Source organism: Amphiprion ocellaris, chromosome 9 (assembly GCF_022539595.1).
Source record: "Amphiprion ocellaris isolate individual 3 ecotype Okinawa chromosome 9, ASM2253959v1, whole genome shotgun sequence".
NCBI lineage: Eukaryota > Metazoa > Chordata > Actinopteri > Pomacentridae > Amphiprion > Amphiprion ocellaris.
Window position 1 is genome coordinate 29,116,006 of NC_072774.1, and position 128,326 is coordinate 29,244,331.

Sequence of the window (128,326 nt, forward strand, 5' to 3'; positions counted from 1 at the left end):
TGTCCACACAGCTTTGTTTGGTGTCCGAAATTCGGTATAATCTACGGATGATAACCTTTGTAAAGTAGTCTGACCAAAAGGTCACAGAAGATCGTAGGCAGAAAGATTTTATTTTACATTTCTTCTCTATTCACATGAGGCTTAAAGTGACAAAACAATACAAGAAAATAATTTAAAGGGGATAATTATTTCAAAATGAAGTCATAGCTAAGCAAAAGCAAACAAAAAATAAAGGCACATTGTTGGCAGCACAGCCTTACCTCTCTGGAGGGAGCAGAATCTCCTCTCCTTATATGCAGAGCTCAGTTCACACCTTCATCACTTCAGCCCTACCATCAAACAGCATGGTGACCTACTCTATAACATGGATGCAAATGAAGCTGCAAACAACATCACTGTACATTCTACAAACTTATTGGCATTTCTAAATGTCTCTCTCCGAGCTAAACATTTACAGTCACTACTGAATGATGCCGTTTAATACAAAAGAAACATTCAACAAAAAAAGAGAACCCTTCAGTTGGTCTGCCCAAGTGATGTCACTCTGACATCAGCTATACCATAAATCCATTAAGTGCTGGACGACCTCCTCCCTAACACTAGTCCTGCATGTTGTCAGAACACAGGAACAAAGAAAGGTAAGTATGAACAAAGGAACAAACAATGAAACCATATTTGACCTGTAGCTTAATACAGGAGAACTGAAGCTAATTAATGGCTCATTTGAATGATGTAAACTGTAACATAATAAAAACACGAACAAGCTCTTAATAGTAAATGCTGCAATGTTACATTAGCATGGTTAAATAAAGCAAAATACCCATCAGGAAAACAGTAGGGCTGGCCCGAATAGCAGTCTCTGGGCTCCGGATATTCGGCCCCAATTAATGACGAATATCTGAATATTCGGATCCTACCGTAACGACCAAATATTTGGGTATTCGGATATTCGGATCCAGCCCTAGAAAACAGTGTTGCATAATGTGTAGGATGAATGTGTCAAGGGACAAGTGGTGAGGAAAAAGGAGAGTTTTCACCCACTTTATCACATCCCCTGGTGTCAACACATGAAAATGCATTCACCACAGACATGGGAGAGGCTAATTTCATCTGTTTTAATGTCGAGTTGTATAGAATGTCCACATGGTACGTTACTGGAGGAACAATAATGTATGTTGAGAAATGAGTTAAGAGGTTGGGTTGCCAGGTCTGTAGCCAGTTTTGGGATGAGGCATACAAATTGGTAAGTATGTACTCATTACTCATTACAACATGTTACACAGTTAGCAGGTGTTAAACTAGCTAAATGGATGACCTTTTAATCATAAATTTATACAATTTGACTGTCATCATAGCCAAGCAGTAGAATTGTTTTCTCGCTACTTTGTTTCCCCAACTTCTTGACACACAGTGCAGTCTCTTGAAATTCCAATACAAAAGTTTAGTGGTTTTTTTTTTTGTTGTTGTTTTTTTTAATTTTTGAAGCAAATTCCAGACTGGAACAAAATAGAAGGACACTTTTTACATTTAAACAGGAGTGAATGGATTTCTAACTGACTGGCATCAGTAGCTACATAGAAACAGTGTAAGAAGCTCTCTTTTGCAAGGTTTTGTCTTATTCCTGCCATTACTGACCACTAGATTGTCAGACTAATGCAATGCTTTGGCAACACTCTGTCTTTTCTCCTACTTTCAAATGACTATAGTGTATCAACTTGCAACACGTGGAAATTATGCCAACTGAGCCTAACTTCAGGAAGAAAAAGAAAAAAAAAAAACATCCTTCACCTGACCTGTGGCTGGACCGGTCAGGTTCAGGTGAATTTTAACACCAGCATTTTTACACTCATCTCTTTCTCTTGCCTTTAGTTAAATAAGTAAAATATAGAGTGCGTCGGCCACTGAATCATTTCAGGACTTGCCATTGAACTGCAATGTCCCTGATTTGATTGCAGCCAGCGATGTGTCTTCTCGCATGTCATAACCTCCAATTTCATCCAGTGTTTCCTCTCTGCTCCTTCACTGTCAGCTATCCAACAATGGCAAAATGTCACAAGAAAAAAGAAAAATGGATCTTAATTGAACATTGAAAGGTCCAATAACTATCCTTCTTAAACTTAAAGTTATATAGAGACCATTTTGGAAGTGCCTGCATTCTTACTAAAGGCCAGCAGGAGGCAACCCCTCTGACTCCAAACTGAAGTGTGATTGTATAAAAGTCCATTCAAAATGATTTGATTTATTACCACAGTAAACATTATCCTAGTAAGTTGATGGTCTCAATTACCAGTTCAAAGTCTTCCTCAGCACAGCAAATTGTTGATTTTGTAAATTATGGTTGTATTGAAAATGAAGTAGACAATTAAATAGAGCATGCTTACCTATGGCTAACCTATGATCATGTTTCTTGGGTTCTCAGCCAGATCCAGCCATTTGTCCAAATGTCTGCTTTAAAAAGCAAAATGGTGCTAATCAAAATGCAAAACGATAGCCTTCAAACTGGTGGTCCACAAACCAGTGGATGACATCACTGTGGCTACATCCACATTTGAGATATTGTTTGTTTGAAACCACCTTGAAATAAAACAGACACTTGGTCATTTCTTGAAGTCACATGCTCTCATTTACATATTTGCGCTGATGAAGTTGCTAATTAGATATCAGAGGATAGATCTTTTACTATAATAGTTATAATATATATGATATTCTATTATAATAACTAGTGGTTTCAGGATTTTATTGCACTTTATATGCAATATACTGTATAATGTATGATTAAACATTTGGTAATACAAAGGTATTTTTAAGAAGGACTGGACAGCGTGATTGACAAATATAATGTGACCTAAGAATATGTTTGCATATCCCAGAGGAGCCATGTTTGATAAGTGTTTATGAAAGTAATCCTTTTCATTTCTATTCTACTAGGTTATCACTGGATTTTATTAATAAAATTTAGTGCAAATATTAGACAGTCTTGTCATTTGAAGCTAGTTTTCCAGGGGTTAAACAGAGTGTGTGATGTTCAGGGTTAAGACCTTATGAGCCACTATTGATAGAGCTTTACAACTGAGGTGACATATTTTATTCCCTGCATGCCTGGAGGACAGTACGATCCCCCAGAGATGACTTCCTTTTGATAGCGAGCTCTGAGAGCTTCCTGTCACTTAGTGCTGTTTGACAGCATCATCGCAGCGACCATTGATCTGTTTGCTTGACTCTGCATTATTAAGATGACAATTGTGTGTGTGGGTGTGTGCTGCATGCGTTGTGTGTCCCAACTGTAATGCATGTCTCAGATCCATTATAACCCGATTAGATTCCCCTCTCCTGGAAGCGCCGCTCTGTGACAGAGAGCATAATCTTTAATGGAATTTGTGTGAAATTAAATTATACGAGCATCAATAAACATAACATAATTCAGAAGAGTAAATGGGTTTAATTTATTGGATGGGCAGGAGTAATGGCACCGGTGTGTATAGAAAGAAGATGTCAGGGAGGCAGGTTTGAAACAGCGGGGTGAGAGGGGTTGACAAATGCATCATCGGCGCGGGTGCGTGCGCGTTTGTGCGTTTTGTGTTTGCATGCGCGACACTTTAAGTGAGAAAGATTAATGTTAACGATGAGGCGTAGCAGAGTCGTCACTGTTCTTACTGTTCTATCTGTGTCTGTGTGTGTGTGTGTGTGTTCAATATTCCGAGGCAGGAATTTGGAACAGCAGGAAACTGGCAGACTCTTCATCCACATGAGTGGGTAAAGAAAGTTCAACCTTTTATTAGAGAGGACTGTAATTTAATGGGCAGGGTGCACACATGGACCCAGAGAGCCGAGCAAGAGATGAAGACAGAGGGTGGCGAGGGAGGGAGGGAGAGGAAGACAAAGATTAGATTGAAAGACAGATGAAAAGATAGCAAGAAAGCAATGGAGATGGAGAGGGAGTCAGATGGAAAAAAAGGGTGGGTTGAAAAGGCTCGGGTGAAAACGTATTGAGGGATGGAGTGAGAAAGAAAGACTTGGAGAATGTGTGCTTGTGTGTGCTTTGAAATAAAGATTTGATGGAGTGGCTCTTGCAGCTGTAACAGTCAAGTGTTTGATTGCCCGGGTGGTGTGAGGTTGTCATTTTGTGTCTTAACCTTTTCGGGGGAGCCTCTCTTTTTACTTTTTTTTTTTTTTTTTTTTTTAGAGGGGTGGGAGGTTAATAATCAAAAATGATCTGCTTCACTGGAGCAGATAAATAGTGTCAAACACAGCTGGGACAGAGAGGGGCTTGACTGGCCACCACAGAGCTAAATTGATGGTTGTAGCTGCAGAGGAGATGGGGGGAAAAAGCCCCCTCGCTCTACTGTATGACATGAATAGACTTCTAGGTGTCGCATTTTTTTTTCTGCTCTGTCGTTTTTGTGATGAGCCGCAGTCAGAAGCCGGGCGGCGCAGATGTAAAATGTGTGTCGCCTGAGATGTGAGAGCAGCCGGACCGACGGAGCAACTCTGCAGCGGCCTTTCAATTTACAATCTGAGAGGTTGACATTTTTATTCATTATTTCTTTTCCTTTCAGTCCGCCTGTGTGTATTTAAGAAATGCCCGCCACAGTGTTGACTCTGCGTGAGGGATTATGTCATAGTCAGACACACTCGTGCGCACACACACAGACACACAATAAGACAGGAAAAGAAGGCGCAAGCTGTTGAAGACATATGTCATTGTCACATTTTTTTCTTCTCCCGGAAGGCCTGACTGTTTTTGAAAGATACACTGTCCACAAAAGCCTCTTCTTCTTTATCCCATAAATCTGTTTGTGTGGCGGATAAAAGGAGATGGACTGAGAGGAAAAAGAAAAGCAACTCACTTTACTTTATCATCTTTCACTCTCCCACCACTCCCCCTCCCCCATCGCCCAGCCGCCCCCTCGCTCCAGCACCAGATTTGTGGCCATAATCGAGGATAACTTACAGTATAATCTTGTTTGTTCCTTTCTTAAATGGAGCGATAACATCTCTCCGGATCATGAGTGGAGCGGCAGCAGGAGGGGGGGAGTACTGAAGAAGGGAGGAGGGGTGTGGGACTGGGGGAGGCAATGGGGGAGGTGGGAACGGCTAGAGAGGCTGTTGCACTTCTTTTCTTTATGTGGAAATCCTATAGCGCTGGCGTTTATGACCAGCTGCCTCGCTGCTTCCACTCCAGAATTTACTAACCCCTTCTCACTCACACACACACACACACACACACACACACACACACACGCACACACAGAGTATAGGCCCAGTGTTATCTGCAGAAAGGACAGTAATAAATATCAGCAATAGAAGAGGTCAGCGAAGGTCGATCGGCGAGGAAGATCCCCTGTCATAATTTGTTTAAGGACCTGCATCCCATAGCTGTTTGGAGGATTGTTGACGTGGCATTGGAAAGAGGGGGGGTTTAAATGCAAACAGTTCATTATTCAGTGAGGCGAAATGGGCTTTTGTTTAGATCAGTCACAGCCGTAAGAGCTTCCAGTGACACCGCCATATAAACCGGGTTTAAAAATCCTTACAGGGAGCAGCCAGTTTGTGATGATTGGTGATGTTTATCTTATTAAATACACTGACAATCAATAGTGGAGGGTAAAGCCTGTAATCTTGGTTTAGGCCAACTTTTGACAGGGTGTAAAAAATCGGGAGTGGTATATTGAAAAGGAAATGCACTTAAAGGGGTAAAAAAAAAAAGACTGGAATCATTATCAGTTTTTCAGATCAGAGTTAATCTTCAACATGACTTGGATTTTTTTGTCTTAGATTTTTTTAGCTCATGAAAATAATGCTAATTGAAAACTCAAGTGGGAAGAGAAGATGTGCCCATTGTTTGTTTGCACCTAACACAGAATTAACAAAGCAGGCTATAAATGTGTTTATATACTGCTAATAAATGCTACATAAGGAAGTAAAATGTCACTCTAAGCACAATATAGTGTTTTAGTTTTTCTTTCTGCTGTTTCACAGTGGTACAATACTTCAAACCTCAAATTCAACTGTTTTTTTTTTTATTTGGAGGAGGAGGTGTGACTGAAACTGTGTACCTACATTAGCTACTTCCACCTAAGATGTAATGTAAGGCCTGGCTGAACACTGCACTTATTCAAGCCTGTTGTTTAAGCCCCTGCTCCTGAGAGAAAAAGGACAGCTCTGCATGCAGATCCCTCATCAGGAGACCTATAGAAATGTACTCCTTGTTAATTATTTAAAAGGCCGCGCAGCCTCAGAAGCTTTAACCAATAAAGCCCATCAGAGATGAGGGGTTGTTTTGCTCACTGTCAGGGAGGATGCACGATAAAGAAGAACCCCAGCGTGGTGTCCGTAGACCTTCCCAGCCAAACCTTCCTCACGTTCAGGGTGTGGCTGATGGATGGACCTGCATTCCCCAGTCTGGGAAATCACAAAACACACACCCATCCCCCCCTTCCTGCAACTCCTCAACCTCCCCAGCTTCGCCACAGCTTGGACAGGTGATACAAGTGTGTATTTATTTATTTCCTTTAATGCTCTTCTTTATCTCCTTCATTGTTAGTGGGCCTGTGAGATTGATCAATATTTAATTTTCTGGGAGAAGCAGTGGGGAGGAATCGAGACTGCAGTGACACTCAGGAAATCTTCCTCCGCATATTGGCTTCATTCTCTCATCTTCTCCCTTTTCCTCATCCTTCCCTCATCTCTTGTCTCATCCCATCCCTCTATCTCCCCGACATCTCCTTGCTTCACACCTTCTTCCTGTTGCTCTGTTAAACACTGTTTCTTCATGCTGAACAAAAGGTGCCTGTTAGTTCTCCTCACCCCAGCGATAGAAAAAAAAGGCAGAGGTTAACCTTTAATGTAATGAAGGATCATAAAGGGAGTTTGTGTGCCCTCTTGGAGGAAGGCCTTGCTATGAACAGGGCCCTTCGGTGACCTTTCACCCCACATGGTCATTGCCCGGTGGTCGGATATGGCCTTTAATGACTGAGCAGTCTAATCAATGCATCATTTTTCACTTTGGAGACTGTCTAGTCTAGCTTTATGCCATTATGCGAAGAGCTGAATGGAAAAAAGACAGAAATAAAGGCAAAATTGCTCGATATTATCTGAAACCATGTCTCCCTCTCTGTCTGATGGCAGTCTAAGAAGATGCAAACATTGCAATGTTAAGCCCTAAAGTTGAAAATGCATCCATCAAAATAAAGGATGAGCTGTGACAGAGCAAAAACTGCATTGCTGCGCTTCCAAAATGAGAAATCGGAGACTGGGCCCTGCCAATAAAGCCTTGAGACAACTGCTTAGTCAGGTTCAACTAATCATGTCTTTTTGTCGATGTATTTGAAACGAGCGAATTGTCATCAACGACATAAGCTATTATTGTCTTGACCCTAGAGCCCTCTTTAACTAAGCCATACTTTTGAGTTGGTGCTTACAAACTGAGCCTTTTCCCTATTTTTGACATACAGAAGTTACACGCTGGAAAGATTAGAAACCAAAATCTATGTTTTATGTGAAGCGTCTTTAAATGTTTTGATACAAATCAAAGTCTAAGCCCACTTTAGGCATCAAAGGAGTCAACACATGTTGTGGAAAAGAAGGGCATTTTTTCCTTTCAGATGCCAATTTACAGAGGAATGTTAAATGGTTCTCTGTGGATAGAGCACATTCTCGCAGTTACTTCAAAAAAGAGAAGAGAAAAGATGAAGCATCCCTGTTTTGCCCATTTTAATATCAGTGCCGCCGTACAGTAGATGATCATGAAAGGGTGCTGATAGTTTTGACTGCAGGCCATTGAGGCTCTTTCTAGATAGAGAGCAGTGCCACTCCGGCGCTCATTATACCCCCCTTCCCTTTGCCCCAACTTGGTAATCGCCACCAGAAGGGAGTCAGGAATTTTTCTGCACATGCTGGTGGTTTCTGGCTCGTTACAACCTCTGCTTCCCATTGAGCGGGGAGGAATTTAAGTTTTCATACACAGAGAGGAGAAATTACTCTCGCAAAGTTGTTCCTGCCTCAAAATGCCCGGCTCGCTTTGAAATATTAAAATGACAAATAATAAAAATAAAATGTTATCAGAAGAGCATGAAGCCGAGGGGGGGGGAGCTATTCGTTTACGGGTATGTCACTCTCTGTGAGGTGGCAGCAGCCAGTTTTAGCTCTCTCTATCTGGGATCCACATAGCTGACTAACAGTGTTGTGCAGCATGTGGTCTCGGGGGCTTCAGGCCAGGTGTTGGTGTTAATGCTGGAGCCCTCACAGCACCTGTTAGGGCAGCTTCAGCTTCTACACAGACGCTTGCTCCGGTTGCCCTGCTTAACCAACCTGACGTACTGTCTCTGAGAAATTTAGTCATTTAGAAACCTTTCCAAATGAAGCCATATTGCCAGTTGCCATTTGTATTGACTCTACAGGGAAGGTATTGAGAATCAGTCATTTTAATCTGGCAACATCAGTTCAACAATGAGTCATCATACCGACCAAAAAAAGTAGATAATGTGTCATTGCTTTTCAAAATTACTCTTTAAAGCGTTGTCTGACCTAAAGATGTCTTCCAACACAACCTACATGATTATAGATTGATTAAAAACACATCTTTAAGCATACAGTCATCATTTAGTCAACAGTTGTTAGAGTTTACATATTTAGTCCTCAGGATGGGTAAGTATAAAGTATCTCCATGGCAACTGGACAGTCTCTATCTGCAGCTTAAGTCTGACAGATGTAGTTGAAAACTTATGTTCATTCTTGAATAAAACTAGTTGACTGAAGTCAGGGGAAAAATCATGACTGTGGTTGAAAGAAACAAATAGAGGAGGAGTGATGCAGGCAGCGGTCTGCAGTGTCAAAGTTAGACGCTACATCCAACCGACTTATTAACAACTTCCCTGCTAAAAGTGTGTTCAGACAGTGCACATAGCTTTTTGTAGATGTTTAAAATCAAGACATGGACAAGCAGGAGCAGGTGGCAAAAGGGTTCTTTTAGCAAGGTGGCATGAACTAGGCCGAAGACGTTTAGCTTTGAAATATGGAAAATGTGCACTTTGCATTCAGTCTGAATACTCTTCAATCGATGTTGCAGTGCTGTTAAAACACCACTTCTGTTTCCAATGAAAGGCAGCCATTGTGTGTGGCCATAAGAGGTCAGGAAAACACATTCATACTGCATATATGTTTATGGGCAGTAGAAATAATGATTAATTATCTATTTTTTGCATAATCACATAAGATCTGACTTGAAATGGCATTATGTTACATTAAACATTTAAACAAGCAACCAATGCCACGGTCATGCCATGTTTTCTCATGTAGTCTTCAGTAAGTTGTCATTCATCCCATCCAATAGTAGACAAGTTTCAGCTAATAGAGGTACTAGAAACCACTTTGCAGAAACAAACACAAATAATGTATAATGACTCCCATTACAAAATATTTCTGTTTGTTTGAGTTTATATGTAAAGTTCTATGAAGTTGTGCAGAGTTATGAATTATTGCTGTTCAGTTTTGTCCAACCACAGAGCTCAGACAATCTGTGTTGTGACCAGTGTTGGGTAGTAACACAATATTTATTAATGCATTGTAGTAATGTCAATACTTTCTTCACTAATGACTAGTGTGATGGATTTCAGTTTGAAATCAGACAATTATGCCCACAATATGTTGTTTTCTGTTGTCACACAGGTCTTAGATTCCTTCCTATTGTATTCTGTTGTTGCTGTGAAAACACAGCATCAGTTAAATATATGTTCCTACACTACCATTAAAAGGTTTAGGGTCACTTAGAAATGTCCTTATTTTTGAAAGAAAAGCATTTTTTTCAATGAAGATTATCATTAAATTAATCAGAAAGACAGTGTAGACATTGTTAATGTGGTAAATGACTATACTAGCTGGAAACAGCTGATCTTTAATGGAATATCTCCATAGGGGTACAGAGGAACATTTCCAGCAACCATCACTCCTGTGTTCTAATGCTACATTGTGTTAGCTAATGGTGCTGAAAGGCTAATTGATGATTAGAAAACCATTGCGCAGTTATGTTAGCATATGGATAAAAGTGTGAGTTTTCATGGAATTCAAGGAATTGCCTGGGTGACCCCAAACCTTTGATCGGTAGTGTAGCTTTCTATTTAAAGATGCAAATGAGTATTTAGGATTTGCTGTTGTTTAAAAGTACCTGACAGAGTTGGTGTGAATCACTAAAGTAATATATCAATTTATTTTTGCTGCTGAATAATTACATTTTCCATAAAATACAATGAGTAATTGATTACCAAGATATGTTGTCTAAGTTGTGATACATCCTCTTATTTTGAAGTTGCTCTCAGAGAGCTTGTGGGAAAATGAGTCCACTGTAGATGCCATCAGAAGATAACAGAGCAAAGAGCCCATGAGAATGTGAAGATGCAAAAGCAGAGATAAATGAAAGAACTGTGGCCCACTTTAAATTGCAGCTGACTTATAACCAACCTTAAGCTAGAGAGCAGAATCTCCCCATGTGGAAAAAACCACATTAAATCATATCTGGGCCTTGACAGCTTGCCCTTTGCCTCTTCTCTCGGAGACCCTCAGCAGCCACCACACACAGCTTTTACAAGACGTTATGACCTCTTAAACAGTGGCACTTTAAAGTATTCCTCTCCTGTTCAGTGGTCCACAGAGGCCAAGTTCTTGCCAGAGATTATCAAAGTTAACAGGATTTTAATGGGTCCGGAGAGACCGGTAAAGACCCTACCAGGGCCAGGTAGTGCCGTTCTCCTGCTACCCCTCTCACTCCCTAATGCAGTCAGCCTGCACATCCAAGCTGCAGCTAAATAATAAACAGATGGCCACCACCAAATATAGCCAGCCCCAGTTCAAACTACAAAGGGACCCCGAAATGAAATGATAGGGTATTAAAGGGGAGATACAATTTGCAGGTCAGAAAGTAATGGTAACCTTTCGCTGTGCAAATTGAAAATTAACCTTTGGTGTTACTGAATCATTCACAGCTGATGTTGTATGCTCACGGCAGGCACTTTGGCAGTGGCAGAAAAAAGCTGTAGGGGGAATAAAAGAGGGAGAAATAGGTGGTGATGAAGTCGGATCATATTTATGACTCTGGGTTTTGTTCCTTTCATTTGTTTCCCCTCTTTAAGACCCACTGCAGCCAAGAAACCCCAGAATGAGATGGAACACTAAGAGAGCAGAGCATGTTGTGACCTTGAGCTGGGAGGCTGTCCTGTTGTCACATTTAATCTCCATCGCATTTCATATTTTGAAAAAGTCTGTTTTGTGGCCTGCTGATCTTAAATCAAGCTTTCCAGTGTGACTTTATGAGGCACGAGTGCTTTCCAGATGATTCTGTTTGCAAAACAAAATGCCACCCATTTTTCATAGAATTATGAAATCCAAAAACAAATGAGTCAAGGTCCAGCGTGATTTTCCCCCTCCTGGATTATTGCATTTATACAAATAGGCTGGCCTCTTTTCACTGTTCCTGGGGCATTAATCCGTGCCCTAAACCCACTCTGCAAGAAAAGGCTTATGATGCTAACCTTGTCATATTTAGCAGCTGTCAGCGAAATGACCACTGTACCGGGCCAAGCTGGTAAAGTGGCCTATTCATTATCCTAATCTCATTAGTTAAGATCTGTTAAGTAGAGACTGGTTTTAATGCATGCTTTTCCCTTTTAATTATTGACCATAAATACATTGGAGTGCATTAGGGTCCTAGGGCGAAGAGCAGAGCGGCTCCTAATAGATTAGGGGACAAGCACATTATCTAAATGTACATATCTAGCTAATCATGCATCAGCCATAGCCATGTGAGCATTGTGACATCAATTGCAGTTTGACATTTGACCCCAGATGCGGCCTCTCGAAAGGCCCAGCCTCATAAAGGTCTAATGCTATCCAAAAAACAAAAAAAAAGAAGTAAAAGTGATGTCATGATTGCAGCAATACCCAAGAACGCATGCCCCCCTATCCACTACACCTTTCTTCCCATGATGATTAAGACTGTAGTGTTACTTCTGAATGCTAACAGATTATTTCTAAATTGCCTCACGGTTAATCATGCTACAGATTAAATCATTGTGGGGGATTAGCTTTGAATACATGAATAAGTGCTGTACTGTGCTGTATGTCGGCCTGCATTGTGACGATCTCATGTTGAAACAGGGCAGAAGGAGGAGGTCTACCTCCGCTTGCTCTCCCTCTCGCCGAGTCTCTTCTTTTTGTCACTTTGGTTTTCCGTCTGTCAGACACGAGCATTTTTCTCCCTCTCCTCACTCAGACATGCTCATTCTCCCGGTGATGAGGGAGAAGAGTGAGCCGTTCGCCACACAGAGGGGCTCTTGTACAGTTGTGAGAGGCTATTGTGTAAAACAACAGCGAAGCCACGCTCCTCAGAAGTATCATCCCAGCTGAGGATCATTGCCATGTCTCTGTGTGTGTGTGTGTGTGTGTGTGTGTGTGTGTGTGTGTGTGTGTGTGTGTGTGTGTGTGTGTGTGTGTGTGTGTGTGTGTGTGTGTGTGTGTGTGTGTGTGTGTGTGTGTGTGTGTGTGTGTCTGTGTTCTTAAAGCACAAGGAGGTAGATTTGCTGTCCTTTGGCCTGAATTTCAAAGGTCCTATAACTCCTACAATAAATCATTCCTTTGGTATGATGGACATGGTACACCCTGATTTTATTTTATATACACCTCTATTTTATCCCTTAAGAAACTGATTCAGTAATTTAATGATCAAGTCACTGCAATTCTGAATCCTGATTGGCCAAAGTGGCTGTTTTTGTAAATGTGCGTTTAAAAAAAATTTGAGGAAAGAAGGATTTTTATATAATAGCTTCAAAATTAGCTACGCAAAATTAAACCAAATCCTTATTCAATCAGCTTTTCCTGCAAGTAGAGTAAATACAGTGACTGTGCAAAATTCCAAACAAAAAAACCCAACAACAACACAACAACATTGGATTCATTGCGCCTGTGCTTGAAATCCGCACTGACATCTGCAACCTTTACGCGTTTATTTCAAGTTAACATAAATCTTTGTGATAAAGCTATGATTATCTGATGTTCCAGCTGATGAGCTTCTTTTGTAAAATATAACCATTTCTGTTCATTCTGGTATCTGTTATTGCTGCATGAGGCGACAGAGCAGCTGTTGAACTCCACTGCACAATCATCCCCTCACTCCACATCCAGTCAGAGACATATAGAATGAGGACTATTGTCTTGTCCTGCAAATATCCCTAACAGCATACAGTGTGTTTGTGTCTGAAATAAGAGCCTCAGTGTTGCTTAGCCTTAATGACCGGCTACAGCAAAAGTCACCAGTCGCAGCCAAGCAAAGCACATGTGTAATTTAATGTCCCTCTTGGGTCTTTTACTATAACATTCAGCTATCTGTGCAACTGTTTGCAACAACGCTGCAATCTACACATATTTAAGTGAGATAGAAACACTTTAAGAACATAGAAAAAATAATAATTTTCAATATTTTCCCATGAGGTGAACAACACTGTCACCCCTCTGCAGTCTTTTCCCAGCACACTTCCAGAAAGTGTGCATTTAAAAGGCCGCTAAAAGGCTTATGAGTGTTTCAGCATCACTGTACATTGAGGTCTGTGGTTGAAATTACACAGCGTGCCTGCAGAAATGCAGTAATTACTGTCTTCTTTTCTGATGTTAAATACAGGTGATGCATTTTCAGTGTTTCCCCCCTGATCCATTTAATTACTGAATGTCTGACAACACGTGTATCTGTGTGCATATAAAAAACTCCAGCTTCATCATTATCAGGCCGCTCCATACATTACAGTCTAATTCAGCCCAGGCAATTATTGCTTGGCTAACATGTATGGATGGATGTCTGAGAGCAGCAGGTCATAACAGTCATATTGTATCGGCCATATTAGCGAGTCAATACAAGCCCTGGGCAGGTTGATTTAATTACTCTATTATACATTAGGTTGATTAGACTCCCTTCCCCGGAGTAAGTGCAGACTATATGTCATAATTATAACAACAGTGCAAATGATGAACAGTTCAAAGTAATATCCCTTTGTGGTTTGTCATTGTTAATCATGGTGCTAAATTAATGTGTGTTGATGTGTATTCGTGCTGTGCCTGCGGTGCTGATTTTATTGGGTTTTGACGAACAAGAAATGAAAAATGACATTGTTATTAGCAGAGTACTGTAAAAGTGGAAAAAACACATTTAACCACTTTTATCTTAGTGTTTGTTATTTCCTACTTACTGAAAAATGAATAGTAAATTTGTGCCAGTTTAGTGACAGCATATACAGACGTGCATAAACGACACCCTGGAGCTCACACATTCATATCTCCTGAAAGCATGCTGGGGAAAACATGAAATGATTTGCTCTCTGTTATGTTCAGAAAAATAATGAACTCCTCATATCAAGGCGAGCTCGACATTTCGTCATTTCCCCCCTAAATAAGTAAATAAATAAAGGAATTAAATAAAGGAATGAGGTAATGTTTTTGCTGTCCTCGTTTTAATTTAAGGATTACATCCCAAACCGAGCACCTATCACAGCAACATAATTAATTTGGAAATGTTATTTAGGCATAATTTACATATAAATGTGTTTTGTATTAAAATAAAGAATTAATACAAATACATAGTAATAAATGACACCCTCAAGACTACAATTTACAATTAAAATGTTAAACGTGTTGAATATATTCAAGAACAATTTCTTCTTGACCTTTCTTCACTCAGAGAGTGTTTGAGTGACATTTTCTGTTTACTTTTCATCACATGTATCCATTTTACCAGACTTTTGGCTGCTTGGTAGAAAAAAACGGACATTTCAACTGATTAATATAGTAATTAAAGGTGGGAAATAAATTTACACAAGCAATGCGCCCACTACTTTTCTTGGCTATTTCTTTCTACATATTTTTATTCCATTGCATTTTAGAGGGCAATATTACACATGAAAAATATAATCACCTACTATTACTCTTTCCACACACAATAATTATTGCAAGTACTAGTGGGAACTTTATATTTGATACCTATGTTGTTAATAATACTTCTACTCTACTATCAAGTATAATTTCAAAAGCAGGACTTTTTACTTACACATTATAATGATTATTTTACCACTGATTGTAATTAGAACAAAACATTCCAAAAAGATTGTGGGAGAATGTAGGGTAGGGATAACAGTAAATACATAATTTTTGTGGCATTTGTTTAGAAATATGTTTTTTAATACGTGCTCAAGTGAGATTTGTAATGACAGAAGGTGTGACCAACTTAAATAATACGCTTGATCAGAAATTCAAACTGTTAATAAATGTTGCACATAGCACAATATTAACTAGTGTATAAATGCGTCTCCACTTTAAATTCCCTCCGTTACATATGTTCCTGCCACCAGCTTGCCATTGTTGCTTACAGAAGCACGTCTCATGTCTTTTCCACATGGTGGCAGCAAAGTAATGAGTGATTTTTGCATGCGTTCACTAATAATCTGTGTGTCTGTGTGTCCGGATGTGCTCGCACATGTGTACACCGTCACATGTTTGACAGCGTCGATCTGACCCATGCTAATGAACATACTGACACGGACTGACACCGAGACAAGAAAAAGACCCTCTTCTCTCCAACGTCTCCATTTCTGGGCCTGTAAATAGCCCCACGCAGCCTGATGCACGTTTATTAGTCATGTATCAGGCTGATGGACACGGATGCTCATTACCAGTTAGTGTTGCTTCAGAAGAGGCCAATCTGGCACCCTGTGAGGCTCGTCACTCAGAAGCAAACAGGCCTGACAGCGGCATAGGTCGCAACTTGAATAGGAAATGTTGCGCATTATATTTAACTGAATGAAAAAGACAGAAAGGGGCTTGTGATTAGATCATGCAGCATGATGGGGACATTACTTTAACACTGCAGAATGTTTCCATGAGAGTTGTGATGAACAGTAATAATAACGTGTCTGTCCTTTCTTTCACCTCTCCAGGTATTTTGTCAGTGGGTTAGGTTACCTTACATCTGCATAAGTACTACACGTCTTTACTTTTTGGTTTCAGTAGTGGGTTATGTGATATTTTGGCAGTTGTGCGATGTGACATACACAGGCCTGAGAGGCAGACCTGCTCCTCCTCTCCCTTTCCATGCATGACATCACCACGTCTGCCTTTAATTAAAAGACACAAAATGGCAGTTGGGGGGGAAATATGAGCAAAATATTTGAATTTCAATCACTATCACGTTTCCCTTATTTCACACATGCTGCGTCTGCGGAATGCGGCATACGGCTGCATATCCAACGATGGGATCAGTCGCTGAGCATTAGGGCTGGGAGTGGAGCAGACAGGAGAGGGCTCCACAGGTTTGGCAGGGAACTGAAGAAAACAGTTCAGTCTGTCTGAGGTAGCAGGTGCTTTTTATATAAGAGGACTCAGTGAGTCTGAGACATTTTCACTTAATTCACCCGTTGCAGTGTTTTGCAGCAGCCACAGTAAAACCATCAGATTCCAAAGTGGTCAAGTTGGGAACAATGTGTTCTTTTGTCAATAAATGCTTGTTAAGTTCTAACTAAATTCACTTGGAATGTTAAAGTGACAGGTAATAGTTTCCGTGTTCTCCACCAGATGGTGCAAGACTTCATAACTGATAGTCAAGTGTTATTTTTATGCAACATACATATCTAAAGCTAATAATTATCTTCTTTTATGTTTACCCACTTAAAAAAAAAAATAATAATAATAATAATAATAATAATAATAATAATAATAATAATAATAATAATAATAATAATAATAATAATAATAAATCAGGATAATGCTCGTAATACTCATGGTAAAATCTGCATATTTGCTTTTGCATTTGTGATATTTTATAAAATCCCTGGGGTCACTCCAAGGCATAAAGAATGCATTTGTGATCTTTTTGTTTTTTTATTTTTCTAAAAGTTTTTCTATTTATGGGCTGCACAGTGGGTCAGTGGTTAGCAACATTGCAGCTAGAAGATCCCCGGTTCGAGTCTCGGCCTGGGATCTTTCTGCATGGAGTTTACATGTTCTCCCTGTGCATGTGTGGGTTTTCTCCGGGTTCTCCGACTTCCTCCCACAATCCAAACATATGCTGAGGTTAACTGGTAATTCGAAATTGTCCGTAGGTGTGAATGTAAGTACGACTGCTTGTCTCTATATGTAGTCCTGTGATAGACTGTTACCTGTCCAGGTGTCCCCTGTCTTCCCCCTCAGTCAGCTGGGATAGACTCCAGCCCCCTGTAACCCTTATGAGGATTAAGTGGTGTATAGATAATGGATGGATGGATGTTTTCTCTTTATTATGCACAAAGGGCCTTGCAATGTGGGGTAAAATTAAAGTGCATATAATCAGCAACCCAGCAGATGGCAGCAGCGACACACAAATCAGTTTCACCAATGACAGTCCAACTTTAGAGGAAAAAAAATACTCCCAGATAACTACAGCCAGTCAACCCCTCTATAAAGTAAAAAACCTGGATGCATTATCTCAACGTTTAATTAGTCACGTTCCTTTTTAGTCAAGGTTTTTGCACACACAGAAATGTGTAAGCTATTAATATACCATAATGTTAATGGTCCAGATTGGCAGGTGAAATTATATGTATGAAAGCAAAGTAAGCTTTTAAACTTTTTATGCTTTTGCTGGACAGTGGCAGATTCCACCGTCCACAGTTCAACCATGGAACTGAAGCAGAGACTTGCTTCTCTGTGCATATGTGATACGCTCCGAACCACTCAGCTTTTTGGTTGCATTTAAAGTATTAACATCTTATTTGAACTACAGATTGAAAAATATTCAATATCCTTAAACAGTCATGGGATTTACAAACAGCGATGAAATGCATAACCCTTCCAGTGTCACATTATGCCAGAGTCGTACTGGATAAAATTTCATGAGGGGAAGAGTTCACCATCACATGTGCAGTATTTATAAATCGACTAACAGTTGCCAAAGAGAACTGCTGATGCACCGTATAAATGTCTTTGTTATGTAATTGTGAGTGAGCATATGTGTAAAAGACTGAAACAATATTATAACGTACATTATCTGCGTATATAATTAACTGCCACTCTTCAAAAGGATAGTATATTCTGTGTTCATAGCGATTGACTAATCCAATCACTTTATTACAGACAGGTAGTCTTCTCTGATTCATGCTCTCCATCCACTCTATCATTAATGGCCGACTGACACCCAAACAAAATATACATTCTGGGTGATGGATGGGATTTTTCGGGAGAAACTGCAAGTTAATGGTAACCATAGCTTGAGTAATCACAACCAGCCTGCAGCTGGTTTGGCTTTCTGTGCAACTTCTGTGTTATTTAGAGCCACAAAAGCTGAGACATTCACGTGTGCAAAATAATGCGGTTTGGTTTGTAGAGATTTTCCCTGCTGATTGGAAATGCCAGAGACCCATGGAGATTCTGAAAGTCTTCAAAGCTTCGGTAGACATCAGCGTCATTAAATCAAACAGGTAGATTAGAGGTAGTTGTTCCAGAACTGAGGATGTGCTTTCCACAGGATAATGAAGTAAAAGAAACGTCTGTAGATACGATGTGCCCTGAAGTGACATCTGTCACTGTAAAGATTCAAAAGTTCTCCTGAACCCTGCAAATGTCCCTCCAGTTGTTGCACCAAAATCTGTTCAACCATATACAAGAGCACAGACCACAGTTGGAAGAAGTTTATGGAAATCCCATATAGTGAGTAAGACTGTAGAGTAAAACTGCCCTATCTTTGTCACATGACCCATATCTGTGAACATATACAGACGATACTGGACCAATGTACACTGTGCTATAGTTCGGGAAGACTTCAGTAGCTAGTTTATAGACATCTTTAAAGTAAAGTGATCACGTTTTGTTTGCATACACTGGTCGTCCTACATGCGACTTCAGGAGCTGCATCCCTCCGTAACCACATCATGGAACCATAACTGAGGTATAATAACCTACTTACTCCGCGAGTTTCATAACAGCCTGGATGCTTTCAAAAAGCCACCGTGGCAGCCAGTCTGCACTCTGTACCTAATGTGAGGCGAAGACACAGATCTGGTTCATGTGACGATATGTAAATACTTTCAGGGCTAATTTTCCACCTTAAGGATCTTGGAGCTCCACAAAACCCACAAGTGAATGCACACGCAGACACAATACTAATGTGTTCCGACGGGGGACCGATCTCGAACCCAACCGACGAAAAAGTGGGAAACCTCATTTGTCTGGAGGTCTCCTTATTCATGGCCCAGTATGGGTTTCTGAGAAGCACGGGAAGCTGAGGCACTGAGTCACCCTAGACGATGGGTCAGGCTGGTTTCAGACTGTTGCAAGAGAATTATGTCAGAGGGGCCAGTATGGAGTGTGTAGTCTCAGGCGGGCTAGCAGGGATTCCCTCTGACAAGCCCTGAGCTTTATTTTCTTACGAAGCAAAGCTAGAGGGAGATGGGGGTGGGTTTGAGGTGATGATGTGTGAAATTATATTGTCCAGATGTATTTACACATGCGGCCACAATTGCAACAGTAGAGAGAGCCATTATATTCGGCAACAAACCTTTCTTGACATGTGTGCACAGGTGTGTGTAGCTGACATCACTTTCTACGTATGTACATTTGCTCATGCACATGTGTGTGTTTCTCGGCATGCTTGTGTATTTTTCCTTGGCAGCGTGGCAGCTTCTGATCTCCTTTTACTGGAGGTAAAAGGATGATTACAGGTCCAGACGGTTTCCCAGAAGCCATGGTGGTGTATGTAGATAGCAGGAAGCCTGTGACACATGGGAGCGGCTGAGTAACACTGCCTCCTGCTGCCAGTGCTGACAAGCTAACAAACCATGAAGGAATGCAGGATTTCACAATCCCATATCGGTCACTGGTGCTTATGTGTCATCATTCCAAAACCTATCGAGCATCTAAATGGCGAGGCATTGTTTCACCATATGTTCTGGTAAATGCGATGTAAATATGCAAAGCCTGGTGTACCGCATGTGTAGAAGAAAAACAGACATGCATCCTTTTCATATGCTGTATATCCCTGCTAATGCTTTGGATAAATTAAACAAAGCTAAAGCAGCCTTTATGTACACTCTAATGCTGTAGCCTTGCCCTGTTGGAAAACATCACAGTATGCATAGAGTTACCTGCCTCTCACAACTTTTGAATGTCATGTCAATAGGAAAACGCCCAACACCAGGCAGATGGGCATGCGATCCTTCTGCATGCTAGTCCTGGATATACTTGTACAGCGCAGATGGAGAATATCCTGTTTATAGTCCACCAGTTAAGCTAATGCAAAGGTGCCAAAAACTTCAGTTCCTTAATTGGCCACTTGAGGCTGGCTTGAAAAGCAAGTCAGTCCCCATAGACCCCCATGTTAAAATGCTCAACTTTAAAGCAGAAATATAATACAATATAAAATAAACACATTTACTGCCTAGTAAAACAAAAAGCTATTTTTTTGGTTTCTATAACTAATCTGATTATTCATGGCAACTGTAAGCTAAATGGTATTAAGTTATGCATAATTAGAAGCATTTCTGAGTGACAGGCGATGACCCTGTAGTTTAACTCATCAGACAGATATAGAGGCTATAACCTTGTCATTGACCTTGTGACACCATTTTTACTCCACCAAGAAACGGCAGAGTTATGTGATGATCGGCGTACATTTGTTTGTCTGTCTGCCTGTTTTTCTGTCCGTTTGTGCGCAACATTAATCAAAAATGGACTAAGGGATTTGGATGAAATTATCAGGGAAAGTCAGAAATGACAGTGACAAACTGATTAGATTTTGGCAGTGATGTTGCTTATAGTCTGGAACCAGTTATCTGTTAAAGATTTCTGTATCATTGTGAGGTAGTGGTACAACGTCACTGTAATTATGATGTCAGCTGCCTGCTGACGACCACATGATTGCAGTCCTATTACAATTGGGCCGTTGTGGACTTATCAGGACTTATCCGTCGGAAATGATACAAGGAACAACTGATTAAATTGTGAGGGTGTTTCTGAGTCCCATCAATTCCGGCCGCCCACTACATATTTAGGCCACGTGGTTCGGTATCCGTACATAACACACACATGCATAACACACGCCTGTGTTACCGCAAGGTAATTTTGTTTGTGGGTTCATCTATATTAAATGGCCACATTCTATAGTGCCATGATTTCTGCCACCATTTTTTTAAGATTTCGGCTGTCAGAAATGATATGACTGAGCGGCCTTGGTGGAGTACTGCGCTCTCTGAGTGATTTTCTTGTTTAAATTGCCCTCCATACAGGAAACAACAAGAACTGCTGGGCAGAAATCTAAATGCTGAAAATTTGTAATTTTGCTGGAGATTTAAATTGTGCAAAAAAGCACGTCTGCTACATTTTATTTTCAGAGAATTATTCAATTTAATGGTAGTGTTTGCCTCAGTGCATGCACATTTGAGTTTCCACTGTAGATGTATCCCATTCTTCTCGAGGCAATTGTGTTTGGCTGAAAGAAACACAAACACACTGGAGCTTTTATTTCCCCCATAGCAGAGTGATGATATGGTGCAACCAGACCATTCTACGCAGCAATGTGCCTGTGCTAAAGAATGTTCTGGTTATGCGAAATCAATGGCGCAGAGATGTTTGTATGATCCACCTCAGCTCCACTCATGCTCCATCTCTTTCCTCATTTTCAGATTGGCCAGGAGTGCGGTGGAGTCAGGTGCTGCCAAGATCCACAGAGTTTCAAACCTGCTTTACAGGAAACCTATGGGTGACGTCCATCTTTATAAACAGTCCATGATCTGAACACATAGAAATGTGCAACTTCCACGCACTGTAGCTCTTCCTTCAATGTTTTATTAATTGCACAAGATCCACACAACCGCAGGATGATCCACACCAGGCTTTGGATTTTCAGACTCTGGTTAGTGTTTACTTGTTGGAAAAGAACTGGACTTCATGAGTCATTACGTTTTGAGTCACTCTGCAAGAAAAGATGACAATGTTTTAACTGAAAGCGCCGATTTTTACTGTGGGTAGCAAATATGACTGTAACATTGGCAGCCACAACTAAACTAAAAAATGAATTCCAGATCCTAACAGTCATCAAATACCAAATGGTGATTTGTAAATTGAGACTATTACTTACTGAAATTATGCTGTTATAATAAACCATGCAAGTTATCAGCAGGAACAGCATCCAGTTTTCCTACTTGAGTATGTTTCCTGGAGAAGGATCCCTCATTACACAATTATACTATTTGGTTTCAGCACAGAGGGTCCAAACTGCAGAATCAGGGTATTCCTCCTGATTGGGATCACCGTCTGAGGTCAGGAACACCACTGTAGGATTCAAGCTGAAAAACATACCACCATATCAGGTTTCCCGAAACTGGGGAGACTCTTAGCGGCTGCAGGGTGGAAGGGAATAACTTCAGACGGATCCACATTAGGGCGGCACGTTCTCTCCCAGAGGATCAGCACTTTATTAGGTCTGGTTTAATCTCGACAGCAATTCAGCGGTGTAAAAACTGACTGAGAGGGAAGAAAAACGGTTTCTCCTCTTGAGTGTATGAATATGTTAGTTTGTGGAATTTAGCCACCCGTGAGTCATTCTGACCTGATGAGTTTTTCATCCGGACACACACATTCTAAACGTGTGTGTCTGTGTCATGCACGTTTAACACATGCTTTTAAAAAGTGCGTGTGGTTGTAAAGACCTTTTAAAAGCAGAACACGGCCCGATGTAAAGCTGACATCTCCCAGCGCTATCAGGTGAGGGATGGGAAGGTCAAGCTGCTCTCAGCGGAGTCGTCCGACACTTGAACATCACACTATGCAGCGTATTCCTCATGTGACACATTCTCGGCCTAGTCGTATGATGGCGGTGAATCAAAGGAGATGGCTGACTAAGAACGCGGTGTGAATCACTACTTTTTGAACAAGGGTCTTTGTGTCGTGCTGCTTACAGCCACAGCAGGCGGACACGTGTTGAACAGAGTTTGTTATACTAAGATGGTGAATTACTTCATAGTCAAGACAAGTATTTGATAATGATTATGTTAATTATTCTTCCAAAATGACACAGAAGCTGACTAATATGAAAGTTTTTAAGTGAAGGGGCTTGGTGGTTTTTTTGACCAGTTACATTGACAAGATTATGGAAAGAAAACTAATATAAGATGGGGGTTTTTGTTGTTTTTTTTGGAAAGAGAGACAAAAGAAATAGTCTGATGTACACATGGTGGTGAAATGTAGGCTAGCTCAGAGGTAATGTCAGGACTTTGTGTGTCTGTAGTTCTGTGCTGGATGGGATGTGTACAGTGGGCTTATCAGATTTGCTCCTAATAGATGCCTGCCGTGGCTGTAAATAAAGCTGGTGAGATGCGTGAACCAAAACAGAATGTAGCAGGTCCCAGAAAAAATGGATCGAGACAACAAAGTTTCCATGAATTAATCACATTTTGTGTCACGGGGTAGTTGTAATTTGCCCTATTTTTAGTTTAAAAAATATTCACTGCTGCAGCTTTAAAGTAAACTTTGTTAGTGATACAGATGTACATAAAACAGAGTGATGTAAGAATAAATATGCATAAACCAAAAGTCATAATCAGTTTGTCCCATTAGTTCACTAAATCACTTTGCGTATTTTAATTATATACTGTCATTTTTACACAGTTTCAAGGCTAAAGAGGTGGATAAATCAGTTTAGTGGAACGGTGCATTACTGTTGCCCATATATCAAAATGCCAGCATGAAAACTGTAAAGCATCCAGCCCATATGCTGACCTTGTAACCTTCCAACCCCTCCAGTCACACTAGTAAAAAGAAAAAAGTCCCTCACAACTGGACAGCTGCCACAGTTTCCAAGCAACTAACACAAACAGCAGGAAACAGAAGAGGGGATCCCATCAGAGGGGCCGTGAAAAAGGAAAGGCAGCGACTGGAGACAGGAAAAGGAGAGAAAAAAAGAGGAAGAAGTCAGGGTTGGCAGTTCATCTGACCCACCTCCACATAGAAGCCATGCAGGCGTTATTTTTCTGGACTCCTCAGTCAGAATGAGTGTCGGCCGATCTTAGAGCGTGACTTGCCGCGGCACTGTAAGCCAGGATCGAGCTATTTTTAATCTTTTTATGACATGTCAATACCAGCACCAAGGACAGGTCACAGAATCACAGTAACAGCAGCGTCACTGACCTGCTGCAAACTGTCTCTGGGTCGAAAGAGCTTAAAAATGACACCTCTGCATTAGCATTGAAGGACACCAGCGCTGATTGACATTTTTCTCCTGTCAGTTAGCTGCCGCATTCTTAGAATTTATGAATGATCTCAGTTTAAAGTTGAACTTTAGTAGTAAAGTGCCACAACCTAATGGATAGGATCCTGTTTCAACTTGTCCCTGAAAAGCTTTGCGCTGCCGGAGAGCATTACTTGTCTGCTACACAATATGACAAAGTTAAAGAGGGTGCAAACATATTGCCGCTCCACTGAAATGTGAAACAACACGTTGACAGTTTGCAGGAATCTGAAACTGGTTGGACAGAAGCATCAGTTATTGTTAGAGAGCTTGTGCATACTTTTTGTATGTATCAGGAAGGAATAAGCAGGAATGATGAATCCTCTCTGAGCCAATTTGGAGGAAAAAAGTATGGTATCTTGACTTTCATGAATATTTTAAAAGAGCTTGTGATTTATTGTAAAATACTAAAATGCACTTCTGTTTTTCACTGAATAGCGAAAAATAAAGACAACAGCAGCAACAATATGTGCTCGGTAAGGCTTCCATTGGTAACTCATTTTAAAGCCTTTTTCACTTTTGCTGTCACAATTAGCATAAAACCAAGCAGTAAAAATGGTTTGTTTATGGTTGAGCTTGTTGAGTAAATGCTGTGTGTTTTTATTGCAAAACGCTCAAGAGATATGGAAGTTGCTCCAAAGTTGAAAAAGGGGCTTGATATGGAGGCCGGTAGGTCATTAATAACAGTGAGTGTCAATTATGTGTCTGACTGACCAATAGCTAGATGAGAAGATTGATACAAAGGTCATTCCAGAATTGGAGGATATCAGGGCTTTAATTAAAAAAAATAAATAAATAAATCTTCTCTTTTACAGTTGTCTGTTCCATATTCATCAATAATAGGTAATAAACTATCAAAGGCTTGATTAGCTCAGCTTACACATCAAAGGTACCATTTTTATTCCATGTTTTATTTGCTGTTTGCTCACCCTACTCTAATCACAGTAACAGGGTTGCTAATCCATGCTAATGTTAGCTTTTTCTCAGGACTAGACCAAGAGGACAAATTTACTGATGGAAAACAGCCAAGAAAAAAGACAAAAAGAATTTGTCTGATCCTGATAATATGAGGTAGAGTGAGACATTCAATCAAGGCTGACAATGAAAATATGAAAAATAGAAGAGAGGACATAGCTTTGTTCTACCTATTCTTTAGGAAAACGGTTTGATGATGTTAATTCCAGCGTATTGTGTGATTCACTGTTTTCTTCTTCAACAGGGTTGTTGTGGGACACACTATCCATGCATAATAATCGTTATTTAAAACATTGTTGATTTTTAAAAAAGTCCTCACATTTACAAGAGACATCAGTGAAAAAAATACCAAAAATAGGAGATTTAAAAAAAATTTTTAACTGTTTTATTTGAGATTCAATTTGGTCATCGGGGGAGTGGGACAAGAGAAAAACGGCATTTTAGGGGGAACTCCAGACTTATTTGGTATTCAAAAAAGTATTTTCAATCACCCTTTTCTCCTAGTTTATTTTTGGATTTGGTCTCAGGACAAGTAAATTTACACAGCAACTGCATGTTTTAGTATTTTGTACATGGATTATTTGAAATTTGATGGGTGGGACATAAAATGTCCTTCAATTCTGGAATGACCCACAACTTTCCTGTCAAAGTGGCTGATGAGGCTGGAGTCAGGAGATGGTTAGTTTAGTTTAAAAGGGATCCTTGGAAGAGAGTGAAGCTTGGCTGTGAACAAAAGGTAAAATATCTGTACAAAAATGAAAAAGAACAACAACAGTATGATTTTTTTCATCAGTCTTCTAAAGCAACTAAACTCATTTGCTAAAAATGGTTTTGAGTCATATGTGTTTCCAATCAAATTTTGGTCCATTCAGTGTCCCAGAGGTGATATTCCAAATTCTACAAGGACAACTGCAATTAGCATTTCTAGCAGCAAGGAACATGTTTGATTCTTTCTTGCAAATGCAGCATAATATAGCCTCAAGTATCTGCAATCAGCATATAAAAAGAAAAAAAAAAAAGAATGCCGTAAAATGCTTCTTGATGACTGGCCTGTTATTCAAAATCATGCGCATGTGCAATGTACTTCTAAATGTGTATCCTTTTAGAATTATCTCATACCTTGTAAACTCCCTGGTCTTGTTATCTTCTTGTTAAATAACATAACAATGGAAACAGTGACCGCCTGTGACAAATCTTCTGTCCGTATTTAGTCGACAGGATGATTCAAGAAGCTGGGAGATTGAGCTCAGATTTGTGAGGGACCCTTTTACATTACCGGGACCCGAGCTGTGCTGGCCTATATAAATATGTTTTAATGTAGAGCAGCCAAGCTGGAGAGCCCTGCAGTAAAAATGGCCTTGGCATATATGCTTGGGCTTAAATCACCATAATGGACCTGGATGTGACAGTCATAGACTAGAAAAATGAAACCATCCGCCCTCATAATCCCATAACCATTACAAGAATTGCAACAAAACTGAATAGATACACATTTTAGTTGAGTCCAACCTCCCACCCCCCACCCAAAAAAACAGTGCTTACATCATAGTGTTTTGTTAGAAACTGACAATCTGGGCCTCCTCAGATGTCTTGCCTGAGTAATTATCTGTCTTCAAAGTGATGTAGGAAAATTGTCTCATAGGTCATGTGCCTTTGACCTATAGAAACTGTTATTGGCCACAGGTTTTGAATTAGCTACACATGTGGGTAAAGATACAGTACCCATGGCGGAGCTCTTATCACAACTCACACTGTCAGCAAAAGTAGTCGTAGAGAAAACAGAGTGCAGTAATAGATCATTAGCTAGAAAAACACTGTTCAGATATTTCTGCCCTGTAGAGCTGTTTTTAATCTAGAATATAATAAACAAAGGAGAGCATTGCCATACTTTTATGATTGTTTTCCCTCCGAGTTACTCTTGTCTTTTTCTTTCTATATTATATGTTATTTTACACCATATTTCTTCTTTCTAAAAAGCATGCGGCCTCTTGAGTTGACTTAAACTGCACAGTTGCAGGATATGCAGCACTAAGTGGGCAGCAATAGTTTGAAGTGGTGCATTCATCTCACTTATCATATCAAAGCAACGGTCTGAGAGGCAAAAAAACCCTTTATCTTCTCTATGGCATGTAAATAAGAGTGAAAAAAGAACCAACTTCACGATGTTTCTTCCTGATTTTCTAACAACACACGATCTTAGTCAATGACCGTGTGACAATGACAGCTCTGCTCCTTTAGCTTACGAGCCAGACATGTTTGCTACTTCCTATTCATAAGAGGAATCTCTGAAAAAAGCCAGTAGCTAAACATACAGCGGTGTCCAGACATGCCTAAGATAGCTCCAAGCAGTTCTCCATTGTGAGCCCAGAAGTATGCACCTCCATGCAGCTTTACACTAACAAAGGAAAAGGAGAAGTGTGTACAACTTGTGCGTGTGCTGCACTAATGCCAAAGGATGGATCTGACCGCAGCCATTCACAACTTGCCTTCATTAACCGCAGACTTCTTCATTTAACACCAGCACTATTCACATTAGACAGAAGAAAAAAAAATCTAAAGAGGTGACTAGTAACCACGTCTGTGGCTGCGGTAGCTGCCACTTATGCTGCAGGATTAAACATGGCTGAGTAATAAACTTGTATCAACAGAGTGCACACAAATGAGTGTTTACGGCTATTAAAAGCAGCCTGAATCAAGTTATGGCTCATAGAAAAACTTAGAAAATAGATAATAATAGTGTAGGGAACTCAAGATGCCAGTGTGCACATTTCCCCGGATATGTCAAACATGAATTATATGTTGTAAAAGGAGAGGATTAAGTGTGCAGCTTTGAGGGAACTGCTTGGGTTTGCAGCCTTGAATTTTATGTATCACAAAGATTCACCCGGAGTGAGCTGCACTTCTCTGGGTTTACATGTCTTGTTAGTGTCCATGTCCATATTATTATCTGCCTCAAGCTCCCTGTTTTTCCCCAAATGGTAGCATTCCTGATGTCTAGACAAACAAATATGACAGAACTAAGCCCAGAGCTTGGAAAGCCTTAGATGATTATTTATACATGTCAAATTTTGGTCTATCTTTTACATGTAAATCATTTATGGAGAGTTCTAAGAAATGTAGTCCAACCGTGCCAAGATGTAGCCTGACTCCTGGTCCAAACCACTGCTAGTAAATATTATAGAAGCTGGCATTAAGTACTGCACTCATGCTGCAAAACCCACTCTTGTCATTTATTATATCATCAGCAGTGTTGGCAAAGATTTCCAGTCCCTTTACGGTGATGCACCACACTGAAGCAACGCACTAATAGCAGAAAATAAGAGGAGAAAAACAGTGACGTCTGAGCTCTGCATCGGATGCTCCTGATAAGGGTTTTGGCTCATGGTGACATGTGAGTGTATCGCTTGCTTCAGGGAATGACAAAATGAGATGAAGGAGCAAAACAAAACATAACAGAAAACAATTCAATTTGAGACAGAAATGCAAAAGCAGCATGGACACAAGAAATGATCGTTTTCTGCGAAACACACGAGCGAGTAGCAGGCCACTCGTAAATCTGAGCACAAGACGTACGTCTCTAATGCTCTCCGCAGACATGTTGTGGCTGCTTAGTGTGTGCAATGTCACAGGGCCAGATGTAGTAACCCCATAAATCATAATCTCACATTTCCAGGGAAGATGCAATGTGAAGTGAGGGCAGATTCTTCCCAAACAACCTGTTTAGAACGTAAAGTTTACTGGTGATTTGTTGCAAACCACCAAAGTGAACAAAGGACAAAAGATCTGAGGACTAACTTTATATTCAGGACAGTCAAAGAAAATGACACCAAAGCATGAGAGATTCCATTGTGAAACAATATAACAGAAATTAATGCTTTATCAGGAAAATTTGGATGTGAGTTATTGATTCTAATTTCTTGTAAAAAGTAGGAGTTTATTGTGGCAAATAGAACACAGTCAACACAATATGAATTTTTTTTTTTTTTTTTACATAAAAATCTGATCTCATACACAGCTAAACTGCAGTGGAGATTTAAACTTGAGCCAGAATCACCCTGCTATGAAAGACTTATGAGAAAAGGTACCGTTACTTAAGCATAGTTACTTTAAATACACATTATGGGAATCATTAGACCATCAGGTTTTCAGGTCAGACCTATCTTTTTAAATGATTTATAGACTGCTTAATGAGCTGATGGTTATGCCTGTTGCTGAAGATGCTCTGAAGTGCTCAGACTACTGTTGACAGACTGTAGCTAATGGTACTTTACTCAGTATCACGGAATCCATCAAGATAAACCTTTAGACTGCCATTGAATTGTGCCCCACCACAGGGTTTTAAAGTTGTTCAACAACTGGTGTAGCCCCATCCTGCTGACACTGCCAATCAGCTCCTTTTTTTCCCTACCACTGGTTTATATCATAATTCATCTCCTAAAGTACGTGATTCTGCTTTTTCATCTTTGAGCTCACACATGCACATCGGCCAAGCCACAGCTGACGCCAGAGAGCTACTGTAGGCAAAGAAAACACAGCGTACTATTACTTCCCCCCCGTGCCGTCTGCTTACGCTGCCCTACAGCCTGCCTGCCCCCAAAAGGCAGTCTGCTTTTGATTATGTGTGATCATCCTCAAGCTTGCTAGCTACATTTCAGACTCACGGGAGTCTCTCTCTCTCTCTCTTTTTCTCTCTCTCTTTTCTTTAAATCTGGAGCCAATTCAAAAGAAATCCCATTGTTGCTTCTCTAAGCCAGTGTTAATTGCAGTCATGGCAGCTACCAGCACTGCTCTGTTCTACTTGTTGCATGTTTGTTTTTTCTATTTGTCATTATGATTTCCATAGTGCTTGTAACCCACATGATAGACTTTAGCTTTGCATGTGCCTAAAGATTTGCATAAAACAAATGCTTACCACTTATTAGAATCTTTCTCTTTAGAAAGCCTCTGTAAATATCATACTGACACTTACTGTATAACAAGAACAGCACTCAGAGAGCGCAGTACTCCATCAAGGCTGCTCAGTCATTGTATCATTTCCAACAGCTGAAATCTTGAAAAGTTCGTGGCAGAGATCACGGCAACATAGAATGTGTTCATTTAATATAGATGTATACACAAACAAAATGACCTTGAGCTGAGCACAGGCGTGTGTTAAGCATGTAGACATTATGTACGGACACTGAATCACGGCAGGAAGTGATGGGACTCGGAAACACTCCCACAAATTCATCAATTGTTCCTGGTATCACTTCTGATGGATAAGTCCTGATAAGTCCGCAGCGGTCGATTTGTAGTAGGATCGCAATCATGTGATCATCAGTAGGCAACTGACATAGTGTTCACTTGTTGTCATGGTTACAGTGATGCCGTGCCGGCATACAGACATCTTTAATAAATCCATGGATCCAGACTATAAGCCGCATCACTGCTAAAATCTAACCACTTCGTCCTTATGTCATTTCTGATCTTCGCTGAAAATTTCATCAAAATCCATCAGTCCATTTTTGAGTAATATTGCTAACAGATAGACAAATGTATGCCAATCGTCACATAACTCTGTAATTCCAGTTTAAAACTTCATTAATCAGCATACACTTATAACACTGCCAACTGTTTAAGTGTTCCTATTAAGGTAATCACTCAAAAATTAGTGCCATTTACCATGTATGCTTAAATGTAGGCCTAAATGGAATGTAAATTTACCTTCTGCAACCTATTTTTTATTTTTGCTTCAATCTTGACCACACAATGTTACAACAAAATCATATAATTGGAACTATTACTTTGATAATAGGAGTGCAATTAAGGAAATAGGCTGACAATGAAGCTCAGTGTTTTCCTCCAGAAACTGCATCACCACAGATTCATAGGGGACCGTCTTCATACAAAGCAGTGGAAAGCAGAGATGAGTGTTTGTGCTGTCAGTGGTTCACGATGGTTATTTTTGGGCAAAACTGTGAAACCCCCTTTTCCCTCAAACACGAGGAAAATCGATTTCCAGCTGAAATTTGATAGCGTTTGACTTCTTAATCATGTGGATCGGGTGAATGTTTGAATAATGATCATATAATAGCATGATTGCTGTAATGTTCATGAGGAAGGCCATTATAGACATATCAGTGAATGCGGCTTACTGTTGTTGTGGCTGCAGGATACCTCCAACCCACCCCATCACCAACACCCTCTGAACCTCATCCGTCAGATAGCATGCAGGGTCAAATACAGAAAACATGAGAGAAACATGAGACTCGTGCCCTTGTGAGATACAAGAGTAGGCCTATAGCTTTGAATTGTACATTTAACAGGAAAAACAACAAACTAAGAGGATTTCTTTATAATGAGGAGTGATTCCACAGTGGGAAGTGAACTGGAAATACCATATAATCATATTATTTCAGTCAACAATCAAGAATAAAAAACACCTAAAGTTCCATAACAACGATTTAGCAGCAAGTAAAGGGATTTTATGCTATTTTATGACTATATTTGCATCATAAAAAATGCGATGCATGCATTATTTTTTAACTTTGGTAAATGGCTTCGTATTCTCTGCCATCGTCTCTCTCTCTCTCTCTTTTACGCACACACACGTACAACAGGCACGCACACACACACACGCGCGCACACCTCCCACCTCCTCCGATGGGATCCCGGGGTGAAAGACATCATCAGGCGGTCCAGGAGGCTGCAGGAGCCGGGTCGCGTCACTCCTGGATGGGCGGCGCGCTGACGGGAGGACGGAGGGTGTTTTCCAGCTTTAAAAGCACCGGAGCCGGCCCCTCCGACAACAAGCGCGCTGCGTCATCGACCTGGGGAGACTCTAAAAAACCTTCATTGTGCCGAAGTGAACCAAACTCACCTCAGCCACGGTTCTCTCTTCCCCCCTCTCTCCCCTCCTGTCAGCAGCCGTATTACCTGCATCGGTCTCCTGGTGCCATTTATTCCGTTTCGTGCGCACTGTCCAGCGCGTTGCGGTTCCAAAGTTGTTTTTGCTTTTCTTTTTTTTTGCGAAATTCTTTGCGAATTATGCTTTTGTTTGACGGTGTGTGAAGTGACGTGTTGTGATCGCAGTGTTTGGTGAAGGCGCTACTTTTACAGTCTCGCTGCCGGAGAAAGTTGCGCATCGCTTGTTGAATGCAGGATACCTTCTGCCTGAGCGTCGATTCCAAGTTCAGCTTTGGAGCAGCAGCCGGTAAGGAGCGGGGACTCCAGTTTCTCACCTCTCTCGTCGCCGATATGAAGTCTGCAGAAGAAGGTAACGCATATTGCCTCGTTTATTGAAAGTTGCCACCGGCGCTTATGTACGTGTCGCCTGCTTTGGCTGATTTTCAGATGTGTTGACACTGAGTGCTGATGGGGACCTTATGCACTGCTGTAAAGTCTCATGTGAGCTGATTTTACAATGAAAAAGCACTGTCAGTTGTTACATGCAACATATTCTGTATTTTTAAGGTGAATAATCATTTTAATCAAGTTAAAACCATTAATTGCTTGACTTTTGATGATTTTTTTTCTTTTTTACAATAATGTTTTGCTTATTTCAGCATAGTGAGGGTCATGCACCCATTTTCACATCCACACCATTAGGTGTCTCCAGCTGACTTTGCAGGTGCTTCTTATCACAGATGACAGGGTTACCTGCACTCCTCTGGTTAAGAAATTCAAGCCAATTTACGTGCTTAGAAAATTAAAAATCAGAGCCATGGTTGATTCTCTTCCATGCAGTAGGAGGTCAGATGTCAGAGATGAGAGAGAAGCAGCCTTCAGTAGCTGCTTCTGATTCTGAGCTTTCTGCAGACATCAGTATAGAGGATGATTCAACCTTGGTTTGCAGTTAAAAAAAAGAAAGTCTAAATTAGAAGTTCTTTGATTCAGCATTTATGGTAGCAAAATTTAAATTATCTGCAGTCACTGATAGTCTGTCTTGTCTTCATTCACAGTGCTGATGTCATTGGCTTTTTGTGGATTTCGGAAATTTCATTTTGTCTTTGAGGTTTTTTAGACGGATGGGTGCGGGTGGTATTATTATTCATTTCAGTCCCTCAGAACTAAGCCTGATAATTGGTACCAGACCTGTGTGTGTGTGTGTGTGTGTGTGTGTGTGTGTGTGTGTGTGTGTGTGTGTGTGTGTGTGTGTGTGTGTGTGTGTGTGTTTGTGAGTGAGAGTAGAGCTGTGATGTGTGCGTTCAGGGATGCCGGGGTAGCTCGCTCGCTTGACAAGGAGACGTGCTCAGCCACACACAGCCTCAGCAGTATACACTCAACACAAGTACACACATGCACACACAGGCCCTGCTGGTGTTTTGCCATAGCCCCATACTCAGCCATGTGCGATAAGTGGCCCCAGGGCTCTTAGTTCCAGAGGCTGCAGATGACTTCTGTGGGCGACCACCTATCTCCCTCTGAGGTCCCGTCAGTCTGAGCCCGGCCTAGACCACAATCCCTGTGGATAAACCCATCCATTCTTTAGTCACACTGGTTTGGTTTTGGGGAGAGAGTGTTTTGATCATGATAGCATAATTGAGAAAAATTGTTGGGGGGGTGAGGGGGGAACGAAAGAGCACGCTATAATCTGTGTGATAGTCTGTGTTTTCAAATTAACTCTGCATACACCACATTTTCAACACAATGCAAACAATTGCAGCGTTATTGCCTTGTGTTCTTAGAGTGAGTCATTTTTATTTTTCTTGCATTGATTTCATCCCCCAAAACTCCCATCTGGTGTAATTTTGTTAGTTCAGCAAATGTGACGTGTGCGTGACCCGGAAAAGTCAAGTTTCGAGATCAGCCAGCACACAAGAGTGAAAGCTCCACTGGGTTTGAGTGGGTGTTAGAAGTACGTTGCAGCGCAGTGCTCTGATCACACACACACTCAAAAGGGCAAAAAAAATTAACAGCTGCAACTCTAAGCAAGTCAGTCAGGCCTGAAGTAAGGAGGTGTGCCACAACGGGGTGGAGAGGCCAGGAGATTCTCATCTGTTTCAAACCAGAGGAGAAGAGCATCAGAGAGGACTGAACTGAAGACTCACTAGTTTATATATTGAAACAGTGCATACTGACTGGGGCAGAGATGAGTTTCCAGCATGAAGAGCAGGAGTTTGATTTCAGCAGTGTGTTTGAGCACCGCCAAGGTGTCCAGAATGAACATGAAAGAGGTGGGTGCTGAGGGGTTTCTGTCCTTTGTTCCTGCATCACAAGGAAAGTGACATGAGTGATTGTGTTCTCCTGTGAGAAATAATCCTTTAAAGGGTTTGATATTAATTATTCTAATTACTAAGCAGCATACACCGTGTTGTTGTTTTTTTTTAATTAAATGAATTTGCTAAGCTTCTGTTTTGGCAGTAATGCGTTTCAAAGATTAGTGTTTTAAAGTAGAAGTGGATTTCAGATTGACTTCTCTGTAATATGTGTGCATATTATCTACTTGTATATTCAACATGTGTGCTGCGCAACACATAATCACCTCTGAAAATAGACTCTCATAAGCTAATTTTACCTTGCCTGCTCACATATTATGTGGTGTGTGACAGATTTGTCATTTCATGTGATACGCAGCATTGTGGTTAACAAATATAGCACACTGCATCGAGGGGAATGCCCTTCGCTGGGTTTCACACTGAATCTTATTATTTCTGCAACCACTTTTACTCTCTTGGGCATTATCAATAAAAGGCAGTTGTGAGGTTTACAACTGTTGACACAGCCGCCGGCCGCTACCAGGCTAACTCAGGAGGCATACCTGCCAGGCTACATGTGCTTCTGCTGACTGAGTTTGTATGTCACTGCCTGTGATTTCCTTGTGTGCCTGCTCGTGCATGCCCCTTTGTTTGTGTGTGCGTGTACCTCGGTGCATCTGTGTGTAGCGCTGCAGCAAACTCTCTTTGACTTAATCACAAGCTCAGAGCGATGCGAGAGTGCTGTCAGTTTTCCACAGGGGAGGGCCTAATTCACTCAGTGAGTGATGCAATCAATCAAATAAAGCATCCATCAGCGCTGCTGGAGGAATTCCTGTAGAGTACATATGACAGCAGGGTGTGCCAAATAGAGCCTCAAATGAACTGATCAAACAAACAGAGTGGCGGTGCAACTTGCATCTACACAGAAACCGCATACAGTAACTGCTTTGAGATGATTGCTAAGCTTCTCCAGATGTTTATAAAGATGGGGGGTAGTCAGTCTCTGCATGAAGCTGTTTTAAGATCTGTGTTGGGTTATTGTTCTTAAATGTCAATTACCACCATGATCTACTAGTTCCGAGCATTTTCAAATGGAATGTAGTTACGTATTATCCTTCTAGATTTTAATAATATACTTCTCTTTTTCAGATGCATACAGCTACACACCAAATGTCAGCCTGTCCCTTCCTCTGGGTATGGGCAACCCCTGTCTGGCCACTCAGTACCACACCCTACAGTCCAGCCCAGTCATCTCAGTTTCTTCCTGCCACCAGACAGGCTACAGTCTCCAAAATGACAACCATGCAGCAGCAGGCTACTACCTGCCCCATGGCTTGAGACCCAACGGGGCTCCGGCTCTGGAAAGCCCTCGCATTGAGATCACTGCCTACAGCCAGTACCCTGAGGATGAGGTAGAAGAGAGCAGCAGTGAGGACCACATCATCAAACGAGGTGTAAACTCCATCGTTACACTGACGCTGCCCAGTGCAGACGGCTACCGTGATCCCAGCTGCCTCAGCCCTGCGAGCAGCATTTCCTCACGCAGCTGTAACTCCGAGGCGTCATCCTACGAGTCCGGTTTCTACAACTACGACAACTCCCCACAGAACTCCCCCTGGCAGTCTCCCTGCGTTTCTCCTCGAGGGTCGTCCTCGCTTCTGTCGTGTCCGCATGCCGGCGGCCCTGCAGGCTCCCCTCACCACTCACCCTCCACCTCCCCACAGATAGGAGCTGTGGCCGAGGAAGGCTGGCCAGCGCAACTTCGCGGCTCCAGGCCAAACTCCCCTTCCTGCAGCGGAGGCGGCGGAGTCAACAGCGGAGGCATCGGAAAGAGAAAGTACAGCTTCAACGGCACCTCCTACCGTCAGACGTCCTGCTCACCCAACCAGTCGCCCACCCCCTCGCCTCATGGCTCCCCTAGAGTCAGTGTCACGGATGAGAACTGGCTCGCCAACACCAACCAGTACACCAACTCTGCCATTGTGGCCGCCATCAACGCTCTAACCACAGACGGAGTGGTGGACATGGGGGAGGGAATCCCAATCAAGACGCGGAAGACCATGCTGGACCACTCTTCCTCCATGAGTCTTAAGGTGGAACCTGGTGGCGAGGAGCTGGGTCCTGATGGGGACCTCTGCGCCGACGACTACCCCTCCCGCCTGGCCCTCAAGAAGGAGAACTACTGTGGAGGGTTCCTGGATGTGCCCCAGCATCCGTACTCCTGGTCTAAACCCAAACCGTACCTCAGGTAGGTTGAGATCCCAAAATGCAAAGTCAAAAACTGAACTTAGTGATCGTGAATCAAAGTTTTGACAGTATGAAACACTGAGCCACCTTAAGAAGACAATGATACTTCTTTAGAGAGAAGTTTTAGTCTTTAACATTTAGTCTAAGGACCCTATTTACAGACATTACACTTCATCAAATAGTATCACTACATTACCCTGTTGTTGTCTTTTTGTTTCCACGTTTAGTGTTGATATTTATTGTGAGCACAAGATTGTTTTAGTTTTTAATCTTCAAAGGCCATATCAAAAGGCAGAAATCCAAAGTTACATGCAATTCACTTCCAAAAGAGCTCTCTTTGAAGATCAAAACTATTTCATAAATCATATTTCACAGAGAGGAGTTGCACAGCATGTGTGTGCCCCCGTTGCTATAACAACCCACACACAAATATGAAAAATGCACACACACATGCACACAAGCCCTCAACAATATCATTGATTTTTTGTCCTTTGAGCAAGGTGAGCTTTTTTGATTTCTTTTGTTTCTCTCGTGGCATTTTTTCTCTCCCCCTGAGCCAATAACACACTTTCCTGTAGGAAATCAAGTGTTTGATTAAGATAGTGAGCAGCAGGAAGTAATGGTGACAGGCCTGGCTGAAGGGGAAGCAGTCTGTGAGTTAATCAGCCGGCTCGCTGCGCTGGTCTGTCGCGCCATCAGCCCATCTTTTTCTGTGGAGCTAACGTGATGTCATGCACTGACGGGGCAGATAAAGCCCTGCGGGGGGAAATCAGTTCGTTTTGGGTCAACAAACAGCCCGCAAGTTCCACAAAGATGCCAGAGATTGGTTTCAGTCGAGCCACCCTTCAGGTCACGGGTTTGCGTTTACCAGGCATCCGGCACAGAGAAATATTGTCTTGCACATGTTTGTTTTGGTTTAGATATCTCCACGGTGTTCACATGGGAAGCTCTGACTCTCCATCTCGAGAACAATGATGTTGAGGGAGGCCAGCTGCAGCTCTGAGAAAGAGATATCACGCTTCAAGGCAGGGTGTTCTGCTGACCTTAATCCATTGTATAACTCCACTGTCTTCAACACCAGTGTGGCTTTGTTTTTTTAATTTTGCAGTTATCAACTTGAAATGGGTAGTAATTGCATCAAAGGCAGCCTGATTGCCAGTTAGTCTGAGATTTGTTTTTGTGCCATAGAAACGTCTTCCCTCCCACTGTCACTTTCTTAACTCTCTGTGTCTGTTTCCACCTGTCACAAGATAATGCAAAACACACCGCTCTAACCAGGGCACATTCGTCTCTCATTTATTTTTCATAAAAAAGGGCCACTAATTATTACCCGACTCAAGGAATTACACAGGGAATGACTTCAATTGATTAGATTATAGACCATGATGAAATGGAGCAGGATCAAGCCAGTTGGATTACACTAAAGTGTCCCAATTTAAAGCTAATTTAAAGCAAGTTTACAACGCTTTGAGTCAGACTTCCATGACAGTGATGGAACCCTGAGTGACTGGAAAAAATACAACCTTGCAGTTCCTGCTTAGGCAAATCAAATCAAAGCAGAGAAAAGCAGAAAATACATGAAACAACAGTCATTGTCCATGTGTTTTCATGCTTCTATCCCAAGTAAAGTGCGATTGTAAAACAGAGCACTCACTGTTCTTCCGGAAAAAATAACCAGACACTAGGTGTTTAGCGTAGAAAGTTATAATCTTTTGACTGGATAAATATTGATTTACTACCCTGCTGAAAAGCTGAAAATTGAACATTATGTTACTTTCACCTTAAAGCATTCAATTTGTCATGTTATTGCAGTCCATCTCTGCCAGCACTGGACTGGCAGCTTCCGTCCTGCTCCGGTCCGTACAACCTGCAGATTGAGGTGCAGCCGAAGTCCCACCACAGGGCCCATTATGAGACCGAAGGCAGCCGAGGAGCCGTGAAGGCGCTGTCTGGAGGACACCCTGTCGTACAGGTATGCCAGCACCACTAAATGTCTTTGAATCAGATCTTTAAGACTCACTGCGTATATTTTTATTCCCCGAAGACAAGCTTAGCTTTGTGTGTTTCAACTGTGTAATAACTAGCTGTCATTACAGCATAAGTGTTAACCATAGTGTGCTGATTACCAGTAGTTTTTCTGTCCAACAACAAGCTTTTGACATGGACTTTTGGCAGTTGCTGATTTTATGACAGCATGTAGTCAGAAAGCAAAGTCAGAGCAGCCCTGACATTTCTTTCATTAGTCTTCACTTTGATGTTCTCTTGGTATTTTTTTCTTTTTTCCCATCAAAGAAGTCAGATCAGATTTGCATGGTCTGAATTAGTTTAAACCTGAACTATATTATTGCTGTTTGAAACATGCACAAATTATCTGCTGATTCTGGAGAAATAATAGTGCCTCATGTGGATGAATCAAAATATCAAATTGCCAGATGCCATCTCTACATATTATTATTTTGCACCATAAAATCAGAAACCACTATAAAAAGTAACTACACTGCACAAGTCACTAATCTTAAACTTTCAAGACATTCATTGTGCCGTTGCATTATCATTGCAAACTTGTTCACTGTCTTTTAAAAGGCCTTTCTTGTAACTTCTGTTAGCAGTAGCACAATATTTACACACTGTGCTTCAGTATGAGCCTGTATGCTGTGTTATTAATGTTCCCTGAAGCTGAGAGTCAATCTACTGCTGTAAAAGGTCGTTCTGACCAGCAGCAGTGCACACTGACTCAATTAGTATAGAGGAGGACCATCGCCTCTCACTATTGTACTTGGCAAACACTTAAAGAGCACACGTCAGTCTCACTTGCAGCACAGCACAGAGCTCCTTTCTCTGCTACGCTGTCATCACAGTATGCTGACAACTCAGTTTACACAAGGCGGGGATTTGATGGTGTATGCATGTCCTGAAAAGAGGGTAGAGCTACACTAAATGCAGTTTATTTGAGCTAAAACTGCATCAGTCCCACTAATTGTTGGAGTATTCATTTGTAAAAACTATGCTCAAGAATCAATCTGATAGATTTTACATTCAGATTTTGTATTTTTCTTGCAGCCAAAGGAAGCACTGCACACTGAGAAAACATGTTTTTTAGATCAGGACAGTTTAAGGTTGGTGGTCCATCCTTGTCACACACTTAGCATCAGATGTTGTCCGCACTGCCGCTCTTTTGTAAATAGATGCTGTCAGCACATCCTGGTCTGCTCGCTGTCAAATGTACTTGACAGCTGTTGCCCAACGTGGTGTTATAAACAGGCCTGTCACCCTCCAGGTTTTCTCTGTAAATACAGGTAATCACTCCCCTTCATTACAAACCTGTGTAGATCAACATGCGGATGAATCAACATCGTACCCTCACACCTCCCCACGCTGCAGTAGGAGGCTGACCAGACTCAGCTTGCCATGCACAGCTGTGGCAGGTGAGACTGGTTGTGATTTAGTTGACGCCACTTTCTGACTCATTCTCCAGGGGCCAGAGTAAGAAGTCATAAGTAAGTGCCTTGTATGTGTTTGCACACACAATGCTCTCCAGATCTGGATTCATGATTTGATTATTTCATGCGTCACAGGCACCAATTTAATGACAACTTTGCAAGGATATTTCCAAGTCTTACCGCATGTGCCAATCATTTATTAGTAAGCAGTAGCCACGGAGAAAATATGATGACAGCTGCTTTACTGTCACACCTGCCCGCGTATTCACATACCTCACATTTTACTGTTACTTCTTGGTGAGGAGTGATTTATGCCTCTGATATTGCATGTGCAGTCAATCGGGATATCTTGAGGGTTTCATAACAGTGGAAACCACTGCGAGCATGGCAGTTGGCAGAAAGATAAATCTATCAGGATTAGGAAATCATGTGTACACAGTAGGGTAGGGTAAAATGTAAAAGAAGAACCTGTAGTGTATCTGCAGGGAGTTTTTGCAGAGTTTGAAGTACAAAACCTCCTATAAAACTCACTTCTCCTCTCGTCATCGCTGTCTTTGTCTTTGTTATGGTGTTGTGTGAAATGGTGTTGTCGTAATCTTGGAGGATAGAACCTGCTGTAGTCCCCAGTGCCCTGCGGTAATGAGTGGCAGGCGCTGGATGGGTGAGGCGCAGTCAAGGAGAATGAGTCAATAATGACACGGGGGCACTGATGTAGGAAGCAGCTGAGGAAGTGTGTGTGTGTGTGTGTGTGTTTGTGCTGCTTAAGACTGGAGTGTGTAGAGGGAAAGAGAGAGGGAGAAGGGGCAGAGGGAGTCACCAGGCAGCTGGGGCTTCGCTTGGCTGCCCCTAGAGATGCTCTGTATCCTGCTGATTAGGACCTGAGTAGCCCTGAGGTTGGCTGAGCATGGAGGGGGTGTCGAGGTGGGAGAGCATCCGAGTCAGAATCCCAGCACCCATCAGATGGCACCTCCTCTTTCCATGCACCGGTGCCTCCCTCCCTCCCTGGGGGACCCGAGGATGTCGCTCCCTGTGAAGCGTTCATCCTTCAACCATCTCCCAAACCTGCAGCAACAGGGCTCTCTCCATTAAAGCCCATTCATCCACAGCTCTATTGTTTTTTTTGGCTTATGGATGATCAGGCACACGTGCGATGAGTGATGGTGACATGTGTGTTGGAAAGCAAGACTGGGTGAAAAAAACAGTGAGATGAAAAACATGAAGGGATACACTGTTTCTGCAGCCTACATTGCACCCTAGGGAGACGGCAAGTGACAGATAGTTCAACTTACATCCTCAAGTGGTCATTTACTGTTGTTGTCTTGTTATTTCTGAACTAACAGAAGGGGTTTTTTTCTGACACCTGTAAGATATGACTTCATTCTGAGCTCCAGCAGATCAACTATTCAACAGCATGGATAGATTATGGGATAGGTGGGTGCATTGGGAATGAAGGGTCTTTCCTCAAGCCACACACCAATGAAACCTCTAGATTATGGGTTACCTCGAGTCATTACCCTTCTGCTGCTTACAGCAGCTCTTGGTGTCCTTTTCCAAATCTCGGTCATTTATTCTGGATTCGCACTCCATCCTTTCCTTCCCCTCCTCTGCATCTGCAGCCTTTTAACCCCCTCTCTCCCCATCGGTCCACTCCGTGACCCCCACGGCTGCTTTTCCACTTTATTTACAGCAGCAGACCACAACGCCATTAAGGGGATCTAGGGTACTCTATCGGCTCCTCGCACACTGTTCCAGACGCTCCCTTCTCTCACCACAGCTATGTCAAACGCCGAGTGATTTTTTTGAAGCTGCACTCAGGAAAAACCAACAACCTGGTCTACCTTCGCTCAGATGACCACTACGACGTTGATTGATGCTTTTTTCCATAGGAGAACATTGGGGGGGAAAAGTGGATTTGTGGCGAATTATTTTCATTGAGACGATAATAACAGAGGGCGCGACCTGATCTAAAATTTGGATTCAGTTGAAGATGTAAAAACATACAGGTTCAACCTCAGTCAGGAAGCACACAGACATCCACCAGGCTCTTGGTAACAGCAGACAACAACACCTGTGGAGTATTAAATCTATTGTGCAGCATGCAGTGCAGTCCTGCTTATGGCTACTTCATATAGCATAATCACTGGCCTATAGGGCTTTCCCTCCTCTGATCATACACTCTCTCATTAAGTCTAAAGCAGCAACAGACATGGTGTAATTTCAGCAGGATGTGGCCATCATCCCTATTAACGTGTGCGTGACTTAATACCCATCTCCCTTCCTCTACAACTGTATGTAATGCTCATCAGATTTGCAGTATATTTCCGCCACGATGACATGAAAGACCTTGGCGAACATGTGCGCAGTTTCTTGCATGTGCGGTTTCACCTTGGGATCCGGTACTTGCTGGCTGCGTAATGTCTCCACGAAAACCCCCTGATCTACAGCATCCTATACTGTAGCTGCTAATTGCTCATTAAATCTACTGCTGCCTCTTGTTTGATATTCAAAAGGCTTGGTGTACCCTGTAGTGCTGTAAGAGCTTAGTCAGGGTTATTATTTGTTGCCCAAAGGGGTATTTATGCCACTCTCAAATTGTGGTTCTCCATCTGCAGGGCTTCCCTTACACTGGTATTGGGCTACCACTAATTACCAGTTAATAACAAGTGGAAAAAGTTGAGAGAAATGTGCATCGTTTTCACTGGTTTGAGGTGATAACCAGATAGCCCACAGATTTATAAGGCAAGACACTGGTGGGTAGTTTTGCTATTGGGGCAGCACAGCAGTCATCCGTACATCATCTAAGTCTCTGTAGGTTTGGATGATATTTCTTATGGCAGGCCGTCTGGTAACAAAGCCATTCTTTTATATGGAATTTGGCCCCTCGCTGGTCTAGACATAGGCTTGTGCTTGAAACTGTGCCCTAAATGACATAACACTGAAGCAGTCAGTTCAACAAAAACTTTGAGGGATATAGCTGTTTGGTTGCTTATAAAAGGAGCAGCGTTTGGAGTCATGGAAACGCAGCACATTAAAAGATTGCATATGTTGCCTTATGCATTCAATATGAGGCACTGGAGACATTAGCAGGGCAGGAGGGTGATGGAGTAAAGTCTGGAAGGAGAGACAACTTGGATGAGTGTACATTTAATTGGGTACAGCAAAGGCTGGCTGTGTGAGTGTGTCAGCACTTGACAGAGAGGGGAGCGTGATAATGGGAAAAAGCCTGAATCTGCTGTTGTATTTCTCCTCCCCTGCCTCAGTCTCCCCCTCTCCACTGCTGCTGCACCCAGTCATCTTCTCCTTCTTCTCTCCCCAATCCTCTGCGCCACGTGGACTTCTACGAGTCATGACATTTCTCCAGGCAGTGATGAAATCGCTGCAGAGCGATAGAAGGCAGCCCACTGCAGGCCTGTGGAGTGTATTCACACTTAATTTCTAGCCAGGCCAGACACATCTAATTTACCATCGAGTCATTATTAAACTTTACATGTTAAAGTCCTTTCTTTGAACAATTGAGGCCAGGTGCAGGCAGCATTGAGAATGTCACTATTGCTGAAGAAAATTAAAGATAAAATGTGCTATGAAAATATTTCTATTTAGCTTATGAAATATTGCCCTCTGTAATTATTTAATCATGACCAATTTTCATTGAGTGAAGCAAATAAGAAAATGAAAAAAACAACATATGGAACTGTATCCCAAGGGCTGAAACTTAGTGGTGATGGATGTGAAATGGTCCAAAGGCAAATGGGAGATGAATGGTGGAAAGCAGGACAGCGTACACCCTCCTCTCCCTTTTTAGCTCACCCTCCATATCATCACAACTGACCCAGACAATACAGCTGCAAACAATTACACAATTAATGCGTCAGCTGCCATATCCGCAATGTTTTGCTTGAGGCTCAGCTATCAGAAATGGTTCGTGCTACAGTGGCTTGCGGTGTGAGGTGTAAATGGATCTAGCTGACACAGTGGCAAAGCTGGCACAGAGAAACAGCTGCAAATCAAGCCTCGATTTAAACTCGGTTTAGATTAGCTCAAAGTAAATATACAGTACGTGTGCCAGATAGCAAGAGAAACTCATCTGGTCAAAATTATCGACTCTCTGATCCAATCTCGCAGGCAGCATCGAGACAAATACAGAGCTGAGGTCACAGGTGTGTGTCATCAGCCCCCACTTAGAGTTTACTACACAATCTCAGCTCCCTCAATGTTATTCGCCCATTGAGAATAAAATGAAGAAGTAAGTTTTGCGCTCTTCTTGTGGTGTGTAGTTGAGTGAGCATCACAGAAGTTTAGCAGAAGCGAAGGAGGGACCGTAGGGAGAGGGTCAGGGGAGCACATATGGTAAAGGAATTGAGGGAGGTCGCCTAGGGGGGACCAGACTGCCTTCTTTAGCTGCTGGGAAGACCAGCATCACCAAGAGGACTACCTGACCTCATTAATCACTTCCTCTACCTCCATGGGGTCGCTACGGTTACGAGTGAGGACGCCGCCGTCATCGTATGCTACCGAGTGAACTAGATAAAGGCCCCCCCGCACCCTCTGCCTGCTCTGCTCTCCCCCCACATCCTCCCCCTCTCGTGGGCCTCCATGCAGCCACGTGGCGGCTGAGGTAATGGTTGGAGGTCAGAGAGAAACCCAAAGAAGCCTGCCGAGGCAAAAAAGTGACAGACGACACGGCTTTGTAGCGCGGCAGCCTGTATTTTATTAAATCATAAGGAAACGTCATGCGATTTAACGCTCTGGTGTTTCAGATTTGTACCTCATGCTCCGCCATAGCCCTCCCGCGAGTCAATGCGCCAGTAACTGGTAGCATGTGCGGCTACGGATAATTACTTCTGGTGACACCATAAGTAAAATATAACAAGGGGAGCAGGGTCTGCTGGTGAGATCACTGTGTAGATGAAGTGGTCCCTCAGGATGCCAAGACTTCAAGAAGCTCCTGACCTCGGCCTAACTCACTGATGACTAGCATGTGTGACTAGCTCACAGGTCAAGACAGCTGCTAGAGACACTATGGGGAGCTGAGGAGAACAATATGATAGCTGGAACTGGAGATGAATGACAGCCTTAGCTTTACCACTCCCTATACACTCCCTTGATATCTGAATCAAAGAGCAAAACCAGATAACCACTTGTGCTTAGATTATTGAGACATATGGATATATACTCTACTCCAACGTCTGGTCATATCCTATTTTTATTCAACATAATTAATTCTGAATATTGTATAACTGGAGAGAAAAAAAACACATCCACTGCCTTGTCCCAAATCCAGACAATCTGTCGTCCACGACAGACCAAAGGCATTTAATCTTTGTGTTTATTACCAGACCAGACGCCTTTTAATACAGTATCCAGACCAATTTGTTTTCAAACCAAAGGCATTAGGTGTCCGTGACTTTGGAGCACTAATTTCCACAGACCTCCATTGACATAGCTCCACAGTCTTCCACCAACCTTGCTCTTCCTCACACCCCATCATTGCTTGCCCTCTCAAAGGTAATTATAAACCCATTAATCAGATTATGTCATAGGTTACATGTGGTCTGCATTTTCTTAGATGACTCAGTGAGTTAGATAAACAACAGGGGTCTTTTATTCCATTTGACGTGACCACTGTTTTCACTCGGACGGCGCTCAAAGAAAATTGGTCTGAAGCAGTGTGCTGTGGTAATTGACCAATTTGTGGGGTTTTTCAGATGGCCATGACTTGGTCAGCCGTGGCTTTGAGTTACTGATCCCTCACAGTAAATGTCACATGTGGTCAAGTAGCCACCTGGGTGGATCTGCAGAGGTCCGCTTGATGAGAAGTTGGTCTTCTCGATTTTCTGTGCACCAGATGGTTTCTGCAGCTTCCTGACAGTTTCTAGGTTTGGAGAGATTTCTAAGCCCACACGAACATCCGCTGTTATGACCATATGACCGCTCTGCACTGCAAAATGAATGAATATCCTGGGAGGTCTCTGGTGTTAAGACTCTTTTCCACCAGAAATGACTTGGTTGGCAAATTATTCTGGTCAGAAATCACTCACAAAGTATCAGTTGTCTTTCAACACATTTCGGATTTTGAAGCCCTGCCTCAATGTTCATATTTTTCAACCATTACACACTTGGTTAAATCATCAATTTATGCTACGTTAGACAGTGTCAGAAAATGATCTAGGATACGCTAAATGCAAATTGGCAGTCGAAGTTCGTATTTGAAGTGCAGTTGACCCCAAAGTCAACAGGATTGTTCAAGCTATGCATGGAGTTTTTCTTCACTTTTTTTTTTGAAAGATTTGATCTTTTTATTAGTTGAGCAGTGGCAGCTAATGGAGGCCTGCTAGAGGAAGTGGCAGTTGTTTGAAGTGGTGGTTCTGATACAGGAGTCTCTTTCATCACAGTGGGACGCAGTCTCTGAGCTTTAATGGAAATCATAATGCATGTTCATAACTGGCCAAAGGCAAAAAGGGGCTGGATCATGTCTGCATGCAGCGCTTCATGAAGTATTTTGGTGTTGTTGCTGATCAGATTTAGGTGTTCAGCTTTAACTACTGTACCTGCAGAGAAACCTTTACATCACTCTAAATGAATGGTGAGATTCAATATAGAAAGACTGGAAAAATGTTAAACAAATGTGCATGTCATGATTTTGTTTCCAGTGCTATGTATGTATTAATGTGTGTATGACATAAGTATGAATTGCCAGTGTCTCTATTTTGATTTTACTCTGTATTTATAGTGGAACAGTTGTATTGTCACAACCATTACTTCTTCAAAGCTTATGATGAGAACATCACACCAAGAAACAGACTAGAGATGTTTGACCTGGATTCTTACTTTGTCTCTGTAAGGGTCTCTTTCCAGTGACTCACTGTCAACTGCTTGCCTCTCTGTCGGCACCTTTTTAATAGCAACAGTGAGGTTTTAAAGAAGAGTGAAGTGATGAGAAGCCATCTTCTCCACCAGGCTGGTCCATACCACAGGCACAAACATTATTCTTCAGCCTCTCCTAAAGGAATGTAGAAATAACTTGGGAAAAAGAGAACTTCACAGACCACTGAAAAAGGGTCTCCAAACCAAACAAAAAGCACACAATAAAAAGAGCCTTATTTTCACAGCCCCTCTATCATGTCAGAGCTATCATTAAAAACCCCTTTAACTATCAGTAGCTGATGTGCATTCAGTTTCAATGTTCTAAATGAGGGGTTGCCAGAGATGGGGGTCTTAAAACCTGATGTTGCCTCTTACCTGGGTCCCTTTGTTCTCCCGCCAGCTTTACGGTTACATGGAAAGCGAGCCGCTCACCCTGCAGCTGTTCATAGGGACTGCAGACGACCGCCTCCTGCGACCGCATGCCTTCTACCAGGTCCACCGCATCACTGGCAAAACCGTCTCCACCGCCAGCCATGAAGTCATGCAATCCAACACCAAAATTCTGGAGATCCCTCTGCTGCCTGAAAACAACATGAGAGCCATGTGAGTGCTCTTAGACCTCCGCAAGTTCACTATCCATCTTTCCACCTTTCTCTTTCCACATTTTTCTCCCTTAATCGTTACTTTCAAGCACACACACACCGTTGTTTCTTTCCACATTCATCTGTGCTTTAGCTTGACAAACAGAATGGCTGATGATCGGTACTGTACAGCACACACTTTTAAAAAGGCCTTCAAAACTGAGGTCTGTAGTTTCGCCCCGAGGGATTCACAGTTTCTAAGGAAGTAAAGTAAGTACTCTGTGTTGACACACTGAGACCATGGGTGACTTAATTCTGACCAATGCTGCACAGATTTTAAAAGTTAAATACTCGTACTTGTAGAATGTGGATTTTTCTCAGAGCCATGAAATGTTGAAAATCCCACAATGTAGCAGTAAGATGCGGTCCCATTACATTAGGCTTGGCTAATATGTGCCAGTAAGATGAATGTATTAGAAGATCCGTACTGAACTAACAGGTCTTGTGAAAAGAATACTGCTTCCCAAAAGGATGACCCTGATTATGGGGCCAATTAATCACAGCCCTATATCCTGCAGTACCAGAAGCAAAGAAAAACAGCAGAACTGCAGTCGAACAACAATGTCAGGTGGTGACCACACAGAATTATATATTATTAAAAACATATCAATTACTATGTAAAATCTAAATAAACATATTTTTTATTGCATACATTTTGAGTTGCCACAGTTGGAAAAACAGTGGGTGTTAGCAGTAACATTAACACTGGCTTCGTTCTATTTAAATGTTCCAGTAATCCATGATTATAAGGCATGCAGTGTTTCAGGATCTTAAAACCAAAAGGGCAAAATTTATTTCAGTAACATTGAAGTAAAATGTCAAAATGTCCTCAGAAAGAGACAGAATATGACTGTGTGTGTGTGGTTATGATAAAATAAATAGAAATGTAGCATATTGTAGGACTACAAGCTGCAGAAAGTCTTCCATTTCACTCGTGTCAAAGTTAACAACAGCATTGTTGTCAAGCTCATTGATGTTTATCCAAAAGCTGTAGAAAAAAATCGACTGGATCTGAAAATAGCAACTAAAATGAAAGTATGTTACAACTTCTAACAGCCTGCAGGGGGCGACATCTCTGATTGCACAAGAAGTCTACTTGTATAGAAGTCTATGAGAAATGAAACCTACTTCTCCCTTGATTTATTACCGAAGTAAAAATGTTCCTACTAAGTTTATGGTCTTAATAACTAGTTTCGAGACTTTTTGAATATAGCACAAGGTTCATTTTGTAAATGATTGTCCCATTGAGGGTAAAACAGACAATAAAGCTGGATCTCAATACTGTATTTCCCTGCACAGTAGCTTTGAGTTGCTCATTACATCTGGTTTTAAAAGACTGAGCAAATACCATACTAGAAGCTTCAAAACAGTGCTTCACAAACCAGTGGGTGACACCACAGTCTCTGTTTCCATCTTTAAGGCCACGGACTATATGTTTACTTTATAACAAGCTAGATAACGAGCTAATTTCCCTTTTCTGCCAGTGGGGGTTATGGTCTTCTTATTAGAAGGATCAGAAACTAATAAACATATATTATTTGATTCTCTGGAAATGAAAGTGTGGTCAGAGTCATAGAGAGTAGTACTTTCCTAAATCTAATAGTAGTTTACCTTAAGAAACATTAGCATCAGTTTGCTCAGCTGAGGCATCAGGCTGTCCTCTCTGATCCTCCCTCCAGACCTGCAGTAATCCAAGGGGCTGTGCTCTGCATTGTATCCAGGCAGTAGCTCCTGTCTTGGGGCTCCACTCAGGCTAGGCAGCAGTGAATTTATTGGACTGGGGCCCAGAACTCTGTGTTATGGATAAAGCCACTGTATCTGAGCGTAGGTTACATAAGGCCATTACCTCTTACTGCACCTCATGTTCATCCTTCACTATTTCAATTTTAGAATCCTAATCTCTTTTATAAAAGGAATTGGTAGAACATCTCTTTTTTTCTAGGACATAATTTAATGTTTGTTTTAAAGCTTGGGGTTTATGAAGGTATTTATGGGACATAAGAGCTTCCTGACTGGACACTGGCCTTCTTTGGCTGAATGAATTTAACATTTGTACTGTCTTACAATATCGTCTCTAACCATACCACAGTATCCTTTATTTCGTGACATATTTAGGGACACCACTCACCCGTTTGACTTAATGTGTCCCTTAAGTTAGCATTTAAAAAAAAATAAAGATCACATTCAAAACGGAGTTTCTTTTCCTCTTTGTCGTCAGCACACGGGCTAAAGGCAGAGGAGTGAAACTTCCCTTTCTCTCCCCTGACAATCTAAACAGTCAAAAATGAAGAAAACCCTTTAACTGTCTGTTTCCACCGAACTGTTAAACAGTCGCCTTGATAACCTGCATCCATCTCTGTGCACTCGTGCCAGCAGTCGTTTGCTCGCTGTGTGGGATGCAGACAGTCGAGACTTGCAGTCAGATTTTGAGACAGATTTGATCTTGCTTTTGTTTCCTCTTCTAGGTAAATTTGTCTTAAACAAAAAAGGTCAGTTCATATAAAGTGTCTCTACAAAATCTAACTATGACACATAACTATAGCCTAATCAGCAGGATTACATTTAGAATAAGTTGTTGATTTTATCACTTGAGTTACAATGCAGGAGTTGTTTTTAATTCATATATTGCCTTATTATTGTTATTGCTGGTGGAGAATACTATCATTAATGTGTTATCTATATCTAACGTCCACTTTCTCAACATTTGTCTTTTCTATACCAGGTTATAATGTTCTGTAGACTATAGAAAGTGGCTTCTAACTCTTCCACTATCTCCATTATCTTATGTTTGTTTACAACTGTGTCCATGACAAAACCCTAGATCATGCAAGACTGATAAGCAATAGGTACTGGGAAATGACGGTACATGTTATTTCTTTTTTATTGAAATTGTGCTAACTAAAGTCAGGGAAAAGCAGACTGGTATAAAACCTGACATTTACCATGTTCCAGGAATGGGGCCCAAACAGCTACCATGTAAAATAACTGAAATGCCAAACCATATCCCATTTGCATTCCCTCACTTTTTTACCAGCCACACTAGTTTTATTTAAATTCACGAAAGGCCTCGCTTTCATATGAAGGCCTTTTTTCCACAAAGAAAAAGGGAAAGAAACTTTACCCCTATACCTCCCAAATTGTGAAATGAAATAAAGACGGACAGTTTAGTAAATGGTGTATTGCTACATGTGGTAATGATTAACGGTGGTTTAAGCCCAAAATGCTTGAAGGGAATGGTGTGAAAGGACAAGGCAGGCTTGACAGCAAAGTGACTCTGCGTACTGTGGACCTCGTGCGATACTCTAAGCCATGCCGTGCTCGGTCCAGAGGGTTTCTGTGGGGAACGGCTAATTCTTGGACCACTGTGACCATTGAAAACTGTGATGTAAAGTCATTAATGTCCAACTTTGTCTTTGATGACATGCTGGATTAATAATGACACGGTCATGCTCCAGTGAACCTCCAGAGCATGATCTGTAACACCAATGGGGACTTCACTGCCGGTCCTAATGCACAGTACCTCTGCTTCATGTCTCAGTTTAAACAGCCAAGAGTAAAGAAATCTAAAGAAATATGCTCCCAGTTCAACCCTAATCCATACTTTCTGTATAAAATATCATATAGAAAGTATCCTTTGCGATTCCTGGGTGTGTCATAGGAGAGAAAACACAAACTAATGCTTTCTTGAAGCTGCTGCTCCGTTATAATGAACAGGTCAACTTCACCTTTCTATTATCTTGGTTAAATGTCAGAATGTGGTAAATTTTGCCTGTTCCTCTTTTTCTAGAATTGATTGTGCAGGAATCCTGAAGCTGCGTAATTCTGACATTGAGCTTCGGAAAGGAGAAACGGACATCGGACGTAAAAACACTCGTGTGAGGTTGGTGTTTCGTGTGCACATCAACCAACCCAACGGCCGGACAGTGTCCCTGCAGACTGCTTCCAACCCCATTGAATGCTGTAAGTCTTGGACACAAACACACACACGCACACACACAGAAATAAATATGAATCTGGCATGCCTTTCCTCTTGGCTTTCCACTTAGGCAAAAGGTGGCATCTATTGTTGTAATCCAATAAACTGTGCTACTATTTTATTACCTGCTGGAGCAAATTCAGCGCCTCTGCACCCAGTAAGCTTTATATGATCAAAGGTATTTGCCAAGGCAATAGATGCATTATGCGTTATGCCAAACACACATGTTATCTATCTCAAATTCACATTTTACGAGTGAATGCACAAGGTATTGTGGTAAGCCTACCCCATTAGCACAGGTTCCACAAAGGTCATTTACCAGCTCCAGGTTTGGCACAGTTGAATGAGCGCATTGAAAGGAACCTCTGTTTCTTTGTCATTCATTTGTATAAAGAAGTGTGATGTTATTTGCACCCATGGAAGCCAATTAAAGTTGGTGAGACAGAACTGGCATTACAGTTTATGGTCCAAAATAACTGTAGTTTATTAGTGGATGTTAATCTGAGTTGGTTCATCTGTAATTGTTCATCATTACAGAAGATTAGTTGGTGAGAGTTGAAGTTGTTTAGTGCTATTAAATACATTTATTTAAAATGAATAGATTAAAATCACACAGTATTAATGAACCCATAGTGTTTGTCTCTGGTTCTTAATCTAGTCACCAAATTCCAGAGGTCAAAGGTAACTAGCTAACGTCATTTCACAGAAAGCAGAGGCAGGTGGTTGGTCATAGGCTGCTTGAGGGAAAATAATGAACAAGGACCCGACCATAAAAATATTGTTTTCATCAGTTGTGCTCCCTTTTCGATGTCATTTAAAGAGCAATTGTTGGCTGAAAACCTCTTAGCCAGGGGTCATGAAATCATCATCATAAAGTTGATAAGCCTGTTTCTCTAACCAAGAACTCATGTTGTACTGGCTGTGAGCTGGGCTTGTGTTTTTTAATAGATGGAGATCATTCAGTGAGTCTATGTGGCATTGAAATGTGTGTTTCTGTCCTTCAACAGCCCAGCGCTCAGCTCAGGAGCTTCCCTTGGTGGAGAAGCAGAGTGTGGACAGTTTCCCTGCCACCGGGGGCAAAATGATGCTTCTCAGTGGTCTCAACTTCCTCCCTGAGTCCAAGGTGGTGTTTGTGGAGAAGGCCCAGGGTAAGCTTCACTCCACGACCATGTTTTCTGCCTTTCAATTTCCCTCCCCAATATCTCTTTTGAATGTCTTTCTCCTTCTATTCCTCTGTCGCGTTTTCTCCGTCTCTCCTCCCGTCAAAATAGAGCAGGACTCGCCAGCGAGCCACATGTGGTGTGCATTAAGCCACTATATTTTTAACCAAAGCGTATTTACATTTGCTGAAGTTTCCATTGCCTGTTCAGTGGTGCTCGCCACAAGTTAAGGAATGAATCACAACCAGGGCATGTGCAACGTCTCTTTCTCTCACTTTCCCTCTCTCCCTCTCTGTCCCTCCCTCCCTGACTGCCCTGCTTTTGACAGTTAACCCGTTCATTGACTTACTTTTACTAAAACTCTCCTCGGTCCATTTTAGCAGACATTCATCCTGACTGTCTGACGTTTGCATGGTTAAAAGGCTATTTCTTTTTCTTTTTTCTTTTCTTTTCTTCTTTTTTTGTACAGATTTTTTAGCCATGTGTTTCCTACTTGCGTGGGTGGGAGCAACGTTTAGAAAAGTCCACTGGTCAACATTGCAGATTGAATGATGATTGTGATCATTTCCTTGATTGCAGCCAGTAAATCAAAACAAAGGTGGAGCACAGTGGTACCTCTGTTAAAACTTGACTTAACTGCTGCTGCTGATGAGCAACAAGTAAGGAAAAACAAGGGAGGAAGATCACAAATGATACTCATCACTGATGACAGTATCCGCTAATTTATCAGTAATTGATTTCAAAGTTCTCTGTGTTAGACTACACTACATACTTACCATCATTTTCCCTTTGAGACTAAGATCAAAAAAAGGTGTGTTACCTCTAAAAATTCACCAAAATAACAGCATTTGTTAGAGTAAAAAACTGTAAAAATAGAAAGAAATGTTGAGTTTTTTGATGTTTGACATGTGGTTCAAATTAAAAAATTAACCAAATCCAAGCTTAAAATCAGGATATTTCTTCGAAAACCCATTATTCTACATGTCACATTTTAAAAATTGCAAAAAAAATATGAAAACATTTTAAAATCAACCGTTTATACACCAGATCCTGTTAAAAACAATGAAATCCTGTGGTCCTTGGTGCAACAGAGAAGTTATGAGTATGAACTGGTGATGACCAAGACTCTTGTGACAAAGACTCGGTACTTTTCAGCTGAACTGTGTTGAACTGCAGGCTGTGTTTACAGAGAGCAGATAGGAGACAAATATAGAAAAGAAAGTAAAAATGTAGATGGTAAAATATTTATAGTAAGTGGATGTTTTCCAGTATCAGTAGTACCTGTGGGTTCTTGGAAAAGCTATGCATATTGATTGTAGGTTTTTTCAAATTTTCAAAAATACATAATGGAAGAAATGCAGCTTTCAATTTTTCTTTTTTGTGACATATGTCTGCACACCTGTGTCATATTGCACCCAACACATCTTTGAGTTCTCTCTTATTCTTGCCATGTTTGTGTTGTTTCCGTGGAGGTGCAGAACTTAATGTTGTAGTGAAAACTGATTCCACAGTGAGTAGAAATGTGACAGAAACAAAAACCACCCTGGAGTTAAACAGGATGGTAAAATCTAAAAAACAGACAAAACATATCTAATTACAGAATCTGACTTTCCTGGTCTTAGTTCAACCTGTGTGTGCTGATACTGTCGATCCATTGAACTGTGCACACAGTTTCAGTCAATATGACAAATATTCAAAAAATCCAAAAAAAAAAAAAAAAAATGCCTCCACAAAGACCTTTTACAATCAGACCTTCATAGTCTACAACAAAAATGGAAAACTGACTGACAGATACATTTAGTACATATTTCTGCAGAAATCAGAATACTAAATACTGATTAAATAATGCATCTTCCATTTATTTCAGACAATGTTAGCAACTTTAAACACATCAAACCTGGAGGAAAAGCATTCTAATTCTGAGTTCTTCAGGGTTGTGTTAAATGATTTAAATTGCTTTAGATCATCATAGTATGTGCAGTAGAAAACAAAATAGGGCATCTACGTGTTCAGAATTGTTATGCTTGAATGCATCATATGTCCTTTGAGGATCATCAGGTGATTCTTAATTTAAATTCAATAATAGGTTAGAAAACTCCTGCTAAATGTACTCGGAATCTTTTGAAAATGCTTGAATTGTTCCTCACAAAGTTCACTCAGTTTGTTCCTCTTTTCTCCACTGGTCATTTTTCTACCTCCCTTTGCCCTCTTTGATCAGTCTCCTCTTGAGCACCTCAGGGGTTAAGGAGGCAGCAACAATGGGGTGAGGGGAGGTGGATGAACTTGGTAATATGGGGTCTCCCTCCTCCTGGCTTTCTTTAGTCATGGAGGGGGATCCCCTGGAGAGGAAAGCCCTCAGATACACAACTCCTTTCCCCCTCCATCCCCCTGCTATTTCAGACCTGTGACCCCTTCTAGTTTCTATTTCCCTTCTTTCGCCCACTCGTCCTACCTCGGTGCTCCGTTTCCTCCTTTTTCTCTATTTTCACTCTTCGTTTTTCTTACCTCTATCCTCGATACCCGCTAAAGACATTAGCCCGTGTGGAGCGCTACACTAGCGGGATCCCCACACTCCTGCCTGCCATTGACATTTCAGTGGTTTGTTTTCCGTCTCTGTGGTGTCGAGAAGGAGAGGGAGAGAGAGATCGAAAGAAAGATTGTCTGCCTACTACTTAGTCTGCTTTTATGTAAACTTTAATGACCCACCACTTCCAGGGTCTCCTAAGTCAAAAAGCCCATTACAGACAGACCGACACTCTCTAAACACACATGCACACACAGGAACACACACATCACTCACTAATGGCAACTATGTATGAGCAAGTATGAGTGTGGAAAAGTACTTATGTCCGAAATATACTGTAAAATATTGTCTGTTGGCATTTTAATCAGAGAATCCTGCTGTTTCATGAAGGTTCTCAGACTTAACATTGCTCTGATTGTTGATTTAGAAGGACTGAACTGGGATGAGGAAAAAAGAAACCAATAAAATCCTAATTATATTACAGATTTATTCAATAACTTTATTTTCCTCTGGAAAAATTCATGACTAAATGCACTCATGAAATACCGAGCAATGCGCCGCAATAATTACTACTCACAGACATGTGCTTGCACACGCAGTAGGACACACATGTGCACGTACAGCCAAGCTCTTTGTAACGGCACAACACCAATCACTGCCTTCGCCACAGTGGTGACAGCCATTATGGTTACTGCCATCGAAGGTCAGGATGGCTGCTTACTTTCCAAAATTGACTCCAATAAACACCTTCCAGAAAATTCCGCAAATCCTGAGGAGCAACAGACGGTTTTTGAGAGTCCCAGTCCAACTTGTGTGAATAATTATATGCAGTTAAAATCATCCAAGTTGAGTCAGGGGGAAGATCACACACAGCACAAAAGCCTATTAGTGCAAATGAGACAGCTATAAATCATAGATACATGTGTTTCTCCAACTGTTTCCATTTGCTACTCATTTTTGCATGGTGTAGCTGCTTTTAGCACAAGCATATGCAGGTTTTTGCGTATGTCAAGTACTTGCTGGACTCCTAAATAATGGATGCCATTAATATTTGCAAGATTGTCCCAATAAAACCTCTTAGTTAAGGGAAGACAACGGAGAAAGCCAAAAACACTTATCCTTGGAACATAAATTTAGCTTTTTGTAATTTTAGGCACTGGCATTGTCTTAAAAGTAAGAAAATGATCACTTTGAACATCAAGCAACCTTTATTGAGAGATTTTTTAAAATGGCATGAGGGACATATTTTAAAGCTCAGAAAACCATAAAGCAACAAATGTCAAACATTTACAAATCTAAAAGCACATGGAATTTGTACAATGGACTGTGTCTGTTGTAAGGTCCACTATTTTGGTCTGCTTAATATTAGTGCAGTTTAGTTTAATTATACAATAGTTTGAGCTGAAATATAACGTAGCATTGGTGCAAATGAGGGACAGCCATAGAAGTTTGAGGACGCCGAGATATTTTGGTGCTATTGCCTTTTGGGAACGTTGATAAATGAGAGACCCACATGCCTTCTTTTAACCTGTTGTGATGTTAAATCATAGTTTCACTCTGTTTGTCTCCTTTAATCTCCCTCTCCTTCCCTTTATGTTGTTTTGATTGTCTTTCTGTTCCCCTCTGAGATGTCCTCAGTATCAAATGAGCTCGTCGCCGTTGCCACTGCGGGAAAACCTTAATACGCCTTGAAAAATAATTACTTCTACTTTTGAAATGCCACGTCCATCCCCACTGCTCCACTCCATCACCCACAGGATAAGTGATGCAAACGCTGCGTATCCACTGCATGTGCATGTGTGTGTTTGTTGTTGCGTACATGTGTACCCACTGCAGCCGCTAGCCTGCGGGCCTGTTTGCGTTGTTCAGTAGGAAGTGTTTTCAGTGAGTCATCCACAACGGATTCCCTGTAGAGGGGCCAAACGGAAAAGACGAGACCTTCAAGATTGTAGGCAGAGAAGAGGAAGTGGAGAAGCAGAAAAAAGGCAGCAGGGCTTCCTTAGAAACCCTGCTTGTGACCTCGTGCATAGAAGCGATCATACAACCTGACCTGGTGTTTACTCTCAGTTACTGAATAAATGACAAGTGTAGGTTTTATTTCTTCTTGTCCCGACCAAAGATGTGACGCTTTTAGGTAAACTTTCTTTCCATAATAGTTGTTCAGCTGATCCTTGACCACACAAGGAAGGAAGTGCAAGATAATCACACTGTAGATACATAATTATAGACTCAAGAAACCACATAAGTCCTCATTTTTTGACTCTTTTGCAATTTAAGCATTCTTTTTCACTGCATTTATTTTTGACAAATATATTTAATGGGTCATTTGTTGTGCCTTTTGCAGAGCCACAGTGTCGGCATTTTAGGAAAATTTGCACCTCCGTCCGCATTGTTTGGCGCTTGGTTCAATTTTGTCTGTTATTTTGATGATGTGTTTTGTGTCAGTGTTTTGGTTTGCCCAAACAGCTCTTTTGGCACAGGAGTAGGAAGGCATACCTGGCGCACCTATTGCAGTGTGTTCTGGCTTGCCCTGCTTTCCATGGATGGAATGAGTGCTAGAGGCAGGGAAAATAGAGAGAGACAGACAGACAAACAGAGGGAGAGAGAGAGTGGGAGAGCGAGCTAGGGAAAGCCTACACTCTGACTCAGAGGGGAGGTAAGGGAATTCCCTGGTGAGCTGGATAGTTTTTACATCTGGTTGGATTGGAGCGTTGCCTGGAGCTCAGCAGCACCACACAGCCTGGTCTGCAGCGGGGAGAAGTCTGGCCTTCTCCACCTCTGCTTCAGGCTGGAGAGAGAATTCTGAGCTGCAGTATAATCTGTAACATTAGGACAGCACAGTCCACTACAATACCCTCTGGCTGTTATTCTTCTCGCGTTAAAACTCCTCAGCAACAGGCTGAAATGTTTAGATTTTCATACCTTCATAGTTCAAGAAACCCAGACCTTGCAGACTGCGATCTGAACTCTGAGAGTTCATTCAGACACTGTTTATACTTCGCTGAACGCCTTCACCTTGGGCAAATCTAAACACCAGACAAACTGGTCGATGTATTGTACTTCTAGCGCTATGTCTAGACTGTCCTTTGGCTTTGGGCTAGGATAACCTTCATAATCTTGACTCATAGTTTTGGCAGGATAAGGTCAACCTCCACCCCTGCTTCAGGCTAGAGATTTGAGAAATTATGGTCTAATTAGGGTGGTATAGTGCACTATTTCAAAACCAATCATTATTTATAACTCCCGTAGGAGCTTAACCTCTCATCCTCCTTTGCCACCCAACATAAAATGAAAGCAGTGCACTTCTAAGGCCATACCTATTAGAAATGAATGGATCAATACCCAAGAAAAGCAAATAAAAACATATAGTAGTGGAGAGAGAGACGTCACTGCCCCCTTTGATGAGATTCATTCGGCTGACGTAGCCTTTACTGAGTACATTTTCCCTTTGTAGATCAGTAACGCTGCACAATTTCGGCTGCTATTTGTTTAAGAAAGCTTGCTGCTACTTGGGGCATCAAAGGAATCATTTGATCACAGCAGGGAGATTTCTAGATTGTCCTGTGGCCTCCACCCTTTCTTCAGGCTCGTCTGAACGTGTTATAGCCAGATAAGCCTTTCAAATCAGTGAGAAGCAATTGGTCTTTGTGGGGCAGGTCTGCAAGAATGCCCCCTCATTATGATCAGGATAGTGATATACCTTGAAGAAATGCGGCTCAATGCGCGGGTCTTTGTTTCTCACATCTATGCAAACTGTTACACAGACCCCTGCTCAAAAACCAAAGAAACCACCTATCTGCATCTCTCTTCACCATACAGTCAGTTTGAGGTTTTATCTGCACAGGTCTGAGACCCACTAGATTTGATGTCTTCCTTGTGAGCGCTTTGCACTCTACAATTATTACCCAAACATACGTCTGAATGGTCCTCAGTCATCACTCTGACTCTTTAGATCCTTCTCAGAATATATGCCACACAGCTGGACTCTTGATAAAAGGATGAAATTCCACTCTACTGACCGCTGTCCGCCTCAGCGTGCACCCGACCCTCAGGTCAAGTCAACTCACACTTTCCTTGTTATACACCAAGAATAACTCACTTCCTCACCGTAAACCCATCATAAATCTACTGTCAAGGCATAATTTATACGGAAGCCTCTCGATCCGAAGCAGACTTCCATTTCTCCAGTTTCACCAGTTCTCAGATTGGCAGCAGCCAGGTGCTTCAGAGGAGAAAGCAGCTGCTGGGATCAGTTGTCAGGGAATCCCTTTGGCCTTTTGACTTTTTCTTCTCATTGGACAACAAGGTGACTGCTGTAAAAAATGTGTGTAAAATTACTGCAGTGTTTTCATTCAACATAGCAGGAGAGTTATAAAATGGAAAATAAACTTGACATATGTAAACAGGAAAGAGAGAGAAATACTCCCCGAAATCATCTCTGGAAAAGAGACATAGCTGCAAAATATGTCTGGATTGTTTCACAAGACGACCTCCGCAATTAAGCATGTGAATCATATTTTCCATTCTCAAAAATCCTGAAGTGAACTCTCTTTGGTCAGTGGAAGCTGTTGTGCTCTACACAACACTTCACCTCTGGCTGTCAGAATTTTTTAAAAAGCCTCTTAATTTATTGTGAAATCTAATACATAACTAGTCAGCTGGCTGGAGCTCTGTATTTGGAAAGTGGTAGATATAAAACCCACAGAATATTATTGGCTTAAAAATGATACCTGCCGTGTGAAATGGTTGTTTAACATGATGAGACCAGGTGGAGCACATTTCCTTTACATCTTGAGTATTAACCAAATCCCTGTCAATAATAAAATAACAAATGAGGAGATTTGTTTGCATGAAATTCACTATAGCAGCAACACCGTTGCCAGGCTGTCACCAGGTACACAACATTATGTGTTGTCAAGAACTGAAGAAGAGATGACTCGCAGAGGCCTCACCCTGCATGCGGTCTAATTGTCTGATGAATAAGAGCGTTATCCTGGTTGTCTGGTTTTAGTCTTTGAGGATCTCATTTGCACTCATGAGTCATGCAGACTAATAGACAGATTATTGGTTCACCTTTGAGCACAAAGACTAAAAATAAGAGTGTGACTATTTGCCCGCGTGTTTGCTAATTTTGGCTAAATTGCAACAGGATTATACGAGGACTTCTCCAGACAGGGTTTCTTTATGCCACCTATTGTTTTGTGCTTCCCCCTCTTATAATTCAAGTTGAAGGCCAGAACAAAGGTAAAGGATACTGTGGTTGCGTGTGTGCATGTGTCTGCATCTGTATGTGTGCATTATGCGTGGGTGGAGGTTGCGTGAAGGAGGAGGTGTTGTCGGGAACAGAAGCATTTTGCAGATGTTGCAGGGAAGAAGGAGCAAATGGAAAGTCCTGTGGTTATCAGTCGAACAGCCTCTTCTGACTCGCAAAAATTTGCCACAGGTGGCTCCGTCCCAATTCAATAACGGCTTTAGGTTTTTGCTCATGGAGCAAAAGTTGAAAGGTTTTGGTGGAACAAAGTGATTTAAAGGTAGAAAAGGTGAGACAGCAGATCAGGGGGAAAGGTAGAAACAGAGGAATAAAAGTTTGACAAACATGTTTACCAGTGGAGGTTGGGGTTGACGTCGTAGTCTAAGGTTTCCCTCTTGGAGAGTCTCCCAGAGCGGAGGCGGGTGAGATTCCCTCTTGGTTCCCCTAGACGTAACATGAGGAACGCTCATCTCTGTCTGTCTCTGTCTCTCTCTCTTTCTCTGACCTTCTCTCTGTCTGTGCTCGCTCTAATTGCCCTTCCATACTCTTTACAACTTCACAGCATTGCATGTGCATCTCAATCACCTGCCACATGCACAGAGTCACTGCCCCGTGGTGGTTCTAGAGGCGTATCCCGGCTGCTATTCCCCAGCCATCCACTTCATCTCCATCACGGCGAGGCCCATTTCTCCATATGCAACTCTTATTTCCCCCAGTTCAAATAGAAAAGCCCTTATCTGATGTCTCTACCGTCTGTTTTTCTCTTTCTCTTTTTAATATGGCCATTTTGGAAAGATATACCTACTGATGTTCACTCTCTGAATAATAAAGCTGACCACCCGCCCCCACTTCCACATCTCACCGATAATATGTCAACCGTGACTGGAATCCTTTATTCTTTCACTCACCGCATGATGTGAAAAACATAATGCCTTGCAAAAAAAAAACAAAACAAGGGTTTTACAACTCCCAGAGCTGCCGGTTTTCCCTTTCTGGCTATTTGGAAAATGATTCTGATTATCTTATCTTGTAGCTCCCTGATTCTGAAGTGAATCGTAGCATTTCAGCTGCTGCCCATGCTGTTGCCTCACATGGTGTGCCACTGACACAAAGGCTGTTCTGTGTCACTTCTATTTCTGACAGCCTTAATGAGTCATCGGTTCTGAAAAAAAAAATGGCACTGTGGTGGGTGCTGATTGCCCTAGCAGAGTCCAGAGCGTCTGTTCTCAAAAAGGTGTGGCATGAAATCACAGAGAAAACGCAAAGAATGCGAGCTGAGCTTCTGCAGGCTCCCACCAGCTGCGGTAGCTCGCAGGCCTTTTATTGCATGGCAGCAAAGGGAAACCTCCTTACCACAACAAGATGGAGATGAAAAGAAAGAAATGAAGAAATAAAAGCTGCTACTTTCTTTGTAGCATTTCACAGAGCAGAGCTTTGGATAGAAAGAAGGGAGGATGGTAGAAGTAGGAGAGAAAACAGAAAAAGAAATCTAATCAAGGATTTAATGAGGGGACAGAAATAGGGCAAAACTCAATGGAGACAGACACTAAATGAGGTATTAGGCAGAGCCAAACTTGTTGGTGTCAGTTTTGCAAAGCCCAAAAGCATCTTCCTTGTATTATTTTGTCAGAGTCCAAAACCTGAAAGTTTTCAGAAACTTAGAGAAGCAACACATCTTCACATTTGACAAGTCAAAACCAGCAAATTTGTTTTTTTCTTCTTGCTAAGCAATCGAATTACAGATTATTTAACCTTTAACTGACCTGTTTCAGGTCTAACAATGCTAAAAAAAAAAACATCTAATCCACCCCGAAAGCTTACGTGTCTCTTTTGCTTATATGAGCAACATCCTCACATTACAGCCACCCACGTTTGTCATATCTGTGTGATTATACAGCTCATAATGTATGATACTGAATATTGTGTTTTCTTTGTCAATAGATGGGCATCATCTGTGGGAGACAGAAGCCAAAGTCGACAAGGACTCCGTCAAATCTGTAAGTTCACCTCACCAGCGTGATTTATTTGAGGTGCTCCTGCCGTCTTGTGTCTCACCGTCCCTTGAGATTTTCTCCTTTCCTCCCTCTGTCTCCTCCTCATCTGTCCCCTGCAATGATGTAACCTTTGCTAAGGCATTACAAATTGCGACATAGACAGTGATGACTAGCCGATGCAATCCCGAACGGAATTTTCACAAAATCTCCTCATGGAAGTAAACACAGTCAGGCTCACATATTGTTTTTTGCATTTATTGCACAAAAATACACGTATGGATTACAGAATGGAAGCACAAGCATGGACACACACACACACACACACACACACACTTAAACACTCACGCCACAGCGGTCTCGGCATAGCCAGACGTTTAGTTCACAGCAAAGTGTTGTGGTGGTGATGAATTGGGCTTAAACACCTCGTCTGTGCTGAGATCCTGCAGCCAAGAGTGGCTCACACCCCTCCTTTTTACCTGCTGCTTTTCATGAAGGCAGTAATGAGAAAAATAAACCAGCGCGCTCATTTTACTGACGCTCAGTCACACATTCGGAGTGTGTTAATATAAAACCGAGCGAAAGGGAATCGTCAGCCGAGGGAATGAAGCAAATGTTGTTCTACAGAAAGCTGCTCGTGCTCTGGAGTTAATTAAGATTTCGTCCAGATTTGTTAGGTCTGTGAATAGTCAGCTACAGGGTCTGCGAAAACCGGTTTGATTGCGCGCCATCGCATTTCGTTACGAACTGCTGCTGGCTTTCATCAGTGGCGTCTCTCACTGGGTCAAAAATAAACCCTGTGCATCTAAATGCTGCAACACAAGGATTGTTTTTCCTCTTGTTGTTGCTGTTATTATACTCAGGTAAATGACTCGGTTGCATCAGGAGGGTAAATATGGACTCTGATGTCTAATTGCTCTGCAGGGCTGGCTGATGTACTGTGGCTGGAGTCCCAGATGTAGGAAAATTAGCGGGCGAGCAAGGCTCAGCCGGGGGTGGTGCTTTGGGGAGGCAACGCTGATAAACGACAAATATTGCACCGTTTTATTTAGCACATCTGACAAGCAAGTAGGGGAGAGACAGTGAGAGAGGACTGGCCTTCTACTTTATGTCAGCTGTGACCAGACTGCTTTAAAGTGCTCCAGTCTGCCTGCCTGACTGTGTTTTTACTGCCATCCAGAGCGTGCTAACTTTCGCTGGTCGGGATGGAGAGAGAGAAAGCCATGTGTATGCACACACTCACTCAGCCACCTGCATGTTTTCTTTGTCATCATCTGGAGGGCAGACTGGGCCCGAGCTCTCCTGCTTTACCTCCCACCCCGTCTCTCCTCCCACCTTCCTCACGGTGCGGTGATTACCAATAAAACCCTGCTTCCTGTCAAAGTTCCCCATTCTGGCTTGTTTAGACCCACATGAGAGTGACAGCTATCCCAGGAATTAGACACAAACACTCAGACAAATTTCTCCGTGTTCCCCTGTCAGAAATAAAGCAGTCGAAAGTTCACATCCGTCCAGACTTGCCGTGGTCTAGCGGGGTTGGGGCGAGAGGGGGGACAAGCAAGCCTCCTTCGGCTGTGCAAACAATTAAGCCTGTTACCTCTCTTCTCCTGCGGTGCACAGGGAAGTAAGTAAAGCCCGAGGGTTCTCCTCTGAGACAAACATGGGCACTGGACCAACCTCATGGGCACCACTGCTGCATCTACACAGTCCAGACGAGCTCATTTAGACCAGTCCGGCCTCTTGGAAACAGTACCCTAACTGCAGGCCAGGTGCAAAATAAACATAGCTGTTGATTAAACTTAAACCCCACAGGCTTATAGTCATTATAAGCTCCTGCTGTGCAGCCAAGCTTTCAAATACACACAACTTCATTTTACATTCTAGTGGAAATCCCATAATTTCCAAAGACACAAAACATCTCAGGTTGAAACAGGGAAAAAAATCATCTAAATTAGAAATGATTTTTCAAACCTATATGCCAATTTAGCCACCAAGTGACTCTTTTCAGTTTTTGTGTCATGAAGGTGAAATATTGTTTTCCATCTCCTTTGTCTTTTAGAGTACTCTTGTTGTGGAGATCCCGCCATACAGGAACCAGAGAATATCCAGCCCAGTGCAGGTTAACTTCTACGTCTGCAACGGCAAGAGGAAGAGGAGCCAATACCAGCGCTTCACCTACCTGCCTCCAAATGGTAATCATCACTCCCACCTCTTTATTATCACTGACAGAAAAAAGACTTGTATGTTTCACACAAGCTGCTCGCTTTTCATTCATCATTTGGAGTATTTCTTTAAGTCTTGACATCCATCCACTGTAGTTTACCTCAGCTGTCAACATGCCATCTGAAATTTGTGGCCGTTTTTTGGGGGGTTTTTTTTGACGTTCTGCCTGGCAACACTTGGCTGTAGCCTTTGAGTGAGAGCAGAAGATGTGAGGTGTGTTTATTCTGTAGTGAAAGCGCGTTCCCTCGGCATGAGCTGTACCTGCTGAGTGACAGAGCCTCCAAGCACTGTTGATGCAAAGAAGTCAATCTCCCGGCGACCTGACTTTCACACCCCGCTTCACGCAGGGCTTCACCAACACGCCTAAGAACTAATAAATACACACTCACACACACACACACACACACACACACACACACACACACACACACACACACACACACACACACGTCCAACAGCCAGTGCTTTACCCGTCATTCATGTAGCAACCTGAAAACCCAGGAATACCTCTCTGTGTGTTTGTCATGTGCCCCTGGCCTCACTGTTTATAGATGGCTTTCACGTTGGAATTTGAAGAATGTATTGGTGAGAGTTTAGGGAAGAGTTCAACCTCAAATTTGCATTGTGACTCATTTGCTTTTCACAGTAGGCACAGGCGAAATATCAGCCTCGGTATCAGTCCCCAGCATCCTGCTAGAATGCTGCTGTTTTATCATGTATGTATCCTGAGAAAGGTGACTAAGCATGTTTGCTTTTCTTCCAGCGAGACGACACCTTCCATTTATGGTGCCAAAGTCTTTTACTGCTGGCTGCTCAGAAGCTGTAAAAAAGAGTTTCTTAAGATACTGTTCCGGCAATAGAAGCAGTATAAGATGCTCCAACACCCACAAATTCCACTCACACTCATTGTCGCAGCAGGTTTAGGGATTCCAACCAGCAACCGTGCATTTACAAGACCTGCATGCTCCCTCTTGTGATAACCAGCGAAATCCATTAGATCAAAACAACGGTATCTTGTTTTCATTGATCAGCGCCTAATGGGTCTAATGCTTCTGGGATAGCGAGCGTTGTGTTTTAAGTCTACAGCTGTTAATAAGATGTGACATTTAGATTATCAGCAGATGCATTTATGGCCACAAGAGATAAGTGATCAGGATTCTGGATGAGGCTCTGAGAACAAGTAGAGCACAGCCCCTATTTGGAGATGCCTGATTATGTGAGGAACAAGTGCATTGTGGGTATCTGGACAGTGTGGGACAAGCAGACGGTGGCCATATATAGGCTATCCATTTCACAATCTGCCGTTTCACGTAGAAAAAGACCCAGAGAGACGTAGGGGGCTTCTCAGCCACCACTGTGCATCTCTTAAGTCATTTCCCTGAGCGTAAACACAGCTCTAATGAAAAGATGACTTGTTGTGTTCTCTCTTTTGCTGCCAAGTAAACCACAAGTACAGTGTGGACCACACAAGCGGGGCCAACGTTTTCTCAAAGAACCATAATTACCTCACAAGTGCTGCAGCCAAAGAGGCCGTGAATCACAAGCGATTGAGTTCTATTTTGGGATTTACCACACTTTTGAAGGCACACATAAAAAAAAAAAAACACAACATTGCATATTTCCAAACACAAATGCGTGGTATTTAAATCAGTGGGCCGACTGTTACAACTGCACTGGGTAACAGCTGAAGTAGAACTGTGCTGGCTGCAGAAGCAATCCCACCAAAACACACAAATAATGAAAAAATATCAAAGCATTTTTCTGTACACTTCCTACAGAATGTCAATGAGATTTGATACCTGCATTATAGGCTAATTTATCACTGCAGAGTAGAATAGTTAGAGTAAGCGTAGACAAAAATGCCAATTAAATGGCAACAATGTGGGTTTTCCTAGCTTCTTTTATGTTAACCTGCATAATCAGTGCTTAAAAGAATACTGTATGAAGATTATAATTAGCATAAACAGACCCCGTGTAGTGATGATGACTGTAATAGTTTCAATACAGCAGCAAAGAATGAGGAAATCCTCCTGAAGCTGTTTGCTTTTGAGGGTTTCAGTGTGTGTGTCAACAATGAGTGAAACAACACTGTGGCAGGTACACAGGGTGGGCTGGGGAGGAGGACACCCACACACATACACTCACACTCACACGCATACGCTGTTGTCAACACTTTTTTTTCTTTCTCGCTTGTATGAAAAGACTCTTCCGGCCTTATGTCCCACTTCAAGCACAGTTGTGGTCACTGACGTTGTTTAGAGAGAACATTTCTTTCACACTCTGGTGTCTGCTCATCTATAAAAAGGCAAACCCAACCCTTAAAATAGCCCCACTTGTTTGAAACAGCGGAAGGATGAAGCAAACACTCTCTGGGGCACAGATGCTAGTGAAAACCACCTTTATTTTCCATTCAGGTCATGTGACCACCTTGTTACTCTTTGACGCTAATGCAAATGCGGTGCCTGCATTTGAGCTAAACACATCAAAAGAAGTTTAAAAAAAAAAATCCAAGTTATTATTTCTATAGATTGCATTGTTTCAGACATAGACGCAGACTCTCAGCCTCGCCCTGCCTCCACTATAACATGTTTTTGTCAGACACCATCTGTAGCAGGAACATCGCTGTTCTCACTCATACTTAGCTGACAGACAAAGATAAGCTTTGGTGATATGAGAAGGGCTGCTATAGATCTGTTGAAAACTGCCAAACTGATGCATGTTGAAGTAAAAACAAGATTCAAAGCAGGAAAATCTCCTTGAAATTTGTCTGTAGCACATTACAGTACAGTGATGCCATAAGTATGCATGAGCAAAACAATTGTTTTTGTCGCGTTTGAACCATCAGAATAAGTCAAAGGAGTTGGAGTTCCATCCTTTATCTATACACCACTTAATCCTCATTAGGGCCGTGGGGGGGTGGAGTCTATCCCAGCTGACTGAGGGTGAAGACAGGGGACACCTGGACAGGTAACAGTCTATCACAGGACTACATATAGAGACAAACAATCACACTCACATTCACACCTACAGATAATTCAGAATCACCAATTAACCACAGCATATTTTTGGACTGTGGGAGGAAGCCGGAGTATCCGGAGAAAACCCACACATGTACAGGGAGAGCATGCAGACTCCATGCAGAAAGATCCTGGAAAGGCCGGAACGTGAACCGGAGATCTTCTAGCTGCAATGCAGAAGTGCTAACCACCAAGTCACTATGCAGCCCAAATGAAAAACCAATACTCAATATTGTAATTTTACTTTACCTCTATAACAGAAAAAAGTCAACATCATTATAATGCTAATACATAAAATGTCTATAGCATTTTATTACTACCTAACTTGTAGCTTGGCCAATAAATGATTGCATGGTCAGATACACTATATAATGTGTAATGTTGCTGCACCGTTGGGTCCATGGCTGGCTGTAGACTATATACTGTATGTAAATGGTTAAAAATTAAAGTACAATTTATGAAGTAATTGAAAAAATGGATAGGAAAAGTTGATTCATTTTATTCATTTTGATGGCGTGAATCAAGCAAAGAACTGTTAAGCGGATCCTTCCAGATACATAAAGTTTTTTTTAATCTAGAATTCATTCAATTAAATATATAAGAAGAATTCAACAGTTTTCTGCTCAGGAGGTACTGAATATGAGGTGAGTCTACCTTCAGCCATGAATCAAGCGGACATTTGCTGTTCAGATATACCATTCATATATACCATTAGCATTTGCGGTTTCAAGCCTAAGTGCTTGTCTGCGATGTTGAGATGTACATGCAGTGCAACTGTCGTTGTCTGGCCCTCAGAATGAGTCTTGCTTTTCCAAACGCCCTTCCAATCATTCTTGCGTGAGTAGAGACGTGACGCGTTGCTCTTCAAATAAGAAACAGTTTTCACCACCACATTAAACAACAAATGCCAGAAGAAGTGCTGGCAATGACCGAGGCTCGGGCGAAGAACTTCTCGGAACCCCTTTATTTTTACAGGCCGTTTGGAGATTCCTCTGTTATATCAAGTTCTATTCTTAAGGCAAACGGGTGCCTGCTCCCCCCGTCGCATTGGTTTGTGGTCGGAGCTGGAGAGGAGAGAGCCAGAAACATGTTCTGTGACACATACAGGAAAACTTAATGAACCACACATTGTTCTGTTCTTTTTTTTTTTTTTTTTTTATAAATATTTGCACAGTCATATTTTTTTCCAAAAGCTGGACAATGACTGGACTGTTTCTGTCATGTCCGCAGCTTTGGGTTTTGTCAAACTCACCTGCGATATACTAAGGCCCACAGTATGCTGGGCGACCAGATTGCACACAGTGGGATATGGTGCACCAGGTACCTTGGAGTTAATGAACTACCACCTGCTCCATGGTAAATGTCACTGCAGATTCGTGCCATTAGAAGACGATGAGTTCAGCATTTCTGATTTTCTCTCAGTGGCACAATAATGTCATGTTTTACCATTGGGAAGAGAATCTTCTTTAAAGATACATTACACATCTACATAAGCCCTGTTGCTTGCTGGTTCTAATCACATCCACAGATACAGAGACACATCTATGTCCCGTTCCCTTAGGAGGAAACAAGTGCTCAATAAAATACTTAGATCATGCCTGATCAGTTTAATAGGAGCAGACAGATGGGGAAACTGCCAGTAATGGAGAGAGAACCATGTGCAGAGCATCAACTGTCTGTGGGCCGTAACCCACGGGTTGGGAGGAAATAGAAGCCACCTGAAGTTAGGACTCGCTTGATGAATCTGTTTTGTGGGAAGATGGATGAATCAAACTGAAGGGGAGACTTCTGTTTATATGTGAAGCAGAGGAGAAAAAAATGTTTGTAACTGTAAAGATTAGTCCCAAGTGATTTCATTTCCTAGTTTGCCACTCTGCTCATGGTCTGAAGATATCCAGGAAAATCATTTTGACAGGTTGCCTCAAAGTTAATGAATATCTTTAGGTAATATAAACCAAGCTCCTCTTTTAAAAATACACCCTTTAACTGGATTAAACACAAAGCTGCAACAGCATTCCTCCCTATGTGAGATAAAGCTCATTCACCTTGAATTAGAATCTCATGTTGGTTGTAGTCACATGCAGGAAATCTTCAGTCACATCGGAACTGTTGAATCTCAAGAATTGCATCCAGAAAAATCTGCAGTCATCATCACAAGACAGTTTGCCTCGTTCATCAGTTTGGTTTTCTTTGGTATGAATTATCTCTAAACAGAAAGGTTGGAAAACATGATAGTGCTTCACTCAGCTCTGACTTATTTTGTTAGTTTTTTTTGGAATGTTTCAAGTACATCCTCATAACCATGGAATTTTAGTTTTTATGTAGTGACTTCTATCACGTAGCCACTTAAGGAACTTTCCATATACTAAATCTACAAAATGTCAGTTTTTGGATCCATATTAGGGCTTTTTATTTTCTACAAAATCACATATTCACTATTTTACCATAGTCTTTTAAACAAAATGACTCATTTTTTTAAGAAAATTATCGACCATTTCATATACATTCATTTTATCTTGTGGTATTTTTTTAGCAGCCACAAGGAAAAAAACACATTTAAAAGCTTTCCCAACTAATGAATAGACAACACTTATGGTGGTTTTGCTTTTTCTGGCGGTGCATCCTCCAGAATAGAGCCTTTGTGCTTTCTCTTCTGATACACGTGCACTGTGCTAGCGCTGCTGTGGCCAGTGGCAAACCTCCTTTTTACCGGGTGTTAGTTTAAAATACTCCCATACTTTCATGACTTGGGTCTTTGGAGGCATTTATGTTGAACCAAGTCGGGCTCAGCTGCAGTCAGCATTTTCTAAAAGTGTAGTGCAGCTGACCAAAACTGAAAACAGTTTAAGTCATGACACAGCAAGTATGTAGTGATGCAGCAAAAACCTACACTGAACTGACCCCTTTGGCTTTATAATACCGACACATTTTCTGTATCAAAGTCATTGATTATTCAGCTCATCAACTAATCCATAAAGCTTGATGATAATTCAATGTTTCCTATTTATTTAACATTATTATTAGTTAGGCAAAAAGTCAAAATATGTTTCATCTCAGAGATAACAGTGCAGCTCCAGAACTAAAGCTAAGATTTGACATTTCCTATTGACAACTCTAACATCATTCTCTAATTCTCTAAGCTCCTTGGCACTCTGCTATCCATTGAAACTAAACAAATGGCAGGCAGCAGGTACACAATCACTGAAGGAAGTGACTGTGGATGTAGTGTGGCCATGTGACTGACTTGTTATTCCCCAGGCTGAGTAGATGAGGCCTTTGCATCACGGGACTCGCCTTAGGATGCTCCCTCAGACACTGAGCCTGGTCCCTGGACTCTAAGGGCAGACAGGACTGACGTAAATGTGCTCCCGGCTGCATTATCACTGCAGCACCCCAGAGGATGCAGGCGCAGTTAATGTCTTCGCAGATCCAACTCTCTCCAAAAAAATAAAATGAAATAACACACTGAAAAACAGCCTGCACATATGACACACAAACGCTTCATTCGCACCCTTTGCTTTTTGCCATCACTCAAAGGTTCTATTGTGTTCGAAAATCAAATGCACACACTTTGGACAGACCTCTTATTCATATTGACATCTGTTCGCCTTTGAGTAAATGTCACTTTGAGCAAGTTTTGCCAAAAAAGTCTTAATGGTTGGCATCAAACATTCACCAGAGCCATTAACACATTTTAACAATGTGTAGAAATAGAAACAATGTGTCCATTGTGACTCAGAAGCCTTTGCTATGCATCTGGGTATCTTAACACCAGCCTATTAGTTTAGCGCTGGCCCTGTCTGTACATAACTCCTTATATAATAACTCAGCAGCGAGCTTGTTAATGTGGATCACACTCCATCTCTCATCCAAATCCATATATGTACCCCTGTTTGTAAAGGCTGTAGATTGAGATTGAGATTTTCAATTAATAGAAAACCTTTCTTTACACTGAAGAGGAAGCATGTGATACCTGTCAGTCAGAACTAATCAGGAAACAATGCAGACAGTCTGCGTTGGATTAGAAATTAGAAGAGAGGAGGCAGGATGATCAAGTGGGGTCACTGCACTCTCCTGCATTAGCTGAGGTCTGGAGCTCCTGAAACCACAGGCACAGCTCTGCAGGCTCTTAAGGAGCTCAGGAAGCCCAATCAAAATCAAATCATCTCCTCTTTTTCTTCACTCACCCCCTATCTTTTGGTCCTGAGAGAAACAATTACTTCTAGAGTGCGGAGGAAACCTAGGGGTCCTGGGCTCCTCAAGCAGCAGCAGCAGCAGCAATAGCAACAGCAGCAGCAGTCCAGGGCTTTAAAGTACTTTTATTGGATATCAGAGCTGGAGGAGAGTCCAAAGAAAATAGGTCTTATTCATTATTAGAGCCAGCTGTGGCTTTCCACACTGATGACTCATCCATTTTTCTTTCCCCCCTATTCTTTTGCTTTTTTTTCATGGTGTGGTGAAGATGGGTGGCGGGGTGAGGCGTGAGGGTTTCTCTGTTAGAGGACTCTGCCAAGTTGACACTGAGCCCATATCCATTGGTTGTTGTTTGTTTGGATTGTGGAGGGTGCCTGCTCACTGCCTTACTCAGCCTCACTCATGCTCTCATTGCGCCACGTGGATTCCCTGCACGTTTTTTTTTTTTTTTTTAACATCTCCGCCTCTCTTTCTGCTTCTCCCCCCCAGTGCCGATAATAAAGACAGAACCCAGTGATGAATATGATTCTCTGGGGACTGTGGGCCTGTCCATGCATTCAAAGCCCTACTACAGCCAGCCCAGGCTCACTCCCATCATGCCCGTGGCCGACCCTGATGCCTGCCTGGGTGGTGGTTACCCTCCCTGCCCGCCTCGCCATGCCGCCATGTCATCATCGTCCCCCAGCTCCAGCCCCACCCTGCATGACCTGTCCCCTGTGGCATACAGCAAGTGCCTCCCCAACAGCCCCACCCATGCGGCACCGCCAGGCCCCGTGGTGCCCCCCATTCAGGAGACACCCGGCCACCCTAACCTTGCTCATCCGCCGTCGCCAGACCACAACTCTCCCCTCGGGATGCTCCACTCCGAGGGCAGCCCCAACCACCTGAACAGCCCCGGACCCCATGGTTACCACCCTATCTATGCCAACAGCAGCCCCTCGTCCTCCCCGGTGTCCCATCCTTCCACTCCTGGAGGTCCTGCAGAGAGCCCCTTCGTTCAGGCTTACAGCCCCGGTCAGGCAGCAGCCAGCTCACCCAGCCTGCTGGCTGAGGATGCCAGCCCCCCTTCAATGGCCATCACCGTGAAGCAGGAGCCTCAGGAACTGGACCAGATGTACCTAGATGATGGTGAGCAAACAAAGTGTTCATACATTATCTATTTTAATCTATTTTATATTAATAAAAATGAGAGGTGTTTTGTTGTTTTTTTTTCCTGATGAAAGCCTCTCCTAATGAGCTCACGGCCCAGTGCCAGGAATGGCTGTTTACGTAGCACATTGCATTTATTTGACACCTTTCACTTATCTGCATGCCCTCACACATAGCCGCACCCTCCTGCACCCCTCAGTATTTCCTGATGAAACTCTAACAGCAGATTTACGTCAGATTTGTTTAATTTTAGACCCGGCAGATTTATTTGCCTTTGGTGTAACACGCAGCCCGGCTTATGTTGTCCAAGCGGCTGCTTTACTTTAAAACAGTAAATTGCCTTGATGGGATTTTGAAACAATCTGTCAAAACATCAGAGCACCGAGGTCAGCCGGGGTGCAGCAGAACAAAAACAGTGGCACACGCGTAGCGAACCAAACTGTTGACACAACGACTAATGAAGGAAGCAAAACAATGGGTAGGGGTTTCCTGATCCGAGCCGAGTTCCCCCCCTTCTCCGTATTTCTGGGAGGGATGCTGGGAGGCAGGAGGCAGAGGCTTTGTTTTCCCGTCTTTTCCCCACGGAGTCGACACCATGCAGCTGTCGTCATCAGGGGAGGCTGTGGGGTCACTGGTCTCCTCTGGCAATGAAACCAGTCACACCCAAGGGACCATATGGTCGAGTTTATTGCCTCCTGTGTCCATCTCACTGTATGTCTCTCGGGTCAGCAACCTGTTATCTGTGTTAGCAGAGGCTCCACTTGTTGTTATGATATATATCCATGGAACTCATCACTGGCACGGTGCCAGTTTGAAATGTTGAAATCCCCCCCTGCATCCTAATAGAGGCGGTGGGGGGGAGACCCTTCCATACTGAACTCAGGAATATCACCCTTCCTGTGGACCTTTTGTTCGGTAAACTGATATTGTGTGTGTATTGTGTGTCTGTGTGTGCATAAGTATAACTCATACGCACTTCACTCAACAGCTCTGGGAGTAGAGGGGTGATAGGCATGAGGGGACCGAGGGAGTTTTGCTGTGGAACTGTAATTGAGTTGAAATCTGGTTGTCAGCATAACTGTCAGTCCTGATGAGTCCCATTAGTCCTCACCTCATAAACAGAAAACACAGAGACAGGAGGGATGTCTGTCTGTTATCGGCTCCATAAACGCAAATCAAACTTTTTCTTTTCTTTTTCCTTTTTCTATTTTTTTTTCTCATTTTGCTGAGCTCCTAGCGATGCTGGTTTGCCTGGAAATCTAATTTGAAACAGCAGCACTCATTTCAAATTATTTGCCACAGAGGCTTTCATTTCAGTATTAATTGAATAAAGTGAAACTATAGCTTTAGTTTGCGTTTTGTACGAAGGTCGGCAAGGGGTCTGTTTACGCCGACGCTGTGAAGTTTTACCAACTGTACGTGGCAGCACTGGTGTGAGTAAAGTCGTGTAACCTTGTTTCTCTTTCCCGCTACTCCATCCACTGTCACGTTAGCAAGCTAAATCTTCCCCTAACCCAGTGGCCAAATGTATCCAGCCAGTGATTACAGTTGCATTAGGGACGCGCAGGAATGCATATCGATTGAAGGAGGACAGCGAGGCAGCCCCTTGAAAACCTCAATGTGCTGCCGTTTTGCATCACCTAACGTCTGCGCAACCATCTGTGGTGAGCTCCTGGAGTCCCGGTAAGTGTGCGGTGGTAACAGCATACTGCAAAGGCATCTGCTGCTGCCAGGCCCCGCCCTATCCCAAGCCCTTCAAATGAGCCCTGAGCTAAAATAAATAAGATCGGAAGGCAGCTCAAAGGGCGTCCCGCTCCCCGTCCGCACGCATTACCGCCGTGCGTTAGCGAACTCAGCGCTCCATTAGAGAAGGAAGGCAAGCGGATGACCTCACCACAGCAGCGGTGATTTAACGCCAACCGTGTGTAGAATAGCGTTCCTCCCCAGCAATTGGGGGCCGGTGATTTGGAGTCTGCGGGAGCACACTTGATCTTCCCCAAGAGTGGTTCACCTCCCACGCTCGAACGCTCAGGCCTCCGGCTCTCATCAGCCAGAGGAAATGTGTCTCTGTGGCCAGGCCCAGATTTTACACAGCTCCTGAGAAATCACTCAACTTATCAACGGTGAGCTACTGTACCGCGAGGAACTGGGTTAGTATGGAGGGAGTCTCAGATGCGAACCCCCCTGACCGCCATACACAGTCTCCATTGTGCACTGCTAAACTCTTCCCTCTGCTGCGATAGAAACTTACTAACAACAGTGCAAGGCATGAGGTGATGATTCTGGAGTCTGAAATGAGAGTTTTCTGGGAAGAATCCAGTTTGGCAGTGGGATAACCGTTGAAGCATCCGTTTCCACTCAGTGGCTCTCATCTGCTACACCTAGAAGTAAGGCCACAGGTCAGCACGGACTTGGAAAATGGAGGCAAGACGTGGATGAAACACACCCGCTGCTGCAAGACTGAGCCGTGTTGCATTGTTGACTCACTGTCGTAAACAACTCATGGTGGGGCTCACATAAAACCAAAGTTTTCAGACATTTCGTACTTACTCACAACCCACTATCTGTGTTTTACAAGGCCAGAGAAATGGCAGTCAAATGACATCAGTGTATACAACAATAGAATTTATGATAAACTCGGTCAGCACCATTTAGTTAACACTACTAATTAAATCTAAAAAAAGTGATTATAAATGACGGCATGTTTTGTCATATGTCTGAAGGAGCAGACATCATGCCCCCCTCTTGTCTCAAATAATCACAGACACGTGTCCATTTACATATACACTTGGAAAACGTTGCCCACATCATGCATTTTTTAAACTCTTCACTTAGAGTCCTGTTCCGTTATAGGTGTTTTGCAGTGGGTGCATGTGTGTGTGGAGCAGAAGGCGTTTGGTCCAGTTAGGCTGCTGCTGTGTGTGTCCTGTCTCATTAGTCGCTGCTGTGATGGGTGATATCATGAAATGCAGCTGAATGCAGCACACAGCAAAGGAACCAGAGCTAATCAGAGAGCCAGATTTCTACCAGCTGCCTCTCTGGGAAACAGAGGGCCCTTATTCTCTTAAAATAAGAAAAACACAGAGTGCAACGCAGACTTTGCCCATTTCTGACATTTGACATATGTGCTCTGATTGCCTCGTGTTGCAGCGGAGTTTTCCTTGTGATTTGTTTCCTCCTCAATTCAAGGGTGGCGCATTTGGTTTTCTCAAACTGAAAACACAGTTGTTGTTCATTCTCCTTTTTCCTCCTTGCCTCCCCTCCTCCTGCAACAACAAAAAAAAGTCATTCTAACCTTCCTGAGGATCTCCGTCCACCACTGATGCTTCTGAAGGCAACTCGAGGCATTCCTCATGGAAACTTTTACACATCCTGGCAAGCTGCCCAGACCCCAGGACTCCGCAAAAACCCTAATGATGATTGAGAGCGCGTCCGCACCACGCTGAAAACATGCTGAGTCGCTAACATTGGAGTGTGCCGCAAGGCTGGATCGTGGGGTGGGTGGGTGGGTGGGTGGGGGGGCAGGCAGAAGACTGAGAGGGTTTAAGGGGGGGAGGGTGTTCATTAAAGCAGAGGCTAAAGTGTCTAATGGGACTCACTAAAGCAGAGCTGCTCCTGTATGTTTAGACAGTATGTATGTATGTGTGTGCCTGTTTGTCTCTATTAGCGGGTGGATGGGGGAAGTACCGTAAGTGACCGTGTGTGCTTTCACAATGCTCCACCTCTGACCCTCTGGCCTTTTGGGAGCAGGTCAAGGCCCAGCTAATAGTGTACAGAAAGAACGGCTGTCTCGTGGTTAAGTGCAATGCCTAGAACACCGTCTCCTTCTACACGTAGTGATATCGACGGGTACAAGAACAAGCGTGATGGCTTTTCTATTATTTATGACTGCAAAGAGGATGTGGATATTTTACTATTGTTGTTATTGCTGCCCTCTCTTATTAGGAATCCGTTTTCCTGGCAGCCCTCGACATGGTGAGGTATAAGTAAAAGTTTGAACTTGCTGGGGAAGTTTTATAGTCACGGGAAAAATTAATAGGTGGGTGCACTCTCAGATTGGCCTTTGAGAGTCATTGAGCGGCTAAGCTATGGATCAACAACTACACTGTTGGGATGGGCAAAACATTTAATTCAATTTCTTCTCATTAACATGAAAAACCATTATTTTTACTGTTTGAATTGAGCAGCTTTGGCTCTTATTACCCATTATCAGATACAACAGGCCTCACTGAGCAGTGTGCTCCGTGGAGATCTGCACAGATCTTCTTATGGTGGTAGAAGCTGTGTTAATTGATCAGTTGGTTTATAAAATTTCTTGATCTTACCAACTTGTTAATCTGAGTCATGCAGCACTGGAGCAGAGGATCATAGCACAACTTTATGTCCCGTAGCAGCACACAGTCGGAAATGTGAAGTAGCTCTCATAAAGCAGATAACAGTGTGGTTAAACACGTTGTTTGTTTGTAATATAAAGCATGAAAGTTACGATCAAAGTACATTAATAAAAAGCCAGAAATTACCATGGCGTCTTTGCAGTAGAAGACAAATACCTTCACAGTAGAGTGGAAGTCCTCTGGATTACCTTTGCACTCTCTGTTTCCTTTTACATCTCTTTTATCTCAGTCCCATTGGCTGAACATTAGAGCCTTTAGATTCCTGGTTGTGATCAGATTTTTTTTTTGGAACATATTATGAAACTGACTCAACTATAGACACTGTTGTCCGAGATGTCTTGCAGTTTAGCAAATAATTGGGTCTAAGTGGTTACATATGATAGTGGCAACGGGGTCACCATATATGCACTTTGATTTTTAAGTCTTTGCAAAGCCATTGGAAATATTGTTAGTTTTGATAAGCGCAGCAAGATGAATCCGTAAGAATTCAGTCCATTTATTACCGCAGCAGGTTGGCTATTATTCATGTGTGTGCACCCCAAACCTTGGCAGCCGAGCCAGAAGATCTGGTCTGGTTTCAGTCGCTCCGTCATAATATCCACAGTCACTGAGAAAGAATGTGTCTGCTGAAAAACTGCAGCTAAATTATCTAAACAAATTGGGTTCCTTTTGTGTCTGGGATCTACACACGGACACATTTAGATGAGAGATGTTGATTCTGATTTTGACTGGGTTTTATGTTTCTTTTGCCAAATGTGTGACGCAGAATCGCTACTGTAAAGATTTGTGTCTTATTTTCGTCCATTTTTCCAAGCCGTGTAAAAAATGAAAGACTGTGTGGACTTTGTATGGAAAGCAATTGTCTGGCAACAGGAGCAAAATGGACTTCAGTGATGGATACAATCAAATATAGCAGAGGAAAGCCACAAGGCACAGTTAGATGCTTCACTCTCCGGAGACATTTAAGTCTATTCATTAAAGCTATATTCCTTCGGTTCATCATACGTCATGTATTTCTTATAGTTTCTCCTGACACAGCCGTTTAGAGGCTCGGTTTATGTGGCTAACATTCTGAGGTTTAGAAAACACGCGTTGAAAAGCCACCGAGCCACACGGATCACAGCAGGTCAGGACTCAGACAGGGCCTGTGGCTTGGCTGGGATCTTCCTGTGTATATCTGTGATCATGGAGCTACCACCTCACGCCAGACACTCTCATTACTGAATCACAATATGACAAATGTCAGTGTGGTTGACTGCTCTGACAGGATATTCACTGTCTCCTTTCCCTAGAAGGCTTCAAGGTCGCTATCTCTGCCTTGGTGAAAGCTGCATTACACTGTGATTTCAGCCTTATCCAACCTCTTATCTGTTTACTGTCTGGCACTGATTTTAAAGGCTTTTTTTGACCTACGTTAACCCCAAGGTAAAAGATATTAATGACAAGTGCAGATTCTAATTTTATTCACTTGTTTGTGACTAAAGGAACTTTCTGTCAGCTCAGCAAATGCAACATTCACCACTACAGTATTTGTCCTAAAACAGTGTTCCTCTGTGGAGATGGCTGATCTTGCTGTGAACACCACAAATGCTGCACAGTCACCGAAACCATCAATTTGCCTTGAATCTTGGATATTTCCTTCTGGCATTAACAAATATGAACACATGGAAAACTCATACAGTCGAGGCACAAACAGCCAATGAACACGATTGATTTGCTAAAAGACAACATTTGTTTTTTAGACATTTGAGAGGGAAGTCAGAGGTTAAGATCGGCTTTCGGACAGCAGTCCTCGTGGCGCGCCATGCTCAAGGACACTTCAGCAGTCACAGACAGTTGAATGTGGTTCAAAGGAGGAATCCTCCGTTTGAACATAATAACCACAGTGTGCTGTTTTCTCCTAGTAGTTGTATTTAGAGGATATAAATACCTGTGGCATCAGTAAACAGGAGCAGGTCTCCATCCTAGACCACTTAATAACAGCTCCCCATCTGAAATTTGTTAGCTCAGTGAAATAGTATCCTGTAGCGACGGATGTCAACAGAGAAGTCTGGTCCGGCCGGGTGGGATGGGGAAAGCCGTCGGGTTTTGCAACTGCTGGCAGAGTTTGCCGTCTCCTTCCAAGCACAAATACCTCAGAAAGCAGCGGTTGGGAGAGATAGTCGTAAAGGGAAAATAAGAAGAGCGGGGAGGCATCAGCACAGAAAGTAGAAGAGAGTGAAATAAAGATGCAGATATAAACTTTGAGAGAGTATAAACCAAATGCACATGTCCCCTGTTTTAGTGTTACAGCCCACTGACAGATCATTCTAAACACAGGCAGCGACTGCCAAAATAATGGATATGCCCAAAAAGATTTGGCATTCTCAGTCAACCTCTTTTTCAAAATGCTCATTTAATTCACTTGACAGCGAGAGAAAGGTTTATTACTGGGGCATCTGTTGCCACGCTGTATCTTACGGGCCTAAATATGGGACAGCCATAAGTCATGAGATGTGTTTCAGCGTTTCGAGATTTTGGGGTCAAGAGATTCTCATCATGTCCTCACATCCAGGAATATTCAGCGAGCATGAGAAGAAGCAGGTCAGCCATAGACATAAAGGAGACAGAGACACAGACAGACTCGGAGAAAGAGGGGAAAATGTGAGGTGGAAGAAAGTAGCCTGCAATCTTGGTGATTTTCCCTGGCAGCTTCTCCCGCTGCCCCTGTTCTGCACACACATACACGCAATCGAACAGACACTACGTTCACGGCTCAAGCTGTTAAAACCAAAACACTAAAAGTCAAAGAAAGAAAAACACCTCCGAAGTTAAAGATCACATTTTCTTCCTCTCCCACCAGTGGCCGCTCGCAGCGCTGAGCCTCACCAAGCAGTGGGTGAATGGGTTTACTTCAGGGGAGGGAATGATCATAACCACTGAACTGTAAGTGTCCTACTGTTGACATATGACCCATGGCACTAATAAACCTCAACTGGTCCCCCGACTCTCTGATTGTACTCAGCTGAGCTCAGTTCCGCTCAAAAACAACCCACCAACAAATAGCGAAATCCTTTTTACGCTCAGTAAGCCTTTTTTATTGTGAGGCGCTGAGAGATAAAATCATGCAAGGCTGCCTCTACATAAACATCCAAATTAAGCTCACTAGGAGCTCTCTATTTTAGCACTAAAATGTCCCAGATTTTTCAAATGTATTCAAGGTAATGGTGTAGTGAGCCCAAAACTCATACCCAAGGACTTTATTTTGTACAGAACTAATAAATTAAATGTTTTCACAGACTTTAATACACGACCAATCAAAAGTTTGGAGTCACTTAGAAATGTCCTTATTTTTTGAAAGAAAAGCAGTTTTTTTTCCAATGACGATAACACTAAATGAATCAGAAATCCAGGCTAGACATTGTTAATGTGGTAAATAACTATTCTAGTTGGATTTTTAATGGAATATCTCCATAGGGGTTCAGAGGAACATTTCCAGCAACCATCACTCCTGTGTTCTAATGCTACATTGTGTTAGCTAATGGTGTTGAAAGGCTCATTGATGATTAGAAAACCCTTGTGCAGTTATGTTAGCACATGGATTAAAGTGTGAGTTTTCATGGAAAACATGAAATTGTCTGTGTGACCCCAAACTTTTGAACAGTAGTGCATATGCTGTGTTATCGATCGTGCATTAGCAAGTTGCAAATGCTGCATAGAGCTTCACGAGGGAAAAAATAGCCTTAAATCTGCTTAGAGCTGCATTATGGTGTGTTGAAAATGTTCTACTGACAATATATTAAGGAAATTTTAATTAAAGTTTTGGCTTTTTAATAATGCACCCTTGATTAAGTGCTCATAAGTTGTAATTAATGGCTTTATTAATACTTTATAAAGCTATTAATGTGAACACTTTTTTGGGGTGTGGCTCTAAATGACCATAAAAGCAGTGATAAATTATTAACTATTATTAAAGCCATTATCTACAACACTTTATAAAGGGCATCCTAGCAGAGAGTGATGCCATGTTTTAATGCTTTGAAACCTCTGTTAGACTCATTCTAATCTGTTGGACTTTCTGGTAGTAGAAGGAAAGTTCATTCTCTCTGCTCATGTAGTATATCATCCATGTCAAATCTACAGGGAGCTGGCGTTGGAAACCTCTGCTTCAAACACTACGTGAAGCAAAATGTCACGTACATTTTAATTAGATCAGTTAGATTTACTGCATAATGGAGTAAAATAGGAGGCTCTTACTTCTGTTAAGGTATTCAAGTGGCAGGTTCACTCCCTGAGTCACAGCAACGGTTAAAATCTGTAAGATTTGAAGCAGCACGAACAGAAGCAGGTGAAAAATGCGGCTGTATGATTTACAGGTGGTAGAAAATGTCTCTGTCTGTCTCTACTATTTCTAGAAGAGTAGCTCTGTCTCCAGCACCCACTGAGACAATGTGGGCTTCGTGACGTCTATACGGTCTCCAGATGGATGTAAGTTTGTCTGTCTATGAAAATCAAAGCGAGGTCGAGGCTGTTGGAAAGGAGACAAGTGGAACTTTTGCCAAGATTGCCTCTCTCCACCTTCCAGACTGTGAATAAGTCCATGATGTGCCCTGAGGAGACCTCCTTCTCTGTGTACTTGAATCCCTGCAGGTGTTGAGGATTTAAAGTTGTAGAGGAGCTCTCAGGGTCAGCAAGCAGAGTGTTAATCAGATCACTCTCAGATTCGGTACAGAGTCGGATCACTAGAGCTCCGCGGGGATGTTGAAAAAGAAAGGGGCCGCGCTCTAGTGCACAGCAGGAGCTTTTTAAGATTTAGTTAAGTTTAGTATACTGTTCAGTGTGTTTGCTGAATTCAGGATGAGGCCTAAAAAGATCCTCCATCCAGCTAACCGAGAGTCTGGATCAGTGTAAATGTTACTTTCATCAGAGCATGTAATCCAAAGCTGTAAAACAACATTAAGAGACACTGGTTGACAGTTCTAGAGCAAGACGACTGCACAGGAGAGTCCTGTTTGCTGTAGCTCCTTTGTAAAAGGCATGCTAGTTTTGCTTTTAATCACAAACCCGTTTGGTTGGAAACAACAACAAATGAGCAGCTTTGGCATCTTTGCAGCAGATGACAGCAAGCAGACCTAATGCTTTTGTCATGGATGGCAAAATAGACGGGTTAACTAAGCAGACATGCTCACTAAACAACAGGAAGGAGCCTCTCTGAGCCATATATCTATGATGGATAGCGAGCAATAAAGCCGGCACTGAGGTAAGCCTTTTTGGACACGAAGGAGATCATTTCTCTGCATATGAATAAAAGAAAACAATCATGAAATCCCACATTTCAACTGACAGGCAACAGGTGATTTAAAGAAGCACACTACAAATGCAGTTGTAAATCATATTATATGCAAGTGCACAGCCAAATTCTCACCCAAATGGCCACAACCTACTGAAGTATGATTGTTTCAATATGTTCATATTTTTATACTGTGCCCCAAAGCAGTGAAATCTTGAGCCGTCTGCATCAGGCCCCGACGGAGCATACGTTTCTAATTCTGAATCAATCACAGCAAGTTTATCAGATGGCTGAGTTATTTTACCATAAACCCATCGGTAATGAGCCATGCAGAGAGTTTTAATCTGTCTCCTTTCATATCTCCATCACTGTGATGTGTGCATTTTGCTCATGTTTGGTGTATTTTCAGGCTTTTGGTGTTTGCTTCATGCATTTATGCTTCACTAGTTATGTGAAACGGAGCTTTTGATTTTTTGCAAAGTCTTGAATCATCCATAGACACAGAAGCTTTTCAGCTTCTTACTTTTAAGTTTACTTTTGATCAACACTTTGATTGTTGGGTTCTATTGTGGTATTCTTCAACTGCAGCTAAATAAAGGAAATTTAACGGCTTGAAGATGAAAGGAGTAGCTAAAATAACTGAAAGAGACATTTTTTTTGTGCTGAGGATTCATGCATCTGGACTGTACTGTGACATCCTTTTCTTTTCACCATCTACAGTGTGAGTCCTCAAGCAGTGCTTCAAAAGACAATATTGTAGACACATTTTTAACTTTTGGATATTAGAGTTTCAATTTTCAACATACAGTATGCAGTAAGCATGGTTTCAACATGTATCTGTACTTTGTTATTGTTAACGATACACTGTAATGACTGCACACCAAATCCGGAGAAGTCAGTGATGAGGGCACTGGAGAGCAGCTCCAACCATGTAAACACCTCCCCCTCATCCTCCCTGGAGATCGACCTCAGGCGAGCACACCAGCGGCCTCCTGGGCCCGGGAGGAAGTGAGGGGAGGAGGACGAGAGGGAAGTGGAGGCTCTCAAAAGAGACGCCGAGCGAGGCGAGATAGGGAGAGGCAGAGCTCACCAAGCAAGATCAAAGACAAAGGTTCTGCACCGCCACGGCCAAAATAAGCACATCAGTGGTGGGGCTTTCAGTAAAAGTTGTAGTCTTTAGCTTTCTAATTTGGGACGCTGCTGTTTTATTGTTCTCTGGTAGTTTTTACTTCATTTGGCCCTTTAAGTGATTGTAATCTGGGCTAAGCAGACACTGTGAGTCTCCTGGGTCAGGTCATGTGATTTGGCAATATGTCCCATTCATCTGACTGCAGAGAGCCATAAAGTACGTCCTCTGAAAAGTGAGGCACATCAGAGACTCACAGGTGGAGATTAGATCCCAGCTCCACTTTGTCTCTCTGCATGAGGCGCACAGAGGATGTCATCGTAATTTCTCAAGGCTGCTCCGGCTCTCTCATCCAGCTGAGCCATCAGGCCTCGTCTAAAAACAGCAGCAGACATATTGATTGGAAATCTGTTCAGCGACACTGGAGCACTTTCTGTTTACACTCTATACTTTATTTCTTCTTTTCGCTGCATCTGTCCAAAAGATGGATCGTATCACTTCTCTCCTGGCATCTGTGAACTGTCTCCTTATAAGACAATTCAAACTGTAAGTCTTGTGTAGGTTTAGAAACACAAAGTGCCATACATATGTTACTTCCTGTTTTTGTTTAATCACCTCTGCCCTACTTCTTCTTTTTCTTCTTCTTCTTCTTGCACTCTTATACAGACTATTACAGTCTGTACCTGCTGTACATATTCTAAACTGCACCTATTTGTACTGTTTACTATATTATATTTTATGACTGGGACATTGTAGCTACTACAAGAGATGTTGCCAAACAGAATTTCATTGTATCCCTTGCAATGACAATAAAGCTTCTTCTTCTTCTTCTTCTTCTTCTTCTTCTTCTTCTTCTTCTTCTTCTTCTTCTTCTTCTTCTTCTTCTTCTTCTTCTTCTTCTTCTTCTTCTTCTTCTTCTTCTTCTTCTTCTTCTTCTTCTTCTTCTTCTTCTTCTTCTTCTTCTTCTTCTTCTTCCCCCCTTTCATTTTCTCCCTCACCAACAACGGCACAGGGTTCCTTTCAGAAATGAGATAGGGTGGAGTGGGATAGATGTGAGCAAAAGGGCTCTTCTTCTTCAACAAAATGACAAGTAGTACATTTGCTTTTTCTTTTTTCGTGTATTCCAATCCATTATGTGACACAATTATAATAGATCTGGTTCATTTAGCCTTTCAGATTTATTGTGGTCTCATAAAAATATTGAAATTCTTACATAAATTTTGCATTTTTGAGACTTGATATAAGCTGATAAATGTGCATTTACATCTTTATTAACTTATTTGGAGGAAGCTCAGTAGTGGTTTAGGAGCATCCTGATCATATTATAAAACACACTGAAGAATTTTTAAACCAAAAATCATGGATAAGCATTTATGATATTTTTACATTCCTGCCTCCAGACCTCGGTCTCAGGCTGCAGGTAGTATTCCAGCTCTCAGACAGCAGGGCAGTCGATCCTGGGAGGTGAAGTAGAGGTCAAAAAAAGTCTGCAAATCACTGGCTGCTGCTTGTGTAGCTTACTTTAAATGCATGCTTATTTGTAACGGTTAATTGACCTCAATGAACATATAAGCATTTTTTGTTTATCAGCTCCTCTCTCTTCTGAACTTTGGCAGCTGGACAATCCACTGATTCTGTTTAAGACTGATGTAGTGAGTAAATCAAACTGAAAATATGAAAGTGGGAGAGACAGAAATATGATTTTGAGGCGGACAGGCCTCCCCCACCACCACTGATACGCATCTACGATTTCTCCCTTTCCATGACTACGTGTAAATCACGAATTTCATGGCGTGACTGTTCATCTGAGCGGTGCGGGGAGATGATTGGCTGCGGCCCACAACACAGCAGTGTCTCCGCGGCACCACGACAGCTGATGCAGGGCAGCTCTCGGGGTAAACTCAGCTTTTGTGTTCAAAACAAAACCCTCGCTCTGCAGTCCTGTCTCTTCTATCCAGCTACTCAGTCAGTTGAGGAGACTGAGTGGTTCCACATGCGAAGGCCTGGGGCTTCACACATAAGCTTAGCAGCGGGGATGAAGTATACTGTCTGTACATATCATCACATCATTAGGCCCAAAGGGATTGCTGCGATGGATTAGGAGCTGTCTACCTGCAAAGCTCAGATGAATTTATGAAGCACTTTATCATGATGAGGCATGAGTGGAACGCTTTGTCTCCTTCCATTTGTGTTTATCTGTGGGAATAATGATCGTGTCTCACTCCGGTTCGCTCGTTCTCTTTCACTCACTCCATCTTGATTTCTCTCTCTGTCACGTTTGTGTGTGTTCTGACCTTTGACTCCTCCCTATTTTTGACACTGCTGGTTGTGAGCAGAAGATAAGCGATGTTGTCCGAGGCTCTCCGTCCAGCCGTTTGAGCTGCGCGTGGGAGGAAGCAAATTGTCCATTAAGTGTTTCTGCTGAGGCTGAGAGAAGATTTGATATAGTGGGGAAACAAAAGTAATATGTACCAGGAAATTCAATTGTCTCTCTCCACCAAGTTTGAGCTTTAGTTTGGCTTCCCCACCAAATCAATTTCACATGAAAGCATGAGTTCAAATGAGGTTTAAGTGTGAGTCTGCCTTGCAGTCAGCCTCCTTTCGCCCTCGCTGAGCTCCTGCGCAGATTCGATGCAAGTGTTTATCAGTGTTTACATGAAAGAACTTCTATGACTCAGATGGACTTCCTCACATGCTGCTGCGATTCGGAGGGGCACAATAGAAGGAAGCTACCTCTTCGTTCTCACAAGGCTGATGCGGTACTACATGAGGTACTAGTGAGCATAGGAAACACTCCCCTTTGCTGCAGTGTGAAGGTCCTTGACCCCAGCAAAGCTGCAGTTAATACATGTTGTGAAAGTAAGAGGAGTTCAGGAAGGTGCCCTCCACTCCTTCAGTATCAAGAGACTTAAAGTGAGAACAGAAGTTGCTGCCAGGAAGCTGCAGTTACAACCTGGAGTTCAGAGGTCGTGTTTTGGATAGTCAGCTGAGGGAAGCGGGGTAAGGTGAAGTCACTCTCTGCCGTGTCTTTGCCAGGCAGACCTGATTTGACTGCACCGGATCATGTTACGACGGCAGGAACCTCCAGGAGGCTCTCAGGCCTCGAGGGTCAGCATCTCTCCAGACCACAAGGCCTTCTCTGTTCTTTGAGGAAGCCTGGCTGTTATCTAACCCCCGTGCACAGCGCTCTCCTCTAACAATGCTAACTAAATCCCCAGTGCCGGTCAGGTTCATGCTGAACTCTCAGAGTAGGCAAATGAAGTCATAACACTAATGCTTGGATTACAGGATAACAAGGAGGCCAAATCAGAGCACCAAAGCTTTTTTTGCTTGTTTATCACAGTCAAAACTACCAAACAGATCATTTTACATGTACAGTGTAATCCAGATGTATGTTAACAGCTGAGTACATTTTTTTTATACCTATAAATTGTTTTTTTTATATATATATATTTATTCAAAAGTATGTTAAAAGTAGAACATAAAATTCAGTATAGTATGAGCATATTTTTAGAGGACAGTTGCTGGACTGAATGACGAGATCCATTAGATGCCTATAGGTGCAGAAACTAAACATCCAGGGTTAGTGTTAAGTGTCTAAAACATCCATCCATCCTTTATCTATACAACACTTAATCCTCATTAGGGTTGAGGAGGGGTTCTGGAGTCTATCCTAGTTGACTGAGGGTGAAGGCAGGGGACACCTGGACAGGTAACAGTCTATCACAGAGCTACACATAGAGACAAACAATCACACTCACATTCACATTTACAATTTAGAATCACCAATTAACCTCAGCATGTTTGTGGACTGTGGGAGGAACACGGAAAAAACCCACACATGTACAAGGAGAACATGCAAACTCCATGCAGAAAGATCCCGGGGAAGGCGGGGACACAAACTGGTGATTTTCTAGCTACAAGGCAAAAGTGCTAACCACCAAGTCACTGTTTAGCCCCTGTCTAAAACAGCATCACAGTAATGTATATAAAGTAGTTTATGTCATGATTGATGTCATAACTGACATTATTGGATTAGACTGGTTTACTTCCCACATCTCCAACTTTTGCAGCAATTCCAGCAGGCTCTACTCAAACCTTTAGAGCTATTATGATCTTAAAATAGGTGCTAAAATGCAACAAAAAACAAAAAAAAAGCAAACAATTTTCACTTTTCTGTGGATTCCTGCCTTAGTGCTGCATTAAAACTCCTTCTTACGTCCTTCCTCTCCTTGTTATTTGTATGTGGCCTGTCTAGAAGCAGAAGTCTGGCTGAAGCTTTTACTGTTACTACTGTTCTGGTGTTTACCTTCAAGACACAAGCTAGACTACCTGTTGCTATAACTTTACACCACTGTAAAATCCTGGGCGGTTAGTGCTAGAAAACACTCTCCAGTGACAAGCTTTAGGATTCATGGATGCATTACTCAAACTGTGCTTCCTACATTCGATTTATCTTCTCACCAGTACCTGCTGGGACATGCCCCTTGTGTTTCTTTTTTTTTCTTCTAGGAGTACTATTTATGTTCTTACAGTTGTGGTAGGTCTTAACCTGTCACACAATGAGCCTGATGTTACTTCCCACCAACATTATGTGTGTAATAAAAGCTGCAGCTTGTATTCTGAAGGTAGTCTACAGCCCCTCCTAGCAGCAAATCATCATCCTCCATCACAGTTGATACAGACAGGTTATTTTAGCGAGGTCAACGTTTATTCAGCCAGCAGTCACGCCCAGTGGAGACACGGCTTTAGCAGCGAGCCACTTCCCTGCCCAGAAACACTGGTAGGCTCCTCACAAAGGAACTGAATTGTCTGTTGAACTGCTCAGCATCACAGTAAAGCGCAGTCATATTTGTGTGTCACTCTCACACCTGCCTGAAATAGATCTCCCCAGCCGCCCAGCCGCCCAGCCTTAAGTATAAGTCCTGACAGGTCCTGACTGTGGTTTACAGATTGCACTGGCAGCAGAGCTAATAAAGGATGTCACTCTGTTTGACTAAGACTAGCAGCGCACGTGTTTTGTTTTTGCTATTTTTTTTCAGCAGGGGAATATTTGGAGCTCAGTTTTCCACTGTTTTTGTTTATTCATGAGAGGGTGTCCTCCCGGTTACAGCTTTCCATTATTAACCTGGGCAACTGAAAAGAGAAAAAAAAAAGAAACAAGTTTCCAGTGCGGTTGCGAGAGAGATGCCAGCCCGCTTTGCCTCACTATTGTGCAACTTAACATAGAATTCTCTCTCTCTTTTTTTTTTACAATTGTATATAGAAATCATGAAAGTGGAAAATTAACACCTGGCGTGCTTTTTTCAAACAATACATCTGACTTTACAAGACCTAGTTTACGTATATCCCTGCCCATCCACGTTATGCAAGGGGCTGAATTTTTGGAGCCAAATTCCAGTCAGGACAAAATGTTCCCCAGCATGTCTGACTGCCTTCCTCTTTGCTGCATATTTGTGGTTATCTAGTCACTTCATGGAAGGTGAGACAGACTCAAAAATGCAGAGAGGTCATGCCAATGTCTTAAATGGAAAAAACAGTAAAAAGTGCATTGATGGAACTGTGATCTTGGTTAATTTTTTAGCTCTAAGGATTTTGCTGTCAACAAAAACTGATCGAGTGAAGAAAAGGTTTTTGAATTGAATAAAACTAAATGTATTGGGAGAGCTGTTAGTGTGTGCAAGGCTTTTTGTTCACACACAGTCATGGCCTGTGTGTGCTTATCTGTCAGTCATTCAGGTTCTTTAAAATTTCTTCATTTCCCAGAAGTTGCAGCTAAATGGTGACATGAGCCCCATTAAAGAGCTATAAATAACACCTTGGTGTTGTCTTGTGGTGTAGCAGTAGGCCACATCCTGTTTCTAAAATTCTCACGTTGCCGACAGAGTACATAGATGAAAACACAAGGGCCAGTGTTTTACCTTTCCTCTCACTTTATCGCTCGTTTCTTCAGAATGGAACATCATTGGGCATGCCAATGGAAAATATTAGTTGATAAAGAGCAGCAAAATAACACCACAGTTACAATGTGGGAGGAGGAGACGTCACATTTTGTTGTTTTTTTTCAGTGACTGAAAAGAAGAAAGGAAGCCACAGCTTTCAATCTGAGAAAAACAAAACGTACATGTGTGGCTTTTCGCTGCCGAGCTGTCGGGTTTTCCCGTCTCTTCTTCTTTAGAACTACCTGGAGCTGTTTTCTCACCTCAGCAGCGACATTAAAGTTTGATCATTTAATTGTTACATGTGCTTGCACTTCCTCTATGGCCTGCGATGGCAAGGCTAAAAATAACCTCAGCATGTAAATGCCTGTTTAGCCCAGAGCGGAATAGAGTTGAAAACAGCCAGCAGTGTTGGCACAGGATGGATTTTTCCAATGGGAGTTCCTCCTGTTGAGGGAGGTGAGTCCCAACCAACCTGTGTGTATGTGTGTGCAGAAAGGTGGGTGTTTCTGCACACAGAAAGCAGGGCATACTATTACAGGTGTGTGGCCGACTTTTTAAAAAAAAATCTGTTACACATTATTTACTGCTATAAGTATATTTATTTTGTCTCCAACTTAATTTGGTTCATTCATTAGTTTTGTTTATTGTGCTTTTCGAAAATTCTTTTTTTTTGTCATTAGCAACTACTAATAGATTTAAATACAGACAGAGAAGAAGAGACAAGAAATAACAATCGATCATGATAAAAACATGCAAGGGGCACCCATCTCATGTCACCCAGATTTGTCTAACAGAGTTATACTTCATGGGAAATTTTCAGAGGTTGCTGCACAACCCCAAATGTCTGTTCTGATGGCAACAACTCATATTCACCATAAGAAAGTGTGTGATATATCACCAAAGGTTACTCGCCATTTCCTCCCCACTCTGTGCTCACAAGGTACACTACCGTTCAAAAGTTTGGGGTCATTTAGAAATGTCCTTATTTTGAAAGAAAAGCAGTTTTTTTCAATGAAGACATGGTTGAATTCTTCAGAAATACAGTCTATATCTTGTCAATGTGGTAAATTCTAGCTGGAATTGGCTGATTTTTAATGGAATATCTCCATAGGGGTACAGAGGAACATTTCCAGCAACCATCACTCCTGTGTTCTAATGCTACATTGTGTTAGCTAATGGTGTTGAAAGGCTCATTGATGATTAGAAAACCCTGTGCAGTTATGTTAGTACATGGATAAAAGTGGGAGTTTTCATGGGAAACATGAAATAGTCTGGGTGACCCCAAACTTTTGAACGGTAGTGTAGATGTCATACTAGGACTTTGCTGACATGCAGTCTTGCTAGTACTATCAACAAGTGTGTTGAGTTGCTTCTTACTGTATATAGTGAAAAATGCAAAGCGATAAAGTCAAAATGTAGAATACTCTCCTCAAATGAACAATAAAAAAGAACCACTTTATGTCTATTCACTCCAAACTGTCAAACTTTCTACATGAAGTACTATCATTCTAATAGTATCCTGTAACCTTGGTAGTATCTATTTCTGTAGTGTTTCTGCACTTCATTTAACATAGATTACTACAACTGTCCCTTTGTTGTAAAAGAAAAAGTAGAAAAAATTATTTATTTTATGTTTTATCTCCACCTTTGCCACACAATATGACATTATAGGGAGAATGATAAGCAGAATTGAAGTAGTTGCATATTAAAAGAATTCCAAATTGTTTTTTCTTAGTTTTGTTTTCATCTCGATCAGTGCTGATGCTTCACCATCCACCAAACAGTATCTTGTGATAACAAACTGCAGGCCCACTTTGAACCTCGGAGTGGGTGGACTTCCTGTCTCGGCTCCGATGGTGGTTTTTCGCCAGACTCTTTCTTTCTGTCTCTGTCTACATCAGCATGTGTTATCACAGCGAGCTCTACAACTGCGGAGCTTCTTGTTTGTGTCGAGCCGCAGGTCTCGGGGTCCTCGCCATCTTCTCGGTCACTTCCCTCTGTTTTGCCAAAGAACACAGAGCAGATAAAGGCAGAGGACTGATCTCCGTCTGCCCGACTGTGGGAAAAGCGCGGGCACAGGAACTAGTGCAGGAAAGACAAGACGGTGACTTAAAAACAGAGATGTGTGTGTGGAGCCGATATGAGTTCATAATGGCATTGATATGTTTGGATTGCAGCTACTGATATCCAGTATTTCTCAACGTGGCCGTGTGCATGCCAAGTATGCAGTGAAGCATTGCCATGTCTGATGTTAGATCACATTCGGTACAAGTTTTAAGCCTTTTGTAACAGGAGAAATTAATTTGGTGTGATTTCATCTAATAAAAGCTGCGTTTTTAAATATTAACATTGCTCTAATTGGCTCAATCACAGACGCATAGGATCACTTTTTACATACTGTTTCCATAAGACATCCAGGGATCATTGCTGGATTAAACTCGTAGTTGAGAGCAAAGTTCAAATGTTGTGCTAGGCCCCTATAAGCCCTCAATTTGTCCTATCTGTTTTTCTGCTTTAAAGTCATTTTTGATTCCAACTGTGGTAGTTTGACCCTAAATTTAGAAATTTACGACCCACAAGCACAAGTTTAGCACAATGAGGACGTATCAAGATTAGATAATGAAGCAGTTCCTACTGAAGGGTCCTAATCATTTAATTTATCGTGCAGTGTTGTATTTTTAAAAAGACACTGAAACTAGAGGGATTTAGTGTTCGATAAAGGTGTAGATTTTTAAAAACTAAATATATCCTGACTTTTTCTCTGTAGAATGAGTGACGATCCAGATATTATTACTCTGCCAAGGAATGTGGTGGAGTTATGTGATGATTGCCGTATGTTTGTCCGTCTGTCTGTCTGTTAGCAACATTAATTAAAAAACGGACCAACAGATTTGGATGAAATTTTCAGGGAAGGTCAGAAATTACACAAAGACTAAGTGATTAGATTTTGGCAGTTTATAGTCTGGATCCACGGATTTGTTAAAGATTTCTGTATCATTGTGAGATAGCAGCACAGCGTCACTGTAACTATGACAACAAGTGAACACTACATCAGCTGCCAGCTGAGGATCACATGATTGCGATCACATTACAAATCCACTGCTGTGGATTTATTGGGACTTATCCGTTGGAAATCATACAAGGAACAATTGACTAAATTGTGGGAGTGTTTCAGAGTCCCATCAATTCCTGCCGCCAGCTACATATTAAGGTCACGCGATTCGGTATCACTAATTTTTCATTGAAGATTTCATCCGTCGGAAATGACACGACTGAGCAGCCATGGTGGAGTACTGCGCTCTCTGAGTGCTTTTCATGTTGATCCTATATTTCCCATAATACCGGTTGATAGCACATTTTATTAGACCCTCCTGTCCATTTTTTTCACTCTCCACGTTACCAGTTTGCAACACAAGTTTTCTGTTATAAAGTCAAACTTGAGACAACTCTGGTGATGTCATCAGGGTTGTATTTTCAGACGTCAGAAAGCCCTCAACATGGTCACACAAGACATTATGCAACTGTTTGGTATTAGGAACGACAAGCAAACTGATGTAAATGTGTGAAATCTGTGGAATGACCCTTTAAATTAGCCTGGATTTCATTTGGGGACCTGAATCAGTCGCCTGCTTTGCCCCTTTCCAGGTATTCAAACTTTCAACTCCTCTAGGCCCGTTTTTTCCATTAAATGTAATAAGGCTGCAATGATGTGAATCATTATTCAATGTGGCCGGTTTATAATAATCTGTTATGTCTCTTTTTGTGTTTCCACAGTTAATGAGATCATCAGGAACGACCTCTCCAGCATTTCTGTGCACACTCATGCATAGGCATCCAGAAGTTCTCTGCAGCAGCAGCAGCACATACACAACTTCAAACAGCAACAAAAAAGAGGACAAAAAAAAGCCAGAGATCCAGATTATGAAGAATAAAGTTTTGACCAGGATCTCCCACCTGAACATCATCGCCATCAGCTCCTCCCGCTGCAGACTCACATTGACAATCACTGGCAAGAATCAACAGGGGAATGTTATATTTACAACAACAAAAAAAAGGGAAATCATATCAGGGGGCAAAGTATACGACTACACTTGCCTTATTTCACAGAAGATGTTTAGTGGACCAAACAGCTCAATGAGACTGAATTACTCTTCTATGTTTAACAAATGACAATCTTCATTTGGTGTGATCTGTAAGCTAATGCATGGACAAGCTAATGGGACAGTAAGTGTCGAGCGTCATCACTTTGGTTCATTTGTTTGTGCAGTCAGTCCGCAACAACCGCATCGGTGCCTTACAGCAGTGATACTGACAGCAGACAACAGCAGCAGCAGTCACACAGATGCAAATGGTTCATTGTAACCCAAAGTGGAAGATTTTATATGACATTTTTGTATCATTTCAATGATTTGTTTACAGGGAAACAGAATTTTAAAAAAGGCTGGAAAACTATGTAGGGGAGTATGTGAATAGATTAGAATTGTATTTTTCCTGCTTCCTTATTATTATCTTTGTTCATTTATACTGAATGTTATGTATGATATTCTTTTGTATAAACATGTATTTGAAAATATGTATGCCTTATCCTTATATCATGCAGTTTGCTATTTAGCTTTCCTGTTTTTTTTTTTCCCACCATTTGTCTTCCCCTGATATGGCTTTGTACCATTTCTCCTATCCTGCGTTATGCTTTTCACCTTAGTGCCTATTTTTTATCACGCTTTTCCCGGTCTTCCAGTCCTCCGCCCAGATCATGACATAATGATGCAAAGACAATCAGAGAGAGTATGGAATATATAGTACATATCCTATGACAGCAGTTCCTGGTTTGTAGGGGCTTATAAAGGCAGGTATCAGAGTTTTCTTCTTCCCCAGCTTTGAGATAATTAAACAATGGTATGCTTACCTGCTGAATTTAAAAGAGAATATTCCTGGACAATGCATATATTTGTCTGTTACTTCTTGCACTGCAGGTTTGCATGTAAATAGGCACAGGGATTATCTAAGTAGGCCACAGGCTCAGTTTTGCTCATCATCTGGGTGATTTCACTGAGGAGTCGGCAGGACTGTTACTAAACAGCTGGCAATAATTGATCTGAGTTAACCAAAGGATTTTATCTTTGGTGAAATTATTGTCCAAGTTTCCTTTTTCTGTCAGAGACTTTAGCATAGAGTGGTTTTCCCCCCGTACAAAAAAAAAATAAAAACATTATGCACTTTACCGTAGAAACAGAGCAGATTTTCTTGCCTCCAGACCAAATATCGTAGGCTGATTTCCACTGTTGTGTCACTAACGTATCTTCATCAACTCATAGCCGCAGTCTTTTCCATGTGATCGTCTTTCGGAGCATGCACGCTGTACTATCGTCGGGGATCATTTAGCTGATCGTAGCTTCCAGAATAGCTTCCTAATCCATTTTTGGACATATACTATAATAGCATGACTAAACTGTATGGAAAAAAAAGGTTTCTATTTTGTGCCTTACTCTCTTTCTCGGCTACAAAATCGTTGCAACTCTGTAATGCTTTTCAGTGTAGGCACAAGGTGAAATATATTTCTCTTTAATATGAAATATTTATGAAAAATGAAATGTGTTTTAAGTGCATTTAATGTGTTCTCAAAAATGAATTAATAAATGGCATAATGGTGACCATGAATTACAAAAAACCTGGTGTTATATTTACATTTGAGCGAGTACTCTGTTGATTTTGCCTTTTCATATTACTTTTAATGACAACACTTAATCTATAAGGGAATTTCACATTGGAAATTAGAAAGTTGCTTTAAAGCCCCCCAAAAAAACGAACTGCAAAACTTTTGTTCTTGTTTTAACTTTAAATAAACTTGAAATATGAAAAGTGTGCAACACTTTCTTTATTCCAGAAGTTTTTGAGAAAGTATTTAATTTTTTTTAAGTAAAGCTAAACATTTAAACAAAATAAACAAATAATTGTGATTTCCAGAAAATCACAGTTAATTTTCAAGTTTTTTTCAAAATTTACTTATATATTTTTTATTACAGCAATTAAATCAGCTGGACATTGTGCAGATTAAGTCAATGCATTTCCACCACAGTTTTACAACTTACACATGTACCTTCTGCCACCCACCCTGTACTTTAGCAGGACAAAATGCAACAAGCTGCTGATATGCCAAGTGCAAGCAGAGGCCTGTGTGTTTTCCGATGAGTATTGTTAGCGGTGGGTAGTTATGAGTGAAACAGCTCCTCGCCATGGGAGCTGTGCCACGCTCCTGTGTACCACCTGCCAGTCCTCCAGACTTTTTCCATTCAGCAAAGTTATGAAGCGCCCATCCCCATAGTGACAGAAGGCAGGCCTAGGCGGTGCTCCCCTGTACGACCGTGGTACAAGCCCAAAATAGCCCCACTATTTACAGATGCAGTCACGCCCCTTTTTCCTGGCACCCTGTTCTCCTTACCTTAGTCTTCCTCTAACAGCGCCATACCCTCTGACACAGTGGAGAGTTGACTCCGGGCCACGGTTTCCACTGCAGAGGCAGCGGACAAGAAGAGAAGCTGCCTAAAACAATGGAATATCACTGAAATGTAGAGAAATGCCAAACTTTTTTTTTTCAAAATACCACTGCATATATATATATATATATATATATATATATATATATATATATATATATATATATGTATATATAGACACACACACACACAGATCAGCCACAACATTATGACTACTGACAGGTGAAGTGAGTAACATTAATCATCTTGTTATAATGCAACATTCTGCTGGGAAACCTTGAGCAAACCCCATGCCCCCCCACCCACCATGGCAGCAGCAGTCCTTGATGCCAGTTGCAGCAGGATAATGCACCCCGACAAACCATAAAAACTGCTCAGGAGTGGCCAGTGGAACACGACAGAGCTAAGGTGTTCACCCAGGTTCCACACTCCCCAGATCTAAATCTCATTTAGCATCTGTGGGATGTCCCAGGATAAACCTAGATAGGTCCCACCCAGCAACCCACAGGACCCACAGGACCCACAGGATTCACTGCCACCATCCTGGTGCCACCAGGACAACCCTAGAGGTCCTGAGTCCATGCCCCACTGGGTCAGAGGAATTTTAGCAGCATAAAGGGGACCAACACAGTATTAGGCAGGTGTTCATAATGTTATGCCTTATCGGTGTATATATCTTAGTTATGAGAATGAAACACGGGATTAAGCATGCTTAAACAATGACTGCTCAAAAGGCTTATTTTCTTGAATTTTGCACATAAACTCCTACATTTCCAAATTTAACATCACGATTAGCTCAGCTTTGCACAAAGACTGAAAACGGGGGCACAGCCACTACAGAGTTAACAAAGTCTGTCTAACCACAACTCTAAAGCTGACTAATTAACACTTCAAAAGGTGTAAAGATGACAAGTTGTGGTTTTAAAGGGATTAAGAATGATTCTATTTCTTTCACTACAACATATAACAGCATGTAATGTGTTTATTACTGAGCTTTAGGGGAGCTGGAAGCTTCTTTGTTTGACAGTCAGGCTACATGTTTTCCCTTGTGTTCAGATTCTGTGCTCTCACTCTTCTGTTCATATGCATATTTAATTGAAATATTTGAGTGTAGTATTGATATTCTCACTTTGTCTCAGTCAGAAAGCATATTTAACCCTGAATAATTGTGTTACAGTAATACTTTATTCATACACTGATAGCAGTGCTTTGGATTTGAGTTTAAAAGGTTTAAAAAATGCTCTGGTGCTCCTTGAATCTCACACAATCTGCTGCATGTGTATAATCCTGTCTTTATCTTAAGACTGATAGTCCCACTGTATCACTGCAGCTGCATTTATATCTGGGTTTGCCAGGAAATGTGTTTTATTGCACTGCTTATCTGAAACTGAGTAGGAATTTTCATTTAAAAAAATACTCCTGCAGTCTTTTCTTATTTGTCATCAGAACTTTGTTGTTAGCTATAGTCTGCTTGGCTTTAGCTATTGATTTGGTTTCCTAATAATTCCTTGGAGATCTGAAAGATTTGTGGTCTTACCTTAACTCCAAGCAACCTGCTGCTTCTCCAGCTGGAAATATAGAGTGTGTGTGACTGATTCCACCGATTGCCTGATCAAATGATCAAGAACATGATTGACTGACAGGCTGACTTGCTGACAGACAGACAGTCTGACAGATAACAGACACACTCTCCCATTGGATGGCCACAGCAGCCTCAGCATCACAGACAGGCAAAAAGTCAATCCCTGATCATAACGATTGCAGCGCGTGCCTTTTTTCTCCCCGAGGTCCGCATGTACACACCACCTGGCAGAGGGCACGACTTAGAAGTTTCATTGTACAGATTTATAGTGTCTTTATGACCTCACTTCCTCCCTTATTGTATTCCCACAGAGCCCTTGATTTGGGCTTTTATAAAGCGAGCGCATAGGCACAGTGCTGGAGCTGCTGCCCTCGTCTCTCATCGGCCATCTGCATGCAGTAAATCCTCAATATACCTCTGTTATGAAGGGCATGTTGAGAGAACCATGGGGGTGGCTTTAAGAGATGCTTTAAGAGATAATTGCTTGACCATACTGAGGGTCCTTTGATACTTCTGCCACATAAGCCGATCGTGCATTCGGTCTCTTTCGGTCCTGTGAGTCAGTTTTTGTGACTTTTTTTTTTTTTTTTTATTATTCGTCAGAAACACATGTCAGATGACTATAAACAGACCTTCTTATCAGTTACCTTTAGGATGATGAAGAAAGAAGATGAGGACCATATGTGTGTGTGAGAGCATGTGTGTGTGTGTGTGTGTGTGTGTGTGTGTGTGTGTGTGTGTGTGTGTTTACATGTGTCTTTTGAATCTGTTTGGGGCGGGGCTGTCCGGCTCCACAGGTGTACACAAACCCTCTTTTTATGGGACTGTTTCACACGTGACAGGATCAGCAGATGACATGCTGACATGGTCACATCGCTGCAGACCCACAGACAAATCACCTTTTTAAAAGACACTTTTAGAGACTCTAAGAAAGGCAACCAGATGGGGCCTGGAAAAATCTTGTGCCGTCTTTTATTCTCCCATCTGCAATCATTCAGCTTGATTCGCTCTTTCTTTTGTGATGCGTGAAATGTTGTGCAAGGATTTATAAAATTCAGCGGAGGGACAGATGTTTGAGCTTAAGTAATGTGAAAAGTGAGAATTGTCTTTAAGTGTCTGTTTATACGATCACAACACGTGAGTTCTCTATTCTCCACATCAAAGTCATAGCATTCAATATCTAGTTCACTCTGAGAGCTGTGTTTCTTTGTGGAAAGAAAAAAAACAAAAAACTGCAAGACATCCGAAGCAATCATTCTTCCATTGTTTGCTGTAAATGTTTCGGTACATATGCAGAATGTTTATGTTGAAGTAAACTGGAGTGAGCATTAGGGATGCTCTTAATGGGCTACAGTAAAAGCCCTTGCTAGTCAAGAGTTCAGGCAGGTGCAGACTCTTACAGTAGATAAAGGAGCCTGGCACTGGAGATGAGTTCACGACAATCACTGTGAGGCTTTTAGACGCCTTCTCCAAGCTCAATCTTCATTTCCCCTGACACTGATTTTGCAATAAGGATCCGGAGAAAAGGGGAATGTCCATCTATTCATTTTAATGATCCCTCATTATTGACTGCTGGCAGGGAGGGGGCGGGCAAAGGTAATGATTCTTTGTCTTTGCTGGCCAATCACTCCTCTTAAAGGAATAAGACTCTAAATAAGGCCACTAATGGATGCCCGGTGTGACCTAAAGCTGACCCCAGATGTAACCCCTGCAAACTGACTTCCCGAAACGAAGAACTGAGAGTTTAGCTATTCCTTTTTTTTCACTTAGTTGTTTATGATTTGCCCAAATGGGAGGAAGAATTATCATGATCGTAAAAGTCTAACCACAAATTCTGTGTGGTCTGTAAATATTGATTGAAAGGAACAAGCAAAGCATGTCACTATCCTCAATCTGGTTTGCTTTTTTTATGATGAGATAAAGGTCCAGTGAGTAGGATTTAGGGGATTTGCTTGCTGAAAATAACAATTGTGGCACTTTTGTTATCTCAGAATGACTCATTTATATCCACAGAGGGGTCCACCGTCTTACAGTACCCAAAAATGAGCCAAATGTTGTCTCTAGAGAAGATCTTCTGTTTTTAGCAGGTTCCTGCAAGCTCGGAAGGGGAAACAAATGTTAGTCGGCAGCAATCTACTGTACTGCTAGATGCTACAAAATCCTACACACCAGACCTTTTTAGATGAGTAAACTGCCACTACACCATTAAGCGTGAAGCTTGAGTCAGCAGCCTGCTAGGTTAGCTTGAAAAAAGTGGCAACTGGGGAAAAACTGAAAATCTAAAGGTAACAAAACCTCAATGCTGAAGCTGACTAATTGTGTCAACATAAAAAAGGTGTGAAAATGAAATGTGGTTTTACAAGGGTTTACGTGCTGGGCTGTTCCTTGGTTGGGCATTTACCTTCCTGGAATTTACCCTGGTTGAGTGATGACAAGACAAGTTACTGCACCAGGCCAAGAAAAAGTCATAGTACCTTCTTCTATCTTGTTAATGGATAAATATGACAGCCAAGCAGGAAACAGTTAGCTTAGCTTTACACAGAGCCACATACAGAAGAAACAATGTGTCTGGCTCTGTCCAAAGGCACAGAATATCACATTACATCTTGTTATATCCTTTTGGAGTTGTATGAAGTCCCTGTATCTAACATAAAAATAGTCAGATACACGGATCAAAAAACCCGCTTACAGGTGAAGTGAATGATTGTTATCATCTTGTCACAAAGGTCCTGACATTGATGTGGATGTTACTGTGACATGCAGTACCCAGCTAACCGTTGTTAGCTTCCCCTGCAGGACAATATGTCCTTGAATTTCCCTTGGGATTAATTAAGTATCTATCTATCTATCTATCTATCTATCTATCTATCTATCTATCTATCTATCTATCTATCTATCTATCTATCTATCTATCTATCTATCTATCTATCTATCTATCTATCTATCTATCTATCTATCTATCTATCTATCTATCTATCTGTCTGTCTATCTATCTATCTATCTATGTCCAGTCACCTCCCAAAAACACTTCTGTAGTGGATCGAGGAATACAACCAAGAGGTCAGGCCTCCAAACTTCCCATATCCCAATCTGATGAAGCACCCTCGCAATTCATAGAAATAACCCAAGGCAAGGCAAGGCAAGTTAATTTGTATAGCACCATTCATACACAATGGCAAAGAAATACATTCAGAAAAATGATTTAAAGGTAGACATTCATTAAAATCATAGAAATAAAACATAAAAGTAGACATTAAGATCATAAAAGGGCATCAAAAGTCAAGAAAACAGATTGAGCAAACAGAATAATCCACCGAGGCCTCATATGACCCCAAGCATCTGTTCCCAACATCCTGGTCCCGTTTTCATGCCCTGACGATTTAGAACAAGTAGTTTAAATGTTTTGGCTGATTCAGATTACCAGCCAAAAAAACACACTTGTTGCTTCTTCCCTTTTGATTTTGTACAGATTAAACATCAAGAATAATGTCTTAACTTACAAACTTTAGTAGTGTTTGCCGCCTTTGAGAAGGGCCACTCTCACTGTTTGCCTGCTTCCAGTCTTTATGTGTAGCTAATCCAGCTGACTGTTGGTTTCATATGTACCACAAAGACATAGGAGGGGTGTCGATATTCTTATTCTAACTCTCGGCAAAACACAGAACCTTCCAAAAAAGTCTAACTATTGATATTCATTTTCTTCCCACCCAACTTTTTCAAATATTTTCTCTGCACCCTTAGCAGAGCTATCATATATTGATTTAAATGTCTTCAGCAAATAAATTTCAAATGACTTTCAAGAAGTCAGAGCTCCAGAAAACACTGAGGCATTTCCTTCTTTCACTGGAGCTCAGGCAGTCTGATTTATGCAAAATCCTCCTATGTGTGAATAGCACGCAGGCCGCTGATAGCACATTATGAAGCCTTTATTTTACTGGTTATGAGCATCTCACCCCGGCTGAGCTGTCATCAGTCTGTCAAGGTAACGAACCCTGCAGCCTCCAACAGCTCTTTACGGCATACTTGTTCACACCGCTGAAGAAATACACTCAGGTATTGGTTGTTCTGCGTGAATCGTCTGGTGGATGATGGGTGGGCGGGGATGTTATTAGGAGCATTCATCTACAAAGCTCCCCAAGCAATACTATACAGAAACTGACCACAAGACAACCCTATCATCCTCAAAGATTACCTGTCTCCTGCACTGTATATGAATGTTTTATCATAAAAGCTTTTCTTTTTTGCTAAGTGCCTCCTTGAGTGTTTGCTTTTAACTTTTGATTACTTTATGTCTTGTTGCAAAGAAGAAAAAAATAAAAAGGCCCAGCCCATTTGAATATAATGGACTTAACGGGAAAGGTAGTCTATTTTGCTTCATTGACAAGATTTATTGTGGTGGTCTAATCCAACACAAAATGTGTGAAAGTTTGGACACTGTGGTAATGTTAGTGCTTTGGAGAAAGTTAAATTTTTATCTTGACACTGTCAAAGTGAGCCAAGCAGGTGGAGAGGAAAGGGAGAAAACAGACATGACACAATCATATAAATAAAAGACTATGGCAGGCTTTGTATAGGATCCATATGTCTCCATCTGTGAGGAAATATAGGATGTCATGCATTACAGTGTAAAAAGACTCATTTACCACCATTAAAAGCAACCCTGTTGAACATCTCTGCTTTTGATGTGGCAGATCACATCTCATTTGGTTCTTTCTTACATTCGATAGCCGACTTTCTCTTTTTATAAAGTCTTGAGTCATTTAGAAGAAAAAATATTTTTCTCTCTTTTGGTCCAGACGTTGAGGTTTCCAGGCCTTAGCCCCCCTCCATCTCCTCCTCCTCCACTAGGTTTTTACCAGACGTCGCGTTGTGAGAGGGGAATGGTCGATTGCATAACGGCAGGCGAGACTTGATCGTTCCTGGCCTTCTCACAAAATTCAATCATTCTCTGCATACTCCAATCCCATGACGGCCCATTAAAGAGCAGCGCGGGCTAGGATTTCCCCTCATGTGTTTTAAATTGAAATTACGGTCACAAAGTCTGCCATATGCATGAATCGAGGAAGACAAGGAGCTCTGGCCAAAGGAGATATCACAATAGCTGAAGGAGAGGAAGAGTAAGCCATAAAGGTAGCCAGGAAGGCCACACCATCCCACCTTCTCTCATAATAGTGCTTATTATCCCATCAAATACTGTCATATTGGGCAGGCTGTCCTGTCTGAGGTCATATCTGTATATCTGCATTTTACTTTGGATCATTTCACAACACTAAAAGGGACCTGTCAACATCGCTCACATTTAGAAAACATCAAAAACGGACTTTCTCTTGAATGTTTCTCCATATTCAGACAACAGGTTGCTAAAATCCTTCCAAGCAGGTCTTCAGCTTTTAAAGTGACAGAAACTACAGGAAGCGATAAGGAGAATAGGTGAAGTATGAGACATCAGGAGATGATGACCCCAGATGTTCTCTGAGGAGCCACTGGGATCTGAATCAGACTCTGACTGGCCATGAGTTCCTCATTCCTATTTCTCCTCGCGGACAGGAGGAAGGATAAACACACACACTCACACACACTCACTCACTCACACACCTACAAGGATAAGACATTCTCTGATTTACTGTGAGGAGGTTATGATGCAGACATGACGCCGGTGACCTGTCCAAGCACCCCACACAGATGCATCACTCCTCCACCTTAACCAAGGGTGGGTAACTTTTTAATTTTTTAAGTTTTTTAAAATTTTAAACACCAAGACAAAGGAAGAAACAAAGAGATTTGTATATTTACGCTGTGTTTTAACATAATTGAGTGGTAAGGTAGTCTGAGATCCAGTTTCATTTTAACACTGAAAATTAAATCTCCTCTTGTTGTCCTTATATTCAGCAAATGAAGCTCAATAACAACATTTTTCAAGTCTTTTCTCATCAAATCACTGTAGCAGCTCTTGAAACTTGACTGCAGCGATGAGATGCCTTCAGTTTCTGGTGATGATCTTTCAATCACACAGTGACATCTAGTGTTGGTTTTAAAAATGTGCAGGCTACCAACAGTGATGGGTTGTTTCTCGGTCGCTTTGGTACATTTCTCAGATCAGAATTTAAATTCTCAAAACTACTTGTTCAATCTTCACATCATTGTGTCACTTGTGCACATCAAAAAAGCAGTTTCTCATTTCTTTGAACAAGTTGCAAATGCTTTGGGACATCTACGCAAATGATTGTGTTCAATTCTCTGCTGTTTCCTACATTATCAATTGCTTATGTCATGTTGATCAAAATGTATTATCATGGGTCTCTGTTGAATAGTCTCACCCTCCACAACATTTAGGCATTAGTTCATCGCATTAAGTCTTTACATGCAAAATGGCTGAACAAGTTGTCAAAATATGCCAAATATTTTTCTATACATTTCCATTAGACTTTTTTTTCTAAATCTGCCCTGAATTGGTAAATTGCTCCCAAGTGAATCTTGACTTTCTCTAACAAAGGGAAATGTGTGAAGGGTTTGGGTTTTCTGAAATTGCTCAAACATGCAAGAGAAGATATTCATGATGTGGATGAGAATTTGTGTCCCAACAGACAGGAACATCAGGAGGTGTAGGAAGACTGTACTATAATTCCTACAGCACTGCATGTACAGTTTTCCCTAAGGAGATTGTCCTATGTTCACATTTCTACTTTTGTTTTTGTTTTTTTTCTTTGTGCTATGCAGCACTGTTTTCCTTTCTGTATCACAATGACATGGTCTGTCAACAGATTACAATATAGTACTTTTACAAACAGTAAAAGCATTAATGTGAATCTTGTCCAGTCTCTTGCAATCAATCTCCCACATACACTAAGGTGTAACTTACAATTTACAATAATTGTCAACCAAACGTTAGCCATAGTTTACATCAGAACATCCCTCCAGAGAACACTGTTATAATGACAACATAACTAAGCAGTTTGACTGTATTATCCACACAGTGACACCAGGACTGGTCATTCTGATGCCACTGACATGTTCATTGACACAGATATTTACTTTTGAGAGATGAACTAAGGATTTTGAGCAAGAAACTGGCTTTTGCAGGGAATCCATGGTGTTTGCTATTTGTACAAATTGTTTTGAGAAATGCACTTACTGTTCTGCTAATGTCGAGGATGATTCAAGAAATATACCAAAGTGACTGAGAAAAACTGTAATAGCGCCCATGACACTGCAAAGATCAAAAATGACTTGTTTCATTAAAACTATAACTAGGTGATAAATTAGCAGTTTGTGTGATGGATGCTGGCATGTCAGTTCAGGTTGTAGCCACACACTTGAATGTCCACAACTCCACTATTTGGCTTCTAAGTGTTTCAGGCAGCTCTGGATGTCTGACAGTTGCAATTTGGTAATTGCATTAAAGCAAAGAATGCAAAGCAACTTTATGTTCATCAGTGGATCATAAACAGATATGACAAATAAAAGTAGAAATGACACAAAAATGTTCAACATGAAAAAGTTCATTTCATGTTGAAGAAATCTGGAATCATTTTGGACCAGTTTCAAGTAATTATGGACAATTATTGGGTCATTATTTTTAACAGCTTTCATTGCATTTTGGACAAGTCTTCATTACCTGAGACAAGTTTTAAGACATTGTGATTCATTTCACACACATTTTGAGTCATTTTGGACAGTTTTAAAACCATTTCATACAGTATTTGTTATGTTGCACCCTTTTTGAAATGCGCAGAGGAGCGCAGAGAGACCAGCCACCGAAGCCTGCAGTCGATGGATTTCCTCTGCATGCAGCTGCCTAGACTTGACGTTGTTGTTTCTTTCAGTCTCCAGTGCAGCTTCTGCCTGGACTTCATCAGCCATGAGCAGTCTGAACTTTTTATCCACTCCCTCTTTGGTTTTGAGCAGCACATCTCTTTCCAGCAAGAGGTCCTTCTTCTCCTCCAGGATCTGGCTACTTTCTTGCTGCAGCTGTTGGTTCTCCTCCAGAAGGGCCTCCTTTTCTGACAGGAGTGTCTGATGATCCACCTGAAGGTTTTTGAGTTTCAGCTTAAGTAGCTGTTGGTGCTCTTGTGCCTCTTTTCTGGCTTGGTCCAGACGTGCTTGGAGCTCTATGTGTCTGGAGAATCTCTGCAGACATTCCCTTCTCTCCAGGGCCGTTACCTGGTCTCTCTGGGTCTGCAGCTCCCGTTGGGTGGTCCTGAGTTGAGAGGAAAGACTCTGGTTGTTCCTCTGGAGTCTGGAGATTTCTCTCTCATACAGGAGTTGGTCTTGCTGCAACCTCTGGTTCCTCTCTTGCAGCAGTTTAATCTTTTCCTTCAGTTTTTCAGTTTCATCTTTCTGTGACTGGTTATCAGTCCGAGATGAAACTTCTAAAGTTCTCTGTTGCTGAGTGGTGGCAGCGTCCTGCACAGAGTGGAATGCAGCTTTGCATGCAGCGCTGGACATCCTTCTGCTGCCTCTGTCAGTGTGTTGGTCCATTGTAGTCAAGTAGTGTTCAAGTGTTTTAGTCCTCAGTGCTTGAGAAAAGTGCTCGGTTGTGTTCTGGGAAGCTCTTGGAATCACTGTGTTTGTCTGAAGAAAGACGACAGATTCATGTTTCAGAACGACATATAAGACGTATTAAGATGTTCTGACGTCCTGATGTGCTGTGACCGTGATGTGGTGTGACATGTCGGCCTTCGATGCTGTTGCTCAGCAACAGGACACACACTGCAGAACGTTCTCCAACTGTAGCACTTGGTTAGCTCTAAGCTAATTGTCGGGAAAAAAAAAAAAACTTCTTCTAAACAAGCAATAACCCGATCGTCACCTCTTTCCGTAGGTTTGGGTGATTTGTTTCAATCATACAGATCTGACAAGATTTTCTTTACTGTCTTAATAAATCAACAATTCATAAAGCGCATTTCGATCAATGCTCTGCTGACATATTTTTAACGGTTTTGATGTTCCGTAAGCTAATGTTATTGTCCTCCACGTTACACTCCTCTGGTAAAATAAATGAACGAATCCCGTTCATTTTTTTGTCTGCGTCGTTTCTTATCCAAAATATAAATGCTATAGCACACTGATGAAGGTTTATATAGTAGGAGTCTTTATTACGGGTTTACGTCAGGTAAAAACACTGTATTTAATTCTAAGAAAATAAAGGTTTTGTTTATAAAACAGAAAGAGGGAATTTGCTATGTGTAGGCGGTGGTTCAATCATGTGTACAGTTGTGCAGAAAGACGTGCAGAAGAGGAAGAGGAAACCAAAAACTGCTGATCATTAAAGAAGCTACGTTGGTACTTGAAGGCAGCACAACTGCAGCGTCAACCAATAAATAAAAGCTTTCAGTCGACAGAAGCAGCAGCAGCAGTGTGGGGAAAACTGCTTTACACTCAGTGCTTTTAACCACCGGAATATGTGAAAATACATTTAACCGCGCTGCTGTTGTTAGTATGACGAATAAAACTACACTAAAGTTTTGGAAAAGGTTCAAATTCCAAACCACGTCAATTCATCTGTCGTGGCAGCCACAGGAGTCTCTGTCTGGACACAAAGAAACCGAGGAAGATTTAAAACATCAGGTGAGAGCTCCTCTAATGGCCCCTGAAACTTCCACGTTTTATATTACCTATTTAATCCCCACGTCTTCTTAATGCGGCTGCTGCAGTTTCAGTTAGCATTAGCTAAGTAGTTAGCTTCAAGCTGCTTCAACTGCTAGCTTTAGTTAGCCAAACTCAGCTGCGCAGTGTGAAATGAGTATCTTTTCAGGACCTTAGGTTTGTTTGTTTGTTTACGTTTTTAGCTGAGCATTAATTTCCCTACTGCCGACCCAATCAGTGTAATCACCTCTGAGTCTCCTTGTAGTTTGTTGGTCGAGTTATGTGCTACTTCCAGTTTCCATTTAGATATCGTGTATTTAAAATTAGCCTGTTGTTTAATGTCCTGCAGCCATAATAGCCAGCTGACATACTAACATCACCCGATCTAACAGTTCATTCTTCACCCCATTAAAGCTGCTAAACAGATCCAAGCTCCGTGCTCATCTATAAAATGTATACTTTGTCTGGTTCTGTGGATTTCTCTGCAGTGAACTCACACAGTGCGTGCTCTGAAGCGATATTAACAACACTGAGATTTCTTTTAACATTGTGCTTCCTGGTGGATCATTTCTTTGCCGAATTTACTGAAAGACCTAAATGTAAATACTAACGTGTGTTCAGCCTTGTTGGTGGCAATACTATTTAAGAATAAGGACAGTATTCTCAAATTTAGCATTTTTGAAATGAAGTATGCTGTGTTTATCTTAAAAGAAGAGAGTCACTCCTGAATCTGTCAAGACAGTATTTTTTCACACTTGCTTGCAGCTTTAAAAATTCTTATTTTAAGATGCAGTCCATTACATATTACAGTTTTTCTCAGTCGCTTTGGTATATTTCTCGAATCACCCTCGACAGTGAGTGCATTTCTCAAAACAATTCGTACAAATAGAAAAACACCATGGATTACCTGCAAAAGCCAGTCTCTTGCTCAAAATCCTTAGTTCAGCTCTCAAAAGTAAATATCAATGAACATGTCAGTGGCATCAGAATGACCAGTCCTTGTGTCATTGTGTGGATAATACAGTCAAATTGATTAGTCATGTTGTCATTATAACAGTGTACTCGGGAGGGATGTTTTGATGTAAACTATGGCTAAAATTTTGATGACAATTATTGTAAATTGTAAGTTACACCTTAGTGTATGTGGGAGATTGATTGCAAGAGACTGGACAAGATTCACATTTACGCTTTTACTGTTTATATTGTAATCTGTTGACAGACCACGTCATTGTGATACAGAAAGGAAAACAGTGCTGCATAGCACAAAGAAAGAAAAACAAAAGTAGAAATGTGAACATAGGACAATCTCCTTAGGGAAAACTGTACATGCAGGGCTGTAGGAATTATAGTACAGTCTTCCTACACCTGATGTTCCTGTCTGTTGGGACACAAATTCTCATCCACATCACGAATATCTTCTCTTGTGTCTTTGAGCAATTTCAGAAAACCCAAACCCTTCACACATTTCCCTTCATAGAGAAAGTCCAGATTCACTTGGGAGCAATTTACCAATTCAGGACAGATTTAGAAAAAAAAAGTCTAATGGAAATATATAGAAAAATATTTGGCATATTTTGACAACTTGTTCAACCATTTTGCATGTAAAGACTTAATGCGATGAACTAATGCCTAAATGTTGTGGAGGGTGAGACTATTCAAAAGAGACCCATGATAATACATTTTGATCAGCATGACATAAGCAGTTGATAATGTAGGAAACAGCAGAGAATTGAACACAATCATTTGCGTAGATGTCCCAAAGCATTTGCAACTTGTTCAAAGAAATGAGAAACTGCATTTTTTGATGTGCACAAGTGACACAATGATGTGAAGATTGAACAAGTAGTTTTGAGAATTTAAATTCTGATCTGAGAAATGTACCAAAGTGACTGAGAAAAACTGTTAACAACCCGTTGGTAGCCTGCACATTTTTAAAACCAACACTAGATGTCACTGTGTGATTGAAAGATCATCACCAGGAACTGAAGGCGAACAAGTAGTTTTGAGAATTTCAATTCTGATCTGAGAAATGTACCAAAGCGACTGAGAAAAACTGTAAACATTGGACATCCTCCTTCAACAATCTTTTAGTTTCAGAAAGATTGATTTGCATCTTCAAACACCATTTAAAATATAGACTGTGACTATTAATGTAGACAAATAGTTGTTTTTCGTTGTTTCTGATGTTCTTCTCCATTCTTGTGTACATACATACACAACTTTTTTTTTGACTGGCAGTCTGTGTGTGTGTGTGTGTGTGTGTGTGTGTGTGTGTGTATATATATATATATATATATATATATATATATATATATATATATACATACACACTGCCAGTCAAAAAAAAAGTTGCACACTGTAGTATTTCATTTGATCGCCGTGGCATCGTTTCGATAATCTTCTGCAATGTCACAGCATTTATTTCTGTCCACAGATGCCTGATCCACTCATTCACAATGTGATCCCCATGAATCCTGGCATCGTGATCTTACAACATGACCATGCCACCAGGGAAGAAAAACTCCATTGATGGAAAGACCTGGTCATTCAGTATATTCATTTTGTATTGGAAATGAAAGAGCCAATTTTGACTTCCTTTCTTTCGCAAAGTATATAATTTCCTTAAAGTCACAATAAAGACACAACAGAAAACATGTATGAAAGCTTTACCTATTTGTATGTCATATCAGTATTTAATATTAACCTTGCCCTGGTACATTTTACCCCATGTACTCTTTTCCATGCCTCCTGCCGGCCCTTACCTTACTAACTGCACCAACTGGGTAAGAATACGAGTATATGTTGGATGATTTGCAACACAATACATAAATTTATAGGCAACAATAAAACAAATTTTATTTGGTATTATTGAACAGTAACTACAGCAACATATACAGTACAAAGCAAGTTGTTTAAACAACACTGGACACAAAGAAAGCACAAATCTCTGTTTCTATAGAATTAAGGCACATTTTAAAGCCAAAAGTACCATTAGTTCTTATAAAAGCAACATCAGTCGATCATAGTTTTACAATATGTTAAAAGTTCAAGTAAAATGAGGTCTGAGCTTTAAGCTCTAAATTGATAAGGAATTGTAACATGTTCAGTGTTAAAATACTATCACACTTTAGTATTTTGTGGTCTAAAACACTGGCAATGTATATGCAGATATTTTTTCAGCTTTGCGTGGAGCCCATTTCATAAGTCAATAAATACAGTAATCTGTATAAACCATACGTTTGTATATATAAATATAAAAAAACAAAACAAGGATTGATACAGTTATAAATGATCACATTTAACCTCTCAGAAAACAAGATACTAGATGTAAAACTCATGACCGCAATAAGTTCAGTGCTACTAAAATAGCGTAATTTACGTTTGGATTTTGAACAGCAGTGTTTAACAGTAACATATTTACTGTCTATGTTGGACACTTGGTGTTACAAGCGTCACCTGACTTGAAAAGTCCATAGACACTGACCAGCGGGAACATGGAGATAGCACCGAGCATGGAGCCCAGCTGCACTACAGCTCCACACCACACAAGGGCGCTGTGGCCCTCATCCCTCAGAATCACTCCAATGATGACCTTCACGTAGGAAAGGGACAGGACAAAGAGGATCCAGGCCAGCACCTGTACCAGAGAAGAGGTCAATATTGTGCATGAAACGACATTCGGTCCTGGTGTACAGAAATAAATACGACTGCAAAGTGTCCTAGTCTGACCTCAACATGTTAACCGACTCAGTGGCTTTCAGTTCTATGCAGCATGAAGTAGTTGGAAAAGGAAGTTTTAAAATCCAAACAATCACTAAATCAGTTCATCGGGTATTTCATTCTCTCAGGTTGGTACTGCCACTTATTAACTCATTATTTAAACAATGTTTTTTTTCTCTCTCTCTTTGGTAGTGCTTCATGAATATCCTTCATTGTTTTATTCTGTGTTCTATTTTTAAAATGTCTGAAAGCAGTTTTGTTCACACTATTTTACTGTTCAGTACTTTGTGCTACACTAACACCCACCATTCAAACATATCCTAAAATATATTACTGTCAATATATCTCTCACTGCTCTGTGTTACATTATGCATTTGGAAATACAATCAAGGAAAAAAAAGTTATTTAAAAAAAGGGGGGAGCCCATTAACTTTTATAGCAGTTACATTGCAGCATATTGTTTGAATCAGGTCATACAGAACTGAGTTGACTTGACTTGATCCTAAAAGCTGCCAATCACAGTACACTCCCATATCAGAAGTCTTACAAGCAGTAAGTGAATTTGACAGGTGGTTGGTACATTCATTCTTTCATAAGGTGCAGTACTATTTACAAGATAAAGCACAACATGAAAAATGTGTCTTATGTGTAGAACTATATATGTATAAGAGGCTGAGTAAAATGTTTTAGATGAAAGAGTCTTACTATGACTACAGTTCCAGAAGTACTGTAGACCAGCAAAGGACAGGGACTCAGAGAAGCCATAGCCATGATGTAGGCTCCAAATCCAGTCCCAAACACGGTCAAGAAACCCATGAACAAAAGAGACCTGGAAACAAAGTCAATACATAGCTTAAAATTGAGCCTTTTCTGTTAGGTCGCACCAGTTGACATGAAAAACACTAATGTGGTACCTTAAATGTATTTACGTGTCATGCCATTTTTGACTGTCTTTCCATTGGAACAGACACAAAAATTTTTTGCAAGTGCATCTCATTAAATAATGACTGGGACTAGGGCTGGGCGATAAATCGATTTTATCGATTAATTCGACTTTGTATTTAATGTCGATTTGTTATAATGAAAATCGATTTTGTCATCAACATCCGTCACCAACGCCTTCCCGCTGGGCTCCCGTAGTTCAGAGTGCGCCCCCCTCCCCCCCGCGCTCGATACACAAACAACATGGCGGCGAGCGGTGCAGCTCTAAAGTAAAGACGCGTGTCCACTAGATGCTATTTTCCCGCACGGCAACGCACCGCATCTGAAAATCGCACGGACGGCGGGCGATCACTAGCGGACCACAACATGGTCACATGACAGTGCTAAGCAACAGCAGGCCGCTACGTGGTCACAGGACCGAGCTTTCAGCTGGACAGTCCTGCAGACAAGTCGGATGAACAGAGAGGCTCGGCTGCAAACTTTCCCTTTTATTTCAAACACGTCACCGAAAAGTATTTTTGAAAGCATTTGCGGCTAGAAATAATCTGTGCAGCAGCTGAATCTGTCCTCGTTTTAGGTCACCGACGCCGAGTTTAGAAGTTTGAGGTCAGTTTCATGATGTGTGGAATCTCTGCACGCCACATCCAATTTGCATAAAGTAGAAGTCAGTCTACTTTATGCAAATGAGCTGCGGCCCTTTCCAGGTAAACATACCGGATCGCAGCAGGAAACGCACCACAACATGACCAGCATGCGGCGCATTTCCAGCTGCAATCCGGTGTGTTTACCTGGAGAGAGCCGCAGCTCATTTGCATTAAGTAGACTGGACTCCGGTGTGAGGAGATTAGGTAGGGGGTAAAAAAAAAACGGATAAATCGTGAATCGGGATTTTTTGTGAAAAAAATTGGAGATTTTTTTTTAGGCCATATCGCCCAGCCCTAACTGGGACATTTCTCTCTCTCACCTTACAGGCACAAACATGGCAATGAAGCAGGCCACAGGGTTGGCAACAGCAGCCATGGTAGCAGCTAGATGGTAGGCCTTGTTCCCGTAAGGCAGACAGGAGTAGGACTGCACTGAGGGCAGCACTGCGTTGGTCAGAGCATTGACCCAAGCCAGTACAACGAAGATGAACATCACCTCCAAGCTGCTGTATGTCCCCCTCCCAAAAGAGCTCCTGGGTTCTCTCCTGACAGACTCCAGGGGGCTGATCATCGGCTTCTGCTCTGGTGTCTGGGCATGCAGAGACAATCCCTGTTCTCTCTTCTCACGTTCCAGATCCCCTCCAAAGTACCGGTCATTGTTTCTCTCCCGAGCGACTGCTGGGTGGTAGTTGAGTAGGATAAAGGCTACCAGGCACACGACCATCATGACACTGAGGAACACGAAGAAGACCTGGGCAGAGAATTTAGCCGGCTGGTAGACGGCGTCGAGCTTTCCACTGTCAACCATACTGGAATTGTTACTAGACAAAGTAGCATTTTGACAGTGGACGACACCAACACCTTGAATCAGAGCTACCAGCGCAGGCACCAGACCACTGAGGCCTTCACCTGCGAAATATGTGGTGAGATATTGTGAACGCAGCCTCATCATGAAAGGAAGGAAGGTAACAGATGAGGTGCAGTCCACCACAGACAGCAGGAAGCTTAACATCAGCAGAGGCACACTGTGCAAAGAACCCGCAACAGTCACTGTGTGCCTCCAGAAGAAAGCCAGCAGGAATGTAGCAACAATACCCAACCCCACAATGCAGTAGATGACCGGCCGCTCGTCCAGCGCCCCTGGGCGGAAGCGGTGCATCAGAGTGATGAAGAGAGGACCTATGTTGGCCATTTGGATGAGGACTGTGAGGTAGGAGGGAAGGTGCCATCTTTCTGGGATCTCAGGTACGATCAGGGGCAGCTCAACCCACATCCCGTTGATGGCCACCCAGGAGCCCATCCCGAACAGACACGCCAGCACATGAGTCAGCAGCGACATGATGGTGGAAGCAGGAATGAGGTAAAGAAGGCAATGTAGATGTATCAATCTGAAACATAATAACACAGGCAAGTTTTTGATTAGTGGAATTTGAAGAATCAGAATTTATTCTGATTTGTATAGCTCCGTTGTGAACAGTGTACCTCAGTGTCACGTCAGCCTATTCGTTTTATCCGATCTGTTACAATATTTCCATTTGCTGCGTTACTGCTTAGTCATGCACCAGTCATCCAACAAAAAATTTGCAATGTTTGCATTTGCGGTATTATTGCTTAGTCATGCACCAGTTATCTGATAATAATTTGATTATAGATTCTATTCTTCTTTCAGGGTGTTCTATTTGATAGGTTTCATATCCCAGACACTTGATTTTTATTTATCGCAAAAACAGTAACATTTAAATTAATTATTTTAAAGTTAAAACAGTGGCTAAAGCAGCTTCAACCCAAAAATATACCTACTGGACTTCTAGACTAAGATCTTGAAGCATCTTGAATATAGAGGGTCTACATGTTTACAATGCAGTGAGGCTGTTTACAGTGGTGCTTTGAGCTACATGTGAGCATGTAACTGCTCAACTCAATAATAGTAGCATGGTAATGTTTAGCAGGTACAAAGTTTATCATATTATGTGTAACATTTACTTATTGGCACAGCTATAGCATCAGTTTGGCAGGCATTTAGTCATAAAGTTTTGAACAGGTATTTAAGAAATTTCAATTTATTCTGAGGGCAACAATAATTGCTGTGCAACGTTTCAGAACAATCAATTTATGCATAAAAATGCAGTAAATACAAAGACATGGATGATTTGAAATCGGGACAGCAGATAAAGGAGACATACTTGAACACAATCAGTCATTTATTTTCAAAAAAATCTCAATAGATACTATATTTTTGTGTGTGAAAAAGTCTCAAATGCTGCTTTGCCACCACTGTTACAAATAAGTTCTTGTAGGTGTTTTGCCACCTGACTCTCAGCTTGCTAAAATTTTTGAGCATTCTTCTATGCAAAATTCTCTTAGTGGCAGATTGAGGGTTTTCTTGCATGCACTGCCCATTGCAAATCCTACCTCATAATTTCAATGGAATTCAATTCTTAGCTATGACAAGAGCTTTTCACAACCTTCCAGTTCTACTTTGAAGTCATTCCTTATTGGATTTGTTAATATGTTCTGGATCATTATCCTGTTGAAAGGTTTACATCTGATTCAGCTTTATCCTCAGATGCTCTCACATTATTCACTTACTAATATGATTCAGACTTCATAGTTGAATGAATTCAGTCAATTCAAAGACGCCCAATCCCCAAGGCAGCAAAGCAACCTCAAGCCATAACATTTCCACCATCATGCCTCATATTCAGTATGAGGTTCTTCTCCTACAAAGCTGTCCTTGGTCTGCAGCGGATATCTCTACTGCTGCTGTGGCCACACAACTCCAGCTTTTATTCATCGTTGGATGGCAAAAAAAAAATATTTTTCTTGGCACACTTCCCATGCATCTCAAATTTGTGTCTTTCTGATTTAAAGTACATGCACTTTGACACAAACAGCTGAGCTGCCTGAAGATCCTGTGAAAACATAAATGATTTGGGGTTCTTGGAGAATTCTTTTTACGTCAGATGGTCAGCTCTCGAGAGCAACTTGCTAGGGTGACCAATTCTTGACAAATTAGTAGTGGCTTTAATCCCTTGCCAGACACACAGGCATTTGGAAACTTTTTTTCTTTTTTTTTTGTCTGAAGGCCTCAGAGAGCTCTTTAAATTTTGGTATGATAGCACACTTCAAAAGCAAACACAAGAGCATTGTACGTGTCAGATGGGTTCAATCTGTCAGTACATAAAGATGTTCTTGTCACTGGCAACTAACTTGGAACCCCCAATCCTAATTTTAATGACTTGAAGGTTTCATGAATGAAAATGTCTTGTTTTTGTCTGTTTTTTTAATATCTTTTTTAAATTATGAGAATGACTGCAAAGTATATATTTGTGTCTTTTGTTTGAATATATCACTGTTAATAATGAGCACTATTTCAAAGAAGATCAAATGTTTCCTTGTTCAGATACCATATGGGAGAAAAGCCAACAATTTTAGTGGGAAATATGGAGAAATAGCAAATTAAATGACAATGACGAATCCTTGACCCTTACAGTTAGGGGATTCAGTAGGTTTGTTACACTGTGGGGAACATTTTGCTGGCATGACTTTTCCCTGTAAGAGGTAAAGGTCACTGCATAAGTTCTTCAGACTTTACTATATGACGACACACTTATATGGTGATGGGAGTCATCTCTTCCAGGGTGACAATGTCCCTATGGGTGCAAGGTGTCATTGAATGGTTTGATGAATGTGGAAGTGATATCAATCATAAGCTATGGCCTTCACATTGACCAGATCTTCTCACAGTTTAACATCAATGAGATAGTTTGTACCAACGTGCTCCACACCGCTCTCCACCACTATCACCAAAACACCCAACAAAGGAATACCTTTGGAAGAATGGTGTTACAGAAAGGTTTTTTTGTGTCGGTGTGCACCAAAGTGGAAAGAAAACAACTTAATTGCATTTTGCTTGAGTGTAAAAGCATGTGTATTCATGGGTTGGTATGACCTTCCGAGTCTCTGCCTTTCTGTACTTCCTTTTCCATCCCTCTCACGTGCTGCCTGGCAATGGATACCTGACCTTTCACACACTGACACACTGCTCCCATAAAAAGCCCCCTGCCCTTACGATATAAACAAACACATTAAAGGGATACGATTATTAAGCAGTGGAATCAAACCACATACTTATTTTGATGGCAAAGTAAATTAGGATGGTCTGTTGACTTTCAAAGGCACTGTGTCAAGTAAACTTCTCAGTGGCAAAAAAACTTTCTACATGATTGAAAAACATTAATTCCAAAGCTTTAGTTGTAGTCCGTTGATGAAAGAGATTTAGTTAATGTAGAAGTTGAGCGAAAATATACATCAAAACACAATAAGCATCTTGTATTGATGTCATAAAAATGAAATCAGTCATGTGAGACTAATATTGAGAAAACAGGAAGAATTAGTGACTGTGACGTCAGATTACCGGTCTAGAACGCCCTGATCCTCACGATCTAAAATCTACACTTGATCGACTTGGTATCATGTGGTCCCTTCGCATAATAAGAGAGGCAGATGGACTACAGCACAGAGCAGATGGAGTGAAAGATTTTAGGTTCTGGGTTTACGGATAGCCCAGCAAACCAACTAACCTTACTTCCTTTGTACATCAGTTCGATGCTGTTATAAGGTAACAGAATCCATCATCTTACCTCGTTGATAACACAAGAAGAGACGCCTCTCCTCTGACCTCCCTCTTTTGAAAAACCTTCACTCCATTGTAGCCACCGTTACATCTGCTGTTACATATGTGTGTGTGCGTGTACTCCCTCCCCCTACTTTTCTTAACCACGCACACACACCCAGGCTTATCTTCTGCTTCCGTGTCTGTGCTGCACTTGACAGGGCAGGAACTGCACAGGCGCACATGCCCTCTACCGTCATGACACTCCCATCGTCACTCCATTGAAGGGTGGTTTCGAAATCCACCAGCCATGTGCTCTCTGTGTTTCTGGGAGCTCAGCAATAGGATAAAAGAGGGGGAAGGGGGTGGACACAATGAGAATAACTCCTCCTTTTCCTGTTTCCTTCCCCCAATCAGCATACGACCTTGTGGTCTGCCCTGCTTTAAACACACAGGCAGCAGAGTGAGTGAGAGGATTGAGGAATGAAGCTGCTTTTGGCTTCACGCTCAATAGTTATATATTATAGCTAATAAACACCACAGCTGGAGTTTCCCTCACTTGTCTACTCCTGCCTCTCTTTATTTCTCATAGCTTCACTGTGCCAGCAGTTATCTTATACCAACCACCTTGTTGTGTGTAGGTCTGCATGGTTTCACAATTACAGCTGGTGTGAATACAATTAGTCAACTGACAAACCAGCCTGTCAAGTTCGACTAGTCAAACATGACATTGCAGTTTAGATTTTCAGTTTAAGTCGGCTTTAATGGTGGCGTGCCCAACATAAGATGGTATTTTTTTTAGTCAGAAGATGCCAAATGAGTGAGTCAGAGTTTTACATTTTCACTCAGACACATCTGACATATAGTCATTCAGTGAAGCAGTAGTTTCACCTCAGAGGTGTTACTCTAACTACAACTGTGACCTAAAAATATGCTGAAAATCAGCAGAGCTGCTCAGTAAAATGGATGTTGGGATGGAAACAGGTGGTTTGCTAGAGTTTTGTCCATAATGTAACAGTTACACAACCATCATTATTTTTCTTAGTAACTACTTTTCAATCTGATCTTTTATCCTTTTAGGAGCTCACACAGTCACACAGTAGTCAAAACTGTGTTTTTTCAAGGTCTTCAGCTGCAAGTTGGAGGTTGGCATTTCACTTTCAAGGCAAGACTGAGACTGTAGAAGCAATGATACAGTATCTCTTAAAAGTATTCACCAGTCTTGGAAAGTTCCCTCCATTTTTCCTTTTCAGCGTTGAATCATGGTCATTTTAATTAGGCTTTTTGACAAGATTTTACAAACAAATATTCTTTAATGTCAAAGTGAAAACTGATTTCTACAAAGTAACGTCAATTAATTAAAAACGTAAATTAGCAACTGCATTAAAATTCTCCCCCTTTAAAGTGACTTGCCTAATTGAACACAGGTGCAAACAGTTGATGCTAGAAGTTACAAAGTTAGTGAAATCATGTCAGTGCAGTGAATGTGTCTTGAATGCAGTATAGAGACACCTATATCTGCAAGGTCCATTCACTGGTAAATCAGTACTTCTGGCTATGACTACACCATAAGGACAAAAGAACACTTCAACAGTCAGGGGATGCAAAGACAATTCTAAAGTCACTGAATACCTCTTGGAGTACAGTTACAGCCATAATAAAGAAAAAGAAGCCGATGGTGGAGGCCACCAAGACACCCATGATTCCCTTGAAGACGTTGTAATCTTTAGCTGCGATGAGATGTGAGAAACTGTGCAACTGCTGCTTATTCTTCACCGGTCAAAGCTTTACGAAAAAGATGCAAAGAAAGCCACTGTTACAAAAAGCTCATGTTAAATCAGAAAACTTGAATCCTAAGGCCAGTAACCTCCTAAATTAATTAAATTCATTAATTAACTATCAGAGAATTACTGGACCAGCTCTTCATCTAATGGGTCCGGTTCCTGCAGCCCAGTGGGATTTCACCCAGGTGGGATCTGAGGAACGTTTAAGCTGGTATTCGAGGAAAATTCACCTAGCTGCTCACTGCTTTCATCCAAACGTCTAACCCGCTACCTCTGATAACTAATTTATCTGAGTAGCCACTTTTGAATGGTCAAATTAACTACCAGTCACATCTGTGGGAGACTCTGAGGGCACCTGACAAAAGGTTCTTTGATCTGATGAGATCAAAATTGAGCTTTTTGGCTAGCAGAGTAGAAGCTCTGTTTTGAGCAGTTTTGCAAAGAATCCGCAAAACCTCAGTGCTTTAACTGTGGCCAAAGGTGCATCTAGTGCATCTAGTAAATGCTGACTTGGGATGAAAACGTACGCAATCACTTATTTTACATTTAATATTTTGAATTAATGGATATTACTTTGTAGAAATCTGTTTTCACTTCACTTGAGTCTTTTTCTGTAAATTCTTTTTCAGAAAAAACAAATTAACCATAATTCAATGTTAAAAAAGCAACAAAGGGAGAAAACATCCAAGGGAGGTAAATGATTTTTTAAAACACTGCATGCAGTAGACACCTACAAAGCCGTCTATAAAGTTTTTTCAAGATTCTCCTCTTGTTCAACATGTTACAAACCTGTGACTGAAACTGACCTAATGTTGCCCTTATGCTACCACAAAATGACACACCTTCAAATCAATGAGAATCAAGTTGTTTAGCTAATGCAATGTAAGAAGATTGCCTAACAATATCAAATTTGTTAATGTGATTTGACAGGTGAACAGGCATCAGATTAGAGCACTTGCTGAAGTCCTGTTAAAAATGTGACCACTTCTTGGAAAATCTACTAAAACTTTGTTTAAAATTGTGCATTGTAAAATCATCGAACTCAAAACAAAAGCATCTGCACTTAATTCAGAATTTTAAAGTGAAATCTATTATTCGATCGTCATTCTAAATTACACAAGACATCACCTACCTGCTTGTGGGAAAGGGTGTCAGCTTTGAGAGGTTACACAAGTGCAGCGTTGCTCAGGGTTACTCTGCTCAGATGTGTAGCAGTGCAGTGGCCTTCTGATCTTACTCTCTGAGAGTGTGCATGCAGTGAGTTGAGGGCTTTGTACTTGTAGCCTGTAGTCTGGATCTCTGAATCTGTGTCATGTGACTGCGGAGGGCTGAGCTAGGGGTTCAGTTTGGTAACCAAAGTCCTTAGCAGTAAAAGTAGGTGGATGAAGGGAATGAGGACAGTGGGAGGAAAGAAAGGGGAGAGGAGGGATGAAGGAAAGGAGGCTTAAATGATGGGGTGATGAGAGGAGGAGAAGAGACAGATGAAATCCTACTTGGGCATGAAGGTACTTGGCCATTTGGGTATGCAAATGCAGACAGCCTAGCCAACCAGAAGATGACTTTGGACAGCTTTCTGAGTGGGTGTTTGGTCAGGGTCAGTCTGGCTTTTGTTCAGCACAAATTCCTGCTCAAATGAAAGACCCCCGTTGAGCACTAACTTCACTGGATGGCATTTCATTCGAGTGCCCTTGCACCCACCTTTGCACCAACTGGCACTACATGTTCCTTTCTAAGTCATAACAAAATTCTTGACAATGGCTTGGCTCATAATAATGGTATGAAGCAAATTACTTTTGATACAGTGAATGAAAATGATTCCTGGATGTGGGATTAAGGCAACTGTTGTGTTACTAATGACTTTAAATATCAATTAAATCTCTGTTCTTACCTGTCCCAGCAATGTTTCTCTAATTCCTACAAGAAAACAAGTTTTTCTCTCATTCTGTTTGGCTGGTTAAAAATCAGATTCCAGACTATGCTGCGTGTTTCCTCAATGGATCAGTCGCTAAAGCTGTGATCATATTCCCATACGAATGTACGCATTGACAGCTGTGGACACTGTGCATGTGACACTATGCATGCAAGATGTTGTTATACTCCTTTTCTAATGCACTGGAGTCTGCCTTGAGGATGTTGTACACATTGTGAGGGGATCTAAACCATTTTACACGTCTATTGTTCAGCTTAGATTTAATCTCCTCATTACATGACCTCTTTTCTCCGACTAACCTTGCCTAATCTAAAAAAATAAAAAATCCCTTCTAGTTAAATATGTGCTCATTATTGTGAGCCAAAGATACCAATGTCCAGTCACAGGATGTAAGTGTTGTTTGGAAAAACACTTGAGGACGGTGCATAGAGAGCACTCTGGTGACCTGGAGTTATGGCGAATATTTGTGTAGAAGCACAATACTCTGCTTTCTTTCTCCAAACTGCTGTGGCTCCGTGTTTAAACAAATATGTCTGTGTTTTTGGTACTGTGTGAACTATGCAAGTGAGTCTGAAAGAATCACTTGTTAGACATCAACAGGAGGGCAGAATGAGCTGGGGATCTGCAGATGAAATTTCTACCACTGAGAATCTATCATTAACCCTTTAGAACCCAGCGTAGCGCCGGCGCTACGTTTTGCATATTGATTTTTGATTGGCTGTAGATTTTAAACCAGATAAGATAGATCGATAATTCTTTTTGCATATAAAATCTGGGGAGTTACACTAACATTTCACACATTCACCAGGTCTCAGGGTGCTTTTTCGTTGCAGTGATGGGTTTGTAAAAATACACAATAAAGCGCACACAACAAAACTCTTTATAAACCAGACCACCGGTATTTGGAGGACTTCTTATGTTGAAATAAGCGTGATCACGTTGTGGCCATGACCTGTCACATGATTCTTATGTGTCCATACCCGAGAGGCTCCCGTCCCCATCAACAGGAAGTGACATTGTTGCCGAGAGTTGTAGTTTTTCAGCCGACAACTACAACTGTAGTTTTCGGCTGTAGCCTGCACAGATACGAGCTTTCACTCGTTTCAGTCCCACTTTTTTTTTTTTTTTTTTTTTTACAAAAACATTCAGACACACAGCCCACACACACACCAGACATCCACCACGGTCTGCGTATGGATCTGGTAATTGGATTTTCCGTTCTGAAACGGGTATTGAAAAACAAAAAATGAGTGGTTATTTGATTTTCGTTTTTAAATACAAAAGTTAAAATTGAAATACAAGGCGTTTTTCCTTTTCATGATCAAAAAGGGATATACGATTTTTTTAAATGCTTTGATTTTCGTTTTATATTTAGAATAACAAGAAAGTAAAATCAGTAAGAGAGAAACGAAGAAAGGTCCGTTTTTTCATTTTCTGAGACCGGAAGTGGTCATCAGCAAGTGTGGAGCCAAACAGAGTACAGTGCATAGACTGTACATACATTTTTTTTCATTTTTGTCATGAGTTTTCATGGTCAAAATGAGAGAGCAGGTGGCCGATCTTAAAATAAATCAATATTGATTTTTTAATAGAGCATTAAAGTTTTGCGAAGCCAGGGGGCGGGACTACTTGATTGACAGGCTGGTCTGGAATGATTGACAGGTCCTATGGAGGAGGCAGCAGAGACTCTGCTCTCCTCGTTTGGATTAATTCTGATATAATAACTGTTGGTTTATTTATCGGTGGAGCAGCAGAACATTTTCCACAGACAGTTTCTATGCCCGTTGGCTTGTTTTAACCAGTTTTCCACCTTTGGCTGATTCTACCAGCAGACACTGAAAGAACTCTGATAGTTCGGTAAGTAAATGTTTATTTTCGTATCGGTGCTGTTTTTAATGCACTTTATATGCAGCTTTAGTGTCGGATGTAATGTGTGCCATGCACTCCAGATGTTGGTGGAGTTTGTTTCAGTGTGTGTTGACCAGAGAAGAAAGTTAGCATAGTAAATATTAGCTTTAATGTTAGGGATGCTAACCGAGCTAGCTGCTCAGTCGTAGCCTGTTTAAAGCTAACGTAGCATCAAGCTAATGTGTTGAGTTTCATGTAAACAGCTGAAGTGTGTTGTGTTCCTGTAATGTGGTTCATTAAGTTCATAAAACTGTGGCTGGTTGACATTAATGTAACGTTCAGGAAACTTAAATGTGATGAAAACAGTAACGTTAATGTTCTAGTTGTCAGTAATCAGCTTTAATTTGACACTAAAACAGACTGATAGTTTTAAATGACATCAGTTTCATTAATTTGTTGAAAATTGTCTCATTTGTTGTTGTGATGTTGCTGCTGATTCATTAAAAGCAGATGATCAGTGTTGAAGATACGTTTAGTTCTAGTATCAGAAGTACAAGAAGGAAAATGGAAGTTTAGTTCTACTACATCAAAGATTTCAGGATTAAAATGACTAAATGAGTCTTTATGCCTCAAACTTTATTTTTGCAATAAAGAAATAATGAAATAATCACAGATAATGAAAATATAAATAGCAGAGAAAATCCTGAGAGAATAATTTCCTGAAAAGTCTGTAAAGGAAAAGCAGCTTTTTTATCGTGAAAGATCAGAATCAGCTCCAACATCTGCATCTGACAGCATCAAGTCAACCAGAAAGAAAAGAAAAAAGAAAATGACTTCTTTCTGATCACATCTGTTCTGCTGCTCACAGTCTGCTGCTGCTCACATTCTTCATATTTATAGTCCACTTTTAAAAGTTCAGCAGACAGGTGCTCTGCTTTGGAGTGTGACGATGTCGTCGGTGATGTGGAGAGTTAAGTTTCTGTTTCACCCACAGCGTGCTTTAGGGCAGCCGGGTCGAACTTGATGTTTGAAATACTGACCGACAGCTCAGATCTAACTGTCTGTAGTTCCGCTTTGATAGGTGTTAAACTTTCACTCAAAGCCGCCAGGAGCTGGGTCTTTAAAATAACCGCTGTCTCGTTACAGAGTGAAAGTAGCAATTCCTCCTTAAGGTCAGAGATTGCAGCATCTGAGGGCCTCTTCAAAAGAAGATGTAGTTGATGAAGGTGTTCTGGAGCAGAACCAGAAAGACCACGACCAAGCAGCCTTGAGATCTTAGGCAGCGTCTCCCTCGGGTGGGTGTCAACAGTGTTCACGGTCAGGTCTGTGGTAATCCTGTCAAAAAACTAAACAGAAAAAAATCTAGATTATAAATCAACATGTAACCAAAGCACTCTGTGTATAACGCCATAGTATAGGATGTAGTTCAGAAAATGTCAAAGTATAGTATACTTTTCAAGAATAACATAGTATGGCCTGTAGTTCATAGTATAGCATGTCGGCAAAAAAACCCAACTGATTATTATGTGGTTCAAAAAGTGCAAAATGATAGGATGTTGCCTAAAATTGTCATGTATGATATGTGGTTCAAAAAATGTCATAGTGCAGTATATTGTCAAAATAGTATGTTTGTCAAGAAAAAATGCCATGGAATAATATTTCATTGCACAAGTAAAAGTATAGTAATTTTTAAAACTGTTCAAATTAGGGCTGGGCGATATGGCCTAAAAAAAAAATCTCAGATTTTTTCACAAAAAGTCCCGATTCACGATTTATCCGATTTTTTTTTACCCCCTACCTAATCTCGTCACGCTGGAGTCCAGTCTACTTAATGCAAATGAGCTGCGGCTCTCTCCAGGTAAACACACCGGATTGCAGCTGGAAATGCGCCGCATGTGGCATGCTGGTCCTGTTGTGGTGCGTTTCCCGCTGCGATCCGGTATGTTTACCTGGAAAGGGCCGCAGCTCATTTGCATAAAGTAGACTGGACTTCTACTTTATGCAAATTGGATGCGGCATGCAGAGATTCCACGCGTTAAACTGTCCTCAAACTTCTAAACTAGGCGTCGGTGACCTAAAACGAGTGCTGATTCAGCTGCTGCACAGATTATTTCTAGCTGCAAATGCTTTCAAAAATACTTTTCGGTGACGTGTTTTTGAAATAAAAGGGAAAGTTTGCGGCCGAGCCGCTGTGTTTATCCGACTTGTCTGCCGGACTGTCCAGCTGAAAGCTCGGTCCTGTGACCACGTAGCGGCCTGCTGTTGCTCAGCGCTGTCATGTGACCATGTTGTGGTCCACTAGTGATCGCCCGCCGTCCGTGTGATTTTCAGATGCGGTGCGTTGCCATGCAGGAAAATAGCATCTAGTGGACTCTAGTGCCTTTCGATCTGCGCCGCTCGCCGCCATGTTGTTTGTGTATCAAGCGTTGGGGGGGAGGGGGGCGCGCTCTGAACTACGGGAGCTCAGCGGGAAGGCATTGGTGGCGGATGTTGATGAGAAAATCGATTTTCATTATAACAAATCGACATTAAATACAAAGTCGAATTAATCAATAAAATCGATTTATCGCCCAGCCCAAGTTCAAATTCTTATATGTTGCTAAAAAACAAAAAAAACTAAAACAAAAAAAGTCATAGTAATATGTAAATTTAAAAAGCCTGTAGTATAGAGTGTCGCCCAACAAACGTCATAGTATAGCATGTCGCTCTAAAAATGTCATAGTACAGCATGTCGCTCTAAAAATGTCATAGTATAGCATGTCACCCAAAAAAGTCATAGTTTAGCATGTCGCTCTAAAAACGTCATAGTATAGCATGTCGCTCTAAAAATGTCATAGTATAGCATGTTGCTCTAAAAACGTCATAGTATAGCATGTTGCTCTAAAAACGTCATAGTATAGCATGTTGCTCTAAAAACGTCATAGTATAGCATGTCGCTCTAAAAACGTCATAGTACAGCATGTTTTACTTTTTTAAATACATTTTGGACAACATCCTAAACTGTGACGTTTTAGTGACATTTTGGATGACATACTAAACTATGACGTTTTTTTCAGATTTTGGACCACATACTAAACTATGACATTTTTGACACATTTTGGACGACATACTAAACTATGATTTTTTTTTTTTTTAAATTTTGGACGACATACTAAACTATGATGTTGTAGTGACATTTTGGACAACATACTAAACTATGACATTGTTGTGACATTTTGGACGACATGCTAAACTATGACATTTTTGTGACACTTTGGACGGTATCATAAACTATGACATTTTTTACACAATTTTGACAACATACGAAACTATGACGTTTTAGTGACATTTCGGACGACATACTAAACTGACGTTTTAGTGACATTTTAGACGGCATACTAACCTATGACGTTTTAATTACATTTCGGATGACATACTAAACTATGACGTTGTAGTGACATTTTGGACGACATACTAAACTATGATGTTTTTACCCCATTTTGGATGACATACTAAACTATGATGTTGTAGTGACATTTTGGACAACATACTAAACTATGACATTGTGACATTTTGGACGACATACTAAACTATGACATTTTTGTGACACTTTGGACGACATACTATACTATGACATTTTTTACACAATTTTGACAGCATACGAAACTATGACATTTTAGTGACATTTCGGACGACATACTAAACTATGACGTTTTTGTCATATTTTGGACGACGTACTAAACTATGATGTTTTTACCCCATTTTGGATGACATACTAAACTGTGACATTTTTGTGCCATTTTGGACGACATACTAAACTATGACATTTTTGTGACATTTTGGATGACATACTAAACTATGACGTTTTTGTGACATTTTGGATGACACTAAACTGCCGTTTTAGTGGCATTTTGGACGACATACTATGTGGTTTTTACCACATTTTGGACGACATACTAAAGTATGACGTTTTTGTGCCATTTTGGACGACATAGTATAGTAAGGCGTTTTTTTTGCGACAAAATTCATGATGATTTTTTTTCAAAGAAAACCTTTCTGGAGTGTTTTTCACGGCCTCCTTTACATTATTTCATCATATGGCACGTTTTGACAACATGTTTGAAAAATACCATTTTTTTTCGACATAGTATAGTAAGGCGTTTTTTTTGCGACAAAATTCATGATGATTTTTTTTCAAAGAAAACCTTTCTGGAGTGTTTTTCACGGCCTCCTTTACATTATTTCATCATATGGCACGTTTTGACAACATGTTTGAAAAATACCATTTTTTTTCGACATAGTATAGTAAGGCGTTTTTTTTTGCGCCAAAATTCATGATGATTTTTTTTTTCAAAGAAAACCTTTCCGGAGTGTTTTTCACGGCCTCCTTTACATTATTTCATCATATGGCACGTTTTGACAACATGTTTGAAAAATACCATTTTTTTTCGACATAGTATAGTAAGGCGTTTTTTTTTGCGCCAAAATTCATGATGATTTTTTTTTTCAAAGAAAACCTTTCTGGAGTGTTTTTCACGGCCTCCTTTACATTATTTCATCATATGGCACGTTTTGACAACATGTTTGAAAAATACCATTTTTTTTCGACATAGTATAGTAAGGCGTTTTTTTTGCGCCAAAATTCATGATGATTTTTTTTTCAAAGAAAACCTTTCTGGAGTGTTTTTCACGGCCTCCTTTACATTATTTCATCATATGGCACGTTTTGACAACATGTTTGAAAAATACCATTTTTTTCGACATAGTATAGTAAGGCATTTTTTTTTGCGCCAAAATTCATGATGATTTTTTTTTCAAAGAAAACCTTTCTGGAGTGTTTTTCACGGCCTCCTTTACATTATTTCATCATATGGCACGTTTTGACAACATGTTTGAAAAATACCATTTTTTTTCGACATAGTATAGTAAGGCGTTTTTTTTGCGCCAAAATTCATGATGATTTTTTTTTCAAAGAAAACCTTTCTGGAGTGTTTTTCACGGCCTCCTTTACATTATTTCATCATATGGCACGTTTTGACAACATGTTTGAAAAATACCATTTTTTTTCGACATAGTATAGTAAGGCGTTTTTTTTTGCGCCAAAATTCATGATGATTTTTTTTTCAAAGAAAACCTTTCTGGAGTGTTTTTCACGGCCTCCTTTACATTATTTCATCATATGGCACGTTTTGACAACATGTTTGAAAAATACCATTTTTTTTCGACATAGTATAGTAAGGCGTTTTTTTTGCGCCAAAATTCATGATGATTTTTTTTTCAAAGAAAACCTTTCTGGAGTGTTTTTCACGGCCTCCTTTACATTATTTCATCATATGGCACGTTTTGACAACATGTTTGAAAAAT

General features: G+C 41.4%; 2 protein-coding genes and 1 long non-coding RNA gene across 6 annotated transcripts; 2 read left to right on the forward strand and 1 right to left on the reverse strand.

Annotated features, from left to right (window-relative positions):
* The first annotated feature begins 31,955 nt into the window (after positions 1-31,955).
* LOC111564871 (nuclear factor of activated T-cells, cytoplasmic 1-like) lies at positions 31,956-95,497 on the forward strand. Of its 4 annotated transcripts, none has more exons than XM_023264723.3 (10): positions 31,960-32,510; positions 35,581-36,679; positions 38,491-38,650; positions 47,383-47,585; positions 51,411-51,583; positions 52,607-52,747; positions 62,476-62,531; positions 64,585-64,717; positions 72,449-73,087; positions 93,614-95,497. In XM_023264723.3, the coding sequence occupies exons 1-10, from the start codon at positions 32,390-32,392 to the stop codon at positions 93,667-93,669; spliced, it is 2,781 nt and encodes a 926-aa protein (XP_023120491.2). In that variant the 5' UTR covers positions 31,960-32,389; the 3' UTR covers positions 93,670-95,497. The 4 variants fall into 4 exon arrangements, with proteins under 4 accessions (XP_054869810.1, XP_054869811.1, XP_023120491.2 ...); XM_035945779.2 differs by lacking the exon at positions 31,960-32,510 and adding an exon at positions 34,262-34,410; XM_055013835.1 differs by lacking the exon at positions 72,449-73,087 and having other exon boundaries at positions 31,956-32,510.
* An 11,677-nt stretch (positions 95,498-107,174) lies between these two features.
* LOC118469926 (uncharacterized) lies at positions 107,175-113,270 on the forward strand. Its single transcript, XR_004846912.2, has 3 exons — positions 107,175-107,482; positions 109,935-111,348; positions 113,134-113,270. It is a non-coding gene; the product is annotated as an uncharacterized LOC118469926 (long non-coding RNA).
* On the reverse strand, positions 110,331-114,145 carry LOC111564770 (riboflavin transporter 2-like). Its single transcript, XM_023264562.3, has 3 exons — positions 113,127-114,145; positions 111,926-112,049; positions 110,331-111,137 (listed from the first exon to the last, which is right to left on the reverse strand). The coding sequence occupies exons 1-3, from the start codon at positions 114,143-114,145 to the stop codon at positions 110,925-110,927; spliced, it is 1,356 nt and encodes a 451-aa protein (XP_023120330.1). The 3' UTR covers positions 110,331-110,924.
* Positions 114,146-128,326: the final 14,181 nt, after the last annotated feature.

Bases quoted from the DNA above. Each gene is read 5' to 3' on its own strand.
- LOC111564871 (XM_023264723.3), top strand. From the start codon at position 32,390: ATGCAGGATACCTTCTGCCTGAGCGTCGATTCCAAGTTCAGCTTTGGA. The intron at 36,680-38,490 runs GTAGGTTGAGAT...ATGTTATTGCAG, and splicing joins AAACCCAAACCGTACCTCAG to TCCATCTCTGCCAGCACTGG. The intron at 38,651-47,382 runs GTATGCCAGCAC...TTCTCCCGCCAG, and splicing joins GAGGACACCCTGTCGTACAG to CTTTACGGTTACATGGAAAG.
- LOC111564770 (XM_023264562.3), bottom strand. From the start codon at position 114,145: ATGTCGCTGCTGACTCATGTGCTGGCGTGTCTGTTCGGGATGGGCTCC. The intron at 112,050-113,126 runs GTGAGAGAGAGA...CTTTGTTTCCAG, and splicing joins GCCATGTTTGTGCCTGTAAG to GTCTCTTTTGTTCATGGGTT. The intron at 111,138-111,925 runs GTAAGACTCTTT...TCTCTGGTACAG, and splicing joins CTTCTGGAACTGTAGTCATA to GTGCTGGCCTGGATCCTCTT.